Source organism: Trichosurus vulpecula, chromosome 1 (assembly GCF_011100635.1).
Source record: "Trichosurus vulpecula isolate mTriVul1 chromosome 1, mTriVul1.pri, whole genome shotgun sequence".
Classification (NCBI taxonomy): Eukaryota; Metazoa; Chordata; class Mammalia; order Diprotodontia; family Phalangeridae; genus Trichosurus; species Trichosurus vulpecula.
This window is the reverse complement of record NC_050573.1, coordinates 131,390,733-131,534,911: the sequence shown is the minus strand read 5'-3', so window position 1 is coordinate 131,534,911 and position 144,179 is coordinate 131,390,733. Positions and strand designations below refer to the sequence as shown.

At 36.5% G+C, this 144,179-nt stretch overlaps 2 pseudogenes; one reads left to right on the top strand and one right to left on the bottom strand.

The window, feature by feature from the left end:
* Positions 1–40,972: 40,972 nt before the first annotated feature.
* On the bottom strand, positions 40,973–112,592 carry LOC118834688 (annotated as a pseudogene).
* Positions 112,593–121,993: 9,401 nt separating this feature from the next.
* On the top strand, positions 121,994–124,196 carry LOC118833977 (annotated as a pseudogene).
* The last annotated feature ends 19,983 nt before the right edge of the window (positions 124,197–144,179 follow it).

Sequence of the window (144,179 nt, the reverse complement as noted above, 5' to 3'; positions counted from 1 at the left end):
TTAGAGCAGGTACATTTTCAGTTCTGAATTTGTGTCCTCATTGTGTTACAGAGTGCTCTACCCATAAAAAGTGCTTAAAATTATTGTTGAATTAAACTTATTTGAACAAATTTATAGAATTATCCTGTGTGCAGAACTATGTAAAAAGTCAGGGAGTAGGAAGGTAAGAATACCAACCTATACTCTAACATGCAAAAAAAAAAAGACCCAAGGCAGTTCATGTAGCAGGGTGAATGGAAAAGAAATGGATCATTTATCCTATAGATTGAATCTAATGGGACTACAAACATCTGAATGGGAGATTTCAGATTACAGAAAAGACAATGTGCTGGTTTATTCAGAAGCAGACATTTAAGTCATCAATCAATAATTTTGCCATGGTAATCTCCATGGTCAACAAGTAAAGCCAAAAATTCATATATTTATCTGAATATATGGATGAATTAATGAATAAGTGATCAAAAATATGGATGAATAACTATGGGTGCTTATTTCAGAAACAGGTAGCAAGAATCAAATGAGATGTATGAGGAAACAATTTTCAAACTGTAAACAATGTAAAAACATAATATGTTATTCATATTCAGGGTGCTGAGTCCTTGAAAAGGTATTTAAATTTTAACAGATGAGTTTTGAATTCCTAAAAATTAAACTCTAAGATGTTTAAGCAAAGGTGTAGCAACAATGTGGCTTGCAGCTGCTGCTGAGGTATAAGACCCAACAATACCAGCAACAAGAACTGCCAGCACAGGTTGTTTTATCTGCTTTTCTAAGGAACACAACTTTAAGGGGTTAATAATCTCACTTTAATCAAACATTCATATATTATTCCCTTTATTCAGGGGGAAAAGCCAGCACCCTGGATTCCAGAGGAAATACAAATAGAAATTACAAACCAAAAATATCAACAGATCAAATAACAGTATTCAACAGATAGGCTTTGTCTGATCAAGATATCACGTACATAGTTACCAAAAAGAGAAGCATTAACATCTGGGTTTTCTTCAAAGCCAAGGGACTCCAGGAGCAACTCAGAGTCTCCACATCAAGACTTTTCCAGTAAGTGAGGGCCCCAGACAAAGTGCTAACCTCTGAGTTTATATACCCTTTGTAGGGCCTGAAGGGTTCACATCTAATCAGCAAAAGGGTGTGAGCCTAGGGCTTTATAAATAGTTAGCAAAAGGTTGTGGGTCTGGGGGTTTGTACCTAGCAAGTCTCAATCAAAGACACTTGATTACCATTCTAAAAGAGAAAAATAATAAATAGAAATCATAGGCGATATAGTAACACTAATGCTAAACATATATTTAACAAATGACACATGCACCAACTTCTTAAATGAAAAATGAATTACAGGAAGGAAGAGAGAGTAAAACTATACTAGTGTGGAACCTCAACTTTCCCTACTCAGAGCTAGATGAATCCAACAATAAAAGAAATAAAAAAAGTAAAAGAGATGAATGGAACAATTCAATATGACAAACCTCTGGAGAGAACTGAATGGAATTAGAAAGGAAGATAATTATTTTTCAGCTGCACATGGCACCTCAAGGTCAAACGCAGAAAAACAGAAATATTTAATGCATAAAATTTTAGACAATAATGTAAAAAACAAAGTTATATTTAGAATCATAGGTTAATAATTAGATGGGAACTAAATAATCTAATCTTAAAGAATGAATGGGTCAGAGAAGAAATCATTTTTAAAAATCAATGTTTAATTTCATTTTAAAAAGAAGAAATCAAATTGCTATAATCAAAAATGAAAAAAGGATGAATGTATCACCAATGAATATGAAATTAAATACATTATTAGGGTACATTTTGCCCAATTGTATATTAGTAAATCTGTCATTCTAAGTGAAATGGATGAATATTTGCAAAAATATAAACTTCCCAGAATAACATAAGAGGAAATAGAGTACTCAAATAAGCCTTTCTTAGAAAAAAGAAATTGAACAAGTTATAAATGAACTAAATAATAAAAATCTCAAGGATTACATGAATTTATAAGTGAATTCTACCAAATATTTAATGAGCAATTAATCATAATATTTTATAAACTATTTGGAAAAAATGGTAAAAGAGTTCTATCCATTTCCTTTTATGACACAAATATACTTTTAATACCTAAACTAAGAAAAACAAAAACAGAGAAATAACAATTATAGACCAATTTCCCTAATCAATATCAAAACAAAAAATTAAATAAAACACTAGCAAGAACTAGTGAAAAATCTATCACAAAAATCACATACCATGACTATGTCAATAACAAGAACAAAAAAAATTATATATTTATCTCAGTAGATGCAGAAAAAGCCCTTAAAAATACAATACCCACTCCTATTGAACACAGTAGAATCCATAGAAATAAATGGTGCCTTTCTTTAAATGACAAGTAGTATCTCTCTAAAACCAAGAACTAGCATTATCTGTAACTGGGCAACAAAATCTGAGGCTTTCCCAGTAAAGTCAGAAGTAAGGATGTCCACTATCCTCAATATTATTTAATATTGTACTATGAATGTTAGCTCTAGCAATAAGTCAATAAAAAGAAATTAAAAGAATTAAAATAGGCAATGAGGAAACATCACTCTTTGTAGATGATATACTGATATACTTAGGGAGTCCAACTATAAAATGAGTTGAAACAATTAACAACTTCAGTAAAATTGCAGGATATAAAATAAACCAACATAAACCAGCAGTATTTCTATATATTACCAGCAAAGTCCAACAACAAGGGATAAAAAGAGAAATTCCATTTAAAATAACTGCATACTATATAAAATACATTGGAGCTTACCTGCCAAGACAAACCTAGAGATTATATGAACACAACTATAACACACTTTTCATGCAAATAGAGACAGACAACCAAATGGATAAATATTAATTGCTCATGGGTAGGCCAAACCAGTAAATAAAAATGAAAATTCTACCTAAATTAATGTGCGTATAAAGGGCTATACCAATCAAACTGCTGTAGAACCATTTTATAGATCTAGAAGAAGTAATAACTAAATTCTTCTGGAAGAACAAAAGGGCAAAATATTAAGGGAATCAATGAAAAAGAATGTTAAGGAAGGCCAAGTGGCTGTTGTTGATTTCAAACTATATTGCAAAGCAGTTATCATCAAAAATAATCTGGCATGGGCTAAGAAATGGAGTGATCAAGGAGATTAATGGATTAGGTATACAATACACAGTAGTAAATGACCATAGTAATCAAGTGTTTGATAAACCCAAGCATTCAAGCATTTGGGGTAAGTACTCAACATTTCATAATAATTTCTGAGAAAATTGGAAAACAATTTGGCAGAAAGTAGGCATAGATAGATATCCCATACTATATACCAAAATTAGGTCAAGGTTGAAAAAAAATAATTTAGACATTCAGGGTTAATGTCACAAGTAAATTTTTGGAGACAGGAAAAAAATTCAGTCATATCTATGGAAACAGGAAATGTTTATGACCAAAAAGAGATAGAGAGTATCACATAAAGAGGTGGTTTTGGTAACATGAAATAAAAAAAAAACAAAAAACAAAAAAAAACTTGTGCACAAACAAAGCTAATGTAGCCAGAATTAAAAAGAAAACAGGAAATTAAGGAAAAAATAACAACAAATGTCTTTGATAAAGGCTCCATTTTTCAAATATATAGGGAACTGAATAATATTTATAAAGTTAAGAGGCATTCCCCAGGTGATAGTCAAAATATATGAACTGGCAGTTTTAAAAAGATGAAAAAATAAAAACTATCAATAGTCACCTAAAAGATACTCTGAATCAATACTAATAAGAGAAATGCAATTTAAAACAACTCTGAAATGCCACTTCACACCTATAAGATTACCTAACATGACAAAAAAGAAAAATAACAAATGCTAGAGGGAATGTCAAAAATTATAAGAATAATGCATTGTTCTTGGAGCTGTGAACTAGTCCAACAATTCTGGAGAACAAATTGTAATTATGGTTAAAGAATTATAAAACTGCACATACCCTTTCACTGAGCAATTTCACTACTGGGTGTGAAAACCAAAGAGATAAAATAAAAGATAAAAGGACCTATTTGCACAAAATATATTTACAGCAGCTCCTTTTATGGTGGTCAATAATTAGAAATCAAGGGGATACCTATCAATTACAGAACTGTTGTATATATTTTTGTATATGATTGTGACGTGATATTATTATCTTATAAGAAATGATGAGCAAATTGGCTTCATAAAAACCTTAGATTTACTGAAATTGTATTATAAAGCAGCAGTCATTCAAAGTACTTGGTACTGGTCAAGAAATAAAATGATGAATCAGTGGAATAGGTTAGGTACACAAGACACAATAGTTAATGACTATAGTTATCTCCTGTTTGATAAACCCAAAGATTATAGCTTCTGACAAGAAATCACTATTGACAAAAACTTCTGGGAAAACTGGAGAACAGTATAGCAGAAACCAGACATAGACCTAGATCTTACACTGTATACCAAGATGAAGTCAAAATGGGTACAGAATTTAGAAATAAAGGGTGATACTATAAACAAATTAGGAACACAAGAAATAGCTTACCTGTCAGATCTATGGAGAATGGAAGAATTTATGACAAACAAGAGATAGAAAACATTATGAAATGCAACATGGATAATTTTGATTACATTAAATTGAGAAGTTTTGCACAAATAAAGCCAATGCAACCAAGATTAGAAGAGCAGCAGAAAATTGGGAAACAATTCTTACATCCAGTATCTCTGATAAAAGCCACATTTCTAAAATATATAGAGAACTGTGTCAAATTTATAAGAATATAAGTCATTTCCCAATTAGTAAATGGGAAGAAATGAATTCTGCCTTTATGTTATATCTGGTGACATGTACGGGATTTCTACGTATAAGATCTCTATTTAGAAGCAGAAGAACTTCAGAGGAAGAGATGAATATCCCAGGATGCGAGGATCCATTTTATTCCTCCCTAGCAAAGGAATGGGCTAAAGGAGTTGGACTCTGTGAAACTGGTAACCAAGGATATGAAGAAGAGATCCTAGGGATTTGGAAAGAGGTTTATAAGAGGTTAGAATTCAGTCAGGGTCATCACTATCTAGGCAAAGCTGGATAGTGTTATCAGCCTACCAGTTAGTATATGAAAGATTGAGATTATATGAAAGAAATGGGGGTATTCCTATGCCACATTGAAATGGGGAATCTCAGATAGCAGGAGAACAAATTGTTGCTCAAGAGTCTACTGACAGAAATGAGAATTTTTCCGTTGATGTGGCTAGGAGCAACAGGAGGCCAAATAGGCCAAGAGTGCATTTCAACTCAGCCCAGGTCAAGCCTAACCATGGTGACAATCAATCAGAGTGTTCAAGTAAGATACTTCTTGAGCATGTGTCCTTTTACACATGCTGCCGTGGCAGGCTTCCTCCTAGTACCCTCAGGCCAGGCATGTTTTAGTTAGTAAAGTCCCAAAGCAAACAAACAAAAAGTCCAAATAAAATTATCTTGGGGATATGTCCTTCTCCTCACACCGTGGTTGCAGGCTTCCTCTTGGCACCCAAAGTCCCAACTCAAGAAAAAGTCCAAAGTTCTGTTGGGGGTCTGTCTTCTCCATGCAGTTCCTCCACTTCCAAGTGTGCAGGGGCAGCTGGGCAATACATCCAACAGAGTGGGGTCCCTGGGGGTCCAAGGCACTACCCCCACCCCACCATAAACAAATCCACCCCTCCCTCCTGGGTCCCAAGCAGTCCCAACAGAAGGGACCAAAAATGCACACTCAGTGCCTTGCTGCAGTTTCCATCTTGCCCCAGGGCTGAACTCCAAGCTCCTGGGTTCCTGGTCATTCAAATCTGGCTGGCCTCACCTGATTTCCACAGGAATCTTGATGTAGGTTGCTCCCCACCTTTGCCTTCACCTCACCAAAGTCAGCTGGAAGGCCATTCACCACTCTCACCTTGCCAAAGTTCTCATGCAGTCAGGCTTCTGCTTTGTCCAGGTCAATATGTCGGCAGCTACCATCTGCTTCTTCTTTCTCCTCACCAGCTGCTCCTGCCAAATCTGCACGAAGGCCATTCTCTAATTTTTCTCTGAAGTCTGCATGAAGGCAATTCTCTGCTCCTGTTGCAAAACTCCTCATACAATGTAGTCTCAAAACATTCACCCTTTCAGCACAGTCCTGTGGAGTCAGGCTTATCAGCTCAAGCCCTTGCTCTGGCCATCCAACCCTCCCTCATGCAGGGGCTTTTCCTTCCACAGCCTTTGCTCTGGCCTGTCTCTTCTGGAGTACTACTACTATGGGGAGAGGGAATGAGGGATTATCTCCCAGATTATCTCCCACTTCCACCACCGTGTTTTCCTTCGGGCCTTTGTTGCTCCTGGGGCTCCATAGAACCACAGCCACCCTAAGTATAAGAGCAATCCAAAAACTGAGAAATATTCAACCACCCCAGTACCCCAAAATGCCATACTTTCCTTTTAATATGCAGATCCTACCATGACAGGCAGCTTTCAGATGAAGAAATTAAAGCTATTTATAGTCATACAAAAATGATCTAAATAACTATTGATTACAGAAATGCAAATTAAAACAACTCCGAGGTACCACATCACACCTATCAGATTGGCTCACATGACGAAACAGGAAAATTATAAATGTTGGATAAAACATGGGAAAATTGGAACACTAATGCATTGTTGGTGGAGTTGTAGACTGATCTAGAGAGGATTCTGCTGAGTAATTTGTAACTATCCTCCATGGGCTATAAAACTGTGCATACTCTTTAATCCAGCAATGAATACCAATTCTAGGTTTGTATCCCAAAGAGATCATAAAAATGAGAAAAAGACGCACATGTACAGAAATAGCTGTGGCAGCTCTTTTTGTGGTGGCCAAAAATTGGAAATTGAGGCAATGCCCATCAATTAGGGAATAGCTGAACCAGGTGTAATATATGTATGTAGTGGGATACTATTGTTCCATAAGAAATGGTGAGCAGACAGACTTTAGAAAAACCTGGAAAGACTTACATGAAGTGATGCTGAGTGAAGTGAGCAGAACCAGGAAAACACTGTTCACAGTAACAGCAACATTGTGAATGACGAACTTTGACAAAATTAGTTCTTCTCAGCAATGCAATGATCTAAGACAATTCTAAAAGGCTCATGATGGAAAATACTATACACATCCAGAGGAAGCTCTGTGGAGTCTGACTCCAGATAAAGAATGCTATTTTTCCATTTTTTTTTCCTTTTTGTTGTTTGTCCCTTTTGTTCATTTTTTTTACAATATGATGTAATGTTAATAAGATAATAAGATCTTCCCTGCCCATTAGTAGGCTTCACATGGAGCCCACTGGAGGAGGGACTTGCCTAAGAAGGAACTTGCTTAGGGGAGGCTTACTTGCAGGAAGGCTTTCACATCTTTTGGTACTAAGCTTATTAGGCACTGAGCCATGAGGGTTGTGGTACCTTCTGGCTCTGAGCCTATTAGCCAGAAGTGCAGAAGTGTGTGTGTGTGTGTGTGTGTGTGTGTGACACACATACATATACATATTCTGAGGTGAGGCTTGGGTGGGGCAGTTCACTTATGAGAAGGATCTTTTGATTTCCTGGTTGAGACTCTGAGTAGCCATATGTTCAGAGCTCCCCAACTGCTCAGATGTAAAGGCTCTCTTGATTCAGTTACATATATAAAATGTATAGTAATATTGCTTTGGTCAGGCAGTTAGAGCCCTGTTTGTTGGTCATTATGCTAATTTCTCTTCTTGTATTTTCTCTGCTGTTCAGGGGGCTAACTTTTCCTCTGAACTAGTGAATGTAATTAAAGAAGATTGCTGACCACTTTAAAGTTGCTTACCTTTAAAAGCAGATCTAAGAACCTGTGCTAGCAGGTCATCTTGGGTATGCTAGGGTGCTTACTGCTACTTCTGAAGTGGAAATATATGTGGATTAATTGGAATGTGGATTAATGTGGATTATTAATGTGGATTAATGTGGAAATATATTTAATATGATTGTACATGTATGCCTATATCAGATTGAATGCTGTTTTGAGGAGGGAGAAAGGGAAGGGGAGGGAGAATGTTTAAAACTCATAATCTTATAAAAGTGAATGTTGAAAACTAATAGTAAATAAAATATTTTATAATAAATAAGTAAATATTTATTTATTTGTACATATTTATATTTATAAATATATTTATATATATTTATATATTATATATATTTATATATTATTTTAATTACTAGTTCAATAAAATATATTAATTTTATTTAATATAATATAAATAATATAATATAAAATTTTATAAAATATAACATTTAATATAAATATATTAATTTATATTTTTAATTAATAAATACAAAACTTTTTATAAAATCTTAGATTTATATGAACTCATGGAAAGTAAATTGAGCAGAACCAAGAGAACATAGTAGGCAGTAACAGCAATATTATTAAAATGATTATATGAGAAACACTGATCAAGGCAATGACCCCTCAAAATTTTATTAGACCCATGATGAAAAATACTATCCACCTCCCAAGAGAGAACTGATGATCTCTGAATGCAGTCTGAAGCATATTTATTTCTTTACTTACCTTTCTTTTTTGTATTGTTTTTATTTTCTTTTACAACATGGATGATATATACATATGTTTTGCATGATGTCAACAAATAATCAGTCTCAAATTTTTTGCCTTCTCATGGAGGGGGATAAATGAGAAAGAGAGAGAGAATTTGGAAATCAGAATTCAAAATAAGATTGTTAAGTTTTTACATGTAATTGAGAAGTATTTGATGAAATTAACAAAATATATTTTATGTGAAAATGAGGATGGCATAGGTGACAGTCTGTTGGAGGAGATGAGATAGAGTAGCATTTCTTCAGCCAGTAAAGGAATTAGTCTTCTTAAGGATTAAAGTCACTTCATCACCTGAAACAAGGAAGAAGGGAAAGAAAGTGGCACAAGTATCTGAGTGATGGGAAATGAGAAAGGGGACAAAAAAAATGTTCATGGCTTGTGGCCTCAATTTATTTTTGTAAAATATGAGACAAGATTCTCTGCTGAGAGAGTAGGAGGAGGAGAATCCATGGGATGTCTGAAGAGGGATTAAAAAGTTGAAATGTGAATGTATCCAGAAAAGGCTTATTCTCAAATATCTCCCATTTTCTAGAATCTTCAGTAGTCCTTTTCTCTTTTCCAAGAATTCCATTATATTTGTGTGTGTGCATATTTATATAAATACATGCATACATATATATATATATATATAGTCTTGATGCATATATTTGTACTATCTGTGAATGCGTATGAATATTTGCATATAAACATATGTAATATCTTTGTGTGTGATGCATACACTTAGAGATTACATATGTGTGTGTAAGATATATGTATGTATTGTCTATAAGTGCATGCATACAAAGAGAAATGAGCATTTATTATGTGCCTACTATGTGTTGGGCACTGTGTACTGAGTGCTTTACAATTCAGCAACAAGGAAATTACAACAAAGTATTATAGGAAGAAGCAATTCAAAACAATGTTCCCAATGTTGCTAAACATATCTTTGACCCAGCTATACAACTGGAAAGTCTATACCTCTAAAAAAGAGCAAAGAAAGAGGAAAAGGACCAAAAAAAAAATTATAACAGCTCTTTTCATAGCACCCCTAACTGTAAACTTTAGGAGCTGCCTATCTATTGAAAAATGGCTAAAGAATTTGTGGTAGCTGTATGTAATGAAATATTGCTATTGTTCAGTCATTCTTTCATATGTGACTCTTCATGACCCTGTGGATCATACTGTCTTTGGAGTTTCTCTGGCAAAGATTCCAGAGTGGTTTGCCATTTCCTTCTCCAGCAGATAGAGAAAAATAGAAGTTGTTACTTGCTGAGAGTCACACAGATACCAAATGTCGGTGGTGAGATTTAAACTCAGCTCTTCCTGACTCCAGGCCCAGCACTCAGTCCACTGAACTATCTAGCTACCTCAAATATATATCATTGTACCAGAAAAGCATGACAAAGTGGGCAATTTCCCAAGAAACAGGGAAGACTTTTATGAAAAAGAATTATTTTTAAAATGAAAATAGTATGATATAAATGACTGACAATGAAGAAGTTAGAACTTTATTGCTTCAATAATAAACTTCAAATCTGAATCACAAGAGATGAGTCATACTACTGTAGCCATAATGGCCTTTGTTTTCTTTGAATGACTCAGCTTACCTCATTGAGCCTCTGGACACTGTGGCTTGCTCTTCCGGGGCAGGAGGCCCAAAGAGCATTCCAGGAAGCAGACAACTTCCTGTGTGAGGAGTCATGGGGCTGGCTGAGGGGAGGTGTTAACGGCTATGCTAGGGGGAGGGGCCAACTCAGGAACCAATCGGCCCTGGTCATTCGGGCGGAGCTTGATGATGTCAAAAACCCTATAAGAGGGGAGAGGACAGCTTGAAGATTCTCTTTTCCTTTTCCGGTTGGAGCCAGCGACAGTTACGACAATTACGTCAGTTACAGCGACAGTTACATCGTCAGTTTCAGTTGCAGCTTGAGTTACAGACACAGACACAGCTGAGGCAGGAGCTGCCAGTAGCAGAGCTGATCTACGGGAGGAAGCTGAACAAAGACTTCAGGCCAGTGGGTAATCTTATTACCATCGAGGGGGAAGCATGATTTTGCTTTACGCAATCATGCTTCTCTGTAGCCTCCTGGTTACTCTTGCAAGGCGTACTTATTGGGCCTGGAAGATTTTGATCAACATATCAAAATGGGGCTTCTGGTTCATGGGTTGGTTACTGTGGAGCCTAAATAAATGTTTTGATTCTTCTGCCTTCTACTTTGAGAGTTTCTTATATCCGGCGGTTCCGAACCTTTCAGACATGTTTATGATCCTCTTTGAGATTATAAACTCTGCCCTCCTGATACAACTACACATACCCTACCAGAGAGGTATTAGAGTTATATGCAGAATATGACATGCATTTTTGTGTATGAGCAGTATGGGAATTTGTTTTTCTGAACTATGTATATTTATTGTGAAAGTTTATTTTTGCTTTTATTTTTCATGATTCAGGAGGAAGCAGCAGGCAAGAGATAAGAAGTAAGTAAATGAATAAATTTATAAAATCAACATTAAAAATGAAGAAATAAGAGTCTCCTTTCTCAAATATGTTCTCTCCATTCCAAAATAAGCTCTGAATCCACTTAAAGTATAAGACAATAAAACAACAAGATAATTAGAGGAAGTAGTGAATGTTTTCACCAAAGTTCCATAAATAAAAATGAGCATTTGTTCCAGAATCTCAAAGTACTCAATAATTGAGGATATTGGATTCATACGATGGCATCAATGATAGTCAAAATTTTAAAATAATTATGCAGCATTTGTCAGAGTAGTAGAACTTGAGAGATTTTTTTCCCAACTCTATTGGGATTGCGATATTTTAAAGATAAACTTTACTTTTCTAAAATACCATTTTATTGGAATTTTCAGGCAATATATAGGTTTTTAAATTTAGTTTTCAGAGATAGAGTAAGATGTTGCATTGAATTGCAAGGCAAATCTAAGGGGATATAAAATTATATCAGTCCAGTGACACAGGAACATGGTTGCTAGGAGCTTGGCTATCACACAGACAGTTACTGAGAAAATTAATTAAAGGAAATTATTCCTGAAGACATAATGTCACCAATCTTCATTATACATCATTCAGGAAAGAATCACTTAATTTGATAAATTTTATTCTTAATAAGGACGCTTACTCAGATCTGTTTGAATAATCATGCATTTTCCTGGAAGCGTCAGACTTCCACAAAAAGAAAAAAAACTGTTACAACCTGGAAACATTTTCAATTATGGAAATCACAATTATCTAAATGAAAGTAATTTGTAGACAAGAGAGAGTAAAATTTTTCTTCAATTATTTTTCTTTTGAGTATACACCACAGAAAAAATATTTATATCATTCTAAAATGTGTTCCCATTCTATTTTCTAAATTAACTTGTATTTAATTATGTTTTTATAGTAGAAAAATTGAACAAATAATATTTCCTTTTCTATGGATTCAAATAAGAATGTTGTTTCATGGACATGACTTAGAAGACATTTGCCTGAGATGAATGGCCTTTAATATTTGACAATGTACACAACTCTATTTTACATGAATATGATAATTTAATCCATACTATATAGAAAACAAATAAACTAGGTAAGAAGTATAAGTAAAAGCTACCACTGTCACTTTATTCTTGTAGTGGGAAGAAGGGCTTTTTGTTGATGCATGCTAATAATTGGATTAGAAATACTCTGATCTGCAAGAATCTCAATAGGCAATTTGGAAGTTACTTCTCATTCCATTTCCCTTTGGGAGTTCAAAGATTTTATAGTGTGTCTTCATGGACCTCCACATAACAAAAGACACCTTGGACTCATTCCCTGAATTTCTCTCTTTGACATGACCTCTTTTTTTAGCACTGTTAGACAGAGTATGGAAATTATGTATTCCATTTCCCTTCTGCATGCCATCAAAACTTGTCTGTTCTTGGGTCCCATTCCCTCATAGTTCTTCTGGATGACTGGTGCTAATCTGCTAAACCAATGACATCTACTAGATAAAAGATTCATATTAATTAAATATGTTATTGTTCCTACATAATATTATTCCTGAATTTGGGGAGTCAGCCAATTGTGCCAACTTCTGGGCTCAGCATCAATAGACTGAGTCATAAAGGCTTAAACACTAACAAAGAAAGAACAAGCTAAATCCAGGAAAATACAGTTAAAAAGATAAAAGGCAAAGAGGCATTATAGTAATAGCCTGAGAGAGTATCCTGTAGGTTTATGGGGCAGCATCATAGACTAGGATTGAAGAGTAGTGTAACCATCATCTATAGAAGCAATAGACACACAATAAACAGACTTCTAGGGATAGAGCCAATGTGGCAGAGTAGAGAAAGGACTTTGTTGAATTCTTCTAACCTTCCTTTCCAAACAACTTTAAAATAATACATTAAATTGATGGAATCCTAATAAAGCTGCCCCCAACCCCAATATTCTAAGTTCCTTATAGGCTCCACCAAATAGGCCCACTGCCCCTACCTAGCCACTCACTGCCCCCCCACACCCTAACTTCTTCAGATATGCCTCACTGCTCACTAGAACAACAGGTGTTTCCATGAACTCATATTTTTCACAGAACAGCAAACATGTCCATGTGATGGAATCACAGGCACTGCCTTTAGCTAGCCACTCCCTGCAGACCCATTCCTTATATTTCCCAAAGAAACAGGTGTGTCCATGAACATAGATTGAGGAGAGGTAATTTAAGAATTATCAAACTGCCTGAAAAAATAAAGAGCCTAGATATTAAAAAGGTGAGATAATTTCAAGAAATGAGCAAGGAATATTGGTTAGATATCTTAGCACTAGATGGTGAAATAGAAATTGAAAGAATTCACCAATCACCACCGAAAGGAGATCCCAGAATGAAAACCCTTGGGAATAATATAGCCATATTCCAGAACTTTTACACCAAAGGGGAAATAATTAAAGTAGCTACAAAGAAACAATTCAAATATTGTGGAGCCTCAGTCAGTATCACATAAGATTTAGCACTTTCCATGTTAAAGGCGTGTAGGGCTAGGAATATGATATTCCAGAAGGGAAAATTAAAAAAAAAATCTGGGATTACGACAAAGAAGAATCTACCCAGCAAAACTCAGTATAAATATTTGAGGGGGGAAAAGCTGACATTTAAGAAAGAGGATACTTTGAAGCACTCCTGCTGAAAAGGCCAGAGCTCAATAGAAAAATTGACTTTCAAATACAAGACTGAAGAGAGGCATAAAAAGGGAAAAAAAGGAAGAGAAATGATAAGGTTAAGGTTAACTGTTTACTTTTCTATTTGGGAAGATTCTACATAGATAGAGAATTAAAGAGTGAGTCAGTTATGTTGCAATGATATAAAAAAGTGCATAGGAGAAAAAGCGGGATTCCCTGAGGGAACAGGGAAGGGAGAGAAAAAAAAAAGTTGTTTTGTTTTTTTTTTACACATAAGAGTCATACAAGGAAGAGGTTTTTTGTTTATTTTCTGTTTTTTTGTTTGTTTGTTATAGTAAAGGGTAAAACATGGGGGGAGTGGCAAGCAAGGCTTGAAACTCACTTATATGCAAATTGGTTCAAAGAGAAAAGAAAATGTGTGTTTACTCAATTGTGTGTAGTAATGTAACTTACTAGAGAAATAGGAGGGGAAGAGATAAGAGAAAGGGAAGTGAGAAAAGTGAGGGCGTATTAAGGGAGACTTCTGAGGATGGACAGGAGAGAAAGAGAGAGAGAGAGAGAGAGAGAGAGAGAGAGAGGGAGAGAGAGGAAGAGGAGGAGGAGGAGGAGGAGGAGGAAGAAGAAGAAGAAGAAGAAGAAGAAGAAGAAGAAGAAGAAGAAGAAGAAGAAGAAGAAGAAGAAGAAGAAGAAGAAGAAGAAGAAGAAGAAGAAGAAGAAGAAGAAGAAGAAGAAGAAGAAGAAGAAGAAGAAGAAGGAGAAATAGTTGAAAATAGGGTAGACAGAAATACACAGTTAGTTATCACAACTGTGAAGGCAAATAGGATGAGTTCAAACATAAAATGGAAGCAAAGAGCAAAATGGATTAGAAACCAGAATCCAAAAAATGTGTTGTTTGCAAGAGATACTCTTGAAATAAAACATACACAAAGAGTTTTTTTCAAAAGGCCTAAAACAGAATCTAATATGCTTCAGCTGAAGTAAAAAAGGCATGGGTAGTAATCATGGTCTCAGGCAAAGCAAAATTAAAAATAGACCAAATAAAGATAAATTTAGGGAAACAGTTATGCTCATAAGTGTCATAAACAATGAAGTATTACCAAAGATACAATTTTCTCTGATAAAGGCCTCACTTCTCAAATATACATATTTAACACTAGAATTAGTTAAATTTATAAGAAAATAAGAACCATTCCCAATTGAAAAGATGACCAAAGAATATAAACAGGAAGTTTTCAGAAGAAGAAATCAAGACTAACTATAATAATATAAAATGCTTTGAATCTCTATTGATTAGAGAAATACAAATTACAATAACTCTGAGCCATCGCTTCATACCTATCAGAAATAACAAGTGTTAGAATGGATAACAAAAATGGTATGATAATGAACAGCTTGTAGAATAGTGAATTGGTCTCACCATTCTGAAGAACAATTTGGAACTAGACCCAAGGGATTTAAATTGCATGTATTTTTACCCAACAATACCACTACTACATCTCTATCCCTAAGAGATCAATGAAAAATGAAAAGGATCTGTACATAAAAAATATTTATAGCAGCTCTTTTTGTGGTGGCAAAGAATTGGAAATCAAAGGCATACTCATCAATTGAGGAATGTCTAAAAAAGTTGTGGTACATTACTGGGATTATGGAGCACTACTGTACTATAAGAAATGATGGAATGGAGGATTCAGGAAAACATTTCAAAAACCATATGGTGATGCAAAGTAAAGTGAGAAAATTATTGTGTAGAGTAACAGCGATGTTGTAATGATGATCAGCTATGAATAATTTGTCTACTCTGATCAATACAATGATCCAAGGCAATTCCAGAGACTTATGAGGAAAAAATGCTATCCATCTCCAGGAACAGAACTGAAAGAAACCGAATAAATTGAAGTAGAAGTTTCTCACTTTATTTTTCTTGTTTTTCCTCCACCCTGGTTATTTGGAAATATGCCTTACATGACTTCACACGTAAAATTAGTATCATAATGTTTGCATTCTTAGTGGTTGTGGGAAGGAGTAAGAAAGATGGAGAGAATTTGGAACTCAAAGTTTTAAAATAAAAGAATATTAAAATAAATAAATACTAAATTAAAATATAAAAATATAATTTAATGCTAGTTAAGAAATATAGTGGTGGATCAGTATAATGTATTAGGTGCATACAGTATAGTAGCAAATGACTGTGATAATCTAGCAATTGATTAACCTGAACACTCAAGCTTTTGAAGTAAGAATTCAACTTTTGATAAAACTTTCTTGGAAAACTGGAAAACAATTTGGCAGAAACATCTAGATATAGACCAGAATTTCATATCATGTACCAAGATAAGGTCAAAATTGATAATTGTTTTAAACATAAAAGATTAATGTCATAAGAAAATTGGGGAACATGGAAAAATGTACCTATCTAATCTATTGATAGGAAAGAGTTTATGACAAAACAAGAGATGGAGTAAATCATAGGAAGTAAAAAATGGATTTTTTTACATGAAATTAAAAGGCGTTTGCACAAACGAAACCATCACAACCAAAATTAGAAGAAAAACAGGAAATAGGGATAGAGGGTGAAATAGCAAGTTTCTCTAATTAAGGCCTCATTTCTCACATATGTAGGAATTGAGTCAAATTTTAAAATGAAAGCCATTCCCCAGTTGATAAATCATCAAATATTATGAACAGTTTTCAGAAGAAAAAATCAAAGCTATCAATAGTCGCATGAAAAAAAACACTCCAAATCACTACTGATTAGAGAAATGACTATTAAAATGATTCTGACATGCCAGCACGTACCTGCCAGATTGGTTGACAAGATACAAATTGGATATAACAAATACTAGACCAAGTATAGAAAAATGAAGATGCTAATGCACCCTTGGTGGAGTTGTGAAGTAGCCCAACAATAGTGGAAAATAAATTAGAATTACACTCAAGAGCTATGAAATCACAAAAACCTTTTGATCCAGGAATAACACTCCTATTTCTGTATCCCAAAGAGATCAGAGAAAAGAGAAAATGACCCATTTGTACAAAAAATATTTATAGCATCTCTTTGTGGTAGCAAGGAATTGGAAATCAAAGGCATACTCATCAATTGAGGAATGGCTAAAAAAGTTGTGGTATGTTATTGGGATAGAATGCTGTTGATGATAAGAAATGATAATCAGGATAGTTTCAGAAAAACCTGGGAAGATTTGTGTGAACTCATGCACAACGAAGTGTCAGAACCTGGTACATGGTAACAACAATATCACGGGGATGATCAATTGTGAAAAACTTAGCCACTCTGATCAAGACAATGATCATAGACAATTCAAATGGATCTATGGTGAAAAATATTACCCACCTCCAGAGAGACAACTGATGAAATTTAAGTACAAATTTAAGTAATCTTTTTTTAACTTTATTTTTCTTTTTAAATTATTTTTGTCTGTGTTTGTTTTTGCAGTATGACTAATATAGATACATGTTTTTATGACTTTAAAAGAAAGGATTTCCAATGATGGAGACCCCATTACTTCTCTTTAATCATATTCTACAGTTGGATAGCCCAATTGTTAGGAAGTTTTTTTTTTTCTTTTCACCAACTTGTTTGACCAATGTAACTTCTCTCCATTGCTATCTGGAGCCAAGCATAAGAAGTCTAAGTTCTTTCTTGTGATAGCCTTTTCTCCCTCTAACTTTTGTATTCCTCAACAATCATCCGTAGTTACTTCATTTGGGTGGCATATTTCATGGACACTTTAGGACACTTATCTTTTCTCTGTTCTCCATGCCTGAAACACTCTCACTTCCAATCTGATTAATGATCTCCCTTGCTCCCCTTAAGACTTAAATAAAATTCCAACTTCTTTCTTAATTCCAGTGTCTTCCCTCTCTTAATTATTTGCAATTTATGCTATACATAATGTACCTTGATATCTATATATCTACAGCTCTCTCTCTGTCTCTCTCTACCTCTGTGTGTGTGTGTGTGTGTGATCATGTTGTCCCCCCTATTAGATTGTAACCTCCTTGAGAGTAAGGAGTGTCTTTTTAAATCCTCAGCACTTAGCACAGCGTCTGGCAAACAGGAGATGTTTAAAAAATGTTGATTGATTGAGAGTTACTGTGGTTCATCAAATAGCCTTCAATGACATCTAAACTTAATAGGGATTTTTTTTTCTACTTAGTCTTAAGTCTAAGGTGAGAATATCATGTCAGAATAGAAACAAGGAAGTTTCCCAACTGCCAAATGCTTGCGAAGAGACTCAGACTGACAATTTATTTATTTCAGTGATTAAAGTTTTCATGGTTTTCTGTGAGAAGTTGATATATGTAGTAATACTGATTGCAACCCTCTAAACCTTATAGAAGATTTTTTTTATTTTTGCTAAAAGAAAGCCCATACCAAAACACACAAACATCTCTTGCTAACTGATTTTCTGGTGATAGGAATCTCTGTATTAAATTGAACCAGAACTGTTATAAGGGGACATTTTTTGACATATATTCAACTTTCAAAGCCACTTCATATTGGTGATAGGATAAGTGAAAGCTTGTGTTTTTCTGTCAAAGATATCAAGAATCCAAGATCAACTTCACATGATTATTTCCTTACATTAAAACTGATATTGTTTCCCCATTATAAAATCAAATTCAAATTTCTCAGCCTAATATTTAAGGCCCTCTAAAATTTAATTCTGCTTTACTTATCCAAATTAGTCTGCTGTAACTCCTCAACTTAGACTCTTCAGTTAAGGCTGTTGTGTTGATTTTCCCAAAAAGGTTATATTTATTTCTCTATTTATTGTCATTCCATGAGGATTCTGTAATGAGAAGAATAATTAATTTGATGTCATTAAGTTTGAAACTTGGCTCTTTTATTTATTAGTTATGTGATCCAGATCAATTCCCTGAACAACTTGGATTTCATCATCTTTAAAATGATGGGCAAGGAATAGGTTATTTCTAAAGTCATATTTCAGCTTCTAAAACTTATGACCAAGGGGGGCAGAGCCAAGATGGTGGCTGGAAAGCAGGGACTGGCCTAAAGCTCTCCAACAGGACCCCCCTAAAACCTCTAAAATTGCTCTGAACAAATTCTAGAACTACCGAACCCACGAAACAGCAGAGGGAAGCAGGGCTCCAGCCCAGGACAGCCTGGATGGTTGCTGGGTAAGGTATATCACCAGAGCAGGGAGCTGAATGGAGCAGAGCCCAGCATGGCCAGTGCCCGGACCAAACAGAGCAGGAGCCAGGAGAAACAGGCTGTAGGGCCCTGAATCATTGAGCTGTGGCAGTTACCAGACTTCTCAACCCACAAACAACAAAGACAACAGAACAGGTAAGTGGGAAAAAAACTGCTGGGACAAAATGAAAGGAGTTCGCTGTTTGGCCACCATCCCAGGGGCAGTGGAGGTGGTGCAGCTACAGAACTACAGCTGCAGTTGCTTCCAGCTGCAGGTCCACCTGGTAGGAGGAATTAAGTGATGGATCCCAGCAGGAATGCAGAGCCTGCTCAGATCTGAGTCATGGTCCAGGTTGGATGTGATAGGGGGAGGAGGAGCACTGCTGTGGCAGAGCTTGCTGTGTAGAAAAAGCTCTGAAAACAGCTGCACAGACCATCAAGCTTGGGACAAATAACTGTGTACTCTACAAGCAGTCATACCCTGATGAAAAATTCAAGGGTCAAGTAGTTGGTTGGGAACATGGTCAGGCAGCGAAAAGAGACTCAGATTCAGACTCAGACTTTGGAATCTTTCTTTGGTGACAAAGAAGACCAAAACATACAGCCAGAAGAAGGCAACAAAGTCAAAGAGCCTACATCAAAAGCCTCCAAGAAAAACATGAACTGGTCTCAGGCCATGGAAGAGTTCAAAAAGGATGTGGAAAAGGAAGTTAGAGAAGTAGAGGAAAAATTGGGAAGAGAAATTAGAATGATCTGGGAAAACCATGAAAAAGAAATCAATGACTGGCTAGAGGAGACCCAAAAAATACTGAAGAGAACACTTTAAAAAAGACTAACTCAAATGGCAAAAGAGCTCCAAGAAGCCAATGAGGAGAAGAACGCCTTGAAAGGCAGAATTAGCCAAATTGAAAAGGAAGTCCAAAAGACCACTGAAGAAAAAACCACCTTAAAACTTAGACTGGAGCAAGTGGAAGTTAGTGACTTGATGAGAAATTGAGATATTATAAAACAGAACCAAAGGAATGAAAAAAATGGAAGACAATGTGAAATATCTCATAGGAAAAACCACTGACTTGGAAAATAGATCCAGGAGAGTTAACTTAAAAATTGTTGGACTACCTGAAAGCCATGATCAAAAAAAGAGCCTAGATATCATCTTTCAAGAAATTATCAAGGAGAAGGGCCTTAATATTCTAGAGCCAGAGGGTACAATAGAAATTGAAAGAATCTACCAATTACCTCCTGACAAAGATCCCAAAAAGAAAACTCCTAGGAACATTGTTTCCAAATTCCAGAGCTCCCAGATCAAGGAGAAAATAGTGCAAATAGCCAGAAAGAAACAATTTGAGTACTGCGGAAACACAATCAAGATACAAGAAGATCAAGCAGCTTCTACCTTAAGGGATCGAAGTGCTTGGAAGATGATATTCCGGAGGTCAATGGAGCTAGGATTAAAACCAATGATCTCCTACCCAGCAAAACTGGGTATCATGCTCCAAAGTAAAATATGGATTCTCAATAAAATAGAGGATTTTCAAGCTTTCTCAGTGAGAAGACCAGATCTGAATAGAAAATATGACTTTCAAACACAAGCATCACGAGACACAGGAAAAGATAAACAAGAAAGAGAAATCATAAGGGACTTACAAAAATGGAACTGTTTTGTTTACATTCCTACATGGAAAGATGATGTGTATAATTCACGAGGCCTCAGTATCAGGGTAGCTGAAGGGAATATACATATATATATGTAGAGAGAGAGAGAGACAGACAGTGGGCACAGGGTGAGTTGAATATTAAGGGATGATAACTAAAAAATAAAATCAAATTAAGGGATGAGAGAAGAATATATTGAGAGAGGGAGAAAGGGAGAGATAGAATGGGGTAAATTATCTCACATAAAAGTGACAAGAAAAAGTGGTTCTCTAGGAAGTGAAGAGGGGGCAGGTGAAGAAGAATGAGTAAATCTTGCTCTCATCGGATTTGACCTGAGGAGGGAATAACATATACACTCAATTACCTATCTTACCCCACAGGAAAGAAGGAGGAAGGAGATAAAAAGGGGGCACAATAGAAGGGAGGGCAGATAGGGGGAGGAGGTAATCAAAATCAAACACTTTTGAAAAGGGACAGGGTCAAGTGAGAAAACTGAACAAAGGATGTTTGGATAGGAAGGAGCAAAATATAGTTACTCTTTCACAACATGAGTATTGTGGAAGGGTTTTACATAATGATACACATGTGGCTCCTTTAATTGCTTGCCTTCTTAGGGAGGGTGGGTGGGGGAGAAAAGAAGAGAGAGAATTTGGAAGTCCAGGTTTTAAAAACAGATGTTCAAGAAAAGTTTTTGCATGCAACTAGGAAATAAGATATACAGGCAATGGGGCATAGAAATGTATCTTGCCCTACAAGAAAGCAAGGGAAAAGGTGATGGGGGGAGTGGGATGACAGAAGGGAGGGCTGACTGGGGAATGAGGCACTCAGAATATATGCCATCTTGGAGTGGGAGCAGTGTAGAAATGGGGAGAAAATTTGTAATTCAAACTCTTGTGGAAATCAATGCTGAAAACTAAAAATATTAAATGAATGAATGAATGAATGGATGGATGGATGGATAGATGAATAAATAAATGGATGAATGGATTAATCAATTGATTAGTAAGTAAATAAATAAATAGATGGATAGATAGATAAAGAAGAAATAAATAGGTAGATAAATAAATAAATAGATAAATAAATAAATGAATGAATGAATGAATGAATAAATAAATAAATAAATAAATGAGTGAGTGAATAGATGAATGAATGAATGAATAAATAAATAAATAAATGAATGAATGAATGAATAAATAAACAAATAAACAAACAAGCAAATAAATAAATAAATAAATAAATGAATAAATGAATGAATGAATAGATAAATAAATAAATAAATAAAAACCTTATGACTGCATAATGGTTCTCAATGGTTTTCTTCACCAATCCAAATACTACATCTTTTGGGGGTAATATCTGGTGCTCAAAAAATAATGAGTAAATTATTACAGTTTCTGGAAAGAAGGTAATGAATCTATTTAACTATAGCAAATGAAGAGAAAAACATATCATAGGAAAGAGTGACCTAAGTGCAAAAAAGCAGGCAAAGTGACATGAGAAATTTAAGGCAGACAGGAAAAATTACTTTAACCTGGAAAGAAGAGGACTCAGACAGGAAGGTTTTTGTGAGCATGTGCATTAACTAGAAAATTAGACCAACAACTTGATGTCTTGATTGCTCTATTTCTCTTTTCCTTGCTCTATTGGGATAAATCTCCTTGGGCCTCAGTTTCTTTATCTGACAAATGAAAATAATGGCAACTGTAAGACTTGCCTCATGGGGTTATTGTGAATCTTAAGTGAAATAACACCTGCAAAATACTTTGCAAAACTTAAAATATTATATAAATGTCAGTTATTATTATTTTGATTATTTTTAGAAATATAGTCCTCTCACACGATATATGAAAATGATATATTAGACTCATATCATGTAGTATTGCAATAGTTTGTTGGTGTTTCATATATATGAGAAAAATCTCAGTTAATTCATGAGTATAATTAAAATAAATTAGTACAATATAATAATTTCTAACATAATCTTTCATGAAGCTCTAAATTTACTTGACATACAGTACAAATAAGAAAAGATTTTCTCTTAAAAAAAACTCATATATCCCAGTTCCATGTGACTCACTTTTCCCCCAGAGAGTTATATATCAAAAATTAATGAAAGATTAAGTTTAATTCATAATGCTTCACTATGTATGAGGTCAACTCATGTAGTACATGTTAGGTTAGGCATTGATTTTATGAGATATGTATTAGAGGAACAAGCTTGAAGGTGCTGCCAAAAACATCCAAATGTTTATTACATCTTGACCATTGGACAAAGGTGAAGCATCTTCACTAATCCATCAATGTAGATATAAAATAGGGATTTCCTTCACTCTATCCTCAGGCCTGTTTTCTGAGAAAGGAGCAAAGAGATTAATGCCATATACATTTTAATAACATGCTCCACTGTTTTGAGTAGAGCAGGGATCAGAGAAAAGTATTTGTTGGCATTTTCAAGATGTTTAAGTGAATGCAGAATATAATAAATTTCTTATTGATTCCATATATCCCCTAAAGACAAATCTTTCCTTGCCTGATGTTGCTCATTTCTACACTTGTCACTCAATATCTACTCTGGATTTCTCTTGGAGAACCCATCAAGGCATCTGAATTCTTTTATGTATTCACATATGATTTGAAACAGTACTTTGCTGATGTAGTGCTCTGCATAATCAGATGTTTCATAAATACTCATTGACTTGAATTAACATTTCTCTTTTCCTTTTTCCTTCCTTCTTCCTTCCCTCCCTCCCTCCCTCCATCTCTCCCATCTCCCTTCCTTCCTTCCTTCCTTCCTTCCTTCCTTCCTTCCTTCCTTCCTTCCTTCTTTCTATCTTTTCTTCCTTTCTTCATTTCTCAGACATTTATTCAGTATCTGCTATGTGCAAAGTATCATTATGGGATGGAGATGCAAAGATATATGAAATATAGGCTTTTATTTTAAGGAGCTTATTATCAAATGAGGAGGAAAAAGCATGATTATGGATGAATACAAAATAAGAGAAAGCAAGCTAAGTGCAAAAGAGAAGGCAAAGTGCTGTGAGAAATTTGAATCAGTCAGATAAAAATTACTTTTACCTGGGAAGAGAACGACTCAGGCAGAGACTTCATACAAGGTCCTGAATTGTGCCTTGAAGGATAGGAGAAACTTCAATACATAGGGCTGGAGAGAGAGAAGGACTCTCAATTTAGGCAGAAGAGGTGGTATGAACATGAGGATGGAGATATGAGTGAAATATTAGAATAGGGAGAAAGAGTATTTCAGTTTGAATGTCATATGAAGGGAGGGGCATTATCAGATGTATTAAAGCCGGACTATAAAGGACCTCGAATTAAAAAATCAGTTCTTACTTTTATTTGGTAGGCAGTGAGGATCGCCTCAAGATTTTTGAGCAGAGGAGTGATTTGATCAGAGAAATATATTAGGAAGGTTGTTCAAACAGAAGTGTGTTGTGTACCTTGTTAGCATTTATAAATAGAACTTTACGGTTTTCAAAGTAGTTTACAAATATTTCCTCTTATCCTTGCAATACATCTGAGGAGTAAGGGCTTTTATTATTTTCATTTTGTGTCTGAGGTAACAGAGGCATATAGTGCTAAAGTGACTTCTCAGGTTCGCATAGTTAGTGAGTGTCTGAGGTTGGATGTCAACTCAAATCTTCTGACTCTGGGTCTAATACTGTAATCATTCAGCCACCTATCTACCTCTAACTATGGATTTGAGAGGTGAATAAATTAGAAAATAGAATGACATGTAAGCTTATTGTCTCATCTCAAAGATGAAGTGAACAAAAACCCCTGAGTGAATGTTAACCCACACACTCTCTACAGAAAGCTTTATTGTCAGGATACTAGCTCAGGAAAGCTGAGTCAAATAAAAAAAAACATTCTAGACATGAACAAACCTTGGCACACTTGTACTTCAACTGAACTCATGACCAGATGTTCAGGGGAGAGTTTCTTAGAATTCCAGACCCAAAGGCAACCATGAGACTAATCAGATTCTCTGTCCACTTCCCATTCTCCCACTTTTGCCTCCTCAACCAATTAAAATGCTCAAAGTTCTCAGACTATACATCCAGAAGTAGAGATAAGACTATTATTTTCTCCATGGGAAAATATCACACATATTTCTTGTTGGAGCAGGAAAATATCAATCATTTTGCTGATTGAAGTCTAATAGGCATACATACATAATTGGCTAGATATGCTAGCAGAAAACAAAGTAAGAATTATCATAAGCTCTTTTCCTTATGGGCCTGGTCAATTAAAATGCTTACACAAGTTATGCTAGCTCATTTTGCATACTACATGCAAGGCTATACCAGAACCTGAAGGTAGTAGCAGATGAGTCACATTCAAGGAATATTAAGAAGTTAAATCAGGATAAAGTGGGATTAGATCTAAGGGCTTATCCTAATACCACAAATATACAACAATAGTCTTGCAGTATAAACAAAAATAATTTAACAAACGACAAAGTTTTTTTTTCTATTTTGCAGAGCCATATGATTAGACTCAGAAGGTCACATTGTGGACAGAGAGCTAGTCTTGGGGTGTCAGGAAGACCTCAGTTCAAATCTTGCTTCACATCATTATCACTTAATTTCCCTCAGGGGAAGGAACACTACTATTAGTATAAGTAGTATAATTATAAATGTCTGTTCAATTAAATAGAATTGAGTTGAAAAGTGGGAAGATTTTTGCACTATCATTTCTACAAGGGTATTAATCTAGACACCTACATAGGATAGTCAGAAAGTACAATGGAAGCGGTAATGCTAAGAAGAAAGACACTGAATGAGTTAGGAAAGACAAGTGGTACTGTTAGGGAACTTCCACACTTTTTATCCTTCTTTTTTTATTGTCCTGAGTGTAGAATGAACAGAGATGTGTGTGTTGGCTCGGTGATGTGGGTTATCATGTTTCAAAGCCTAGACACAATGTATGAGAAAAATGATAAAATGCCATTTAAATAACTGAGTTCATATAAAAGTAATTCAACAGAATAATATGGCTTCATAGTCTGAATCCTGTGCATAATTTTCTGAACATATCCCTTTCCTTTGGTGCAATAGAAATAACTGTCACTTAGCACGTAGAAAATTACACATACAAATGCACAAGTCCCTGTCCCCACATAGAATTCTAGTTTTGAAGACCTCTCATTACAAATGGGCCATCATTTGGTAACCCTCTCAAATTTAGTTATGCCTTATTAAGCCTATGCTTTTTTATTGTTGTGATCAATGTGTGACTATAACAATTATTTACTTTTAATCTTTTCTTAAGTAATTGAAGTATTGTGCTTTGGCAGACTTCCTTACTATACTATCACTTTTCTGCCAGATTTTTAAGGAAATGAAAATCTAAGGCTGAAACTGTGAGAAGCTCACCTAGGTAACTATACATTTTAAGTTTCCTCAACTAACCATAATGAATGTTCTAGTTGAATATAAGACAGAGGAGAGAGAATAAACATGTATATACTGCCTATGTCTCAGATATTGTACTAAGCACTTTTTAGAAATATTATTTCATTTGATTTTCCTAAAATCCCTGAGAGGCAGGCGCTATTATTATCTTTTTATTTACCATTGAGGAAACCGAGGCAGACAGAAGTTTTTGTCCTCCTGAACACTTGGTACTGTTATGGTCCCCATGTATCCAGATAGCCACATGCTTGAAAACTCTGATCTCTCTTGCCAAATAATCTGACCATCAATTATAACAGCTAGATAATGGAATAGACAATTAAAATGACCTCACTTTTTAAAATGACTGAGTGTGTCTCTGTATTTGTTGTTGGTTGTGTTGGTCGTTCATTTTCAAAGAGGACCATGACACCAGGAAAATGATGATATGACTTGCATTTGACTTTGATTTGAGTGAAAGAGGGCTGTGCAAGGTCACCAACCTCACTTTCTCCTCCTAAACCATCTGGGTGCAGTGGCCTGATGTTCATCAAGATGACTGGAAATGGCTTAGGATGCAATGGGAGACTCTGGCCCTTTCAGGATAAGGCCTTTTCAGGTTCTCACTCTGAGTGAGGTAATGCACGTTCAGTGAATAGGCCTCTTTAAAAAGTGAGTCAAGGGATGGCCCCTTTAATGAGAAAAAAGGGAAAGAAAAAAGCCAAACTAGGAGGGGAAGAACATCAGGGTTTCTATTCAAAAGAGAAACAGTTATAATTGACATTCGCTCTGAGCCAGGAGGGCCCAAGATATATCAATTAAATGGAGCTTGGCAGGGGACCTGTTTTGATGCAGTCTATGAGTTTCAGAGTGAAATGGGAAAGAAAGAAAAAATAAAGAAAGAGAAAGGGAGGAAGGAAGGAAGGAAGGATGAAAGAAAGAAAGAAAGAAAGAAAGAAAGAAAGAAAGAAAGAGAAAGGAAGGAAGGAAGGAAGGAAGGAAGGAAGGAAGGAAGGAAGGAAGGAAGGGAGGAAGGGAGGAAGGGAGAGAGGGAGGGAAGGAGGAAGGAAGAAAGAGAGAAAGAAGGAAAGAAAAGGAAAGAAAAAGAAAGAAAGAAAGAAAGAAAGGAAGGAAGAAAAAGAGAAAGGAAGGAAGGAAAGAAGGAAGGAAGGGAGGAAGGGAGGAAGGGAGAGAGGGAGGGAAGGAGGAAGGAAGAAAGAGAGAAAGAAGGAAAGAAAAGGAAAGAAAAAGAAAGAAAGAAAGAAAGAAAGGAAGGAAGGAAGGAAGGAAGGAAGGAAGGAAGGGAGAAAGAGAAAAGAAAGAAAGACAGAATGGCGGGAATCTAGTTAGTAAACCCCCAAATTAACTGGGGAGCTTTCAGCTATCAAAAGTTACCTCCCTTTGGAGAGGAGAAGGAGAGGGAGAAGTCTGGCTGCGTTACCCAACTGGTTGTGTCCCCATTCAGGCAGCTCAGACTATTCACAAGTTGTGTTTGTCCTTCATTTTTGAAGAGGACTGTGACATCAGGAAAATGATGACATGACTTGCAGTGAACTTTGTTTTAAGTGAAGGAGGGCTGTGCAAGGTTACCAGCTTCACTTTCTCTTCCTGAGCCATCTGGGTCCAGTAGCCTGATATTCTTTCTCTCTTCCTTCCTTCCTTCCTTCCTTCCTTCCTTCCTTCCTTCCATCCTCCATCCCTCCCTCCCTTCCTCCCTCCCCCCTTCTTTCTTTCTTTCTTTCTTTTCCATTTCACTCTGAAGCTCATGGATTGGACCACAAGAGGTCCCTGCTCCACTTAATGGCTATATTCTGTGCCATCCTGGTTCAGAGTGAATGTCAATGGTAACTATTTCTTTTTTGACTAGCAACCCTGAGGTTCTTCCCTGCCAAGTCCGATTTTTTTTTTCTTTCTCATCAAAGGGGCCATCCCTTGACCGACTTCTTAAAGAGGTCTATTTGTTGAATGAGCATTACCTCACTCACAGTGAGAACCTGAAAAGGCCTTAGCCTGAAATGGTCAGAGTCTCTGCATTTCTAGAAATGCTAGAAGCATTAGACCACTATAAATGCAGAACTGGACATAAATTTATTTACTTGAAAAAGTGATCATCTCTTTCTGCTCTATATGAAAATCCATGTCTTTTCTTACATTTTCAATTTCTACATTAGTGTGTGGGAAGGAAGTTTCAAGAATGGTTTTCATGCAATTTAATAAACAACTGAAATGACTTGCACAGACAATGAAGAAAACCAAAAAAAAAATTATTGAGTGTTTATATAAGTAGGAAACACAGAGAGATCAATTGAGATAAATCTTTTGACCTTGAAGTTAGACCTGATTTATCAGACAAACAAAAGAACATTCTTCTTGCTGGGTTGTTGGCATTTCCAATGCTGTTATCCTATGATATTACCTTTCCCTTGCTTTATTCTTATTCATATACTACAACAATCCCATTTCCTTAGTAACCCTTTTATTTTTGAGAAAGCTTAAATGCAGATCATCCACTAGAGATAGTGACCAGAAATGTAAAGATTTCTTCAGACTATTTTTTCCAAAATATGTTTTATAGTCTAGTTCAGTTTTGTCATAAATGAGGTTAATGAAAAGCTAATTACATTTTATGTCCAATAATTTACATAGTAATATCATATCTACATAGCATTTTTGTTACAAGATACATGCATTATTTCATTGATTGCCCCCAACAAACAAATAGTCAGAAAGGCAGGGATTCATTTCCTTATTTTACAAATGAAGAAACTGAGGCTTAGAGATTTTGAGTGTTTTATCAAACAATAGTGACTCATAGGTAGGCAGACCAAAACTTCATGACAGGTCTTCTGACTCTAAATTTAATGTCCTTTCAACCACATTTGAGAGAAGCTTCTTAAAAAACAAAACTACTAGAAGCCTATACAAAACTACCCATTGATAATGTGTGCATAATAAAATCATATCACACAATATAAAAATCTCTTTGAGAAAACTGAATATTTACATTCCCAGTATGAATACACTGCATGAGCTTTCAAGGGGGTGAAAAATATAAAGGAGGAGAAACAACTTGATTCTATTAAGATAAACAAATATAACACCTGGCATATTGAAATTAAATCTTAATATTTTAGGAAGGAAAAAGGTTCACGTGATGCACCAGATGGATAGATAGAATGCTGAAACCTGTATCAAGGAGAGAAGGTTAAACAATGAAGTTCTGTAATTTAGATTAAAAACAAAACAAAAGAAAACAAAAAAAAAAAAACAGAAGCATCTGTTGCACAGAAAACCCTTAAAACTTTCTTATGCATGCATAGGATTGTAAAACTCTATTACAGGTTTACCAGCCGGAAAGACCCAAGTATAAGTGAGCATGAAAGAGAAATGATGGTAAGTTCATCTACATGAAAAAGAGATCATCTGAATGGTAATGTCCACATAATCAATTACAAGAAACTATGTCATACTCACAAATAGCATCTAGTATAAATATTATCTAGTATAACAACAATTTCATTTTTATATGTTAGAATATCTATTGTCTGCAGTGATAAATTTTGCCAAGGTGAAATTAGGATGGAAATACCTGTTACTGTTTTTGTTGTTGTTATTGTAAACAGAACATTAATGGTGACGCGAACTCCATGCATTAAAGGATGCTCAAGGCTGTAGAATTTTCACAGGTGCTACAATATAGACCCCTTCTCCTTCTTTGAGCTCAACAGTCTGTTGGCTTTTTACACTGAAATTATCTACTATCTAATACTCTTACTGCAATCATACAATTCTCATGACAAGAATCCTACTGTACAAGCATTCACTTTGTGTTCTGGGGTTAGGAAAGGGCAAATTTTTCTTTCTCTCTTAAGGAACATTGATCTCCATGAAATACAACACTAAACCAAACCATGGCCCATCTACCTGAGGGTGTGGTCTCTTTTAAGGAATGTTTGAAAGTTCTTTCATCTTCTTCCATCCTGCTTCTCCTAGTATCTCTCTTCTTCCTCAATTAAACCGTTTATGAGCCTATTTACACACCAATTATTGGACCCCCAAATTTATAATTCCCTAACTTCTTTCACGAAAGTGAGTTAAAATCTCACTTTCAAAAAGAAGTCTTTCCCAAACCCTTATTAATTTGAATCCTTTCACTCACATTGGCTAAATGTTTATCTTATTCTTTGTCTTGAGTTTATCACTTTATCAGAAGATGGTTAGCACACTTCTGTTCTCTAGAATGATGGTCTTTCATTGCATTGATTAGCATTCTTAAGTCTTCCAAAGTAGCTTTTATTCATATTGCTGTTGTTATTTTAAAAATTGTCCTTTGGCTTCTGTCATTTCCCATTTATCAGTTCATATTTTTTGAGATTCTTGGAAATTTTCTCTTTTATCACATTTACAACATAATAACATTTTATTAAAGTATGTGAATGAATATCTGTTTTGAAATGAATAATACATAGTGGTACAAGGTTAAAACTTAGGGGAAAAATAAGTCTGCATATACAGATAAATGAACAAGTTATCTCTTATTAAGTGCTTATAATGTAAAACAAAATACTGTGCTAAGTACTGATAATACAAATAGAAAAGAGGAGCCACTGCTTGCTACCAAGATGCTTGTATTCTAGTGGGGGGTAACATATATTGAAGGTTTCACTTACAAGTTAGATGGAAAGGTGTATGGAGAGTTTAAGGACGACTAGCACCTAGTGTGAGGGCTTGTCAAGCCTTCTTCAGGGTTGTTCATATACCTGTGGTATCTACTTGGACCTCAAATCTCACCTCTTACTCCAAGAACCTTCATTATGTGCAGCAGCCATACATTATTAAACTATCTCAGCAAATGGACTAAACCAGGTTGAGGGTAACCAATGAGCCTCACACACATAGATGGGTTGTTGAATCATTTCAGTCATGTATTATTCTTTGTGATCCCATTTGGGATTTTCTTTGCAAAGATACTAAAGTGACTTGTCATTTCCTTCTGCAGCTTTTACAGATGAGAAAACTGAGGCAAACAGAGTTAAGTGAATTGCCTAGGGTCACACAGCTAGTGTCTGAGGCCAGATTTGAACTCAGGAAGATGAGTCTTTTGGACGCCAGGCCTGACATTCTATCCACCTCATAGGTGAGTTAGTGGGGTATCTACCCCAGCATTTAAAGACATCCCCCAGTGGAATGGGAGAATAAGAACAATTTCTTCCAATGCTCATGAATGTCATTGAAAAGAAGCTTTGGGGGCAAAGCCAAGATGGCAGCTGGAAGGCAGGGACCAGCTTGAGCTCCCTGCTGAGTCCCTCCAAAAACCTATAAAAAATGGCTATGAACCAATTCTAGAACGGCAGAACCCACCAAACAGCAGAGGGAAGCAGGGTTCCAGCCCAGGACAGCATGGATGGTCTCTGGGTAAGGTCTATCCCACATGGAGCTGGGAGCTGGGAGCTGGGAACGGAGTAGAGCAGAGCCCAGCCTGAGCAGCATGGACCAATCAGACCAGGAGTCGGGCAGAGGGGGCCCTAGCACCCTGAATCAGTGAGCTGCGGCAGTTAGCAGACTTCTCAACCCACAAACACCAAAGACAGCAGAGAAGGTTAGTGGGAAAAGCTGCAGGAGTGGAAGGAGTTCTCGGTTCGACTTTCAGCCCTGGGGGCAGCAGAGGTGGGGCAGCTATAGCCCCTGCTGCCTCTGGCCCCAGGCCGACCTGGTGGGAGGAATTAAGTGGCAGATCAGAGCAGGATTGCACAGCCTGGTGAAGATCTAAGCCCAATCCAGGTTGGGGGTTCTTGGGTATGGAGCAGTGCTAGTGTGACAGAGCTGGCACCTCCCCCCCAAAAGTGGAACATAGAACTCTTTAGTCTACAAGCAGTCATACCCCACTGAAAAACTCGAGGGTCAAGTTAATTGGTTGGGAATATGGCCAGGCAGCGAAAACACGCCCAGATTCAGTCTCAGACTTTGGATTCTTTCTTTGGTGTCAAAGACGACCAAAACACACAAAGAGAACAAGTTAACAAAGTCAAAGAGCCTACAACAGAAACCTCCAAGAAAAACATGAACTGGTCCCAGGCCATGGAAAAGCTCAAAAAGGATTTGGAAAAGCAAGTTAGAGAAGTAGAGGAAAAATTGGGAAGAGAAATGAGAAGAATGCAAGAAAACCATGAAAAACAAGTCAATGACTTGCTAAAGGAGACCCAAAAAAATACTGAAAAATACACTGAAGAAAACAACACCTTAAAAAATAGACTAACTCAAATGGCAAAAAAGCTCCAAAAAGCCAATGAGGAGAAGAATGCCTTCAAAGGAACAATTAGCCAAATGGAAAAGGAGGTCCAAAAGACCACTGAAGAAAATACTACTTTAAAAATGAGATTGGAGCAAGTGGAAGCTAGTGACTTGATGAAAAATCAAGATATTATAAAACAGAACCAAAAGAATGAAAAAATGGAAGACAATGTGAAATATCTCCTTGGAAAAACCACTGACCTGGAAAATAGATCCAGGAGAGAGAATTTAAAAATTGTTGGAATACCTGAAAGCCATGATCCAAAAAAGATCCTAGATATCATCTTTCAAGAAATTATCAAGGAGAACTCCCCTGATATTCTAGAGCCACAGGGCAAAATAGAAATTGAAAGAATCCATCGATCACCTCCTCAAATAGATCCCAAAAGGAAATCTCCCAGGAATATTGTTGCCAAATTCCAGAGCTCCCAGATCAAGGAGACAATACTGCAAGCAGCCAGAAAGAAACAATTTGAGTATTGTGGAAACCCAATCAGAATAACCCAAGATCTGGCAGCTTCTACATTAAGAGATCGAAGGGCTTGGAATATGATATTCCGGAGGTTAGTGGAGCTAGGATTAAAACCAAGAATCACCTACCCAGCAAAACTGAGTATCATGCTCCAAGGCAAAATATGGATATTCAATAAAATGAAGGACTTTCAAGCTTTCTCAGTGAAAAGACCAGAACTGAATAGAAAATTTGACTTTCAAACACAAGAATCAAGAGAAGCATGAAAAGGTAATCAAGAAACAGAAATTGCAAGGGACTTACTAAAGTTGAACTGTTTTGTTTATATTCCTACATGGAAAGATGACATGTATGATTCATGAGATCTCAGTATTAGGCTAGCTGAAGGGAATATGCATATATATATATATATATATATATATATATATATATATATATATATATATATATATGTGTGTGTGTGTGTGTGTGTGTGTGTGTATATATACACACACACACATATATGTATGTTTATGTATATATATAAGTGAATGTGTATGTATGTATATATCTGTGTGTGTGTGTATATATATGTATGTGTATATATGTGTGTATGTATATGTATATATATATGTGTATATGTATATATATATGAGAGAGAGAGAGCAGACACAGGGTGAGTTGCAGATGAAGGGAAGATATCTAAAAGAAATAAAATCAAATTAAGGGATGAGAGAGGAACATACTGATTGAGGGAGATAGGGAGAGATAGAATGGGGTGGATTATCTCGCATAAAGGTGGCAAGAAGAAGCAGTTCTGTGGGAGGAGGGGAGAGGGCAGGTGAGGGGAGAATGAGTGAACCTTGCTTTCATCAGATTTGGCCTGGGGAGGGAATACCATACATACCCAATTGGGTATCTTACCCCACAGGAAAGAAGAGGGAAGAAGATAAAAAGGGGGGCAGGGATGATGGAGGGGAGGGCAGATGGGGGTGGAGGTAATCAAAAACAAACACTTTCGAAAGGGGACAGGCTCAAGGGAGAAAATTCAATAAAGGGGGATGGGTTGGGAAGGAGCAAAATATAGTTAGTCTTTCACAACATGAGTATTGTGGAAGGGTTATATATAATGTTACACATGTGGCCCATGTTGAATTGCTTGACTTCTCAAGGAGGGTGGGTGAGAAGGGATGAGGGGCGAGAATTTGGAACTCAAAGTTTTAAAAAGAGGTGTTCAAAAACAAAAAAAAAATTTTTGCATGCAACTAGAAAATAAGATACACAGGCAATGGAGCATAGAAATTTATCTTGCCCTACAAGAAAGGAAGGAAAAAGGGGATGGGAGGGAAGTGGGATAATAGAGGGGAGGGCTGACTGGGGAACAGGGCAACCAGAATATATGCCATCTTGGAGTGGGGGGGAGGGTAGAAATGGGGAGAAAATATGTAATTCAAATTCTTGTGAAAATCAATGCTGAAAACTAAATATGTTAAATAAATAAATTTAAATTAAAAAAAAGAAAAAAAAGAAAAGAAGCATTGCAGTGTCCTTAGAACTTAGTTAGACACTGAAGAAACCAATGTCATGCACTGCATCATAGGCCATTGCCAGTCATATTGACATTTGTCTTGAGGCTGGACTTCAATGACTTTGGAAGAGAGAGAGAGAGAGTGGCTGACAATTTTGTGCAACTCTGCTTCAATTGAATCTAATTCATATATGAGTCAAGACATTACATTATGATTTCATTGGTCCCTTTCAAAAATGATGTGCAAAGAGCAGCTTCAGGTGGAAAGGTTCCATGGTATTCAAACTACAACAGAAGTGGGGAAAAATATTATTTTCCATTTTCTAAAAGGAAAAAAATTAAGTTGGTGAAATGCAGACATAGTCTTTGATCCAATGGCACAAATGTCCTTTTTGTTCCATGTATATGTGTTATGGTAATTAGGGTGGCACTTTCATGTTTTCTCTTTTAGAATGCTAAGGTAATCAAGTACCTTTGATGAGTCTTTCCTTTCAAATATAATGACAAGCAAAGTGGACTTTTTGTTGTCTTTTGTTTCTTTGATTGAATCAAGATTCTTTGACCTGCTTAAGGAAGAAGAAAGCCTAGTTCACATAAGTTTGAGTTACATGGCTGTGATGCCCTCTGACCCTGAGAAAGGTATATAAGATCTGAGGCTGGGGCTTCATCTTGGGGCTCTCACTCACTGGAAGAGTGATTTGACCAGATGAGACTCTGGGTGGCTATTGTTAAGAGCCCCTGGCTTTCGATACCCAGATGTTGGTGCTTCTCTTTTTGGTAAGTATGTATGTGATGTCTTGATCATACAAAGCCTGTCTGTTGATCTGTTTGTAGTTTCTGTTTGTATTTGCTCTGAAGTTTAGGGTGCTGACTTTTCCCCCTGAATTAAGTGAAGGATATATGTATGGTTAATTAAATTGAGACTGTTAAACCCTTAAAGTTTCTTTCCTTAGAAAAGCAGATCAAAGAACCTATGCTAGTAGCCCTCCTGTGCCCTCCTGTTGTTGGTCTTGTTGTTGGTCTTTCACCTCCATAGCAGCTGCTAGCAACATTGTTGTTACAATATGGCACTCCATCCTTGGCTCTGGGCATTTTCTCTGACTGTCATTCATTCCTGGAATGCTCTCTTTCCTTATGTCTTCTTATTGCTTTCTCTGGCTTCCTTTAAGTCCCAACTAAAATCCCATGCCTTCAAGAAGCCTCTCCCAACCTCTCTTAATTCAAGGACTTCCTTCTGTTAATTATTTTGAATTTATCCTGTATATTGCTTGTTTGTATATTTTGTTTGCTTGTCTCTCCCATTTGGTTGTGAGCTCCTTGAGGACAGGGACTGTCCTTTGTATCCTTAGCACTTAGTACAGTACTTCACACATAATAAGTACTTAATCAATGTTTATTGACTGACTCAAGAGCTTCCAGTTGCTTCTCAGGTAAAAAAAAATGCATTCTTCTGTCTCTCATCAAAATTCCTATGCAATATAATATCATCATTCATTTCCAGTTTTATTTCACATGACTCCTAAACCAACAATTAGCACATTCTCACTGATATGCTCTATGTTCCAGCCAAACTTTTCACCAAATTTATTTGTATTGATCATTCTCTGTGTAGAGGATACTTGTTTCTCTATTTTACCTCTTTCAGTAGAATATTTTTAAAATATATTTTATTTATTTAGTAAATATTTCCCAATTACATGTAAAACATTTTAACTTTATTTTTTACATTTTGAGTTCCAAATTCTCTCCCTCCCTTCCCCTCTTCCCCTACACTTTGAGAAGGCAAACAATATTTCAATTATACATGTGATACAAAAAGCAAAACATTTCCATATTAGCCATGTTGCAAAAGAAAATACGGAAAAATTTCAAGAAAATTAAAGAAAGTTTAAAAAATTTTCAGCAAAATCTTTAAATTTCTTCAGCTCAAGTGTTATCTTCTCTTTAAAGCATGCCCTCATCACCCTAGTCCTTCTTTTTGCTCTCAAAACTTACTTTGTATTTACTTATCTGAGTACATATTGTTTCCTCCCAGAATGTAAGCCCCTAAAGTAAATAGCTACTTCCTTTTTTTGTCATTATATCCCCAGGGACCAGCAAAGTACCCTGCACCTTGTAAGTAATCCATACATATTTTTTTAATTAAAAGCTACAAAATAACTTCAAAAAAGTACCTAGGAACTTTGGGATTTTTCAGGTCCCTTTTCACTTTCACATGTTACAATTGCCTCTGTGGCACTGTGCTAGACTCTGTAGTAGTGAGAATAAATGCTACACATTTCAATGTATTCTTAAAACTCTGAGAATTAAATATGGTCACATCCCACAACAAAGTGAAAACAAAGAAAAAAGACAAAGAAATCTGGAAAAATATTACTGACTGATATGCAGGTTGATGAATAATATCATTATCATCATCATCATCATCATCACCACTACCATCACATCATTAGTATTATTAGTATTATTTAAGCCTACATATTCTCTTACATAATACTCATAGAATAAACACTTTAGATTCTCTTGGGCATGTGCTCCTGAGTCTCAAGGTTGTTTTGAAAGCAAAACTATAATGTATTTGTTTTTTTTTAAAGAATATCACATTACACTTTGCCATGGGTCAATTGAAAGCACATTTTCCTGTTATTGCCAAACAAACAAAGATGTCAGATTTTAGATTAGGTGAAATCTCACCCAATTTAAGCCTTGAGTGGATAAATACAGTATGTTTGTGGAACTTACAATTTTTTGGTTTTGTTTTTGTTACTTTAATAGCTAAAAAAAAAAACAGATATGTCTTTTAGTGTTTAGCAAGGAAACTGCAGATCATTTTTCTCACATTTATTTTTAATTTTGTTCTCATTACTTTCTTGATATTTTCCCAAACTAATGAGATATTAACTCTAAAACCAAGAAGAAAATTTAACAGTTTTTATGGTAGATATTTGTGCAAATAGGTGGTACAGTGAACAGAGTGCAAGGCCTGTAGTCAGAAATACTAATCTTCATGAGTAGGAATCTCGTTTGAGACACTTACTAAATGTCTGATCCTGAGCAAGGCACTTAACCCTGTTTGCCTCAGTTTGCTCATCTATAAAATAAGCTGGAGAAGGAAATGACAAGTCACTATAGTATCTTTACCAAGAAAACCCTGAATGGGGTCACAAAGAGTTGGACACGATAGAACAATAACAACATGCTAGATATTTTAATACACTGCATTAGCTTTTTAAAAAATCAATAATGAGTATATCCTTGATTTTTCCCTGATTCCTTTGATATTTTAACAATTCTAATATCTTAAACATGTTGAATAAAGGTTGGAAAGGCAGAAACTATTTTCAAATGACACAATATATGGTATTATTAGTCAGAATTCCATGTAATCTTGTTACTTAGTTCTTTCATATTATTCTGAAAAAAATCAACAAAAAAATGTAAAAGGATAGCATAAAATACAAATTAGTTGCCATGGGAACTGACTGACATTCCAGAAATAGACATCAAAAATTAATAATTTAAAGAAAGAAAATAAAAACTCTGTAAGTCATGGAATGAAAACATATTTAAGTGATTTACTTATCTAACAACTTAACACTTAAATGGAATAGTATAAATTGCAATAAATTTAGGGAACTTCTTCATAACCATTTATACTTTGGTGGCTTTATCTTTCAGATTTTATACTGTTAATGAGCAGAATTTTGCCAAATAAACGAACACCATATGATAGTCTAATAGCACATATCTAATGTAAGGAATTCATAAGATTTCTCATATTTCACAAGTAACACGTTGTAGACATAATAGTGAAGGCAATGTAGTTGGTCCAATGGGATGGATGTTTCACTGGTTGTTTCCATCATCACCTCTATCTGCATAGCAACTGGATTCTTCTAGGGTCCTTAGGGAGAGGAAATAACATTAACATTTATAGTTGAATTTACATACAAACATTTTTGGTGAACACAATGCAAGGAGGAAAGGAAAAATAAAGCTAAGTAGTAATTTGTCATGCAGTATGGCTATTGTCAGACTATGTAGATGTTTCCTTTCATTTTATTTCCCTAGTTGTCTTAGTCACACAAAATTTTCAGGGAGTTTGCAAAGATGCCAAATGACATGAATTCTTGCTGCCATATATACCATGTTGCCTGAGAGTTATTTCAATAGAGAATCAAAAATAAACGGAGAGTATATGATGAGTATGGGTTGCGAATTTTTTTATCTTTTAATAATTTAATTAAAATGTTTTTTTACAAAGCCTAATTTTCCCCTTGTATCCATCTCCTTCTCCTCTCAGAAAGCCATCCCAAAAATCACTTTTAATGAGGAAAAAGTCTGCAAAACCAATCAAGATATTAAAAAAATTTGACATATAAAAATTTTTCACTGCCATAGAGAACCTTCCTAGATCTCCACAAAGAAGTGGGAGAAAAGGAGAATATTTCCTTATATCTCACTTTTGGACCAAACTTTTTCTTTGTAACTTTGTAACAAATTTTCAATAATTTTGTGGTACTTATCCTTTCATTTACATTTTTTTTTGTTTATATTGGCTTGTTTCTGCTTACTTCGCTTAACATCATTTCATATCATCATAAATATTATGTCATCATAAATCTTCCCAAGTTTCCCTATATTCATCATATTTCTCATTCCATAGAAAACAATAATGGTCCAATATACAGGGAAATGAGCCAAATTTATAGGAATACAAATCATTCCCCAATTGAGAAATGATCAAATGATATGAACAGGCAATTTTCAGAGGAAGAAATTAAAGATATCTATAGGCATATAAAAATGCTCTAAATTACTATTTATTAGAGAATAGAAAATCAAAACAATTCTTAGGTACCACATCTCTCCTGTCAGACTGGCTAACATGACAAAACAGGAAAATGATAAATGCTGGAGAGGGTGTGGGAAAATTGGAACATTGTTACATTGTTGGTGTAGTTGTGAACTAATCCAGCCATTCTGGAGAGCATTTTGGAACTATGCCCAAAAGGCTTTAAAAATGTGCATACCCTTTGACCCAGCAATACCACTTCTAAGGCTGTATCTCAAAGAGATCACACAAATGGGAAAAGGACCCATATGTACAAAAATATTTATAGCAGCACTTTTTGTGGTAGCAAAGAATTGGAAATCAAGGGGATGCCCATTAATTGGGGAATGGCTAAAAAAGTTGTGGTATATGAATGTAATGGAATACTCTTGTGCTATAATAAATGGGGAAGATGCACACTTCATAATAACCTGGAAAGACCTACATGATATGATGCTGAGTGAGCGGAGCAGAACCAGGAGAACATTGTACACAACGACAGATATATTGATTCTATGATGACTGACTTTGATAGACTTGGCTCTTCTCATCAATACAAGGTTCAAATACAACACCAAAGTACTCATGATGGAAAGAGCTATCTACATCCAGAGAAATAAATATGGAGTCTGAATGTAGGTTGAGGCAAACTATTTGCTCTCTCTTTTTTCTTTTTTTGTTTCTTCTTTCTCATGATTCATTCCATTGGTCATAATTCTTCTTTACAACTTGACTCTTAGGTAAATAACTTTAATGTGAAGGTACATGTTAAAAAATATTGTATTCCATGCATTTTTGGTGGGGGGCAGGGAGCAGAGGAAGGAGAGGAAAATCTGGAACTCAAAAAACATGAGGAGCTGAGTGTTGTAAACTAAAAATAAAAAAAATCTTAATTAAAAAAACAATAATCATCCATTATATTCATGTGACATGATTGGTTGAGTCATTCATCAATCAGTGAGGATCTAATTTGTTTCTAGTTCATTGCTATTACAAAACATGCTACTATAAATATTTTGGAGCATATGGAGTGTATCTTTTATCGATGAATTCTCGGTATTTGACACAATGGAATCTTTGAGTCAAGGATATAAATAGCTAAGCCATTTTTTGGTAATTCCAAATAGTTTTCCTGAATGATAGGTCTTTTTCCCCCCATATAAAATATTTTCATTTTATTACAGTTATTTGATACAGTCTCTGATACAGGAGCAGAAGAAGCTGAGAACATGGCAAAGCAGGTCTGTAAAATATCCTAGATCCTGGATCTGAAGCCCTATATCTTAATATTTACCTGGCTTTTCTCCTCACCTCTCTCAGCAGAACATTGGAGAATAGTTGAGATGAGGTTCCAGCATTATCCTCCCCTCCTCTGAGGCAGGGGTGATCATAAACAGTCCTCCCAGAAGGAGGCAGTAGCACAGTAATCTCCACCAGCCAAAGGAAGAGTAGAGTGACACATTGGGCTGAATTCAGAAAATGAGTTCAAGGAGCCTTATTGTGATTGTTTCTGAGCTGATTGTCTTGAGTTCATTGGCTTAGTTTTCCAATCTATTTGGGGAGCAGGGGCCATGACCCAAATTAGCTCCTGAAATAAAAAAATATCTTGGCAAATTCAAGTCAGTGGGGCTGGATTCAATGATGGGGATGGGCAACCTCCCCTACCAACCTTCCCTCTGGTCCCAAGAATTTGTGGAGGAAAGGGAAAAGAAAGATTTATCATCTCAAGCCCAAAAGCCAGTTTTCACTGGAAAATAAATTAGGTTCCATGACACTTCTTCCTTTGACAAGGCTTGGCCTCTGGGCTCCCTGAGCATATTGCTGCCTTGGGTGATGGTTACAGCACGTGGCTACAGTTCAGGCTCAGGACCCAGTCCAGTTTGTTGTGAAGCACCTACCTGAGGCCAGATGGCAGATTCAATCTTTCCAGTACATCCCCAGAGTCAGAAAGCAGTTGGCTTTAGTTGGTAGCAACAGATGCTGCAAGAAGGTGAGGCTGGAACCGGAGCAGATCACCTTCATACTGCTCTTGGTGGAGGTGGAGTACACCACTGGGGCTTGTTTCAGACATTAGCAGTGGCAATTCCTATGTATTTCCTGTTTTTAAAGAAGGTCAAAATCCCACACCAAGGTAAACCTTGATGATGGAGCCCTGGCCAAATCATGATGAGAAGTTCATCTTGTCTGGTGATGGAGAAGTCCTGTGTAGGAGAGGCTTCAGTCTTGCCCAACAAGCTGCAGAGTTTGTGGTTGTGCTTTTCCAGATTTAAATCTGATGTTACAATATTAACCACCATATCAGTGCCATAGAATGGAGAAATCATCATAATCTCCCAAAATTTCTGGCCTTCCCATAGCTCCTTGTTTCCACTTATGGCTGCTGTGGCTCAGTTATACTGCATGTGGAAACTAAATTTTTTAGTTGTCACAACTTAGCATAGTGGCTTTTGATTTGTTCAGATCATCCCATACTCAATCAAAATAGTCATGTTCCTCACCACACTAGTAGCCCCGGTTTGATGGCTGGTGTACTGGCACAGTACAGAGTTTTGCTTTGACTCTCAGTCACAATAGGTTTCCCCAGTCACAGGCATAACACTCAGGATGGAGGGCAGCAGGAAGGTGAACTCTGTCTCTGAGTCAGAGTCACTATGCTGTCATAACTTCAGTTGGTGGTGCCAGAGGACAAAAACACATCTCAGAACAAAATACCAGGCCTCGTTCCTACCGGTGCATTCAGTCATGGTAGAAAATATCTTAGGCATCACCAACACTTCACTCTGTTCCTCCCCTCCCCCAGCAATGGTAATTATACTTCCATTAATTGCACATTACTGTTCCTATTTTTCTGCAAGCCCTCCAACATTGACTATTCATGGTTTTATTATTTTTATTAATTAGCTGGGCATGAGACTAAACATCTGTGTATAATGATGACTTTTATTTCTTTCTTTATTCTTTTTATGAGTTCGGCATTATAACAACAATGTGGCTTCCAGCTACTGTGGCTGTGTAAGGCCAATAACAACAGCATACAGGAAGGGTGCTAGCATAGATTCTTTGATCTGCTTTTCTAAGGAAAGCAACTTAAACAGGTTAACAATCTCACTTTAATTAAACATATATGTTATATATATATATATATATATATATATATATATATGTATATATATATGTGTGTGTGTGTGTGTGTGTATATGTGTGTGTGTATAAATATATATACATATATATATATATATATATATATATATATATATATAACACAATTCAAGTAGACAAGCTTTGTCTGAACAAAATATCACATACATAGTTACCCAAAAGAGAAAGAACAACATCTGGGTTTTCTTCAAGGCCCAGGGGCTCCAGGGGCTACCCAGAGTCTCCACATCAAAACTTTTCCAGTGAGTGATAGCCCCAGACAAAATGCTAACCTCTGAGTTTATGTACCCTTTGTAGGGCCTGAAGGATTCACACCTAATCAGCAAAATGGTGTGAGCCTGGGGCTTTACATCTAGTTAGCAAAAGTTTGTGGGCCTGGGGCTTTGCACCTAGTAAGGCATAATCAAAGGCACTTGATTACTTTAGCATTCTAAAAGAGAAAACAATAAAAAAGTCCCACCCTAATTACTTTAACAGCCAAAATCTATGCACATCCAGAGAAAGTACTATAGAGTCTGAATGCAGATTGAGGCAAACTATTTGCCCTCTTTTTTGCCTTTTTTTTCCTCCGTTTTTGGTTTCATTTCTTCTTTCTCATGATTCATTCCACTTGTGATAATTCTTCTTTACAACTGGACTATTACATAAACAATTTCAGTATGAAGGTGTATGTAGAACCTATATCAGATTACATGCTGTCTTAGGGAAGAGGAGGGAAAAAAGGGAGGGTGAAAAAATTTGGAACTCAAAAACTTGTGTAACAGAGTATTGTAAACTAAAAATAAAAATAATAATAATAATAATGAATAAGAAAGAGAAAAAAAGAAAAAACACTGACCTGGAAAATAGATCCAGGAGAGATAACTTAAAAAATCATTAGACTACTTAAAGAATGTGATCAAATACAGAGCCTAGATAAGATCTTCCAAGAAATTATCAAGGGAACTGTCTTGATATTCTAGAACCAGAGGGTAAAGTAGAAATTGAATAATCTGCCAATCACTTTCTGAAAGAGATCCCAAAATGAAAGCTGCCTAGAATATTGTAGCCAAATTCCAGAGTTCCCAGGTCAAGGAGGAAATATCGCAAGCAGACAAAATGGAACTGTTCAAGTAACATGTAACCGCAGTCAGGATAATACAAGATTTAGCATCTTGTACAAAAATATGACATTCCTGAGGGCAAAGGAGCTAGAATTATAACTAAGGATCACCTACCCAGCAAAACTGAGTACATTCCTTCAAACTAAAAATGGGTGATCAATAAAACAGAAGACTTTCAAGCATTCTTGATGAAAAGATTAGAGCTGAATAGAAAATAAGACTTTCAAATACAAGATGCAAATGAAGCATACAAAGGTAAACAGGAAAGGGAAATAATAAGGGACTTATGAAGTTTACACTGTTTACATTCCTACATGGGAAGATGATATTTATAACTCATAAGACCTTTCTCATTATTAGGGCAGTTAGGAGGAGTGTACATAGACAGAGGGCACATATGTGAGTTGAATATGAAAGTATGATATCTAAAAAATAAAAACAAAATATCACACACACCTATACATACATACACACATATGGGGTAAATTATCTCAAATATAAGAGGTAAGAAAAATATTTACAATGGAGGGGAAGGGGGTAGGTGAAGCTGAATGACTGAACATTACTCTCATCAGAATTGGCTCAAAGTGAGAATAACGTAAATACTCAGTCAAGTATAGAAATCTATCTTACCCTATAAGAAAATAGGAGGAAAGGGGACAATAGAAGGGGGCAGTGATAGAAGGGAGGGTGGATTTGAGAAAGGGGTAGTCAGAAATAAAACACTTTTGAGGAGGGACAGGGTAAAAGGAAAAAGAGGAGGATGGGATGCAGGGAAATAGAGTTAGCAATAGTAATTGTGGGGCAAAATGAAGCAAATTTCTCTGATGAAGGCCTCATTCTTCAAACAAATAGGGAACTGAATCAAATTTATAAAAATAGGAGCCATTCCCCAAATGATAAATGATCTAATGATATGATCAGTTTTCAAATGAAGTTATCAAAGCTCTCTATAGGCATATAAAAAAGATTTAACTCATTATTGATTAGAGAAATGAAATTCTGAGATACTACCTTATAGCTATTAGATTGGCTAATAGGACAGAAAAAGTAAATGACAAATATTGGAGGGGATGAGGAAACAATGAGACTTTAATGCATTGTTGGTGCAGTTGTGAACAGATTCAATCACTCTATAAAGCAATTTGAAAGTATTCCCAAAGTGCTATAAACCAATCATACCCTTTCACCTAGTAATACCACTACTAGAACTGTATCGCAAAAGAGACTAAAAAACTAAAAGGAAAAGGAGATATATGTAAAAAATATTTATAGTAGCTCTTTTCTTTTGTCAAAGACTTGGAAATTGACATGATGCCCATCAATTGTGGAATGACTGACCAAGATGTGGTATGTGAGTATGATGGAATTCTATTGTACTATAAGAAATGATGCACAAGATACTCTCAGAAAAACCTGGAAACACTTACATGGGCTGATGAAAAGTGAAGTGTACTGTGAACAAAGTAACAGCAATACTGTAAGATGATCAGCTGTGAATGACTTACCTATTCTCAGCAATAAAATGATCTAAGACAACTCTCAAAGACTTATGATGAAAAATGCTCTCCATCCCCACAGAAAGAACTGATGGTAACTGAATACAGATTGAAGCATACTTTGTTTTTTATTTTCCTTGTTTTTTCTTGTCTAGATTTTCTTTCACAACACGTCTATTATGGATATGTTTTGTATGACTACACATGTATAACCTATACTTAATCAATGAGGGGTATGGGAGAGGAAGGAAGAAGGGAGAGAATTTAGAACTTAATTTTTTTCTTTCTTTATTTCTACTTTTCAGCATTCATTTCCACAAGATTTTGAGTTACAAATTTTATTCCCCATCTCTACCCTGCCCCCTACCCCAAGATGGCATGTATTCTAATTGCCCCTTTCCTCAGTCTGCCCTCCCTTCTATCACCCCACTGTACCCCATCCCTTATCACCTTCTCCCTTACTTTCTTGTAGGGCAAGATAGATTTCTATATCCCATTCTCTGTATATCTTATTTAGCAGTTGCATGCAAAAGCAATTTTCACTATTTGTTCTTAAGACTTTGAGTTCCAAATTCTCTCCCTTCTTCCCTCACTACCCACCCTCCTTGATAAGGCAAGCAATCCAATTTAGATTATGCATGTATTGTTGTGCAAAACACTTCTATAACAGTCATGTTGAAAGACTGACTATATTTCCTTCCATCCTATTCCATCCCCCATTTATTCAATTTTCTCTTGGACCCTGTCGCTTTTCAAAAGCGTTGACTTTTGGGGGTGGAGCCAAGATGGCGGCTGGCAAGCAGAGACCAGCATGAGCTCCCTGCCGAGTCCCTCCAAAAACCTATAAAAAATGGCTATGAACCAATTCTAGAACTGCAAAACCCACAAAACAGCAGAGGGAAGCAGGGCTCCAGCCCGGGACAGCCAGGATGGTCTCTGGGTGAGGTCTATCCCACACGGATCTGAGAGCTGGGAACAAAGTGGAGCAGAGCCCATCCTGAGCAGCGTGGACCACCCAGACTAGGAGCCGGGCAGAGGGGGCCCTAGCACCCTGAATCAGTGAGCTATGGCATTTACCAGACTTCTCAACCCACAAACTCCAAAAACAGCAGAGAAGGTTAGTGGGAAAAGGTGCGGGAGTGGAAGGAGTTCGCAGTTCGGCTTCCAGCCCCAGGGGCAGCGGAGGTGGGGCAGCTACAGCTGCTGCTACTTCTGGCTCCAGGCCCACCTGGTGGGAGGAATTAAGTGGTGGATCAGAGCAGGGGTGCACAGCCTGCTGAAGATCTAAGCCCAGTCTGGGTTGGGGGTTCTTGGGGAAGGAGTAGTGCTGGTGTGACAGAGCTAGCACCTCCCCCCCCCCCCAAACGTGGAACAAAGAACTCTTTAGTCATACCCCACTGAAAAACTCAAGGGTCAAGTTAGTGGGTTGGGAATATAGCCAGGCAGCGAAAACGCGCCCAGATTCAGTCTCAGACTTTGGATTCTTTCTTTGGTGACAAAGAAGACCAAAACATACAGACAGAAATTAATAAAGTCAAAGAGCCTACAACAGAAACCTCCAAGAAAAACATGAACTGGTCCCAGGCCATGGAAGAGCTCAAAAAGGATTTGGAAAAGCAAGTTAGAGAAGTAGAGGAAAAATTGGGAAGAGAAATGAGAAGAATGCGAGAAAACCCTGAAAAACAAGTCAATGACTTGCTAAAGGAGACCCCAAAAAATACTGAAAAATACACTGAAGAAAACAACACCTTAAAAAATAGACTAACTCAAATGGCAAAAGAGCTCCAAAAAGCCAATGAGGAGAAGAATGCCTTCAAAGGAACAATTAGCCAAATGGAAAAGGAGGTCCAAAAGACCACTGAAGAAAATACTACCTGGAAAATGAGATTGGAGCAAGTGGAAGCTAGTGACTTCACGAGAAATCAAGATATTATAAAACAGAAACAAAGGAAAGAAAAAATGGAAGACAATGTGAAATATCTCCTTGGAAAAACCACTGACCTGGAAAATAGATCCAGGAGAGAGAATTTAAAAATTATTGGACTACCTGAAAGCCATGATCAAAAAAAGAGCCTAGATATCATCTTTCAAGAAATTATCAAGGAGAACTGCCCTGATATTCTAGAGCCACAGGGCAAAATAGAAATTGAAAGAATCCACCGATCGCCTCCTCAAATAGATCTCAAAAAGAAATCTCCTAGGAATACTGTTGCCAAATTCCAGAGCTCCCAGATCAAGGAGAAAATATTGCAAGCAGCCAGAAAGAAACAAGTTGAGTATTGTGGAAACACAATCAGAATACCCAAGATCTGGCAGCTTCTACATTGAGAGATCAAAGGGCTTGGAATATGATATTCCGGAGGTCAGTGGAGCTAGGAGTAAAACCTAGAATCCCCTATCCAGCAAAACTGAGTGTCATTCTCCAAGGCAAAATATGGATTTTCAATAAAATAGAGAACTTTCAAGCTTTCTTAGGGAAAAGACCAGAGCTGAATAGAAAATTTGACTTTCAAACACAAGAATCAAGAGAAGCATTTAAAGGTAAACAAGAAAGAGAAATCATAAGGGACTTACTAAAGTTGAACTGTTTTGTTTACATTCCTACATAGAAAGATGATGTGTATGATTCATGAGACCTCAATATCATAGTAGCTGAAAGGATATGCATTATATATATATATATATATAGATGTTTATGTATATAGTATTATATATAAAGTGAATGTGTGTGTATGTATTATCGTATGTGTGTGTATATATATCACACATAGTATGTATATATGTATAGTGTGTGTCTATCCTCTCTGTTGTGTCCTATATCTCCTGTGTATCTCTATATACTCTATAATCATCTTATATCTATATAATATGCTATATATATATCTCTATATGAAAAGAGAGAGAGAGCAGCACAGGCTGCGTTGAAGATGAAGGGAAGATATCTAAACGAAATAATCTCAAATTAAGGGCTGAGAGCAGGAACATACTTGATTGAGGGAGATAGGGAGAGATAGAAGGGGTGGATTATCTTGCTAAAGGTGGTAAGAGGAAGCCGTTCTGTGGGAGGAGGGAGAGGGCAGGTGAGGGGGGAATGAGCGAACTTGCTCTCATCAGATTTGGTCCTGAAGAGGGAATAACATACATACCCAATAGGGTATCTTACCCCACAGGAAAGAAGAGGGAGGAAGATAAAAAAGGCCAGGGGGGAGATGATGGAGGGGAGGGCAGATGGGGGTGGAGGTAATCCAAAACAAACACTTTCGAAAGTGGACAGGGTCAAGGGAGAAAATTCAATAAAGGGGAATGGGTTGGGAAGGAGCAAAATATAGTTAGTCTTTCACAATATGATTATTGTGGAAGGGTTATACATAATGTTACACATGTAGCCTATGTTGAATTGCTTGACTTCTTAGGGAGGGTGGGCGAGAAGGGAAGAGGGGCGAGAATTTGGAACTCAAAGTTTTAAAAAGAGGTGTTCAAAAACAAAAAAAAAATGTTTTTTCATGCAACTAGAAAATAAGATACACAGGCAATGGGGCATAGAAATTTATGTTGCCCTACAAGAAAGGAAGGGAAAAGGGGATGGGAGGGATAATAGAGGGGAGGGCTGACTGGGGAACAGGACAACCAGAATATATGCCATCTTGGAGTAGGGGGGGGAGGGTAGAAATGGGGAGAAAATTTGTAATTCACACTCTTGTGAAAATCAATGCTGAAAACTAAATATGTTAAATAAATGAATTTAAATTTTAAAAAAATGTTGACTTTTACCTACACCTTCCCCCAATTTGCCCTCCCTTCTATAATCCCCTCTCTTATTGCATTCCCCCCCCCACTTTCTTGTAGGGTACACACCCAGTTGAGTCTGTGTGTTATTCCCTCCTTAAGTCAAATCTGATGAAGGTAAGGTTCACTCATTCGCTTTTACCCGTTCCCTTTTCCCTTCCATTATAAAAGCTTTGTCTTGCCTGTTTTCTGTGAAATAATTTACACTATTCTATCTCTCCCTTTCTCCTTCTCCCAATATATTCCTCTGTCACCCTTAAAATTTATTTTTTCAGATATTGTCCCTTCATATTCAACTCACCATGCCCTCTGTCTAAAACTAAATCGGTATCTAAATCTATATCTATATCTCTATCTACATATACATATATATCTATGTCTATCTGTCTGTCTGTTTCTGTGTATATTCCCTTCAACTACTCTAATACTGAGAAAGGTTTCATTTGTTACAAATATCATCTTTCCATGTAGGAGTGTAAAGAGTTCAACTTGAATAAGTCCCTTATAATTTCTCTTTCCTGTTTGCCTTTTTATGCTTCTCTTGATCTTGTATTTGAAAGTCAAATTTTCCATTCAGTTCTGGTTTTTTCATCAAGAATGCTTGAAAGTCCTCTATTTCATTGAACGTCTATTTTTTTGCCCTGAAATATTATACTCAGTTTTGCTGGGTAGCTGATTCTTGGTTTTAGTGCTAGCTCCTTTGACCTCTGGAATATCATATTCCAAGTCCTTCAATTGCTTAGTATAGAAGATGCTAGATCTTGTGTTATCCTGACTGTGTTTCTTTCTGGCCACTTGCAATATTTTCTACCTGACCTCTGGAATTTGGCTACAATATTGCTGGGAGTTTTCCTTTTGGGGTCTTTTTCAAGATGTGATTGGTGGATTCTTTCAATTTTTATTTTGCCCTCTGATTCTAGGATATCAGGGCAATTTTCTTTGATAATTTCTTGAAAGATGATGTCTAGGCTCTTTTTTTGATCATGACTTTCAAGTAGTCTAATAATTTTAAAATTGTATCTACTGAAACCATTTTCCAGGTCAGTGGTTTTCCAATTAGATATTTCATGTTGTCTTCTTTTTTCATTCTTTTGGTTCTATTTTATAATTTCCTGATTTCTCATAAAGTCATTAGCTTCCATTTGCTCCATTCTAATTTTTAAGGAATTATTTTCTTCCATGAGCTTTTTGGACCACCTTTTCCATTTGGCCAATTCTGCTTTTTAAGGCATTCTTCTTCTCATTGGCTTTTTGGGCCTCTTTTGCCATTTGGGTTAGTCTATTTTTAAGGTGTCATTTTTTTCAGTGTTTTTTTTGGGGGGGAGTGGTCTTCTTTAGCAATCTGTTGACTTGTTTTTCATGATTTTCTTGCATTGCTCTCATTTCTCTTCCCAATTTTTTCCTCTACTTCTCTTACTTGATTTTCCAAATCCTTTTTGAGCTCTTGCATGGACTGAGACAAATTCATATTTTTCTTGTAGGTTTTTGATGTAGGATTTTTGACTTTGTTTTCTTCTTCTTCTGCTTGTATATTTTGGTCTTCTTTTTCACCAAAGTAAGATTCTATACTCTGACGTATTTTATGCTCTATGCTCATTTTCACAGCCAAATTACTTGGTTTTTTAGCTCTTTGTCAAGGTGGAACTCTGCTTCCAGAGTGGACAGTGCTCTGTAGCAAGCTTCAGGAGTTTTGTGCTGCTGTTTTCAGAGCTACTTCTAGGCACTTATAAAATTTCAGTTCTTCTGCAGTGGTATGATCCAATGAGAGGTGTTTGGTCATCTCCTGACCTGTGCTCTGGTCTGTGAGTGATCTTAAGCATTCTTTTCTGTTATATAACTACCACGAGGACTCCTTCTCCATAGCCACCACAACTCTGCCGCACCAGAGCTCTTTCCCCAAGCCCACCAACCAGGACTACAACCCAGATCCAAGCAAAGCAAAGCAAGAGAATCCTGCCTCAGTGCCAGCAAAGAGATCCTTATATTCCTGCTCTGATAAGCCACTTGATTTACCCCACAGTCTGTGGGCTTGGAGCTCCAGAAAGTAGTTGTCTCTGCTGCAGTCACCTCTGCTGCCCTGGGGCTGGGGCCAGACCACACCCTTCTGTCACCCAGGTCCAACAGGGTTTTTCCAAGTTTCTAAGTTGTCTTTGGCATTTGTGGGTTGAAAAGTCTGGAAACTACCACAGCTCAGTTATTCAGGGCCCTGAGGCCGGCTCCGCCACTGTCTGCTCTGGCCTGGTCTGTTCTTGCATGACCCATACTGCACTGTGCTATGATCCCAGCACAGAGCAATATACACCTTCCCAGTGACCATCCAGGGCATCTTGGGCTGGAGTCTTGTTTCACTCTTATTTTGTGGGTTCTGTAGCTCTAGAATTTGTTTACAATCATGTTTACAGGTGTTTGGAAGTATCTGAGGGAGAGTTCAAGGAAGTCTGTGTTTTCCTTCTGACATCTTGGCTCTGCCCCTGGAACTCAATTTTTTTTTGTAACAGAATGTCAAATATTGTTTTTACTTGTAACTAAGGAAAAGTAAAATATTAAATACATTTTTAAAAAGAATAAATAAATCTCTTAGCCATAGCTATGAGAAATATATTTTTCTCTTCTCATTTATTTTTTTTATGTTATGGTCTTTAACATTCAATTTACCTTCCAATTTTTAATTCATTGCTGAATATTCTGTAAGGTATTCATCTAAGCCAGTTTCCTGCTAAACTTCTTTCCAGGTTTCATAGAAGCTATTATAAAATAGGAAGTTCTTGATTAATTTATATTCTGTATGTGAGTGTGTATATGAAAAACTCATATAGTGGGTTCAAATACTTCTGATTCTCCTGATCTATACTATTCCATTTATCTATTTCTCTATTTTTAGTCCATACTGAATATACTTTATTAGTTGATGATTATTACTTTCTAATACAGTTTGAGGTCTAGAAGTACTGTCCTTCTTCCATTCCTACTTTTAAAAATAATATTTTTAATATTCTAGATATTTTATTCTTATAAATGGATTTTATTGTTATTTTATGGAATTATATAAATTATCTCTGTCATTTAATAATGCATAATTAAAATTAAAAGTATCTTTAGTAGTATGGCAACTTATATTATATTAGCATAGATCAAACATTAACAGTGGGCATTGATCTAGCTCTTTTTACTTTTATCAAAACAAATATTAAGTGTGCTGTAATAGATTTATTTATTATATATTGAAATACCACATATGTTTGGGAGTTATTTTGAATTTCATTTTATATTATCAGCTCCTAGATTATGTTCATAATGTAAAAAAGTTATTAATTTTTAAAATTTATTTCATGGCTTGAAAATATACTAAAACTATAAATTGTTTAAATTAGTTTCATTTTGGGGTTTTTTTTTTAAGTAAACCATAATGTCACTAGAAAGTTTATTTGCTGTTTTTTTCTATCTTTTGCCCTTTAATTTCTGTCTCTTATATTTCCATTATTTTTAGAATTTCTAGAACTCTATCAAATAATAGTGGGGAAAGTGGGCATCATTGCTTTACTGCAGGATTTATTGGGAGTTTTTTTTTTCTGTTGTTCAGTCATTTCTGACTCTTTGTCACCCTGTGGACCATATCACTCAAGTACTGTCCATGGGATTTTCTTGTAAAAGATACTTGAGTGGTTTGCCATTTCCTCTTGCAGTGTTTTAAGGCAATCAGAGGTTAAGTGACTTGCCTGAAATCACATAGGTAGTTAACTGTTTGGGCTGTGTTTGAAGTCAGGTGTTCCTAACTCCAGCACCAACACTTCATCCGCTGAGCCATCCAGCTGTCCTTTATTTATTAGAATAGAATCTAAAGAATCTGCAATGCATTATGATGCTAGCTTTTGATTGTAAATAGATATGATATTAAAATAGATTTCTATTTATACATATATTTTGTTCACTTTTTCTGCATCTGTGGAAGTAATAATGTGTTTTGGATTTTTTTTCTTATCATGATCAATTGTATTAACTATTTTCCTACTGTTGAACTATCCTTGTTATATATTCCTAATATAAATCTAACTTGGTAATAATATATGATTTCTTAGATAAATTGCTGTACTATCTCTGACAGGATTTTATTTAATTTTTAAATCAATATCCATTAATGATATTGACCTGTAATTGGTTCTCTTACTTTGTTTTATCTATTTCAGGTTAAGGTATGAAAATTATATTTGTGTCATTAATATGAACAATAAAATAATTTCCAATTTAATTTTATAAATGTGGGCTTAGAGGCCAATTGGGAATCTATCAGTTGAAATCTATTAATTCTCAGAAGTAAACACTAGATAGTGGTAATTAATTACTTCATACAGAGGGGAACCAAATCAACTATTTGTCAACTTGATATAAACAATAATCAGATATTATTGAGTTTGCAATTAAAATCAATGGTGAGTCATCTGAAAATATAAAATTGTTAAGTGCCATGAACACTAGCTATTTTGGTGATCCATGTGATGACAAAGGATTCCAAGGTAAGATACTTAGTAATTATATTTAAGAATAATGATGAACTGGGGGAAATGAATAATTGGGGACTTAAGTAACATTTTGAACATTCTTGCCAATTAAAATTATAGAATTCTTTTTTTGTTTGTTTGTTTGTTTTTTTTGGCAGGGCAATTGGGGGTCAGTCACTTGCCCGATGTTACACAGGTAGAATATGTGTCCGGTGTCTGAGGCTGTATATGAACTCAGGCCCTCTGGACTTCAGGGCCAGTCCTCTACTCATTGCACCACCTAGCTGCATCATATGGAGTCCTTAATAGAAAAGTAGACTTGGCAAAAAAAAAAAAAAAAGACTTGGCTAAGACAATTCCATCATTGACAGATAAGGGGATTTTGATTTATAAAACACATATTGAGAAGGAACCACTTCCCATACCCCAGGGCTAGAGGTGATTACAAAAATCAAGCTATTGCTGCAAAAACACATAAGCAAAGGAGAAAGTATCCAACCATAGAAAGCCATTACAAGAAGATAGATGACCGGAATTCAGAGGAGGTCGTTGAAGTAAAAAAATCCCCAAAGAGTAACATGAAATGGTCACCTGCCCAAAAAGAATTTATAGGAGATCTTAAGAAAGACTTAAAGATCAAATGACAGAGATGAAGGAAAAACTAAAAAAAAGAATAATCCAAGAAAAATAAGAAAGTTATGAAAGGAAAGTCAACCAATTAGAAAAGGAGATCCAGAATCTTAAGGAGGAATGGGCATTTGATAAACTCTTGGATTTTCAAGAATTTGTTAAAAAAATCCCTTACTTAATAGAAGTTTTGACATACAAGAACCAAGAGAAACATAAGGCATATAACAAAAACTAATTATAAGGGATTCATAAGGATGGAGTATTTACTTTTATATATGTAAAATGTATGTCGAAGGTTCTTATTAAAAATTGGTGAGCTCATAACAAAGATTGGGGTAAACCTATGATACAAATTTATAAAGTAAAACCATTTAGGGACAGCTAAAAGAGTAATTATTTTATACAAATGAGGTTCAAGAGGAAGAATGGATACAGATGGATTAGATGGCAGAAGAGAGCTGGTAATTCTCGTATTCTACTTTCACTGGGAAGGAGTTTAAGAGGGAACAATACATATATATTTACAAGAGTGTAAAAGTCTTCTAAATTTAGAAGAAACAAAATGGTAGGGGCATAGGGCAAGGGAGAGGACAAGGGAGGAATTTTTAGAAGGGAGAATGAGGAAGAGGTAAAAGGGGGGTATAGAAGGGTTTTTAGAATTATGGGAATGGGAGGATAGGGGAGGGATCCTTGGAGGGGAGTAGGCAAGTAATAGGAGGGCAAGGTAGTGGATAGAAGTAAAGTAGTGGAGTTAGAAGGGATAGGAAACAAGAGATATGCCCAAACATAAAACAAAGACCAGGGGTTGGGTATGTTTGGGAACATATATGTCTATATATGTATGTATATATCTATAGCTATATAATAATATATCTAAACTTTATTGTAGCCTTCTGGCAGTGGGGGAGGGGGAAAAGAAAAAAAGTAAAAATGCACATCAGAGAACAAAAAAACTTACAAGGAAGCAAAAAAGATGGACAGTATAGTATTCATTATATAGACTTTCTTGAAATAGAAATTTAATGTTACATATTTTGAATCCTTTCTTACATTCTGCTATGCACACAACATGCTTTTTTCTTATTTTGTATATGAGTTTCAATATTTAAGGTTATGATATGTTTTCTTTCTTTTCTCTATTCTGTATTTGTGTTCTGGCCCTTGAGTCTGAAATATTTTTTTTAATAAAATGCATGTTAAAATATGCAAATGGTGGGTTATAGGCTTGGAATTCACCTCACAAAAACCATAAAAAATGTTTGAAGTTTTGGAATACAATAAAAAATCTAAATACAATAAATAGATCTGACAAGCCTAGTAGCTCAGAGTGTAATATCAGGTGTGGAAGATTATATCTAAGAAGGGAACCAGCAATAAAAAAACAGATTCAGATGTTTATATAAGTCCAAAAACCATGAGTCATAAAAATGGTGTAAAGAAATGTTGTGCAGGTGGGTGCAGCCAAGATGGCAGCTGGAAAGCAGGGATCAGTATGAGCTCCCCGCTAGGTCCCTCCAAAAACCTATGAAAATGGCTCTGAACAAATTCTAGAACTGCAGAACCCACAAAATAATAGAGGGAAGTAGGGCTCCAGCCCAGGAAAGCCTGGACGGTCTCTGGGTAAGGTCTATCACACACGGAGCTGGGGGTGGAGTGGAGCAGAACCCAGCATGGGTGTCATGGCAGCAGGACCAGCCAGACTCCAGACCTGGAGCCAGGCAGAGCGGGCCTTAGCACCCTGAATCACAGAGCTGTGGCAGTTAACAGACTTCTCAACCCACAAACACCAAAGACAACAGAGAAGAACTGCAGAACCCACAAAATAGAGGAGGGAAGCAGGGCTCCAGCCCAGGACAGCCTGGATGGTCTCTGGGTAAGGTCTATTGTACATAGAGCTGGGAGCGGAGTGGAGCAGAGTCCAGCATGGCCAGTGGCGGTACCAACCAGACCCCAGACTGGGAGCCAGGTGGAGCAAGCCCAAGCACCCTGAATCAGTGAGCTAAGGCAGTTACCAGAACTCTCAATCCACAAACACCAAAGACAACAGAGAAGGTTAGTGAGAAAAGCTTCCAGGACAGCGTGACAAGAGTTCACGGTTCGGCCATTACAGAACTACAGCTGCAGTTGCTTCCGGCCCCAGGCCCACCTGGTGGGAGGAATTAAGTGGCGGATCAGAGCAGGAGTGCAGAGCCTGCTTAAGATCTGAGCCCAATCCGGGTTGGTGGTTCTTGAGGAAGGAGGAGTGGTGGTGTGGCAGAGCTGGCTGTATAGAAAAAGCTCTGAAAATGACAGCGCATCCCCTCAAGCTTGGAACAAAGTACTCTTTCCTCCACAAGGAGTCAGACGTCGAAAAAAATTCAAGTCAAGTGAGTTGGCTGGGAACATGGCCAGGCAGTGAAAACGCACTCAGATTCAGTCCCAGACTTTGGAATTTTTCTTTGGAGACAAAGAAAACCAAAACATACAACCAGAAAAAGTCAACAAAGTGCAAGAGCCTACATCAAATGCCTCCAAGAAAAACATGAACTGGTCTCAGGCCATGGAAGAACACAAAAAGGATTTGGAAAAGCAGGTTAGAGAAGTAGAGGAAAAATTGGGAAGAGAAATAAGAATGATGCAAGAAAGCCATGTAAAACAAGTCAATGACTTGCTAAAGGAGACCCAAAAAATATGGAAAAAAATACTGAAGAAAATAACACCTTAAAAAATAGACTAACTCAAATGGCAAAAGAGCTCCAAAAAGCCGATGAGGAGAAGAATGCCTTGAAAGGCAGAATTACCCAAATGAAAAAGGAGGTCCAAAAGACTACTGAAGAAAATACCACCTTAAAAATTAGATTGGAGCAAGTAGAAGCTAATTACTTTGTGAGAAATCAAGATATTACAAAACAAAATCAAAGGAATGAAAAAGTGGAAGACAAGGTGAAATATCTCATTAGAAAAACCACAGACCTGGAAAATAGATTCAGGAGAGACAATTTAAAAATTCTTGGACTACCTGAAAGACATGATCAAAAATAGAGCCTAGATATCATCTTTCAAGAAATTATCAAGGAGAACTGCCCTGATATTCTAGAGCCAGAGGGTAAAATAGAAATTGAAAGAATCCACAGATCACCTCCTCAAAAAGATCCCTAAAAGAAAACTCCTAGGGATATTGTTGCCAAATTCCAGAGCTCCCAGATCAAGGAGAAAATACTGCAAGCAGCCAGAAAGAAACAATTTGAGTACTGTGGAAACGCAATCAGGATAATCCAAGAATTAGCAGCTTCTGCATTAAGGGATCAAAGGGCTTGGAATACAATATTCTGGAGGTCAATGGAGTTAGGATTATAACCAAGAATCACCTACCCAGCAAAACTTAGTATCATGGTCCAAGGCAAAAATGTGGATTTTCAATAAAATAGAGGATTTTCAAGTTTTCTCAGTGAAAAGACCAGAGCTGAATAGAAAATCTGACTTTCAAACACAAGATTCAAGAGAAGCATGAAAAGGTAATCAAGGAAGAGAAATCATAAGGGGCTTTCTAACGCTGTTTTGTTCACATTCCTACATGGAAAGAGGATGTGTATAATTTATGAGACCTCAGTATTAATATAGCTGTAGGGAATATGCATATATATATATATATATATATATGTGTGTGTGTGTGTGTGTGTGTGTGTGTGTGTGTGTATTCATATGTATATGTGTGTGTATGTATGTATATATGTATGTGTGTGTGTGTGTGTGTATAGAGAGAGAGAGAGACAGAGGGCACAGGGTGAGTTGAATATGAAGGGATGATATCTAAAAAAATAAAATCAAATTAAGAGATGAGTGAGGAATACATATAGAGAGGGAGAAATGTAGAGATAGAATGGGGTAAATTATCTCACATAAAAGTGGCAACAAAAAGTGGTTCTATAGGAAGGGTAGAGGGGGCAGGTGAGGGGGAATGAGTGAATCTTGCTCTCATCAGATTTGACCTGAGGAGGGAATACCATACGCACTCAATTGTGTATCTTACCCCACAGGAAAGAAGAAAGAATAAGATAAAAAAGGGGGGATGATAGAAGGGAGGGCAGATATGGGGAGGAGGTAATCAAAAACAAACACTTGAAAAGGGACAGGGTCAAGGGAGAAAATTCAATAAAGGGGGATAGGTTAGGAAGGAGAGAAATAGTTAGTCTTTTGCAACATGAGTATTGTGGAAGGGTTTTACATAATGATACGCATGTGGCCTATGTTGAATTGCTTGCCTTCTTAGGAAGGGTGGGTGAGGAGGGCAGAGGGGAGAGAATTTGGAGTTCAAAGTTTTAAAAACAGATGTTCAAAAACAAAAAAGAAAAACTTTTGATGCAACTAGGAAATAAGATACACAGGCAATGGGGTGTAGAAATTTATCTTGCCCTACAAGAAAGGAAGGGAAAAGGGGATGGGAGGGGAGTGGGGTGACAGAAGGGAGGGCTGACCGGGGAATGGGGCAACTAGAATATATACCATCTTGAAGTGGGCAGGAGGGTGAAAATGGGGAGAAAATTTGTAATTCGAACTCTTGTGAAAATCAATGCTGAAAACTAAATATATTAAATAAATTCATAAATTAAAAAAAAAGAAATGTTGTGTGAAGAGGAAAATACGATCTTATATGTCTTATTGACACTCAGTGGCTAGAATTTAATGCTCAAAGCAACCTTCTGGAATGTGTTAGAGCTAAATATAATGGCTCAGAAGAGCTGATCATCAACATCTGTATGAAAATTTACATCTCAGAAATTAAGAAATTACTTATTGTTTCATTTTAGACTTTAAAGTTATATCTAAATTTTACTAATGCAGGTAAAGTTTAACAATTTGTTATTCCTTGGTTGTTGGAGTTTTTTTGTGTTTTTCCCATAAGGCTGTTGATTACTAGTGGAAAGAAAGAATAAAATAGTAGAAGAGCTTTGAATATTATTAATGCGTTTTACTTGAGGAAGTTTAGTAAGTAAGAGAGAAATGCAATGGATACCATTTAGGTGAGGTACAACAGAAATAGAAATATAAACTGTAGTATGATAGCAACATTCTTTGTGTAACTGAGAGAGGAAAAATAAGTGAGTAGTTTGGGGAAGGACAAAAAGGGCTGGTGTGTGGAAAATGGAAAAGAATATCAATTTATAGAAATATAATTTGGAAGATTAAAAAAATCTATGTTATAGTAACATGGTGAATGTTAGAACAATACAATTAATGATAAGCAATGAAAATTACTAGTATTTTATTAATTTGTTGAGAATCATAGATTCCTAGAAAACATGTACCTTTCTTATCAAATAAATGTGGAAAGTGAGATCACAAAATGTCTTCAAGATTATATAGCTAGTTCCTAATTTGAAACAGAAGATCTACTTTAGTGACTTTGATTCTAGCTGACCTGAATGTCCAAAACAGGGTTGGAATCTTGTTTTATCTTCAAGCAACTTGAAACAATGTCATACAGGAGCCAAAAATAGGGGAGGGGAAAGGTAATCAGGATGAAATAATGTAATTATTCAATAAATATATTATATAAAGGCATGTACAAATTGTGCTCAAGTAAAAAAGTAAAATAAAAGATGTGCAAGAGATACAGAGGAGAGGTAGAAATATGGGAAGGCAGCAGGGACAGCAATAAACAAGAAAAAATAACTTCAAATGCAATGAACTATGAGTTAACTTTTAGTAAATGTCAATGGCATTCCCTTATGAAGACAAATGGTGCAGGAAGATCAAATTCTTCACTCTGCCTTTGAAGTCTGTGTCATGGGATATGGGAAGTTGTATCATGTAAATGCTGTCCAGATTACCCTGTATAAGAGAAGTATTTCAAAAGAATAAAGCTTGAATACTTTCATATAATTTCAAGAGGTTATACATTTTGGAAGTAGTTTTTTTCAAAATGTAATTATATTCAGTGTAATTGGAAATGAAAGTTTTATTTTCTAAAAGCAATCTTGAATATGATTGCAGAGCAGATGGTGTGACTCCTAAATGTGCAATAGGTAGCAACATTGCAGACCTTCAAGCTTAAACAGGATTGCCAAGCAGGTGAACAATGGTGCTCAAAGAACCTAACCATATGTCCAAGTTCTTAATTTAATTATCCCAGAACTGCTTTTTTTTCCTTTAAAAGTTAAGGAAAATGTGTGTGTGTGTGTTTGTGTTCCTGTGTGTTTGTGTGTGTGTGTGTGTGTGTGTGTGTGTGTGTGTGTGTGTGTGTAAAACAGAGGGATGGGGGGAGGGGAGGAAATCTACAAGAAATGTTTGTATTTGCATTTGAGATGATTTCAATGACAAAAAAATTGATATGAATTTTTTCCAAATGGAAGTATTAATTAATGATCATGTTTTATGAAATGTGACTTTCTTGAAACTGAAATGTTTATTTTCTTTAAAATGATTATTGTCCAGAATTGAGTAAAATATAAAAATTGAAAAAACAAACTCTGAAATCTACACATATATGTGTATATACATATAGGTATGTATGCATGTATACAAACATATGTGTGTATGTATACAGATATATATGTGTGCTTAAAAGTTATAATTAAATACTAAATACAATGTTGTCAACATGGTATTTGTGAACTAAACAGTTTGGGGAGGTAGACATTTACAAGAATTATCAAAAATGGCTAGGATATTTTTTTTCATAAGTTAAAAAATATTTAAAAAAATATCTGAAGACAGAGGAAGAAAGACAGAAACTATCCTGAAATCTTCAAACTTCCCCTCCAAAAAAAGTTTAGAACACCTCAGAATCCACAACAGGTTTGGGTGAAATAATTTTCCAGCTCTAGACAACTTAGAAGGTTGGCACAGGAGTGAAAGTGGAGCATACTTCAGCACAGACTACACCAGTAAAGGCCACAGCACAGCAAACCACCAACAGGCCTTGGGGACAATCAAATCAGCAATGGATATCAGCTGTTTCCTGAACTCTCAGCCTAGAGAAGTTAAGGGGGTCATACAACTGGTCAGAAGATTATAGGGGTCTCTTTGCTGGCAATAGGTGAAGGACTCTGATGCATTACCCATACTTGGATCTAGGTCACAGTGCTTGGGTTAAGGGAAATGCTAACACAGGATAGTTTGTAGCCACAGGGGAAAGTGCACCCTGGTCACAGTACCAGGCTGGAAAAGAGTGCTTGTGATCACTTACAGACCATATCTCAGTCCAAGAGAGTAATAAATGTGCCTCTACTTAGATCATATCACTTTGGAAGAACTGAAAGACCCAGAACTACCTCTGAAAACAGCTATGAGAAAATTCGAAATAGAGACAGTTCTCCCACCACCCTGGGAGCAAAGCCCAACTTTAATACAAAGCTGAAAGTCAAGAAATAGGCTGGAAAAAATGAGCAAACATCAAAAAAGATCCTGACCAAAGAATGTTACTATGGTCATAGGGAAGATCAAAACACAAACTCTGAAGAAAACAACAAAGTCAAAACTGCTACGTCCAAAGCCGCAAGAAAAAAAAAATGTGAATTGGTCTCATTTCCTGGAAGAGTGCAAAAGAGATTTTAAAGATCAAATAAGAGAGCTACAGGAAACATTGGGAAAAGAAATGACAGTGGTGCAAGAAAATCATGAAACAACATCAAAAGCTTAGTAAGGGAGGCACAAAAATACTGGGAAAAATACCTTAAAAAACTGAATAGGCCAAATGACAAAAGAGGCGCAAAACCCGATGAAGACAGAAATACTTTAAGAAGCAGGACTGGTCAAATGGGAAAAAATATATATATAAAATCACTGAAAAGAAGAACTCCTTGAAAAGCAAAATTGGTAGAAATTGAGGGGATGCCCATCAACTGTGGAACGGCTAAAAATGTTGTGCTATGTGGTTATGACAGAATACTATTATACTGTAAGAAATGATGAGCAGGATGCTCTGAAAAAATCTGGAAGGGCTTCCATGGGCTGATGCAAAGTGAAATGTACTGTGTAAAGAGTAACAGTAATATTATATGATGCTCAGCTCTGAATGACTTAGCTATTATCAGCAATACAATGATCCAAGACAATTCTGAAGGACTTATGATTAAAAATCTTTTTTTAATTTAAATTTATTTATTTAACATATTTGGTTTTCAGCATTGATCTTCACAACACTTTGAATTACAAATTTTCTCCCCATTTCTACGCTCCCCCCCACTCCAAGATGGCTTATATTCTGGTTGCCCTATTCCCCAGTCAGCCCTCCCCTCTATCACCCCCCTCCCCTCTCATCCCCTTTTCCCTTCCTTTCTTGTAGGGCAAGATAAATTTCTACACCCCATTGCCTGTGTATCTTATTTTTTAGTTGCATGCAAAAACTTTTTTTGTTTTTGAACATCTGATTTTAAAACTTTGAGTTCCAAATTCTCTCCCCTCTTCCCTTCCCACCCACCCTCCCTAAGAAGTCGAGCAATTCAACCTAGGCCACACATGTATCATTATGTATAACCCTTCCACAATACTCATGTTGTGAAAGGCTAACTACATTTTGCTCCTTCCCAACACATCCCGCTTTATTGAATTTTCTCCCTTGACCCTGTCCCCTTTCCAAAGTGTTTGTTTTGATTACCTCCACCCCCATCTGCCCTCCCCTCCATCATCCCCCCCTTTTATTTTATTTTTATCTTCTTCCCTCTTCTTTCCTGTGGGGTAAGATTCCCCATTGGGTATGTATGGTATTCCCCCTCAGGCCAAATCTGATGAGAGCAAGGTTCACTCATTCCCCCCTCACCTGCCCTCTCACCTCCTCCCACAGAACTGCTTCCTCTTGCCACCTTTATGCGAGATAATCCACCCCATTCTATCTCTCCCTATCTCCCTCTCTCAGTATGTTGCTCTCTCATCCCTTAATTTCATTTTATTTCTTTCAGATATCTTCCCTTCATCTTCAACTCACCCTCTGTCTGCTCTCTCTCTTTTACATATATATATATATATATACATATATAAAAACACACATATATATACACATACATACATATACACATAGATATATACATACACATTCACTTATATATATATACATAAACATATATATATATATATATATGCATATTCCCTTCAAATACCTTAATACTGAGGTCTCATGAATCATACACATCATCTTTCCATGTAGGAATGTAAACAAAACAGTTCAACTTTAGTAAGTCCCTTGCCATTTCCGTTTCTTGATTACCTTTTCATGCTTCTCTTGATTCTTGTGTTTGAAAGTCAAATTTTCTATTCAGTTCTGTTCTTTTCACTGAGAAAGCTTGAAAGTCCTCTATTTTACTGAAAATCCATATTTTGCCTTGGAACATGATACTCAGTTTTGCTGGGTAGGTGATTCTAGGTTTTAATCCTAGCTCCATTGACCTCCGGAATATCGCATTCCAAGCCCTTTGATCTAGATCTATCCATCATCAGAGAAAGAATTGTTGATGTCTGAATACACATTGAAGAACACTTTTTAAAAAAAAATTCTTTATTTTTATTGAGTTTTTTAGGTTATGTTTTCCTTCATAATATTACTGTTATGGATATATTCTCTCCCTTCCTCTCTCCCCACCCCACCTCCTCATTGAAAAGGCAAGTGTGGCTACACATGTATAATCTATATCAAATTGCTTGCCTTTTCAATGAAGAGGTGGGGTGGGGAGGGAGGAAAGGAGAGAATTTGTAACTAAAATTTTAAAAACAAATGTTAAGAAATGTTTTTCATGGAACTGGGGAAAATAAAATACTAAATTAAAGAAGGAAGGAAGAAATGAAGGAAGGAAAGAAAGAAGGAAGGAAGGAAAGAAAGAAAGAAGGAAGGAAGGAAGGAAGGAAGGAAGGAAGGAAGGAAGGAAGGAAGGAAGGAAGAAAGAAAGGAAGGAAGGAAGGAAGGAAGATAAAAGCATAATTGGCCAAATGGAAAAAAAAATTGTAACACCATTGCTGCTTGCTGCTGGTGTGGAAGTGTAGGGCTAATAATACCAGCACACAGCACTAGTTCTTTGATCTGCTTTTCTAAGGAAATCAACTTTAAGAGGTTTACAATCTCATATATTGTGCACTGAGTTGAGGGGAAAAAGTCAGCACTGAACAACAGAGAAAACACCAACTGAAATTACAAGCAGAAATTATATAAACAGAGAAAATACCACAAATCAGCAGACAGGGGTTCTCTTTGTCCATAACAATACATACATAGTTACCAGAGAGAGAAGCCCCAACATCTGGTTTTCAAAAGTGGGGAGCTTCTTAACAGCTACCCAGAGTCTCATCTGGCCAAATCACAGGAATGCTCTTCCAATGAGTGAGCCCCCAAAGCAAAATGCTAACCTTTGAGTATATATACACTTCCTCAGGGTCAGAGGGTATCACAACCATGTCACTCAAATTCATGTGACTTGGCTTTCTTGTGCCCTAAGCAGGTCATAAGAGAGTATTGAATAATCAAAGACACTTGAATACCTTAGTGTTGAGAAGAACTAGAACACCAAAAAAAAGAGCAAAACAAAAAGTCCTAATTTGCTTGTCATTACAAAGATGTACAAAAATTCATCAAAGAAAAAAAAAACTTAAAAAGTAGAATTCAAGAAATGTAAAGGGAGGTACAAAAATTCAATAAAGAAAATAATTCTTTAAAAATGAAAATTGAGCAAGTGGAAGCTAATAACTTAGAAGAAAATGTGAAATATCTCATTGGAAAACAAAAAAAAAAACCAGCTCACCTGCCAAAGGAACAACACATTAAAAATCACTGGACTGCCTGAAAGACATGATAAAAAGGAGGCTAGAATCATAGCTCAAGAAATTATTGGGTGGCTGGAAAGCAGGGATTAATGTGAGCTCCCCGCTGAGTCCCTCCAAAAAACTATGAAAAATGGCTGTGAACCAATTCTAGAACTGCAGAACCCACAAAATAGCAGAGGGAAGCAGGGCTCCAGCCCAGGATAGCCTGGATGGTCTCTGGGTGAGTTCTATCATGCACGGAGCTGGGAGGGGAGCAGAGCAGAGTGGAACAGAGCCTAGCATGGGAGGCATGAACCAACCAGACCAGGAGCCAGGCGGAGCATGCCCTAGCGCCCTGAATCAGTGAGCTGCAGCAGTTACCACACTTCTCAACCCACAAACACCAAAGACAACAGAGAAGGTTAGTGGGAAAAGCTGTGGGAGTAGAAGAAGTTCCCGGTTCGGCTACTGCCCTGGGGACAGCAGAGGTGGGGCAGCTACAGTTGCAGTTGCTTCTAGCCCCAGACCCATCTGGTGGGAGGAATTAAGTGGTGGATCAGAGCAGGAGGAAAGAGCCTGCTGAAGATCTAAGCCCAGTCCAGGTTGGGGGTTCTTGGGGAAGGAGAAGTGCTGGTGTGGCAGAACTGGTGCATCCCCCCAAGCTTGGAACATAGTTCTCTTAACTCTACAAGCAGTCATACCCCACCGAAAAACTCAAGGGTCAAGTTAGTTGGTTGGAAATACGGCCAGGCAGCAAAAACACACCCAGATTAAGGCTCAGACTTTGGATTCTTTCTTTGATGACAAAGAAGACCAAAACATACAGCCAAGAAGAAGTCAACAAAGTGCAAGAACCTACATCAAAAGCCTCTAAGAAAAACATGAACTAGTCCCAGGCCATGAAAGAGCTCAAAAAGGATTCGGAAAAGCAAGTTGGAGAGGTAGAGGAAAAATTGGGAAGAGAAATGAGAAGGATGTGAGAAAACCATGAAAAACAAGTCAATGACTTGCTAAAGGAGACCCAAAAAACTACTGAAAAATATAGTGAAGAAAACAACACCTTAAAAAATATACTAACTCAAATGGCAAAAGAGCTCCAAAAAGCCAATGAAGAAAAGAATGCCTTGAAAGGCAGAATTACCCAAATGGAAAAGGAGGTCCAAAAGACCAATGAAGGAAATACTACCTGAAAAATTAGATTGGAGCAGGTGGAAGCTAGTGATTTGATGAGAAATCAAGAGATTATAAAACAGAAACAAAGGAATGAAAAAATGGAACACAATGTGAAATATTTCATTGGAAAAACCACTGATCTGGAAAATAGATCCAGGAGAGATAATTTAAAAATTATTGGATTACCTGAAAGCCATGATCAAAAAAAGAGCCTAGATATCATCTTTCAAGAAATTATCAAGGAGAACTGCCCTGATATTCCAGAGCCACTGGCAAAATAGAAATTGAAAGAATCCACCAATCACCTCCTCAAATAGATACCAAAAAGAAATCTCCTAGGAATGTTGTCGCCAAATTCCATAGCTCCCAGATCAAGGAGAAAATATTGCAAGCAACCAGAAAAAAAAAACCATTAGAGTATTGTGGAAACATAATCAGAATAACCAAAGATCTAGAAGCTTCTACATTAATAGATCGAAGGGCTCGGAATACGATATTCTGGAGGTAAATGTAGCTAGGATTAAAACCAAGAATCACCTACCCAGCAAAACTGAGTATCATGCTTCAAGGCAAAATATGGATTTTCAAGAAAATAGAGGACTTTCAAGCTTTCTCAGTGGAAAGACCAGAGTTGAATAGAAAATTTGACTTTTAAACACAAGAATCAAGAGAAGCATGAAAAGGTAATCAAGAAAAAGAACAAGAAAAAGAAATTGCAAGTGACTTGCTAAAGTTCAACTGTTTTGTTTACATTCCTACATGGAAAGATGATGTGCATGATTCATGAGACTTCAGTATCAGGGTAGATAAAGGGAATATGCATATAAATATATATGTTTATATATATATGTATATGTGAGTGTGTATGTATGCCTATGTGTGTGTGTATATATATATATATATGTATATATGTGTATATATATATATATATATATGTATACAGAAAGAGAGAGAGAGAGAGAGAGAGAGAGAGAGAGAGAGAGAGAGTGGGTAGTGGGGTAGTGGGCACAGGATGAGTTGAAGATGAAGGGAAGATATATAAAAGAAATAAAATCAAATTAAGGGATGAGCGGGGAATGTATTAAGAGAGTGAAATAGGGAGAGATAGAATAGGGTAAATTATCTCACATAAAAGTGGCATGAAAAAGCAGTTCTGTAGGAAGAGAAGAGAAGGCAGGTGAGGGGGAATGAGTGAATCTTGCTCTCATCAGATTTGACCTGAGGAGGGAACACCATACATACTCAATTGGGTATCTTACCCCACAGGATAAAAGGAGGAAGAAGATAAAAAGGGGGTATGATAGAAGGGAGGGCAGATGGGAGTGGAGGTAATAAAAAACAAACACTTTCGAAAGGGGACAAGGTCAAGGGAGAAAATTCAATAAAGGGGAATAGGTTAGGAAGGAACAAAATTTAGTTAGGCTTTCGAAACATGAGTGCTGTGGAAGGACTGTACATAATGATAAACATGTGGCCTATGTTGAATTGCTTGACTTGTTAGGGAGGGTGGGTGGAAAGGTAAGAGGGGAGAGAATTTGGAACTCAAAGTTTTAAAAAACAGATGTTCAAAAACAAAAACAAAAAAGCTTTTGCATGCTACTAGAAAATAAGATACACATGCAGTGGGGGGTAAATATTTATCTTGCCCTACAAGAAAGGAAGGGAAAAGGGGATGGGAGGGGAGTGGGGTGACAGAAGGGAGGGCTGACTGGGGAACAGGGCAAGAGAATATACACCATCTTGGAGTGGGGGGGGAGGGTAGAAATTGGGAGAAAATTTGTAATTCAAACTCTTGTGAAAATCAGTGCTGAAAACTAAATATATTAAATTAAAAAAAAAAAAGAAAATAATCTGGTGGGAAAAAATAATCGGAGTAAAAAAAACTATCAAGGAAAAGTGCCCTAATATTCTAGAACCAGAGGGTAAAATATTAATTGAAAAATATCCACCAATCTCCTCTTTTTTTTTAATTGGACTATTACATGACAGACATTGTGGTACTCTGTGGTTACAAATAGAAAAGTGAGATAGTTTCTCCTTTCTTTTATTTTTTTGCTTTGTTTATTTATTTATCTATTTATTCATCCATTTATTTATTTATCTATCTATCTATCTATTTATCTATTTATTTATTTATTTATTCATTCATTCATTCATTCATTCATTCATTTATTTATTTATTCATTCATTTATTTATTTATTTATGGAGCAAGGATTAAAACCAAGAATCACCTATCCAGCAAAACTGAGTGTCATGCTCCAAGGCAAAATATGGATTTTCAATAAAACAGAGGACTTCCAAGCTTTCTCAGTGAAAAGACCGGAGCTGAATAGAAAATTTGACTTTGAAACACAAGAATCAAGAGAAGCATGAAAAGGTCAACAAGAAAGAGAAATCATAAGGGACTTATTAAAGTCGAACTGTTTTGTTTACATTCCTACATGGAAAGATGATTTGTATGATTCATGAGACTTCAGTATTAGGGTAGCTGAAGGGAATATACATATAGACAGAGACAGAAGACACAGTGTGAATTAAATATGAAGGGATGATATCTAAAAAAATAAAATCAAATTAAGGGATGAGAAAGGAATATATTGAGAGAGGGAAAAAAGGAGAGATAGAATAGGGTAAATTAATCTCAAACAAAAGTGCCAAGTAAAAGCAGTTCTGTAGGAAGGGAAGAGGGGGCAGGTGAGGGGGAATTAATGAATCTTGCTCTCATCGGATTTGACTTGAGGAGGGAGTAACATACACACTCAGTTGGGTATCTTACTTCTCAAGAAAATAAGGGAAAGGGGACAAAAGTGGGGGGATGCTAGAAGGTTGGGCACATAAGGGGAGGAGGTAATCAAAAGCAAGGGAGAAAATTGAATAAAGGGAGATGGGATAGGATTGGAGGAAATATAGTTAGCCTTAGGGGGTGGGGAGTGGGATGACAGAAGGGCGTGCTGACTGGGGAATGAGGCAATAAGAATTTATGCCATCTTGGAATGGGGGGGTAGGGTAGAAATGGGGAGAAAATCTGTAACTCAAAATCTCATGGAAATCAGTGCTGAAAACTAAAATATTAAATAAAAATGATAAAATTCAAAAAAAAAATCTGTGGTACTGATTATACCAGAGCACACTAAGCACTGTAAATCCTTAATTAATGAGAAAACAAAAATTTAGGAAATATTCAATACTTTGATACTATCTGAGTCTGCTAAGTATTTCAAATATTATAATTATTAGGAGGAAATGAGAGTAACAGATTAATTCAACAACAAATATTCTATATTCATGCCATTGTGGGGACAATGCTTTAGTACTTAGATCTGTGGCTATATCATTAAGACTGCCTATTTCCTCTAATACTGATGCATAGTCCATCCACACACTACTGGTGGTGACAAGCTCTAGTTTCTATATAATTATCACTCACCTATCCATTTCCTGTTCTGTGAAATGAAGTTTTAAATCTTTGAACAATATGTTGTTTGACAAATCCCAAAATTATAGCATCCTCATAGCGAAAAATTGACATTAAAATTATTCTTTGGCAGTAATATGAATATTGCTATTCAATTGGCAATCCAACCCCCTGTGTTTATAGCATCTTCACTTCACTCTATGTATATGTGTCCCAGAGAATAATCTGTGAAAATTTTACTGTGTCATTCTCATATTTCTATCAAGGAAACCTTCAAAACACATCTTGACCATTCTCATAAATATTATATAAAGAAGATAAAAGTAGAAAATTTACATATGGGTCAATAATTGTCAAAACCTCATCTTCTTGGCATAAAAAAATCACTTTCTTTTATTTTTTTCTGCCCCTTATGATACGCTACCTTTTTAAAAAATAAAGTAAATGAAATATCTTCATTGATTGGTTAGTTCTACTTGCTTAAAAATGATACTTGAGTGTCATCAAAATTGTAGTATCTCTAGAATGCATATGCATTTTATGGCTTTGGTCAGCTGCAGTTGAACTTCATGACTTCATTTTCATAAGAAAATATTTCAATTTTCTCTGAGACACGTGAATCATCCGAATATAAATTGGTAATTCTTTATTTAAAAATGAGCATAGAATCACATGAAAATATGTTACTTGTATGTTACTCATTTAAACTCATTTGCTGCCCTTCTTCCAGTTTTACACTTGAATCAGATAAATACAATCTTATCTGACTTAATGACTGCTTAGGCCAGGTTTTCTTCTGACTTTCTCTGTTTTGGGGTTAAATTCTGTGTCATCTTCCACTCTTCTCCTATATGTTGTTTTGAAAATAAGCATATTTTTTGGAAAAAAAAAACCATTTAATTTGGCTATCATATCTCTCCATTTGGCTAAGATAAAAAAGTATTTGGTAGCTGGGAAATTTGTGGATTATTTTGGATTTCTCATTTTCATAATGGTTTTACATTAACTAAATTTCTCTAGGAAAGGGTAATAATCAAAATAAGCATTCTACCTCTATTCACTTCCCATTTTTCAGACTCCAAATTTTGTTTAAAGAGATTGGGTTTTTGGTGTTATAATTTGATGGCATGTTCTTTTCTCATTTGTGTTTTTTATTCTAATTGGGGTTAATTTACAACTTGCTAAAACTAGCCAGTGATCTCTCTACATATAGTAAATTGATTCTGAAAAGACTATAATCTGAAACCTGTGGTTTCCTTTCAATCAAAGCACAAATAATTTCAATGTTTTATTTTGTAAGTTTCTCAATATGTACTGTGTACAGTATTTTCTGGTTTTATTAAGAAAGAATTTATGATACATAGTTGTGAGTCTTCAGAGTAAGCTTTGGCTTTTCATTTTTTAATATTATCCATATTTTCCAAAATATTTTAAATAACTTTTCTTGTGTTCTTCTTTGCACTTGAGCTAACTACATAGTTTTGTGTTGACACCTACCTTCACATGTTGGAAATTTTTGTCAAATTATCATAGCATATTTTAATGTATCATATCATATTTTATTGCGTCAAATCCTTGATATGTTGGAGATGTTTGTCAAGTTATACTATACCATACCATACCATACCACACTGTATCATATCAATCGCTTAACGTCACATCCTGTCACATCACATCACCTCACGTCATATCATATCGCATCACATCATACTATATCATATGCTGTGTCACATTGTTTCATGTCATGTTATGCTATGATTAATAGCATTGCATTATATACTGTTTTATTGTATCATATCATATCTTCTGCTATGTGATACAGCAAGTAAAGCTCTGGACCTAGAGTCAGAAAGACCTGAGTTCAAATTCAGACTCAGATACTTTCTGGCTTTATGATCTTGGATGAGTGAATTAAAATTTTGTCTACTTCAGTTTCTTCTTCTGTAAAATGTGAATACTACTACTACTACTACTAATGATACTACTGCCTACATCACAGGGTTGATGAGGAGATAAAGTGAGATAATATTTCTAAAGTACTTAGTAAAGCTTAAAGTGCTATGTAAATGCTGGTTATTTTTATTTATAAATACCATTGTTTTCTTTTTGCAAAAAGTATTGTGCCTATGCTCCAACAACCTTTGGAGTAGTCCCAATGCTCATCATGAGCATAGAAGGGTGTAATAGTTCAGTGTCCCATCCAATTGACTTTCTTGTTTCCTTTAGGAGTATCGTGAACCAAACTTGATTCCTCACCTTCTGGAGAATATGTAAAACATTCTTCCATTCAACCGAAACTTCTTTTTGTGATTCGCATTAATTTAAAATATGATTTCTTCTTAGTAAAATATTCCTATTCAGCTTCTCTAGCTTGGTATCAACTTCCTCATGATCGGAAAATAATTGAATTGTATAATAAGTATACAGTACAGTAATTGAAGTAAGTATATAGACTGTTTAAAAATTGTTTTATACCTTAGACCTGTTGTTCTCTTTTCTTGATACTCTCACATTTCCTCAGCAGAAGCAGAAGGAAGGCATTTGGAACTGACATCCATCTTTATTTCTGCATTGATTTCATCTGTTGCTATGGGCAAAGTGCTCATCTCCTTGTGGCCAATCTGCTGGGGATAAGTATTTAATACTCTGACAAAAAATATTTTCATTGCATGTAGTATTTTTAGAGATCATATGGTGTGGTAAATTGGGCACTAGACTTGGAATCAGGATGGTTATTTCCAATCCAACCTCAAACACTTATTACTTTGTAATCCTAAGGAACTCATTCAATCTCTGTTTCCTTTGTTTATTCATCATTCACAATGTTCCCCCAACTGTGATTTTACTTTTAAAGTCTTTCATGAATGCTTCTTCTCCTATTTTTTCAATACTTTCTTTGTAGGTGACTGCATTAACACCCTTGTGCTTGATTATCATCTCTATGCAAATAAGCTTTAGAGATTAACCAGAGTTAATATATCTACCGAACTCCTATTTGTAGTCTGCTTACAGAACATGTAGATAGATAGATAGACAGATAATCTTCCCTATCAGATTGTAAAGAGGTCCTAGAGGAGAAAGGCTGGCTCATTTTGGTCTTTTCATCCCCAACACCCCAGCATGGTGCCTGGCATATAGCGGGTGTCCGACACATGAAGCAAGGTGGTACAGTGGAGAGAGCATTGTACTCAGAGTAAAGACTATTTCAGTGCCTCAAACAATTTCTATCTGAACAACCCTGGGTAAAGCATCTTAACCTCCCTCATCTTTAGTTTCCTCATGTGTAAAATAGGGATAATGTTAATCCCAGCCTCATACTGTAGTGAGAATAAAATGAGGTGTGACATTCAAAGTGCTTTGTATGTGATCTTAAAGTGCTATAGAAATGTTAGTCATTAATAAATTGTGAAAGCAGACCATTTGATTTGCTCCTGGCAAGATTGTTTTTCATAGGTCTAGTTACTTGTAGACACGCATCATAAAAATCAAAATTTAGAACAAGATATCTAAGGCTGAATTCAGTATCCCCCCTCCCTGACTTTCCCTAGCTCTTTGACTTTTTTTCTTGACCTTATGTTGATTTGCAAGGCTACCAAAGACATTATGGGGGAAGAGAGGAGAATCACTGATCCAGATTTCCAGATTTCATCAAGCTGCTTTGTATTGTTGATGAGTAGATCCCTCAAACAAAAAATCAAGAATTATGGAAGTAAAAGATAGCTCAGAAAATACTTCAAGTGTACAGAATCAGGGAGACTACCAAAATAGAAAGTATGAGACCCAATAGAGTGAAGATACAATAGCAATGAAAATGAGAGTCACGAGGGCCAGAAAGGACCAAATACATTACATAAAGCAAAGAGAAGAAGGAGCACCATGATTACATCAACAGAGGACATCAGTATGTCAGAAGTATGATAACCTTGGCCTTGTTTATGCTCTGGTCACACATATTCTTTGCAAATATTCTCTTTTTGCAGGTTCATTGGTCACATATTCTCATTCTCTTTGTGTTCACTACCCCCTCTCCAGTATGTTCTCCTGTAGAAGAGTATTCCTCTGTGGGTATGAAATAGAGATCTTTATTCTGATGACTAATTGGCTCCATTATTTTAATGTCTTTTGGAACTAATATGTCCTTTCTGGTTAGTTTATCAAAAGTAATCACAATAATAAAGCAAACTTCATCATTCTCGACTTCTCTACATTTTATTTTACATTGTTGACAATGCTCTTGGCCTTTATGATACTCTCTTCTCTAAGTTTTTATGACACTGCTCTCTCTTGGCTTTCTTTCTGTGTCTCTTAGTACCCCATCTCTGTCTCCTTTGCTAGATCTTGAATCTGGTCATGCCCACCCAGCATGTGTTATCTCCATCCTTCTCCCAATAAAAAGCTGTCTTGGGTCCTCTTTTCTTCTCCTTTTCTACTATTTCACTTGTTGATCTCTTAACTCTCCATAGATTGAATTTTTATATCTACACAGATGACTGTAAGAGCTATTTGTCCAACCCTAACTTCAACTCTAACCTCAAACCTCCAAATGCCTTTTAGACCTCTTGAACTATATGCCCCATAGAATTTTTAAACTCAACATATGCAAAATTGAATACATCATCTCTTCCTTCAAACTCTCTTCCAAAATTCCATATTACTTTTGAGAATGCCAGCAATCTCCCCATTACCCATTACTCATTCTTAACCCCTCACTCTCTCTCACCCCTACATTCAATCAGAGGTTAAGTCCTTGCCATTTCTAGTTCATATCATCTCTCATTTATGATCTCTTCTCTCATACTGCTATCACCCCGTTACAGGCCTTCATCACCTCATACCCAGACAACTGAAGTATCCTGCTGATTGGTCTTCCTGACAAGTCTCTCTCACTTCCTATATATCCTCTACTTAGCTTCAAATTAATCTTGTTAAAGAATAAAAATGACAGTATCACTGCCTTATTTAATAAGCTCCAGTGCCAATAACCTTCATATTACCTCCAGGATCAAACATAAAATCCTCTGTTTTTTTGCAAAGCCCTTCATAACTTGGTCTTTTTACTACTTTTGTAGTCTTATTCCTTACTTAATCAATACAAATTTATGGAGCATCTACTAAGTGCTAGACACTGTGCTAAGTACTACAAATACAGAAAGAGGCAAAACATAGTCTCTGCTTCAAGGAGCTTACAGTCTAATGCAGGAAAAAAACAAGCAAACAAATATACATAAAGCAAACTATATACAAGATAAAAAGAAAATAATTAAGAGAGGGAAGGTGTTAGAATTAAGAGGGGTTGGGACAGGTTTCCTTTAGAACAGGAGATTTTAAGTGGGATTTAAAGGAAGCCAGGGAATTCAGTAGACAGAGCAGAAGAGGAAGAACTTTCTAGGCATGGAAGGGCAGCTAGAGAAAATGCTCAGAGGTAAGAGATGAAATGTTATGAAACAGCCAGGAGGCTAGTATCACTGGATACTTCCCTACTTATAATTTGTAATACCATGGCAATGGCATCATTTTTGTTCCCCACACAAGAAGCTCCATTTCCCAATGGATCGTTTTCATGCCTGAAATTCTTTCCCTTCTCATCTCTGCCTCCTAGTTTCCCAGACTTCCTTCAAGTCTCAGCTAAAGGCTGACATCTTACAAGAAGGTTTTACCAGTCCTTCTTAATGGTAGTACCTTCCCTCTGAGATTACCTCCCTTTAATTTATGCTGTATATATCTTGTTTACATGCTGTTTGAAAAAAATTCATAGTTGTTTGCATGTTGTCTAACCCTTTAGACTGTGAATTATTCAAGAATATGGACTGTTTTTTGTCTTTCTTTAAATCCCCCACACTTATCATAGTCTGGAACATAATAAGTGCTTAATTAGTAGGCTATATAAGCTGGGGTTTAACTGAGTGCAGACATACATAGTGCTTCAAACTTGGGTCACATTTCTAGGGCTCACACGTGAAGGGATCCTGGACTCAATGTATATATGTGGTATATTCCACAGTCAAATGTATTCTTGAGGGCAAGGAATAATTCATTTTTGTCTTTTGATTCACAGAGTCTATCAGAATGCCTCATACAATGTGAATGTATAATAAGTATTTGTTTTAGGTAGAGTGAAAAGAAGTGAAAGCAGACTGGAACAAATGATTGAATCATTTGAGATTATATCTAATGTAAAAAAAAAAAAAGCAAGGAGCAGCAGGCCACTGGACTTGATATATATGTAGGTCACTATATGATTGATTCAGCAACGAAAATTTGTTTGGGTGAGGAAATCTTTCCTAGGTTTTAAACAGAACTTGGAGGCTTAGGACTCATTGAATTCAAGTGTATGAAGAGGAATACTGTGAAATATATCTAGAAGTGTAGTTTGGAGGTAGAGATATGACTACTAGACTAAGATAGTTGTATTTAACCTAAAGGAAATAGGGACCTATTAAAGATTTGTCTTTTTTGTTTCTGTTGTTGTGTGAGCAGAGTAGTGATTTGCTTATAACTCTCTTTATGAGAAGAAATACTATTTGTGTAATCTCAGACAAATCATTGAGCTACTCTGAACTTCACCTTCCTTTTATATAAAAAGTTTGTGGAGGGGAGTGGGCATACTAGATTATTCCCAAGGCCCCTTCTAGTTTAAATCTAAGATGCTATAAAGTTTGACTGATATCAAAGTAAGAATTCAATCTACAGCATTCCTAATAGGTAGTACTGTAATTATTTTCTTGAGGACTTATAACAAGGAGAAATTAATTACCCCTCCAGAGAATTGTACTGTAATCACTGTTTTTTTTTCTTTACACAGAGCTTAAATATGCCTCTTCATGTCTTTGTAACACCTCTCTAAGATATTGCCTCTTGCGCCAATAAAAACAAAACAAAACATATAATTCCTCTTCAACCAAAAGTACTTCAAGATAGTTATCGTGTCTTTCCTAATACTTCTTTCTCAGCTTAAACATTCATAGTATCTCCAAAAACACTCATAAAACGTTATTTCAGGGTATTTCACCATCATAATCATCTTTGTCTATGTATTTTATCCAACTTGTTAATACTCTTCCCCAAAAAAATTTTAGACGGATTGGTGCCAAGAATGGATGTCACTCAAAATTTGATGAAAAGGGTTGATCATCAATCATACTTTAGGGTTGATCTACATTTTAGCTTCAGGTTCTTTGAAGAAAAAGTAAGGGATTTTATTTATGTCACAATTATTTTAGATTTGTTTTCATATATTTATTTAATTACCATTATTTATTGGATGCTTCTCTGTCTCACAGTTATGCATCTGTGTACAGTAAAATATTGCACGTAACTTGGCACAGAAATAAAAATTTTATATCACCTACATACATTATTTATAACTTCTTGAAGTTATTCCAGAAATCACAGCACAAACACTCAAAGAAAATAAGAATCTTTTAAGAAATTTAGTTTTCATTATATATCTCTCAAGAGTATGATACAGGGTTATTAAAATCCTAACCCTTTTCCTAAAAATTTTATTCACACAAAAAATAATTGAGATGCAAAAATAATAGTAAGAGAAAACAAAGATAAAATAACATAAGAAAGTATGATGATAACAAGAACATAGAAAATGACGATGTAGGCAAAAAGATCTGTTTGCTTGGAGAACATTTGGAAAATGGAACATTTTCCTGAACATCATTCACCTTCTTTAATGGGTCCAATTTTAAGTATCATTTCATTTAGTTATCTATATTTGGTTCCTGTGATTAAAAAAAATAACCTTCTCACTGTAACTCAGATATTGTTTGGTGATCTAGAAAAATGAGTATAAAATTAGAAACTGTTAATATATGCAAATAAGTTGTTAATGTGATGGAAAGAAGTTTAGAAAACTTTTGAAACAAATAGAAATTCTCTTAGCAATTGGAGGAGTATAGACACAAGTTTTACAATCTTTTTGGTTATGAAAAGATATTATCTTGATCACAGTTCAAGTGATGTCATAATTTTTAAAGAATCAGTGACTGTTAGACTCTATCTTTCTGTCTCCATACAAAGTGTAATGTGATAAAGACAAAGGAAAAATATAAAGAATTGCATGGAAATTTGAGATGGAGAGAGAGAAGAGAGAGAGAGGAGAGAGAGAAAAGAAGAAGAAGAAGAAGAAGAAGAAGAAGAAGAAGAAGAAGAAGAAGAAGAAGAAGAAGAAGAAGAAGAAGAAGAAGAAGAAGAAGAAGAAGAAGAAGAAGAAGAGTGGTTTCAATTACTGCCTGGGGTAGGAGAAAGGGTAATATCAAGAAGACCGGGCCCAAAAAGTAGCCCTTGAAGGAACTCACTAGATAGAGATGAGGAAAGAGTTCCAGGGATGAGAATCAACCTGTAAAAATGCATGGGACAAGGAACATTCAGATATAAATGAAGATCAGGAAGAGTACAAACTATGAATAAACATCAGAGTAGTGACCACTTTAGGATAATTCCAAATAATCCAGCTTGACAATCAGCACAGCTCATATTGACCAGATAAAGGCCAACTAATTTTGTTGTACATACCTACTAGTCTAGTGAGACTAATTTTCAAAATTATTCCTTTCCTTGGATGGAAGGCATTTTGCTCTCCCATTCACAATTTTTCCTTATTCTTAAGGAGATTAAGATGAATTATATGAAATGTAAGGAATATAGATTATAGAATATGAGTTCAGGTCATCACTGGCACTTTCTGCTGTTAGAAATACATTATGTTACCTCGTGAAGGTAACCTGAGCTCATTAACACTCATTTTCAAAATAATATGAATTTTCTTCTAATTCTATAAATTACATTTAGTATAAAGCAAGGATTTAAAGACAAAGAAATCAGGCAGTAAAATTTTATTTGGAAATACGATACAGCTGGGCTGGAAAATCCTGGGCAACGTGAGTCTAATGATCTCACACCTCCTCAGCACCTCCTGACTCTTGGGTCTCTAATTGGAGAAGGGTGAAGGAGGACTTGGAGTCTACAGACCTCTGCTCAGATCCTACAGTTAAGAAGAAGGCCCAGGGTAGACATTTCATCATTTCCCACTAGGCTAGAGGACTCTATCATGCCCACCACACTGACTCCATCTATTACCTTCCTTTCCTCTGCATTTCCCCACATCCTTGCAACTTTTTTTGTGTTGTCTACTTGCATTAGATTTTGAGTTGCCTGAGGGTAGAGACTGTCTTTTGCCTTTCTTTGTATCTTCAGTGCTCAGTGTGGTGACAGGAAGTTCTACTACAGGAAGGGCACAAGTAGCATGTTTGAAAATTTGAACTAGAAGGGACCCAAGAGGGCTAAGCAAGCAGTAACTTGCTGTCACTCTACTGTATTCACCTCTGAATAAGCAATCAATAACAAAATAGCACCCCAGAACAAATCCTAGAACAGAGGAGCCATTGGAAAAAGGAGTAGAGCAGTCTTTTAGTCTGGGAAACTTGGAGAATTGGCAAAAACTGTCCCTATCACTCAGTTAAAAGAGGAACACAGTCCAGGACAGGAAACATTGCAGCAAATCTCAAAAAGTTGTCTTGCAAGAGCTCAAAAAGAATTTTAAAAATCAAATAAGAGAGGTAGAAGAAAGATTAGGGGAAAGAAAGCAGAGGGATGAGAGGAGTCAAAAGCTTGGAAAAAGAAGGAAAAAATTGACTGAAGAAAGTAACTCTTTAAAAAGTAGAATTAGACTAATGGAAAAGGAGGTAGAAAAGGTAACTCAAGAAAATAATTCCTTTAAAATTAGAATTGGTTAAGTGGAACCTAATGACTTTATGAAATATCAAGAATCAGCCAAACAAAATAAAAAGAATGAAAAAATAGAAGATAATGTAAAAATACCTCATTGGACAAAATCACTGACCTGGAAAATAGATCCAGAAGACATAATTCAAGAGTTATTTGACTAAAGCCATGACCAAAAACAGAGCCTGAGCAGCACTTTCAAGAAATTGTCAAGGAAAATTGCCCTGAGGTCCTAGAACCAGAGGTTAAAATAGTCATTGAAAGAATCCACTGATAAACTCCTAGAAGAGATCCCAAAATGCAAACTCCAAGGAATATTGTATACAAATTCCAGAATTATAAGGTCAAGCCACTAGAAAAAAACAATTGAAATATTGTGGAACCACAGTTAGGATTATGCAGGAATTAGCAGCTTCTACATTAAAGGATTGGAGGGCTTGGAATATGATATTCCTGAAGGCAAAGGAGCTTGGATTACAATCAAGAATCAACTCCCCATGATAGAAGATGAATATCCAATGAAATTGGGAGTTTTCAATCATTACTGATGAAAAAGCAAAGCTGAATAGAAAATTTGATCTTCAAATACAAGACTCAAGAGAAGCATAAAAAGAGGGGGCAGAGCCAAGATTGTCACATGAAAATAGCATCTTACAGGAGCTCTCACACAGATTCTGTCAGACACCTCAAAAAAGCAAATATGAGCAGATTTGAGAGAGTTAGAAGCCACTAGTAGACTGAGTATGGCAAATTTCCAAGCCAGGAGAGTTCTCAGGGTCAACACAACAGATCTGTAGGCTGGTGCATGGAGCTGCACCAGACCACACCAAAGCTGAAGCATCTGTGGAAATCAGGCAGCTATCTAGACTGGGAGAACCCTGGATGCACAAAAGTGGTTGTGATCTCCAGGCCTCCCAGCCCAGGACAGGAGTCTGTTGGAGCTACAGGAGGAAGCAGCACAGCCCCTGAGGCTGTGAGAACGACTACTCCAGAGGTTGGCAACCAGTAATCTAAAGGTTTGAAACACTCCTTCTTTAACTTCTGGAAGCCATAATGGTAAGCTAAAATGGCTCTCATCCCTCTCTCCCTTCCTAACCCAGATAATACATACTCCTTCAGGAGAAACTTTGAAATAGAAGAGCCAGAGGTGGGGCTTCAGTAGCCTTTTAGCTTGAGAAGTTGAGGAGAGTGTCATTATCATGCTGGTGGAAGGAGACTAGTGTGGGAAGAGAGCTATCCCAGCAGGCCTCACCTCAGCAGAACAATGGGAATTCCTGAGCCTCAGGAGGGTGGAGCCAGCAATCTTCAACCCCAGGACCCCAGACATGCCATCCCACAGCCAGGGAAATGGCAGACATCAGACATCAGCACAGAAAAAGGCTGTACCATAGCACTAAGGGAAGAGGAGACTTCCAGCAGCCAAACCACCCCTCCCCCACACCTCACAATACCAGAGGCCACAACACACAAAGCCAATAACTACACCCACAATTCCCAGAACAAGAAGCCTGGGACAGAGCCCCATGAACCCCAGAAGCAGAAATCCACTTTAAAGCCAGGAAGTTAACCAACATGAAGAACTCTAGGACACAGAGGACTATTTATTCTTTTTATGGAGACAAGGAAGATCAAAATACCAATTTGGAAGAGGACATCATGATCACTATACCCACATCTAAAACCTCAAATGGGAATGTGAACTGGTCTCAAGCCCAAAAAGCATTCCTGGAAGAGCTCAAGGAGGATTTTAAAAATCAAATTAGAGAGGTAAAAGAAAAAAATGGAAAAAATTCACCGATGAAAACAAAACTTTAAAGAGTAAAATAGGCGAAATGGCTAAGGAGATTCAGAATCTAGTTAGAGAAAATTATGCCCTGAAAAGTAAAATAAACCAAACGGAAAAGGAGGCCCAGAAGCAAAATGAAGACAATTCATTAAAAATTAGAATTGAGCAAGTAGAAGATAATGACTCTATAAGGCATCCAGAGTCAGTCAAATAAAATCTAAAGAATGAAAACATAGAAGAAAATGTGAAATATCTAACTGGAAAAACAATGTACCTGGAAAATAGATGCAGGAGAGACAATCTAAGAATTATTGGTCTACCAGAAAGCCATGATGAAAAAAAGAGCCTGGAGAGTATCTTCCAAGAAATCCTCAGGGATAACTGCCTTGAGGTCCTAAAGCCGGAGGGCAAAATAATCATCAAAAGAATCTACTAATCATCCCATGAAAGAGATCCTAAATTGAAAACTCCAAGAAATATTATAGCCAAATTGCAGAATTATCAGGTCAAGGAGAAAATACTGCAGGCAGCCAGAAAGAAATAATTCAAATATCACAGAACTACAGTCAGGACCATGCAGTATCTTTCAGTTTCTGCATTAAATGACAGGAGAAATTGGAATATGATATCCTGAAAGGCAAAGGAGCTTGGACTACAACAAAGGATCAACTACCCAGCTAAATTGAGCACAAGTTTTCAGTCAAGGAGATGGACATTCAATGAAATAAGAGAATTCTAGATCTTCCTGATGAAAAGGCCAGAGCTCAATGGAAAAATTAGATCTTCAAGAGAAGCATAAAAAGGTAAACAGGAAAGGAAAAGAATGTTATGCAATAAGGTAAAATTGTTTCCATCCCTAAATGGGAAGATGATACTTGTAACACTTGAGAAATGTATCCTTATTAGGGAAGTTAGAAAAGATATACATGGCTAGAGGGTGTGAGGATAGTTTACTTTGATGTGATGATAAAAATTATTATTTAATTAAGGGGTGAAAAAATAGCTTACTAGGAGAAGAGGAAAGGTGGAGGAAGAATAAGGTACATTGCATCACATGGAGAGGCTCAAAGACCTATTACAATAGAAGGAAAGAAGGTAGGTGGGATGAATATTGTTTGAACTTTACTCTCATTGGATTTGGCTCAGAGAGAATAACATAAATATTCAGTTGGTTATAGAAATCTACTTTACTCTAAGGGGAAGTAAGAGGAGAAAGGGGAAAGAAAAGCGAGAGGGTGGGCAGAAGGAAGGGACAAAGGGAGGGAAGAAGTAGGGAAAGGGGGAGAAAGAGGAGGTGGCTGATAGAAGGGAGAGGATATTAAGGGAAGCAGTGACCAGAAGCAAAACACTAGTGTGGAGAGAAAGGGTGAAAGGAAAGAGAAAAGTATAAAAAGGGGTGGGGGTGGGTAAATAGCATGGAGAGAAAACACACATTCAGTAATTATAACTGTGAATATGAATGGGATGAAGTCTCCCATGAAATGGAAGTGGATAGCAGAGTGGATTAAAAACCATAACCCTACAATAATACTTTTTACGAGAAACATATTTGAAGGAGAGAGGTACATACAGAGTAAAGGTAAAAAGCTGGCACAGAATATATTATGTTTCAGCTGAAGGCAAAAAAAGCAACCAAAAACCAGGAGCAGCAATCTCAATCTCAGACAAAGCAAAAGCAAAAAATAGATCTAATTAAAACAGATAAGGAAGGAAATTACATTTTGCCCAAAGGTCCATATTGTATCGTCAAGGAATTATTGACAGCAGTTGCTATTGCTATGAATAGGCCAGCATGGTTCTGAATCATAAAATACAACAGATTCTCCATATAGAAGACAGAAATAAAACATTTATTCAGACACCAGCAAGCCAAATACCAATACCAGTAAAGCAAATCCATCGTAGCAACAAAGAGGTTGAAACACATTATCACTGCAGAGAGCAACTTCATCCCATAGACTTCCTCGGCCCTGCTGGCCTTCCCACAAACAAAAACTCACAGCATACCTAGCTTGCCTCCTCTCTCTCCCTCAGCTCTAACTGCTCTGATGCCACTTCCTCCCAGTTCTCCTAACTTTCTTCCTGCTCTACCCTTTCCTGTTCCACTCCTTCAGGAAGCTCCTCCCACCACATGTGACTTATGCAGGTCACATTGGCCTATTAATGGATAGGGATGTTCTTCAAATTAAGCAAAAATACATTATCAATACACATATACAATTAAGTAATATCAATAGTAAACATACATGCACCAAACAGTATAGCATTGAAATTCTTAGAGGAGAAGCTAAGTGAATTACAAAAAAAAAAAAAAAAACCTACTAGTGGGGGACCCCGAACTCCCTCTCTCACAAACCTAACCACAAAATAAACAAAAAAGAAGTTAAGGAAGTAAATAGAATTTTAGAAGTCAGATATGGTAGACACACAGAGAAAATTGAATAGGAATAGAAAGGAATATACCTTTTTCTCAATGGTACATGGCACTTACTCAAAATTGACCATGTACTAGGGCATAAAAATTCTACAATGCAATGCAGAAAGGCAGCAATATTAAGTGTATTCCTTTTAGATTGTAAAAAAAAAGTACACGCAATAAAATGCGAGGGAAAGCTTGACTAAAAATCAATTGGAAACCAAATAATCTAATACTAAAGAACCAGTGGGTCGAACAATGAATCATAAAAACAATCAGTAGCTTCATCCAAGAGAAAGACAATAATGAGACAACATGCCAAAACTTAGAGGATGCAGCGAAAGAAGTTCTTAGGTGAAATTTTATATCTCTAAAAACTTAAATGAATAAAATACAGAAAGAGATCAATGAATTGGATATGCAACTAAAAGAGCTAGAAAAAAAAAGCAATTTTGAAATTACCAATTAAATACCAAATTAGAAGCTGAGTAAAATGAGCAGAACCAAGAAAACACTGTACACAGTAACAGTAACACCATGCCATGACCAACTTTGATAGTTCTAGCTCTTCTCAGCAATACAAAATACTCGTGATGGAAAATTTTATCCACATCCAGAGAAAGAACTGTGGAGCCTGAATGCAGTTTGAAGCATATTTTCTCTCTTTTTCCCCTTTCTTCTGCTTTATTTCTTCTTTCCTGATTCTTCCTTCACAACATGACCAATGTAGAAATATATCTAGTAGGATTGTACATTTATAGCCTATGTCAGATTACATGCTGTCTTGAGAGGGGGGAAGGGAAAGAGGGAACGAAAAAATTTGGAACTCAAAATCTTTTTTTTTAAATTTATTTAACATATTTAGTTTTCAGCATTGATTTTCACAATAGTTTGAATTACAAATTTTCTCCCCATCTCTACCCTCCCATCCACTCCAAGATGGCATATATTTTGGTTGCCCTATTCCCCAGTCAGGGCTCTCCTCTGTCACCCCACTCCCCTCCCATCCCCTTTTCCCTTCCTTTCTTGTAGGGCAAGATAAATTTCTACACCCCATTGTCTGTGTATCTTATTTTCTAGTTGCATGAAAAAACATTTTTGTTTGTTTTTGAACATCTGTTTTTAAAACTTTGAGTTCCAAATTCTCTCCCCTCTTCCCTTCCCACCCACACTCCCTAAGAAGTCAAGCAATTCAACATAGGCCACATGTGTATCATTATGTATAACCCTTCCACAATACTCATGTTGTGAAAGAGTAACTATATTTTACTCCTTCCCAACCCACCACCCTTTACTGAATTTTCTCCCTTGACCCTGTCCCCTTTCAAAAGTGTTTGTTTTTGACTGCCTCCACCCCCATCAGCCCTCCCCTCCATCATCCCCCCCCCATTTATCTTTATCATCCTCCCTCTTCTTTCCTGTGGGGTAAGATTCCCAATTGGGTATGTATGGTATTCCCTTCTTAGGCCAAATCTGATGAGAGCAATGTTCACTCATTCCCCCCTCATCCGCCCTCTCCCCTCCTCCCACAGAACTGCTTGGTCTTGCCTCCTTTATGCGAGATAATCCACCCCATTCTATCTCTCCTTATCTCCCTCTCTCAGTATGTTCCTCTCTCATCCCTTAATTTGATTTTATTTCTTTTAGATATCTTCCCTCCATCTTCAACTCACGCTGTGTCCTCTCTCTCTCTCTCTCTCTCTCTCTCTCTCTCTCTCTCTCTCTCTCTTTCTCTCTCTCTCTCTCTCTCTCTCTCTCTCTCTCTATATATATATATACACACACACACACACACACACACATAGATATATACATACATACACATTCATCCATATATATACATAAACATATATGTATGCATATTCCCTTCAGCTACCCTAATACTGAGGTCTCATGAATCATACTCGTCATCTTTCCATGTAGGAATGTCAACAAAACAGTTCACCTTTAGTAAGTCCCTTGCAATTTCTTTTTCTTGTTCTTTTTCTTGATTACCTTTTCATGCTTCTCTTGATTCTTCGGGTGAAAATCAAATTTTCTATTCAGTTCTGGTCTTTTCACTGAGAAAGCTCAAAAGTCCTCTATTTTATTGAAAATCCATATTTTGCCTTGGAGCATGATACTCAGTTTTGCTGGGTAGGGGATTCGAGGTTTTAATCCTAGCTCCATTGATCTCCGGAATATCGTATTCCAAGCCCTTCAATCTCTTAATGTAGAGGCTGCCAGATCTTGGGTTATTCTGATTGGGTTTTCACAATACTCAAATTGTTTCTTTCTGGCTGCTTGCAGTATTTTCTCCATGATCTGGGAGCTCTGGAATTTGGTGACAATATTCCTGGGAGATTTCTTTTTGGGATCTATTTGAGGAGGCGATCGATGGATTCTTTCAATTTCTATTTTGCCCTGTGGCTCTAGAATATCAGGGCAGTTCTCCTTGATAATTTCTTGAAAGATGACATCTAGGCTCTTTTTTGGATCATGGCTTTCAGGTACTCCAAGGATTTTTAAATTCTCTCTCCTGGATCTATTTTCCAGGTCAGTGGTTTTTCCAATGAGATATTTCACATTGTCTTCCATTTTTTCATTCCTTTGTTCTGTTTTATAATATCTTGATTGTCATCATAAGTCACTAGCTTCCACTTGCTCCAATCTAATTTTTAAAGTAGTATTTTCTTCAGTGGTCTTTTGGACCTCCTTTTCCATTTGGCTAATTCTGCCTTTCAAGGCATTCTTCTCCTCATTGGCTTTTTGGAGCTCTTTTGCCATTTGAGTTAATCTGTTTTTTAAGGTGTTGTTTTCTTCATTGTATTTTTCAGTATTTTTTGGGTCTCCTTTAGCAAGTCATTGACTTGTTTTTCATGGTTTTCTTGCATCCTTCTCATTTCTCTTCCCAATTTTTCCTCTACCTCTCTAACTTGCTTTTCCAAATCCTTTTTGAGCTCTTCCATGGCCTGGGACCAGTTCATGTTTTTCTTGGAGGTTTCTGTTGTAGGCTCTTTGACTTTATTAATTTCTTCTGTCTGTATGTTTTGGTCTTCTTTGTCAACAAAGAAAGAATGCAAAGTCTGAGACTGAAACTGGGTGCGTTTTCGCTGCCTGGCCATATTCCCAGCCAACTAACTTGACCTTTGAGTTTTTCAGTGGGGTATGACTGCTTGTAGACTACAGAGTTCTATGTTCCACGTTTGGGGGGGAGGTGCCAGCTCTGCCACACCAGCACTGCTCCTTCCCCAAGAACCCCCAACCCAGACTGGGCTTAGATCTTCAGCAGGCTGTGCACCCCTGCTCTGATCCGCCACTTAATTCCTCCCACTTTGTGGGCCTGGAGCCAGAAGCAGCAACAGCTGTAGCTGCCCCACCTCCACTGCCCCCAGGGCTGGAAGCCGAACCTCGAACTCCTTCCACTCCCGCAGCTTTTCCCACTAACCTTCTCCGCAGTCTTTGGTGTTTGTGGGTTGAGGAGTCTCATAACTGCTGCAGCTTAATGATTTAGGGCGCTATGGCCCCCCTCCGCCCGGCTTCTGGTCTGGATTGTCCAAGTCTTTCAGGTTGGCTTCTGCTCCACTCTGTTCCCAGCTTCCAGCTCCCAGCTCCCAGCTCCGTGTGGGATAGACCTCACCCAGAGACCATCCAGGCTGTCCTGGGCTGGAGCCCTGCTTCCCTCTGCTGTTTTGTGGGTTCTGCCATTCTAGAATTGGTTCAGATCCATTTTTTTATAGGTTTTTGGAGGGACTCGGTACGGAGCTCATGCTATTCCCTGCTTACCAGCCGCCATCTTGCCTCCGCCCCCCGGAACTCAAAATCTTATAAAAGTGAATGTTCAAAACTATTTTTGTATCGAATTGGGAAAAAATAAGGTAATATTAAGTGGAGAAAAAGAAGAAAATTTGCACTAGATGTGTCTCTAAATATACACATCTCATTTTTCCTTTGTGTTACTGCCATTCTGCTTTGCTCATAGAGTGCAGCACCTTATTTGATGGGGTTTCACATCCTGAGTTGCCCTGTGTCCGCATCTCCCATGTAACAATGGATACTAAAGCTCTTCAAAGAAACCCTGATAACGTCCTTGCGCCACTTTTTCTGACCTCCTTGTGAACCATTGTCTTGTGCAAGTTCTTTATGAGATAGTCTTTTAGATAAATGTTCATTTGGCATGCAGGCCATGTGGCCAGCCCATTTGGAATTTCACTTTTTGCAGTAGAGTTTGAATACTTGGCTTTTCATCTTGAGAAAGGACCACAGCGTCAGTACTTTATCTTGCCAGGTGATCTTCAGAATCTTTCTAAGACAATTCAAATAGAAGCGATTCAGTTTTATGGCATGGTGCTGGTAGGCTATTTAGGTTTCACAGGCATACAACAATGAAGTTGGCACAACATCTCTGTAGATTTTCAGTTTGGTAGGCAGCCTAATACCTGTTCTCTCCCACACTTTATTTTGGAGCCTCCCAAATGTGCAGCTAGCTCTTGTCATATGTGGATCCATCTCATAATTTATGGGGAATCCTTGGAAAGCATATTGCCAAGGTAACCCTAATAAAAATTTACTCATGGACTTTACTATAGCAGCAAAGCCTGCAGCAAAGTGGAGGCATTTGTTTTTGTATTTGTTTTATTTTAATTTAGTAGCTGAGTTGCCCTTTCATTTTTTACATCCTTCTCTCCCATTTCATTTCAGTCTCTCCATCCAGTTAGTAAGAATTGCACTTCCCAGAATACCTTGCTATTCATAGAAGGTTACTTGAAGATACTGTGTTTGTTTTATTTTTCTTAAGTAGGGAATCACCATGAGTGATGCATGCATCTCCAAAGGAGGAAGTCAGAGAAAGAATATGTCATTATAAATATGTGAATTTCCATGGCATCCTTAACTGGCTCATGATCCAAGGTAAATCACACTAGAAACTTGTCCAATTCCAATATTTTTATAAAGACAATGTCTAGCTGCAATCAATTATAATTATGAAAATCCCTAACAGGAATAAGTCACAAATTGACAAGATAAACGAAAAGGAGAATGAGCAGACCCCTCCGCCTTTGGAGGAGAAAATCAACCAACCAATAAACTTTTATTTAGCCCCTACTGTGATCCAGGCATCATACGATGCCTTAATTAAGTGTTTCATCTGAAGGCCATTAAATACATCAGCTAAGAGAATCACCTCTTTCCCAGAATTTCCTTGCTGACTAAATATACAGTGTCAGTAGTGCCCAAAAGTTTTGTGACTGAGCTAATCACCTCAATCCCTGATCTGTATATCTTTGGGTGGGGAGAGAAAATAAACAGCTTTGCATATTTTTATAATTTTACTTAAAGTTATCCTTCAATGTAGGAATTTCCACATCAAAATTCTGAAACAACACTTTTGTGCTTGTTTTCCATAAACTTTTCCCTAGTGTATTGTCATGTAAGGAAAGTGAGTAGTTGAAAAGATGCTCTTGTGCAACTTCTGATACTCTTTCTCAAAACCATCTGTGTCACTGTATGGAAAGGGCATGCGTAATCACAGAGCATGGGCCACCAGGAATCAAGCTGCCTTCCTGTACCTGTTCAAACAACCTATCAAGAAGCAACTCTCCTGTTGATGCCACTGTTCCTAATTTTGCTCTTGCTATTTAAACTAGATTTGATGTTAGGCTCAATTTATTTTTCATCCTACAACAGCAAGCTAAACTGCACAGTGGGTAGATTGTTAGATTGGAGTCAGGAAAACCTGAGTTTAAATCCTATCTCAAATACTTATTATTTATGTGAACATAGGCAAGTCTCAATATCTGTAACTTTAAGATAGTTCAGTAAAAATGTGAAAAATAATAGCACCTACTTCCATGGGTCATTGTGAAAACTGAGTGTTACATATTTAACAATGATTATCCAGGACCTTAGTGCCTAGGAGCTAGGTATGTTGCATTTTACTCTTTTCTGAGAAGGTTTTTCATTGCCATTAAATAGATGTGCTGTGTCTAAGATCTCTGCTGTTGGCTCCAACCCCCACTAATGTTGTTTCCCCAATTTTAGGAGGACTCTAGTTCTACTTAACCACTTAATAGATTAGTTTTTAGAAAGGAATATTTATTTAAAGATACAGTGATAACAAACATATAAACATTCTCACACCTGGGTGATTACCCCTTACCACCTCATTCCCTTTATCATTCTTTTTAACTCTGGGAAAGGAAAAGTAAAGGGAATTAATTTTAAAGCTTAGTTCAATTTCTACATTGTATAATCCCAATTTCCAAGTTCAAAGTCTTCTTCGGGTTCTTAGGGCTTCTCTGTTGGGGCTGGCTGGAATGTGGCCTGAAATCCTGGCTCCAAGGTTACTATGGCTCAGTTTTCCCATCTACTGTTGATTCCATTGCCGAAACCTATAAATGAAAAGAACAGATGAAATTGAACAGAACAAAAAAAAAACACTCTAAGCTCAAGCGCATTTGGGGGGAGGGGCACAAGGAAAAAAGGGTGAAGGCACCAAGACAGTTAATGGCACCCGTGCTATGGGTGAACCTAGCCTTCACTCTTGTGGAACCCAAAGAGAGTGTCCCAGTATGGCAGCTTTTAAAGACTGTTTTGGCTATGCAGACTATTGAAAGAGTCTCGCTCCACCTACAAGGTAGGGGAAAGTGGAGTCTCTTTTGCCAGAAGCTGGTCCCTCCTTTGTAGGTGACCTGGGCATTTTTAGCAAAGCCTGCACAAAACATATGTAATGTCAACTGCAATTCGTAATATCCTATAAAGAGGATTGTTGCTGTTGTTGGGCCAGAATGTACAATAGTAAAACACAGGTACTGTATTCCTATGTTGAAAAGTATAAATATGTTCCAGCAATCTTAAAATACAACATACAATGTCTGTCTCAGGATTGCTGCCTTGTCTAGATAGCATCACAGAGAAACATCAATTTTCTGACTGGATGGTTAAGTTAAAAGTAAATTTTCTGAAGAAATATGAGGTTTTCTGGAATAATTCTGCAGTGTCAACAGAATCTTAATAATCAAAAATTCAATTATTTATCTTGGCTTTTGTTTTAGTTTGGGTAGGGTTTTTTGGTATCCAAGAAGGTATTTTCCCCCTGGATATTACTGCTTCAAGGGAGAAATGCAGTTACTTGAAAGATCAGTTCAGATCTTATCTTTCAGTCAGTGATAATATAATTTAGAAGCATGATTCTGAATTTATCAACTGCCTATCAACTCATTTACTTAATTCATTAACTAAAACATGGTCCAATAGTACAAGAAAATTGGGAGTAGTATTCTAGAGAAGAAAAAATGATCTAAACAATTTACCTTAGAGTACTAAAAATTGTTTCATTGTTTTTTGTGGGGGTTGTTTTTGCTTTATACAGCATTACCACTTTCGAATTTCTAATCTCCTTCCCCCAAATCATCCTTTGTAAAACTGAAAAACAATGAAGCAAAGATCATCTGTCATGGAGGCTATGTCTGACAGCATATGCAGTGCTCTACATCCATAGTTCAATACTTGAAAACCGAATTAGTTATATTTTATATGGATTCTAATGCTTATTTAATGTTGTTTTCATTTACATAGCTATAATCATTGCGTGTATCCTTCTTCTGCTTCTGCTTTCATTGATCTATGTTAGTTCATACAATCCTTTCAGTAATTATTTCTTACTGTATAAGATTATTCTATTTCATTAAAAGGCTGCATTTTCCAGCAAATCTACAATCAATGACCATCTACGTTGTTATTATGTTTGATTTTATTTTACTATTATAAAAATGATGCAATGCATATTTGGTTATAAATGGAAGAATTATTTTAATTGTGAACATTTTCAATGTTTATGACTATTAGTATCATGAGAGATCCAAAGGATTTTGAGTGTTTGTTGACTTTTCTGAAAAATTCCGAATTTTTCCCAAAATAAGACTGAGTCACAATCTAACAAACAATGGTGTATTAGTGTGCATGACAGCATACATTCCTTCCAATACTGATGTTTCCATTTCTGTTTCACTACACTAATTTGTTTGGTACATGGAGAAACTCCAGAATTATTTTCATTTGCAATGTTTCTTAGAAATTTTTATTACTAAAAATGAACTTTCTATCGAAGTTAATCTACTTGTCCAGTGCCATACTAATCATAACATCAAAATGTATTTTATAGAGCTAGACAAAATAATAATAAGATTTATCTGGGAGAATAAAAGGTCAAGAATATCAAGGAAATCAATGAAAAAAGATGGGAAGGAAAATAGCCTAGCCATCCCAGAACTCAAAACATATTATAAGATGATCATCATCAAAATAATGTTCTACTGGCTAAGAAATAGAGTGATAGATCACTGGAATAAATTAGATACACAACACACAGTAGTAAATGACCATCATAATCTAGTGTCTGAAAAAATGCAAAGATCCAATTTTATTGGATGAGACCTCACTAGTAGACAAAAATTTCTGGGAAAACCGGAAAGCAGTTTGGCAGAAGCAAGATATAACACAACACCTTGCACTGTATACTCAGATAATGTCAAAGTGTGTACCTGATTTAGACATAAAGAGTAATATCATAAGTAAATTAGGGGAACATGGTATATTTTACCTGTCAGATCTATGGATAAGGAAAGTATTTATAACTACACAAGAGAAAGAGCATTACAAAATATAAAATGAATGATTTTGAGTACATTAAATAAAAAAAAAAGTTTTTTGGGGTGGAGCCAAGATGGCAGCTGGAAAGCAGTGACTTAATTAAGCTCTCCCCCAGGTCTCTCCAAACACCTGTTTGAGAAATCAAGCTATTATAAAACAGAACCAAAGGAATGAAAGAATGGAAGACAATGTGAAATATCTCATTGGAAAACCCACTGTCCTGACTGGACAGGAGAGAAAATTTAAAAATTATCGGACTACTTGAAAGCCACGATCAAAAAAAGAGCCTAGATATCATCTTTCAAGAAATTATCAAGGAAAACTGCCCTGATATTCTAGAGTCAGAGGGTAAAATAAAAATTGAAAGAATCCACTGATGGCTTCCTGAAAAAGATCCCAGAAAGAAAATTCCTAGCAAACAATTTGAAAATTGTGGAAACACAATCAGGATAACACAAGAACCAGCAGCTTCTACATTAAAGGATCGAAAGGCTTGGAATATGATATTCTGGAGGTCAATGAAGCTAGGATTAAAATCAAAAATCACCTACCAGCAAACCTGAGTATCATGCTCCAAGGCAAAATATGGATTTTCAATAAAATAGGGGACTTTCAAGCTTTCTTAGTGAAAAGACCAGAGCTGAATAGAAAATTTGACTTTCAAACACAAGAATAAGGGGAAGCATGAAAAGGTAAACAAGAAAGAGAAATCATAAGGGACTCCCTAAAGTTGAACTGTTTTGTTAACATTCCTATATGGAAAGATTATGTGTGTAATTCATGAGATCTTGGTATTAGGGTATCTGAAGGGAATATATATATATATATATATATATATATATATATATATATATATATATATATATAGACAGAGGGTACAGGGTGAGTTGAATATGAAGGGATGATATCTAAAAAAATAAATTAAATTAAGGGATGAGAGAGGAATATATTGAAAGAGGGAGAAAGGGAAAGATAGAATGGGGTAAATTACCTTGCATAAAAGTGTCAAGAAAAAGCAGTTCACTGGAAAGGAAGAGGGGGTAGGTGAGGGGGAATGAGTGAATCTTGCTCTCATTGGATTTGACTTGAGGAGGGAATAGCATACACACTGAATTGGGTGTCTTACCTTATAGGAAATAAGGGGGAAGGGGATAAAAAAGGGAGGATTATAGAAGGGAGGGCAGTTAGGGGGAGAAGGTAATCAAAAGCAAACACTTTCAAAAAGGAACAAGGTCAAGGGAGAAAATTGAATAAAAGGGGACAGGATAGGAGGGAGGAAAATGTAATTAGTCTTTCACAACATGAGTATTGTGGAAGGGTTTTGCATAATGATACACATGTGGCCTGTGTTGAATTGCCTGCCTTCTTAGGGAGGGTGGGTGTGGAGGGAAGAGGAGAGAAAATTTGGAAAGCAAAGTTTTAAAAGCAGATGTTCAAAAAAAGTTGTTTTTGCATGCAACTTGGAAATAAGATATACAGGAAATGGGGCATAGAAATGTATATTGCCCCACAAGAAAGTAAAGAAAAAGGGGATTGGGGGGAGTGGGGTGACAGAAAGGAGGGATGAGTGGGTAATGTGGCAATCAGAATATATGCCGTCTTGGAGTGGGGGGGGGGAGGATAGAAATGGGGAGAAAATTGGTAACTCAAAATCTTGTGGAAATCAATGCTGAAAACTAAAAACATTATATAAATAATAAAATATTTTTTAAAAAAAGTTTTTGCACAAACAAAACCAGTACAGCCAAAACTAGAAATAAACTAGAAAACTGGAAAAAAAATCACAGCCAATTTTTTTGTTGAAGGCCTTATTTCTCAAAAATATAGAGAATTGGATCAAATTTCTAATACATTATATCCCAATTGATAAATGGTCAAAGGATATGAAATGGCAGTTTTAATAAGAAGAAACCACAGCTATCTTTAGTGTTTTAAATGACTATTGATTAGAAAAATGTTACTTAAAACAGCTTTGAGGTATCACCCCCAGACAAAGGGAAAGGACAAACGTTGGAGGGCATGTAGAAAAGCTGAGAAGCTAATGCACTGTAGGTGGAGCTGTTTACTGATCCAACCGTTCTGGAGAGCAATTTGGTTAAGTATGCATATCCTTTTCATCCAGCAAAACTATTGCTAGGTCTATATCCCAAAGAGATTAAAAAAGAGGGTGGAAAGAAAAAGGAGAGACGCATACAAAAACACTTATAGTTGTTCTTTTTATGTGACTAAGCATTATAAATCAAGGAGATACTTATCAACTGGAGAGTGGCTGAACAAGTTGTGGCATGTGAATGTATTGTGCTATATGAAATGATGAGCATGCAGATTTCAGAAAAAAAATCTGGAAAGACTTACATGAACTGATGCAAAGTGAAGTGACCAGAACCAGGAGAACATTGTACATAGTACAATGGCAAAGAATTAGAAATTGAGGGGATGCCCATCATTTGCAGAATAAATGAACAAGCTATGGTATATGAAAATATTATGTTATTGTGCTATAAGAGCAGAATGTTTTCAGAAACACCTGAGAAGACATATCTGGACTGACACAGAGGGAAGTGAACAGAAGCAAAACATTGAACATGGTAATAGTAATATAGTACAAGTCTCAAGTATGAATGACAGCAATAAAATGATCCTAGAAAATTCCAAAGGACTCACAAAAAAATGCTATCCATCTCCAGAGAAGGCACTGTTGGAGTGTGAATATATATTAAAGCATACTTTTTTACTACCTCTATTTTGGGGTTTTTTGCCTGTTTTCTTTACAATATGGCTAATATGGAAATATGTTTTACACTTAAGTAAGTGTATAACCAATAGAAATTCATTTGCATAATGAAACAGGGAGAAGGGGATTGAGGGAGAAATAGAATTTGGAACTTGTATTTTTTCATGGGACTTTATTTTTTCCCCAGTTAAATGTCAACAAAATTTTTAGCATTCATTTTTACAAGATTTTAAGTTCCAAATTTTTCTTTCTCCCTCCTTTCCCTCCCAAATACTGAAAATGGTAGCAATTTGGTATAGTTCATACATGTGCCATCATGTGAAAAAAAAAGATTTCCATATTAATTACAGTTGTGAAAGAAGAAAGAAATCAAAAGGAAAAATAAATCATAAGAAAGAATAAAGTAACTGGAAAAAATATTCTTTGATCTGCATTCAGAGTCCATCAGTTCTTTATCCGGATATGGATAGTATTTTCCTTTGGGAGTCCTTTGTACTTGTCTTAGATCATTATGTTGCTGAGTAGAGCTGCATCATTCGTAGTTGATCATCACTTAATGTTGCTGATGATGTGTACAATGTTTTCCTGGACCTTCTCATTTCAATTTGCATCAGTTCATACAAGCTTCTCTAAGGATTTTCTGAAATTTGAGTGTTCATCATTTCTTATTGCACAATAGTATTCCTTTACATTCACACACCTCATATTCCACAACTTGTTCAGCCATACTCTAACTGATGGGCAAAACCCCAATTTCCAAAATTTTGCCACCATGCAAAGGGGAGCTATTAATATGTTTTGCACATATAAGTTCTTTGCCCTTTTCTGCGATCTCTTTGGAATACAGACTTAGTAGTGGCATTGCTGCATCAAAGAGTCAGCACAGTTTAGTTGCTGCTTGGGAATAGTTCCAAATTGCTCCACAGAATGGCTGGATCATTTCACAACTCTGCAAATAGTGCATTAGTGTCCCAATTTTTCTTACATTTTCTACAACATTTATCATTTTCCTTTTTTGTCATACTAGCCAATCTGATAGGTCTCCAAATTGTTTTAATTTGCATTTCTCTAATCAAAAGTGATTTAGAGCACTTCTTTCACCTCCATGGAGAGCTTTGATTTCTTCATCTAAAAACTTCCTGTTCATATCCTTTGACCATTTATCAATTGGGTAATGGCTTTTATTCTTGCAAAGCTAACTCAGTTCTCTACATATTTGAGAAATGCAGCTTGTATTGGAGACACTTCCTGTAAAGATTATTTCTCAGCTTTCTGCTTTCTTTCCACTACTGGCTACATTGGCTTAGCTTGTATAAAAGGTTTTTTTTTAATTTAATATAATCAAATTATCTACTTTGCATTTTGTAATGCTCTGTAACTGTTGTTTGGTCATAATTCTTTCCATCCTCATAGACCTGACAGATAGACTATTGCTTACTCTTCTAATTTGCTTATGCTGTCTCCCTTTATGTCTAAATCATGCCAAAGGTCTGTTGTATCTAATTTTTCTAATATTCTATTTACCTCCTTAGTTTCTTTCTTGTTTATTTTCAGTTGGATTTGAGTTCTGAGAGGAGAGAGTTGAGGAGTCCCACTACTATAGTTTTGCTGTCTATTTCTTCCTTTAATTAACTGATTTTTTTTTCCTTTAAGAATGTGGATGTTATTCCACTTGGTGACTATATGTTCAGTATTGATATTGCTTCATTATCTAAGTTAACTTTTAGCAAGATGTAGTTTCTTTCCTTATCTCTTTTAATTAGGTCTATTTTTGCATTCACTTTTGCTGAGATTGTGATTATTACCTCTGTTTTCTTTTTACTTTAGCTGATGCATAATAGATTCTTCTCCAGCCCCTTACCTTTACTCTGTGTGCATCTCTCTGCTTCAAGTGAGTTTCTTGTAAACAATGTATTATAGGATTCTGGCTTTTGATCCACTGTGCTATTTTGTAGGAGAGTTCATCAAAGTCATATTCATGGTTATTATTACTACCTGTGTATTTCCTTCCATCCTATTCCTCCTCCTTTTTGATCTGTCCCTTGTTTGGTTAGATAGATTTCCATATTCAATCAATTGTGTATATTATTCCCTCTTTGAACCAATACTGATGAGAATAAGGTTCACACAATTCTCATTGCTCTCCCATCTTCCCCTCCAGTGTAATAGGTCTTTTGCACCTCTTCATGTGAAATAATTTACCCCATTCTACCTCTCCCTTCCTTCTGCCCCCAATGTATTTGTCTTTCTCAATCTTTAACTGTTTTGTGTCATTCCCTCAAATTCACCTTATATCCACGCCCTCTGTCTACACATATTCCTTCTAGCTGTACTATTAGTGATACAGTTTTTAAGAATTACTAGTGTCATCTTCCTATGTAGGGATATAAATGGTATAGCTCTATTGAATCCTTTATGTTGTCTTTTCCCTTTCTACCTCATTATGCTTTTCTTGTGTCTTGATATTAGAGGTCAAATTTTTTGTTTTGTTCTGGTTTTCTTACGAAAACTTGAAAGCCTTCTATTTCTTTGAATGACCATTTTCTCTCTTGATGTAGTATGCTTAATATTGCCAGGTAAGTGATTCTTGGTTGTAGTCCTAGCTCCTTTGCCTTTCAGAATATCATTTTCCATGACTTCCATTCCTTTAATGTTGCAGCTGCCAAGTTCTATGTAATCCTGATTGTGAATCCTCAATAATTGTTTCTTTCTGGCCATTTGCAGTATTTTTCCTTGATCTGATAGTTCTGAAATTTTGCTATAATGGCTCTTGGGATTTTTATTTTTGGATCTCTTTCCTGAGGTTGATTCTTTCAATGTTTATTATTCTCTTTGGTTCCAGGGCAGTATTCCTTGATAATTTCTTGAAAAAAGCTATCCAGGTCCTCCTTTTGATTATGGCTTTCATGTAGTCCAATGATTCTGATATTCTATCTCATGTATCTATTTTCTGGGTTAGTTGCTTTTCCTATGAGGCATTTTACATTTTCATCCATTTTTCATTCTTTTGATTTTGTTAGATTGATTCATTATATCCCATAGAGTCATTAGCTTCCACTTGCCCAATTCTAATTTATAAGGTATTTTTTCCACATTTAGCTTTTGTACTTTCTTTTCCATTTGGCTAATTGTATTCTTAAAAGGAATTGTTTCTTCAGTGGATTTTTGTATCTCCCTTTCCATTTGGCCAATTCTACTTTTTAAGCAGTTTTCTGAGCTGTTGGGTCTTTTCCCATAATTCTCTTGCATCACTCTTGTTTCTTTTCCCATTTTTTGTTCTACTTTCATATTTGATTTTTAAGCTCTTTTTTAAGTTCCTCCATGAGTTCTATCCAGGCTTGAGACCACTATCCATTTTTCTTTGAGGTTTTTCCCATTGGGGTTTTGACTTTTTTGATCTCTTCCAAGTTCGTGTCTTGGTCTTCTCTGTCACCATAATAACTTTTTTTATGGTCAGATTCTTTTTGTTTTTGCTCATCTCTTTTTTTGGTCTTTTTCCTTTCTTTTAAATTTGAGCTCTGTACCTGGGGTGGAAGAGACACTGTCTCAGGCTTCTTATGCTAGGAATTGCAGTCCTTGGCTGTTTACCTGTTTTTGCACTGCTCCCAGGGGAGTCTCATGTTTGGTGTTGTGCTGAAGGAGTAGGGTTGTTGGCATCTGGTGCTGCTAGAGAATGTAGGGGTATGGCAGCCTTTCTGGTGCTGAGCTGGGATCCTAGTGCTGATTTCTGGTGTGTACTGAGGCCCATTGTGGTGTTTCTGCATTCCCCAGGGCTACACTGAAGCATGTGGAGGCCTGGCAACTGGAGGATGCCTGCCTGCCCCATGCCATGTTAAAGCATACTAGAAGATGCTTTCCTGTCCAGGAAGCATGACACATTTTGGGTATATTTTCTAAATTTGTACATCTCCCCTTTATTTTGAGCTACTTCCATTCTGTTTTGCTCATAGAGTACAGCACCTTCTCTTATACGGATACGTCATGCTGAACAGTCCTGTGCCAGTGTCACACAATCAATTCCAAAGTTCTTAAGTGAGACCTTAAGAGTGGCCTTGTATAGCTCCTGCTGACCATCATGTGAATGCTTGCCTTGTGTGAGTTCTTCATAAAATAGTCTTTTTGGTAAGAGTATATTTTGTACATGAACAACATTGGAAGGCTTACCAGAGTTGTGCCCTCAAAAGTAGAGTTTGAATGGCTTGGCAGTTGAGGTCAAGAAAGGACCCCAGTGTCTGGTATCATATCTTGCCAGGTGATCTTTAGAATCTTTCTAAGACAATTCAAAAGGAAGTGATTCAGTTTCTTGGCATGGCTTGGGTATGCTGTGGAAGTTTCACAGGCATACAACAATGAAATCAGCACAATGGCTCTGTAGACCTTCAGTTTGGTAGTCAGTCTAATACCTCTTTTCTCCCACACTTTCCTTCACAGTCTAGATACCACCACCACGCACTTTTGCCTCTGTGTTTAAACTTTATTTTATATAGTATCTTCACTCATGAAAATACAAGCCCTTTGAGGGAAGACACTGTTTATCTTTTATTCACTTGGTTTTTTGTTTGTTTGTTTTGCTAGCTTTTGTATTCCTAGCATTTAGTTCAGTGCCTAGAAAACAACAAGCACTTGATAAATGCTTGTTGACTTAGCTTAGAGATGAACTTAGGCAATTAAGAGGTTAGGAAATGCCCAATATCACATAGCTAGTGTGTCAGAAGTAAAATTTGAACCCAAGTATTCCTGACTTTGAAGCTGACCATCTATGTCCATTGCCATGCTGCTCTTCTCATGGCATTGATAAAAGGAAAATAGTCCTTTTACTGTTTTGGCTTGAAAGAAAAACAAATGGAGAAGTTATGCATGAATTGTTCTAAGCCTCCACAAATTGAATTTTTGGCTACAGCAGGAAAACAATATTGGGATGTTGGTTGCTCTTTAGGGAATGGTTGGTTTATAAACAAAGCAGAATTGCCAATGGTTGGTCATATAACGATCAAGCTTGAAACCTGCAAGTAAATAAATATATGAAGAACTTTCTCTGTTACACAGAATCCCAGGGGTAAGGTGAAACAAAGGGGCATTTAGTCATAGTTTTGATCATGTCTCAACAATATTTTAAAATCCTTACAAACCACTTATTTTCCTACATATGTACAAGAAGTAGAATTTAGAGAAACATAGACTCTTGGAGCTGGAGGAGACCTCAGAAAACATCAAATACAAATGGTACCTGACCAACCTAGTAATCCCCTGACCCATAGTCAAATCTTTTTTTATAGCAAATTTGGGATTTTTTTAATCTACTGATCCTGGAAAATAACCAAAAACATCAAATAAGGATTTTCTTGAGAATATTTTTAGCCTACCCCAATGTCATTTGCCTTCTTTTATTGGGGTCCTTTCCTGCAACACTCATTTCCCTGGAGTTGAACCTATGAACGTATACCTGTTTTCATATTTTTTTTTCTGGAGAAAAATAAAATGAGGTATTTAAAATTAGTCATTCAAAGTCATTGTAATATAGTGGATAGAGTGTCCAACTTGGAGCGGGAAAGATGATTTGGGTTTAACTTCTGTTTATGTCACTTTCTAGGGTAGTTAATGGCTTTTTGTAAAGGACTTAATTTCTACATTCCTTAAGCAATTCCTTAGCAAATATCTCTTAAGTCATATAATAGTTGCAATTTGTGCTGGCAGATGGAATCCCCCACTGAGGTACCCTTCCCCCAACATACACACACACACACACACACACACACACACACACACTCCCAGATCCTTCACAAATTTGCATTATGATTCTGGAATTATCAGGATGTGGAGTTTTCTAAAGTCTATTCAAATGGATTTGACTATCAATGTTCTTCAAAATAAAAGGGTGAGGTAAGAAGGATCTGTGGTAGTGGTAGGAGGCATTGTAACTCCAAACACTTATTCCTTTTGAGGAGAAGCTTTCAAGGAATTAAGTATCCTCTCTTATTTTACTAAGTAAGTACCTACCAAATATATAGCACCAATTATTATATAGCATGCATTTCTGAAGCAAGAGGAAATCACTAAGAGTTTGTGTTATATGTACACAAATATTCTGTTATCCTGAATTCTCACTGGGAAAAAAATTACATTTTTACCTAAAGCCTTTGGCATATCAGGTGTCAAGAAAGGTTAGGCATAACTTAAACACATAAACATCTAAACATGTACACATATATGTACACACATACACACATAGATTCAGCCATTGGGAAATTTCTCCTAACCTCTGTTGTCCTGTCAGTTTCTTAAGCAATGACCTCGGTTTGTGAAGAGGATCACCTCTCCCTCTATACAGGTCTCATGACTCACAGAATAAGCATTTATACTTTGACATTTAACCAGAGTGACATATTCTACCTGTCAAATTAAAAATAGGCTATTTCCACTTTGATATATGTCACACTTAAAAGGAGAGCATGTAGTAGGAGCTTAACAAAAACCTGTTGAATGAATGAATGATGATGATGTCTAGACCTGCTATTTTCTTGATGTATGTAACTTCTCATGTGGAAATTCAACCTACCAATCTAGGTAGGTAATTCTTCTGTAATTTATCATTTGGGAAGGTTCTTTGGCATACTGGGAGATCAAATAACAGTTATGGTTCAAGCATGTCAGAGGAAGGACTTGAACCCTGTGCTACATTTCCAAAGGAATATATATCAGATTTTTTTGAGGGAAATAAGTTTGCTGATTCAACTACTACTACAGTTGAAAGTAGTTGCAGCAATAGTAGTAATGCTAGTACCTTATACGTATATATTATGTAAGAGTTTATAAAGGGTCTTCACATCCATTAATCCATTTGAAATGACAATTTCATCCAACATCTACAAAATAGGAAAATAAGAGATCTTCTTAATGTGTGCAAACCTAAGCAAATAAGAACAGTTCTGCACTTAAGAACCTTTTGTCCTCATTTGTTTGGAAGGTTAATTTTACTCTAGGAATAGTCTCAGTTAGGTGTCAGGATGACTTCCTTATCTCTGCCACTTGAAGATGTCTACCAAGGAAGCAGACCATATTGTAACATAGGGACTTTGAAACTGTTTGTTTTGGACAGCATCAGCTACACTTTAGGTGGCTTATGAATGTGGCAAAAGCAGTATGAGATAGCTGATGGAATCTGGTACTAACTCAGAAACCTTTACTTCAAGTTCCATCTCTGACACATATTACACATGCACCACTAAGCAAGTTGTTCAACCTCACTGAGCCTTACATAGCTTACCTCTAATACTGGAATAATACTTGTAGTATCTATCTGCAGTTTGGAGGAAAGCACTTCTTTGGCTTAACAATACTATAATAGCTATAATAATTGCTAGTATTTATATAACGCTTAATATGTGCCAGGTGCTGTGTTAAGCTCTTTGCAACCACCTCATCTATTCCTCACAGTAGCCCTGGGAGGCATATATTTTCAGTATCTTATTTTACAGATGAAGAAACTGAAGCAAATAGGTTTAAGTAACTTGCCCACAGTCACGTAGCTATTAATTGTCTGCGGCCAGATTTGACCTCCAGTCTTCCTGACTCTAGCTCTAGAATTCTATTCTCAGTGTTACCTAGAAGAAAACACAAGATTTATGTGAATTATCAACAATAATAAGACTACTGAGCAGCACTGCAGACAATGGCACATTACCCTATTGAGCCCCCACCTGACATTAACAGTGACTGAACCACAACCAGTGACATGTACTGAAAGATTTTTTTTAAATAAGCATCAAAATTTTTAAAATACCTTTACAGTAAGATCATGAATCTAGAAGCAATTAAGCAATTTCTGAGTCCTGCTAGACCAATCTACTACTTTCACAAATTAGGAAACTGGGGTTGGTGAAGGTAAAGTGAAATGCCCAAGTTCATACAGGTAATAAATGAGAGAGTTAGGATTTGAACTCACATCTTTTGACCTAAGTGCCAGGACTCTTCCCTCTGTATTATGATGCTTCCATATTTCAATTACAGTTTTTTAAAGGTATACTTCTAAGTTCCAATTAAGATTAAATGGAATTTAATTAACTTTGGTCCAGAGTGGTGGATTGGGGGACATTTTTCTTACAAAAAACTAACGGTTACCTTTTAGATAGTATATGTTTTATCAATATCTGTTAATTGATCCCCAAGTATAGGAGATTTACTTTATTGCATTATTATATCTATTATCTGTTGAAGTTAGCATATATTATGCAACATCACAAACCTAGTCTCTTTATACTCCATTTAAAGCAATAGAGAAAGTTCTCAGTGGTTATTTGAGGTGAAAAGCGGCAAGAGATTACACAAAAATGCTATAAACATTTGGAAGACATTTATGATAAAGTGTTTCTACAGATTTTCAGTTGTCCCTTTTTATTGGGCCATAAGCTATAAAATAATTGCTTGGATTATATTTAAACTGTAATTCAGGCATGAGACATAGCTTTAAAATTACATTCTTAATTATTTGTTACTACAGACATCTCAAAACTGTACGCAAAAGCTTGATTTTATAGACTCTTGCCTTAGATGATGCAGTGTCTCTCCAAGACCCAAACCAACTGACCTCATTTAAAAAAGGCATTTTCCAACTACTAATGTTCTGCTGGTGAGCAAATAAGTGACTGTGCTCCTCCACCTCCTAAGTTAGCCAAATGGTAAATAACCCTAAAGATGCTGAAAACTAGTCTCTAGTTTATTCTTCCTTCTTATTTTGGACTTTATTATATCACCATTAAAAATGCAATTATGTCAGTTACACAAGTGTGATAATAAACAGAAATTAACTGCATGCATTTCATCTCAGCTTGAGTAAGAAAATGATCAAAACATAATTATCTTTATATTTGGAAAATGAATATTAAAAGCAGGAATCTATGAGCAAACACATCACTCAGACAAATGATGGCTGTCTTTCAAAAACAGTACCCACATTAGGGCACGACCTTTATTTTTACAGAAGTTTTTGGTATTTTATGGATATTCAATAGAGAACCAAAAGAATGTTTTCTTGTAAACAAGTCAAGCTTGATCTGAAAATCTTGCTAATTAAAAATAAGAAAAAAATCTATGGTTGCCTCCTGGTTATATTAAATTATTGAGACATAGAGGCATCAAAACAATACAAAGGAAAAGCTCTCAAAACTAAAATAAAATTTGAGCAACACAATTAATTTGTGTTATTATGATAATTCTAAAATAGAAATATTTTACCACAACCCACTCAAAATTTTGTCAACCATTAGCTGTCCCAATACTCCCTTCATACCTTCCTCCATAAACCATTTTCTTATATAGAGAGGAGGAAAATAGACTAGATTTTTCTCAAGTAAGGGGGTATGGATAATTCTCCAATACAAATTAGGTTATACAATCCTTTAATAAGCATTCAAACTTCTTAAAACTTGTAATGCTGGTGATATTTATCAATAAAATATTTTCCAAATAGTGAGTACACAAGTGTACCATAACAGGCAATCAGTCAAAGTTTAATATTAATGTCAAATTAATTACATAGAATTTGATTCAAAAGCCATTGTTGGTTTATTATTTTTAAAACACCTAGTCCGGCATTGAGGGTGATAAAATGTGGCCCCTGTCTTTCAATTAAGACAGAAAATATTTTGCTTATAAAATCAAGACCAGGATCTTGGAGGATATGAAAGAATTTTAATTGACCTTGGTAAAACTGGTAACATGATTAGAAACAAATGTGTTATAAACTGTGAGATTTCAAGAAGGAGATAGACACACACACACATACACATAAATGGGGGAACACAACTAGAACCAATCCTAATTGGTTGTGAACAATCACATTAACTGTTTTGACTGATAATTGAAACTTTTTAAAAATTTAAGTCTATTTACATTTGACTGTCTTTGAGAGATTTGATGGCTTTGTTTATTTGCTTTAGGCAAACTTCCCTGCCTCAATTTAAGATGAGTTCCCACCCAATCAGGAGTTATTAATGACTACCTCAGGGAAAAAACTAAAAACATGACATTCAGAAGCATGGGAGATGAAGCTACATTCCATTATGAATAAAATCCAGATAATTAGGACTGATTGTCTAAAGGAGGGAATGCCCATCTAGCAATCTCATTTGTCCGAGTTCCCCTTCCAGGAGAATCCAACTTACACAATGAGCTCTATTTTAACCTTTGCTACCTTGTCCTAATCATAGATAGTCTCTCATTTATCTCCCCAAACAACAACATTCAGTTTAAAATGCACACTATTTTCATTTTAATGACTTCTAACAAACAACTCTTTGGTCAATGATTATGTCTTCATTTCTCCCCTCACAATCCTGACCCCCAACAATTATGATGTTAAGAAGCATCAATCATCTCTCAGCTGATGTTGAGATGAGGTTTCACTTCCTAACACCGTGAATATGAAAGTGAAAAGCACATAGGGGTAGATTGTGCTTTCCTCCCACTTGTCCACTGAAAGTAAAAGATATAGAAAAGAAAAACATAATTTGGGAAATGATTAACTGGTTAGAAAGGGAGTGTTTGAGGACTGGATCCAGATTGCTGGGTCCAGGCTTGCAAACTGTATAGCTGACAGACACTTAGCCAGATTTGCCACTCACCTAACACAGGCTGGCATGAAAGCATTTGTCAGGTGTCTTATAAATCTAATTAAAGACAGTTAATCTATAAATGATAGGGGAGCAAGAAGACTGTTTATGTATATCAAGTTTGATAATACAGAGTCTAACCACAGATAAAAACAGTCCACAAATTCACCAAAGACAAAATCTGAGGCAGGAAAGAGTAGTAAACCCCACAGTCTCAAGTGTCCAAAGTTCAGACAACAAATGCAAGGAACTATATTTCCAGATACTCAGGGGGAAACGTTATAAATTTAACTCCATAGGTGTCACTGAGACAGAGTGGTAGGAAACCCTTGACTTGACTATTGCTCCAGACAGACATCTTTTATTCAAAATAAAAGTGTATGTCAAAGAGAGAAGTTGAGTGGTGTTGTATACTAAAAAGGTACATAGTATACTTGAATGAGGATTTCCCGAAATGGGGGGTGGGGGTGTGGTTTGGATAAATAACATAGCAGAGAAAAAGAGAAATGAATTTTTTCATTGGTAAATAATACAGTTCACCTTGGTAGAAAGAAGAAAAATAGGTGAAGAGTTTGGTGAGTAGATTAAGTCTGACACAAAGACAGGAAATAACAATGACAGGGGACTTCATTGTTCAGATATAGATTGACCTTTTCTGCTCTTCTCTCTGTCTCTGTCTCTCTGTCTCTGTCTTTCTCTCTCTCTCTCTCTCTCTGTCTCTCTCTCTCTCTCTCTCTCTCTATCTATCTATCTATCTATTTTCCTCTGTCAAAACAGTGAAGCTATTAATATATTGATTGGACTTAGTTATAATTTCACTCATCAAATTGTGAAAGAACAAAGAAGGGAAAATGCTATTCTGTATGTGATTCTTAATGAAAGGAAAAGTCTTGTTGCTGGGGTGGAAATGTTAGGGACCTCTTCTGGGAATGAGTGACTATCCCATCCTAGAGTTTGTGATAGAGAAGAAAAGAAAAATCTGTGGTAAATTTGGCATGAAAAGATTTGGGAAAGCAGATTTCAGACGAAAAATATGTGGATCTCATGGAGTAAAATACTTCAGAGGGAGTCAGCACAGGAGCAATTAGAGATGCTCAAGAACAAAAATTTGAAGACAAAATTCCAGTGATTAGGAAAAATGGGAAATGTCTTGAGAGATTAGTACGAAAAAAAGGCCAGGAAAATCAACAAGCAACTTATATATTTTTTTAATTTTATTTTTTAATAAATTTATTTTTTATTCTTAGTTTACAACACACAGTTCCATAAGTTTTTTGGGTTCCAAATTTTCTCTCCCTCCCACTGCACCCCCCAACCCCCTCGAGACAGCATGTAATCCAATGTAGGTTCTACATATACCTTCAGATTGAATTTATTTACATAATAGTCCAGTAGTAATGAAGAATTATAAGCAATGGAATGAATCATGAGAAAGTAGAAACAAAAGCAAAAAAGAAGGAAAAAAGAGCAAAAGGTTTGCCTCAATATGCATCAGACTCCATAATTCTTTCCCTGGATGTGCATAGCTTTTTCTATCATGAATCTTTTGGAGCTTTCTTTGAACCTTGCATTGAGGAGAGAAGTCATGTCTATCAAAGTTAGTCCTTACAGATACCATGTGTCTGTAATAGAGTATAATGATCAGCTGCTTCTGTTCTTCTCACTCAGCATCAGTTCATATATGTCATTCCAGGTTATAATGAAGTCCTTCTGCTCCTCATTTCTTATAGCACAATAGTATTCCATTACATTCATATAAAATTTGTTTAGCCATTCCCCAGCTGATGGGCATGCCCTTGATTTCCAATTCTTTGCTAACACAGAAAGAGCTGCTATAAATATTTTGCACATATGGGTTCCTTTCCCACTTGTATGATCTCTTTGGGATATAGCCCTAGGAGTGATATTGCTGAGTCAAAGGGTATGCACATTTTATAACCCTTTGGGCATAATTACAAATTGCTGTCCAGAATGGCTGAACCAGTTCACAACTCCACCAGCAGTGTAATAGTGTTCCAATTTTGCCACACCCTCTCCAGCATTCATTATTTTCCTGTTTTGACATGTTAGCCAATCTGACAGGAGAGATGTTGTATCTAAGAGTTGTTTTGATTTGCATTTCTCTAATCAATAGTGATTTAGAGCATTTTTTCATATGCCTATAGATATCTTTAATTTTGTCCTCTGAAAGCTTCCTGTTCATATCCTTTGACCATTTCTCAACTGAGGAATAACTTGTATTCCTATAAATTTGGTTTAATTCCCAGTATGTTTTAGATATGAGATCTTTGTCAGAGAAACTGGTTGTAAAGATTTTCCCCCACTTTTCTGCTTCCCTCCTAATTTTTGTTGCATTGGCATTTTTTATACAAAACTTTTCAATTTAACATAATCAAAATGATCCATTTTGCATTTTGTAACACTCTATATCTCTTGTTGGGTCATGAATTCTTTGCTTTCCCATAAATCTGATAGGTAAATTATTCCTTGCTCTCCCAAATTGCTTATAATATCTGCCTTTATTCCTAAGTCATGAACCTATTTTGACTTTATTTTGGTATAAGGTGTAAGATATCGGTCTATGCCCAGTTTCTGCCATACCATTGTTCATTTTTCCCAGCAGTTTTTGTGAAATATTGAATTCTTAGCCCAGAAGCTGGATTCTTTGGGTTTGTCAAAGAGTAGATTGCTATAGTCAGTGACTTCTGCATCTTGTGTACCTAACCTACTCCACTGATCCACCACTCTGTTTCTTAGCCAGTACTGGATAGTTTTGATAACTGCTGCTTTATAGTACAGTTTAATATCTGGTATGGCTAGGCAACCTTCCCTAGGTTTTCTTTCCATTAATTTCCTTGATATTATGGACCATTTGTTCTTCCAGAAGAACCATGTTATTATTTTATCCAGCTCTGTATAATAAATTTTTGAATGGTATGGCACCAAATAAATTAATTTAGATAAAATTGTCATTTTTATTATATTAGTTTGGCCTAACCATAAGCAATTAATGTTTTTCCATTTACTTATATCTGACTTTATATGTGAGAAAAGTGTTTCATAATTGTGTTCATATAGGCCCTGGGTTTGTCTTGTCAGGTAGACTCCCAAGTATTTTATGTTGTCTACAGGAACTTTAAATGAAATTTCTCTTTCTATCTCTTGCTGTTGGGCTTTGTTAGTAATGTATAGGAATGTTGAGGGTCTATGTTATATCCTGCAACTTTGCTAAAGTTATTTATTATTTAAGTAGTTTTTTACTTGATTTTCTAAGGTTCTCTAAGTAAATCATCATATCATCTGCAAAGAGTGATTACTTACTTCTTTGCCTATTCTAATTCCTTCAATTTCTTTTAATTCTCTAATTTCTAAAGCTAACATTTCTAGTAACAAATTGAATAGTAGGGGTGATAATGGGCATCCTTGTTTCACTCCTGATCTTATTGGGAATGGATCTAGCTTATCCACATTGCATATACTGCTTACTGATAGTTTTGAGTAGATGCTACTTATTTTATTCCTATGCTTTCTAGTGTTTTTAATACGAATGGGTGTTGTATTTCATCAAAAGATTTTTCTTCATCGATTGAGATAATCATATGGTTTCTGCTAGTTTTGTTGTTGATACGATCAATTATGCTGATAGTTTTCCTAATATTGAACTAGCCTGGAATAAATCCTGCTTGGTCATAGTGCATTATTCTCCTGATAAGTTGCCGCAATCTTTTTGCTAGTATTTTATTTAAAAATCTTCCCATCGATATTCATTAAGGGAATTGCTCTATACTTTTCTTTCTCTGTTTTGACTTATCTTGGCTTGGGTATTAGCACCATATTTGTGACATAAAAGAATTTGGTAGGACTCCTGCTTTACCTATTTTCCCATGTAGTCTATAAGTATGGGTATTAATTGCTCTTTAAATGTTTGATAGAATTCATATATAAAACTATCTGGCCCTGGAGATTTTTTCCTAAGGAGTTCATTGATGGCTTGCTTAATTTCTTTTTCTGAGATGTCGTTATTTAGGTATTTTTCTTCCTCTTCTGTTAACCTGGGCAATTTATATTTTTTGTAAATATTCATCCATTTCCCTCACGTTGTAACATTTATGGGCATACAATTGGGCAAAATATTACCTAATTATTGTTGCAATTTCCTCTTTGTTGGAAGTGAATTCAACTTTTTCATTGTTGATACTGGTTTATCAATTTTATTGTTTTTTTTCATAAAAACAGCTCTTACTTTTACCTATTAGTTTAATAGTTTTCTTGATTTCAATTTTATTAATCTCTCCTTTGATTTTCAGTATTTCTAATTTGGTATTTAATTGGGGATTTTCAATTTGTGCTCTTCTAGTTTTTTCATTTGTCTGCCCAATTCATTAAACAACTTTTTCTCTATTTTATTCATGTAAGCATTTACAGATACAAACTTCCCCTAAAAACTGCATTTGCTGCATCCCATAAGTTTTGGTATGTTGTCTCACTATTGTCATTCTCTTGAATGAAGTTATTAATTGTTTCTATGATTTACTCTTTGACCTACTCATTCTTTGGGATTAGATTATTTAGCTTCCAATTATTTTTTTTTAGTTTATCTTTCCATTTATTACAAATATGTTTAATTGCATCATCATGTGAAACAGATGTATTGAATATTTCTGCCTTTCTGCACTGCATGTTGAGGTTTTTATGCCCCATTACATGGTCAATTTTTGAGTATGTGCCATGTGCAACTGAGAAAGAGGTATGTTCCTTTTTATCCCCATTCAGTTTTCTCCAGAGGTCTGTCATATCTGCCTTTTCTAAAATTCTATTCACCTCTTTAACTTCTTTCTTGTTTATTATGTGGTTAGATTTATCAAGTTCAGAGAGGGGGAGGTTGAGGTCCCCCACTACTATAGTTTTATTGTCCATTTCTTCCTGTAAGTCCCTTAACTTCTCCTCTATACATTGGTATGCTATACCATTTGGTGCATATATGTTAAATATAGCTATTGCTTCACTGTCTATGGTGCCTTTCAGCAGAAAGCAGTGTCCTTCCTTATCTCTTTTAATTAGATCTATCTTTCCTTTTGCTTTGTCTGAGATTAGAATTGCTACCCCTGATTTTGTTTTTACTTTAGCTGAAGCATGATGTATTCTACTCCAGCCTTTTACCTTTACATGTTATAGGATTATGGCTTTTAATCCATTCTGCTATCCACCTCCATTTTGTGGGAGAGCTGATCCCATTCATGTTCACAGTTATGATTACTATCTGTGTCTTTTTCTCCATTCTATTCTCCCCCCTGTCCTGTTTATGCTTTTGTTTCTCCCTTCTCCTTTCCACTCCTCAAGAGTTTTGCTCTTGACCACCATCTTCCTCAAATTTTTCTCCCTAATGACACTCCTCCCTTATCTTACCCTTTTTCCTTTGCTACTTATTCCTGCCTTTCTATCCACACCTCCCCATTTTCTTTCCCCTTTTCCCTCCTACTGCCTGTAGGACAAGTTTGATTTCTATATTTATTAGTGTATATTATTCACTCCTTGAACCAAATCAGATTAGAGTAAGCTCAAACACCACTTTTCTCCCTCCCTTTTTCCCCTCTATGTTTTTGTGCCTCTTCATGTGACATAATTTACCCTTTTCTACCTCCTCCTTACCTCTTCTCCCAGAACTATCCCTTTGCACCCCTTAAATAAGTGTTTTATCATCACATCAATTACTTTATACTGACACCCTCAGTCTATGTATATCCCTTTCAATTGTCATAATAACTGTACCATTCTCAAGATTGACATATATACAATATGTATAAATCAATATAATCCTATGTAAGGATGTAAACAGTTTTCCTTTGTTGAATAACAGTTTTCCCCCTGTTTACCTTTCTATGTCTCTCATGTGTTTTCTATTTGAAGATCAAATTTTCCATTAAGCTCTGGCCTTTTCATGAGGAAGGCCGGGAATTCTCTCATTTCAATGAATGTCCATCTCCTTGCCTGAAAAATTATGCTCAATTTTGCTAGGTAGTTGATCCTTGGTTGTAGTCCAAGCTCTTTGTCTTTGGAATATTGTATTTTAATTTCTCCTGTCTTTTATTGTAAAAGCTGCAAGATCCTCCATGATCTTGACTGTAGTTCCCTGATATTTAAATTGTTTCTTTCTGGTGGCTTGCAGTATTTTCTTCTTGACCTAATAATTCTGGAATTGGGCCACAATATTCCTTGAAGTTTTCAATTTGGGATCTCATTCAGGGAGTGATGGGTGGATTATTTCGATGAATATTTTACCCTCTGGTTCTAGGACCTCAGAACAGTTTTCCTTGATGATTTCTTGGACGGTGCTGTCCAGGCTCTTTTTGTCATTATGGCTTTCAGGTAGACCAATAATTCTTAGATTATCTCTCCTGGAGAGGTCAGTTTTTTCCCAGTCAGATTTTTCATGTTTTCTCCTATTTTTGCATTCTTTAGATTTTATTTGACAGATACTTGGTGTCTCATAGAGTCATTAGCTTCTACTTGTCCAATTCTAATTTTTAGCACATTGTTTTCTTCATTTAGCTTCTGTATCTCCTTTCCCATTTGATTAATTTTACTTTTTAAGGAGTTATTCTCTCCAATTTTATTCTGAACCTCCTTAACCACTTGGCCAATTTTACTTTTTAAAGATTTGTTCTCTTCTTTAACCCCTCTAATTTGGTTTTTAAAACCCCCTTTGAGTTCTTCCAGGAATACTTTTTGGGCTGGAGACCAGCTCGCATAATGTCAATGTTGTCCTCTTCTGAATGGGAATTTTAATCATCCCTGTCTCCATAATAGGAATCAATAATTTTTGGTGTTTTACTTTTCCCTGGCTTCTAAAGTGGAACTCTGCTTCTGGAGCTCATGGGGCTCTGTCCCAAGCTTCTTGTTCTAGGAACTGTGAGCCTGCTCACTAGCTTTGTGTGCTGTGACTTCTGCTTTCATGAGGTGTGGGGGAGTGGTGGTCTGGCTGTTGGAAGTCTCCTCTTCCCCTAGGGCTGTACTACAGCTTGGGTGGTCTCAGCAGTTCTCTGTGCTGGTGTCTGATACTTCCCCTGGCTGTGCAAAGGCATGTCTGGGGTTGTGGTGTTGATGTTTGCTAGCTCCAGCCACCTGGGTCTCATGAAATCTTGCTTTTCTGCTAAGGTGGGGCTTGCTTTGACATCTCTCTTCCTGTGCTAGTCCCCTTCTGCCACCAGAAGAAGGGCCCTCTCCCCAACTTCCTGAGCTACAAGGATACTGAAGTTCCACTTGTGGTTCCTCTATTTCAGGGTTTCTCCTGAGGGAATATTATCTGGGTGAGGAAGGGAAGCATGAGAGCCCTTTTACTTGGTCTTCATGGCTCCTGGAAGTTCAAGAAGGAGAGTTTCATACTTTTAGACTGTGGGCTGGAGGCCTCAGGGTTAGCTGCTCCCATGACCCCAAACTCTGCACTGCTGTCTCCTGTAGCTCTGACAAACTCCAATCCTGGGCTGAGAGGCCTGGGGATTGCCACCATAGATGGTACTTCCACCGTGGGCTTGTTCCTGATCCCAATTTTTGTGCATCCAGCACTATCCCAGCCCAGCATGCTGGCAGAGTTCCTCTGCTGCTCCCATTCTGGTGTGGCCTGTTACCATTCTGCGGGCCCAGCGCTTCTGCCCCACTCAGTCTATTAGTGGCTTCTAACTCTCTCAGATCTGCTCAGATTCACTTTTTTAGAGATAAACTGACAGAATTTGTAACAAAGCTCTTGTGAGATGCTGTATTCATACAGTCATCTTGGCTCTGCCGCCAACCTATATTTTTAAAATAATTTTATAGATATTGGAAACAAGGCCAAATAATAGAAGACAAATATAAAAGCATAATATGGTCCCATAAGATAGGATGAAAATACTATCTAAAGCTTAGAATGAGCTTTCACTGGTAAGAGGAGTTAAGAATAACCCCCTGCCAAAAGGTTGGGATTGACTGTTTCTTTAGTTCAACTTGGATAAAAAAAGAGAATCAAAATAAAACATTTGCTTTGAGTGGATAGGATGATAATAACTAGCAACAGAGAGAGAGAAAAATGTGCTGATTAGTTTTATTCTATCTCTGTATAATAAAATGACCTCTACACTGGAAATGACAGAAAAAAAAATGACTAACTGGGAGCAGTTAACAAGATGAGTAAGGGGATAGTAAGAGAACTTCTACTACCCATGATGAATTCAAATAGCTCGTTTCTGATTAAATGAACTATATCTTCAAGTCCTGAGGTAGAGAGGAGAGCAATCTAGCAGATCGGATTATAATGACTGGCATTGTGAAAAATCATAGAAAACAGCTGAGGAAGCAAAAATTAAAGAAGGAATATGTCTCAGTTTAAAAAATAGGATAGAAATTGTAAACACGGGACAGTGACATTTACTTTGATTCCCAGGAAAATTCTTGAAAGGGTCATCAAACAAACGATTGCTGAACATCTAGAGAGGGAAACAGTGAACACAACAAGATGGCAAGACTTCATCAAGAGCAGCCATATAAAACAACCTAATTGCATTTGCTTGTTTGTTTGTTTCTTTATAGGACCAATAACTTTAAGAAATCAGTGGATAGAGTTTACCTAGATGTTAGTAACACTTTTGATAAAGTGCCTCATACTATTCTCATGATGAAGATGGAGACATGGACTAGACCACAATTCAAAGCAATCTAATGGGCTTAAAACTAGTTGAATAGCAGATACTAAAGAATAGATGATATTTTTTCACCCTCAATTTGCCAAGTGCTTGATACTGCTTGGCATTTTGATCAATGACTTGAATAAATACATAGATAGTATACTCTTAAATTTTTCAGAGGATACAAAGCTGGGAGAGAGATCTTACATAGAAGATGACAGAATCTGATTCCCAAAGGATCTTGATAGGCTGAAGCACTGGGCTTAAACTGATAAAAAGAAATTCGATAGGATTCAACATGAAAACTTTCACTTAAATACCAAAAATCCACTTCACATGCACAAGATGAGTGAGGCATGTTTAGACAGCAGTGGTTCTGTTAAAACAGAAGAAAACAAAAAGATCTGGGTGTTTTAGTAGTCAGTCAACAAACATTTATTAAATATCTACTATGTTCCAGGCACTGTGTAAAGTGCAGGAAATTTAAAAAGGGGGCAAAATACAGTCCCTGTCCTCAAGGAGCAAATAATCTAATGAACCACAGGCTCAACGTATGTTAGCAAAATGACAGCTAAAAAAACCTCACTCTATATTGTCCTGCTTTATTAGAGTCTTCGCTGCAGGGAATAGGTCCCACTGTATTCTTGCCATATCATAGTTCATCTATAATATTGTGTACTCTCCTGGACACCACTATTTAAGAAAGATATAGATAAGATGGAGAGTGTCCAGAAGAAGACAACTAGGATAATGATGGGGTATGAATCTATGTTATATGAAGTTTGGTTGAAGGAACTGGGAGTATTTAGCTTAAAGATAGGAAGACTTAGAGAGGATATGATGGCTGTCTTCAAGTATTTGAAAGCTTTTGATTTGAATGACTGCATTTGTTCCATTAAACCTGGTTAAAATACTCTTACAGAAATGGATTTTGATTCATTAATTGGCCAACTTAAGAAATATTTAAGATCTTTATTTGGAATCAAAGAGACCTGAGGGATTCTGGCCCCATAATTCTTAAGATATGTCAGCCTGTGACTTTCATAACCAGGGTTTACAGAATATCTTTGTACTGTTTTAACTACTACTTATCATCTCTTCATAGCAAATTCCCCTGACCATGGCATGAGACACTCAAATATATTGTGATGATTTTTACAATCACTATTAAAATGTGCCCCTGAGTCTGCAGTGATGTAGGGATGAGTGAAAAGAAACAATAATAACTACTAGTTTTTTTTTTTACATTTCTACTATAATATATTTGTAGTTCAATATTCTATGATCAAGGGTTATATATGCTTATATTTTGCCTTTGTTCAATATTCAATTCAATTTAATATACATTCATTAAAAAGTTACTATGTGCCAGGCACTATGTTAAGCACTGGTGATTAAAAACAAGAAAGAAAGAAAAAGACAGTCCCTGGTCTCAAAATACTTACAATCTATTTGGGGAAGACAACACACAAAAGGAAGCAAAATGAAGGGGTGCCCACCAAGAGGTACTTGGTATGGGAGCATCATGCTCCCTGGAGTTGAAATCAATGAAAGCAGCTGATGGAGAATATGGAGTAATATGGAAAGTTCTGAAAGTTCAGGACCCTGTATAACAGAACATTTTAGGGAGAGTTTACTGCTTTACTCTCCAATCAGAGGAAAGAGGCAATAGTGGGAGTAGAAAATATGTTGAGTATCAAAATTTGAGTCAATCAGCATGTTTGGGCCGTTCTATCAATGGATCAGAAACTTAAGAGAGTTCTTTAAGGGAGGAAATTGTAGCAGACAAGAAATTCTGTTAAGAGTTTTATTTATGGACAGGCAGAGCCAACATGGTGTAGAAAAGCAAGGAAGTTGCCCAAGCTTTCCCCAGTTTTCCTTGGAAACAACATTACATCAAACCTTTAAATGGATTCTGGAGTGACAGACCCTACAAAAACATAGAGCAAAACAATTTTCCAGCTTAAGATAACTTAGAAGGACTTCAGGATATGTCTGCCTCATCTGGATTAAAGGGTAGTGTGCCTCAGTGCAGATGGTATGCTGGCAAGCCAGTGGGAGGGTCTTTGCTACAGCACAGATTAGAAACTGGCTCAGCAGGCCAGTGGCACAGCAAGCCTACTGTGAGGTCTCAAGCCCTAGCACAGAAGGCAAATTATCAGCCTGGGAAACCAGGCAACAGGCACAAGTAGGTCAGGCTACCCAGGACAGTGAGCAAGTGGCCGGCACCTGAGGCTCTGGCACATAAAGTCAGTGACCAGGCCCCTGACCCCAGCACAAGAAGCTTGAGCCTTGTGGCCTTGTGGCTCAGGAACAGAGCTCATATTTAAAGGCCATGAAATAGGCAAAAACATGAGTAAGAAGCAAAAAACAAATCCTTGATCATAGAGAGCTTCTATGGTGATAAGGAAGATCAAAATGAAAACTCAGAAGAGAAAACAATGTCATAATGCTTGCATGTGAAACCTCAAAGGGGAGTATGAATTGGTCTCAAGCCCAAAACATTTTCTCAGAAGAGCTTGAAAAGGAAGTTAAAAGTTAGACAAAGAGGAATCTGGGAAGATGTTGAAGTAGGTCTGAATATTCAAATCTCTCACAATTTTTCCCCACAAAAGAGATAAAATACCACTTCAGGGCAAACATAGAGTGGTGAAAATAAGTAAGAGTAGGAGTAGAACAGAGGCACTCCTGGGACAATAGGAGAAAATATGTAGAAAAATCCCATGATGACATTTGGTCCCAGTGAAGAGTAACAACCTCCAGGCTAGGGACTACTTAAAAAACAAGCTGCAAGCCCTAGGGTTATCTGGGTTGGGAGGCTGCCTCAGCCCCAGCCACAGGAAATTTTGCCCCAGGGACAGTGAGGAGAGTTGGGAGTCTGAGCCAAAGAAGATGGAGGGAACTTCTGATGACAAGAAACACCAGACCCATCTGTGCTGTGGAGATGTGGCCTAGGGCAAGAAGGAACCAGCACATATCTGATGAGTGCAGAGGCACTAGGGTGGGGATTCCACTCACTGTGGACCCTTATAGGAGGGTGGAAGTCTTGGTTTCAGTTTCAGGTCAGAGGTAAGAACTAAAGGAAAATCTGAGGCCAGAGACACCATCCCCCATATCCCAGGACTAGGGGTGATTATAAAAACTATGCTACTATAAATGAAAAAAAAATGCAGAGGCAAAGGAGAAAGAATCCAACCAGAGAGTTACTACAGGAATAGAAAAGACCAGGGTTTATCTTTGGAGAAGGATACTGAAGCAAAAAAAACCCTCTTCTATGCCAAAGAGTAATATCATATGGTAATCTGCCCCTCCCAAATTTGGAGAACTTTAAAAAGACTTTAAAAATCAAATGCGAGAGATTGAGGAAAAACAATAATAGCAAAAACAAGGAATAACCCAAGCAAACAAGATTATTTAAAGAAAGTCGAACAATTAGAAAAGGAGATCTAGAATCTTAAGGAAGAAAATTACTCCTTGAAAATCAGAATTGGGCAAAGGAAAGCCAGAGAAATTATAAGAGATCAAGAAATAATCAAACAAAATATAAAGAATGAAAAAATAGATGATAATGTGAAATATCTTGTAAGAAAAATAACTGATCTGGAGAACAGATCCAGAAAAGAAAACATGAAACTAATCAGACTACCTGAAAGACACTATCAAAAAATAATGTTTGTAAAATAGTAAAATAAATAATTTTTAAGAAAATTGTCCTGAAGCATTGGAAGAAGAGGGAAAGTAGAAATAGAAAAAAATCCACTGAGCACTTGAAAGATATCATTTGAGGAAAATTGACAGGAATGTTGTAGTCAAATTTTGGCACCTCCAGCTCAAGGATAGAATATTACAGGCAACAAGTTAAAAAACAATTTAAATATGGTGGTGCCACAATTAGAATCACACAATACCTAGCACCAATGACACTAAGAGACTGCTGATCTTGGAACACTATATATTGAAGAGCAAAAGAACTGGGGTTCCAGCCAAAAATATCATACCCAGCAAAGCTAAGTACAATTTTAAAGGAAAAAATGGAAATTTAATGAAATGTCAGACTTTCAGGACTTAAAATTCCTTAAAATACCTGAATTTAGTGGAAGATTTGACATGCAAGAGCCAAGGGAAAAATAAGGTACATACAAAAGATTAATTGCAAGGCACTCAATGAGGACAGGATATTTATCTTTTACATATATAAAATGTATGTCTAAGACTATTACTAGTAATTGGCTCATTCCTAAGAAACATTGGGGTAGACCTGAGTATAATATAAGTTTATAAATGAAACCTATTTTGGAATGGCTAAAACAAGTAATTGTCTTATACAAATGAAGTGTATGAGGAAGAACCAACACAGAGAAATTAGATGGAGGAGTAGAGATGTTAATTATGGAAACCTACTTTCATCAGGAATGGGTTCAAGAGGGAACAATATATACATACATACATATATCTAGACACACACACACAAATATATATATATATATATATATGTGTATATATATATATATATATATATATATATATATATATATATATATATATATAAATGTGTGTGTGTGTGTGTGTGTGTGTATCTTCTGAATTCAGAAAGAAATAAAATCCTAAGGGCATAAAAGGGGGGATAATGGTTAATGGAGAGAACTCTAAAGGGCAGAATGAGGGAATACATTAAAGGGGTTATAAAAGGATGTTTAGATTCATGGGAATGGGAGGATAAGGAAGGGATCCTTGGAGGGGGATAGGTTAAGTCATAGGAGTAAGTAGTGCGTTGAAATAAGATAGAGGAGTCAGGAGGGATAGGAAATAAGAGATATGCACAAATATAAAAACAAAGATTAGGAATAGAATTTGCTAGGGAAAGTGTATGTTTATATATGTATGCATATATGTTTGCATGTATATATATATGTATGTGTATCTTGATAGATAGATAGATATGTGTATATATATGCATATATATATATATATATATATATATATACACACATATCTATTTATCTATATATGTGTGTGTATATATATACCCACCCTTAACTGTAGCATTCTGGGTGCTGGGGTGGAGGAAAGGGAAAAAAAACAAAGGAAAAAGATGGACAGCAGAGAACAAAAGAAAACTTAAAAGTAAGCAAGGAAAATAATGGGCATCTCTCTATGCAATGTGCAGTATTTATTACATAGTCTTTCCTGAAATGGAAATTCATTGAGATATATATATATATATATACATACACACACACACACACACACACACACACACACATATATATATATATATATATTGAATCCTCTGTCAGGTTCTGCTGTGTAATGAGATGTGTTTTTTCTTCTTTTATTTTGTATTTAAGTTTACAATATATTTCTTTTGCTTATTGTGTTTTTAAGTCTAAAATTTAAAAAAAAAATTAAAAAAAAACAATCAAAAAAGTCAAATAAGAGCAATAGAAGAAAAACTGGAAAGAGAAACGAGAGGTATCCAACAGAGAATCAACAGCTTTGAAAAGGAAGGACAAAAAGGAAGAAGACAATTCCTTAAAAAATACAATTGGCCAAATGGGAAAAAAACCCACTGGGAAAAAACAAACAAAAAAGCAAACAACTCCTTAAAAAGGAGAATTGGCCAAATGGAAAAGGAGGTACAAAAGCCAACTAAAGAAAATAATTCCTTAAAAATTAGAATTGGGCAAATGGAAGCTAATAACACTGTGAGACATCAAGAAATTATAAAACAGAGCCAAAGGAATGCTAAAATAGAAGAAAATGTAAAATATCTCATTGGAAAACAACTGACCTGGAACATAAATCCAGGAGAGACAATTATTATACTACCCAAAAGCCATGATTAAAAAAAATAAAGAAGAACCTGGACATCATTTTTCAAGAAGTTATCAATGAAAACTGCCCTGATATCCTAGAACAAGTGGGTAAAATACTTATTAAAAGAATGCATACATCACCTCCTGAAATAGATCCCAAAATGAAAACTCAAAGGAATATTGTAGCCAAATTCCAGAATTATCAGGTCATGGAGACAATAGTGCATATAGCTGGAAAGAAACAATTTAAATATTGTGGAACCACAGTCAGAATTGTGCAGTACCTAGCAGCTTCTACGTTAACGGACTAGAGGGCTTGAAATATGATACTCAAGAAGGCAAAGAACCTTGAATTACATCCAAGAATCAACGACCTGACAAAGTTGAATATACTCTTTCAGGTGAAAAGGTAGACATTCAATGAAATAGGGAATTTTCAATCATTAATGATGAAAAGACAAGAGCTGAAGAAAAAAAACTTGATCTTCAAATACAAGATTCAAGAAAAGCATACAAAATAAACAGAAAAGAAAAAAAAAGTTATTCCATAAGGTTAAACTGTTTACATCCCCATACAGGAAGATGATGCTTGTAATTCTGGAAAACCGTATCTTTATCAGGGCAGTTAGAAAGGGTGTGTAGGGGGAGGAGCCAAGATGGCGGCTGGTAAGCAGGGAATAGCATGAGCTCCGTACCGAGTCCCTCCAAAAACTTATAAAAAATGGCTCTCAACCAATTCTAGAACGGCAGAACCCACAAAACAGCAGAGGGAAGCAGGCCTTCAGCCCAGGACAGCCTGGATGGTCTCTGGGTCAGGTCTATCCCACACGGAGCTGGGAGCTGAGAGCGGGGAGCTGGGAACAGAGTGGAGCAGAGCCCAGCTTGAGCGGCATGGACCAACAAGACCAGCAACCAGGCAGAGCATGCTGTAGCACCCTGAATCAGTGAGCTGCGGCAGTTATGAGACTTCTCAACCCACAAACACCAAAGACTGCTGAGAAGGTTAGTGGGAAAAGCTGTGGGAGTGGAAGGAGTTCAGGTTTCGGCTTCTAGCCCCAGGGGCAGCGGAGGTGGGGCAGCTACGGCTGTTGTTACTTCCCGATCCAGGCCCACAAGGTGGGAGGAATTAAGTGGCGGATCAGAGCAGGGGTGTACACCCTGCCGAAGATCTAAGCCCAGTTCGGGTTGGGGGTTCTTGGGAAAGGAGCAGTGCTGGTGTGGCAGAGCTGGCACCTCCCCCCCAAACGTGGAACATAGAACTCTCTAGTCTACAAGCAGTCATACCCCACTGAAAAACTCAAGGGTCAAGTTAGTTGGCTGGGAATATGGCCAGGCAGCGAAAACGCACTGAGATTCATTCTCAGACTTTGCATTCTTTCTTTGCTGACAAAAAAGACCAAAACACACAGACAGAAGAAATTAATAAAGTCAAAAGAGCCTACAACAGAAACCTCCAAGAAAAACATGAACTGGTCCCAGGCCATGGAAAAGCTCAAAAAGGATTTGGAAAAGCAAGTTAGAGAGGTAGATGAAAAATTGGGAAGAGAAATGAGAAGGATGCGAGAAAACCATGAAAAACAAGTCAATGACTTGTTAAAGGAGACCCAAAAAAATACTGAAAAATACACTGAAGAAAACAACACCTTAAAAAACAGACTAACTCAAATGGCAAAAGAGCTCCAAAAAGCCAATGAGGAAAAGAATGCCTTGAAAGGCAGAATTAGCCAAATGGAAAAGGAGGTCCAAAAGACCACTGAAGAAAATACTACTTTAAAAATTAGATTGGAGCAAGTGGAAGCTTTTGACTTTATGAGAAATCAAGATATTATAAAAGAGAACTAGAGTAATGAAAAAATGGAAGACAATGTGAAATATGTCCTTGGAAAAACCACTGACCTGGAAAATAGATCCAGGAGAGATAATTTAAAAATTATTGGACTACCTGAAAGCCATGATCAAAAAAAGAGCCTAGATATCATCTTTCAAGAATTCATCAAGGAGAACTGCCCTGATATTCTAGAGCCACAGGGCAAAATAGAAATTGAAAGAATCCATCGATCGCCTCCTCAAATAGATCCCAAAAAGAAATCTCCCAGGAATATTGTCGCCAAATTCCAGAGCTCCCAGCTCAAGCAGAAAATACTGCAAGCAGCCAGAAAGAAACAATTTGAGTACTGTGGAAACCCAATCAGAATAACCCAAGATCTGGCAGCCTCTACATTAAGAGTTTGAAGGGCTTGGAATACGATATTCCGGAGGTCAATGGAGCTAGGATTAAAACCTAGAATCCCCTACCCAGCAAAACTGAGTATCATGCTTGAAGGCAAAATATGGATTTTCAATAAAATGAAGGACTTTCAAGCTTTCTCAGTGAAAAGACCAGAACTGAATAGAAAATTTGACTTTCAAACACAAGAATCAAGAGAAGTATGAAAAGGTAATCAAGAGAAAGAACAAGAAAAAGAAATTGCAAAGAACTTACTAAAGGTGAACTGTTTTGGGGCAAGCGACCGAGGGGGAGAGAGAGACGGACGTTGAGAGAACGAGGAGGAGGAAGGAGAGAAAATGGCGTCCACGGACTATAGTACCTACAGTCAAGCTCCAGCCCAGCAGGGCTACAGTGCTTATGCAGCCCAGCCAGCTCAAGGATATGCACAGACCACCCAGGCATATGGGCAACAAAATTATGGAACCTATGGGCAACCTACTAATGTCAGCTATACACAGGCTCAGACAACTGCAACATACGGGCAGACCGCATATGCAACCTCTTACGGACAGCCTCCAACAGGTTATACTACACCAACTGCACCTCAAGCTTACAGTCAGCCTGTCCAAGAATATGGGACGGGAGCCTATGATACCACCACTGCTACAGTTACGACCACCCAGGCATCCTATGCAGCACAGTCTGCATATGGCACCAAGCCTGCTTATCCCACCTACGGGCAGCAACCAGCAACCGCCACACCTGCCAGACCCCAGGATGGTAGCAAGCCCGCTGAGACTAGCCAGCCTCAATCTAGTACAGCAGGCTACAGCCAGCCCAGCCTAGGATATGGACAAAGCAACTACAGTTACCCACAGGTGCCCGGCAGCTACCCCATGCAGCCAGTCACCGCACCGCCATCCTATCCTCCAACCAGCTATTCCTCTACCCAGCCGACTAGTTACGATCAGAGCAGTTACTCTCAGCAGAATACCTATGGGCAGCAGAGCAGCTATGGACAGCAGAGTAGCTATGGTCAACAGAGCAGCTATGGGCAGCAGCCCCCCACTAGTTATCCCCCCCAAACTGGATCCTACAGACAGGCTCCAAGTCAATATAGCCAGCAGAGCAGCAGCTACGGGCAGCAGAGTGCGTTCCGACAGGACCATCCAAGTAGCATGGGTGTATACGGGCAGGAGTCTGGAGGCTTTTCTGGACCTGGAGAAAACCAGAGCATGAGTGGCCCTGATAACCGGGGCAGGGGAAGAGGGGGATTTGATCGTGGAGGCATGAGCAGAGGTGGGCGGGGAGGAGGAGGAGGAGGACGCGGTGGAATGGGCGCTGGAGAGCGAGGTGGCTTCAATAAGCCTGGTGGACCTATGGAAGAAGGACCAGACCTTGACTTAGGGCCACCTGTAGATCCAGATGAAGACTCGGAAAACAGTGCAATTTATATACAGGGGCTGAATGAAAATGTGACTGTTGATGAGCTGGCAGACTTTTTCAAACAGTGTGGGGTTGTCAAGATGAACAAAAGGACTGGGCAACCGATGATAAACATTTACTTAGACAAGGAAACCGGAAAACCTAAAGGAGAAGCCACAGTATCCTATGATGACCCACCTACTGCAAAGGCTGCAGTAGAATGGTTTGATGGGAAAGACTTCCAAGGGAGCAAACTCAAGGTGTCTCTTGCTCAGAAGAAACCTCCAATGAACAGCATGCGAGGTGGCATGCCGCCCCGTGAAGGCAGAGGGATGCCCCCTCCTCTCCGAGGAGGTCCTGGAGGGCCAGGGGGGCCAGGAGGTCCCTTGTGTCGAATGGGAGGCAGAGGAGGAGACAGGGGAGGTTTTCCACCAAGAGGACCCAGGGGTTCCCGAGGAAACCCTTCAGGAGGAGGAAATGTCCAGCACAGAGCAGGAGATTGGCAGTGCCCTAATCCAGGCTGTGGAAACCAGAATTTTGCCTGGAGAACAGAGTGTAATCAGTGTAAGGCCCCTAAGCCAGAGGGATTTTTTTCCACCGCCCTTTCCACCTCCAGGTGGCGATCGTGGCAGAGGTGGCCCTGGTGGCATGAGGGGTGGCAGAGGTGGCCTCATGGACCGTGGAGGGCCTGGCGGCATGTTCAGAGGAGGCCGAGGTGGAGACAGAGGCGGCTTCCGGGGAGGCCGAGGAATGGATTGAGGAGGCTTTGGTGGCGGAAGAAGAGGAGGACCTGGAGGTCCTCCCGGGCCTCTCATGGAGCAGATGGGAGGCAGAAGAGGCGGGCGTGGAGGACCCGGAAAAATGGATAAAGGCGAGCACCGTCAGGAGCGCAGAGACCGGCCCTACTAGACGCAGAAACCCCGCAGAGCTGCATTTACTACCAGATTTATTTTTTAAACCAGAAAATGTTTTAAATTTATAATTCCATATTTATAATGTTGGCCACAACATTATGATTATTCCTTGTCTGTACTTTAGTATTTTTCACCATTTGTGGAGAAACATTAAAACAAGTTAAATGGAAAAAAAAAAAGGTGAACTGTTTTGTTGACATTCCTACATGGAAAGATGACGAGTATGAATCATGAGACCTCAGTATTAGGGTAGCTGAAGGGAATATGCATACATATAAGTTTATGTATATATATGGGTGAATGTGTATGTATGTTTATATCTATGTGTGTGTGTGTATATATATATATATATATATATATATATAGGGAGAGAGAGAGAGAGATAGAGAGAGAGAGAGAGAGAGAGAGAGAGAGAGAGAGAGAGAGAGAGAGAGAAAGAACACAGGGTGAGTTGAAGATGAAGGGAAGATATCTAAAAGAAATAAAATCAAATTAAGGGATGAGAGAGGAACATACTGAGAGAGGGAGATAAGGAGAGATAGAATGGGGTGGATTATCATGCATAAAGGAGGCAAGAGCAAGCAGTTCTGTGGGAGGGGCGGAGAGGACGGATGAGGGGGGAATGAGTGAACATTACTCTCATCAGATTTGGCCTAAGAAGGGAATACCATACATACCCAATGGGGAATCTTACCCCACAGGAAAGAAGAGGGAAGAAGATAAAAATAAATGGGGGGGATGATGGAGGGGAGGGCTGATGGAGGTGGAGGTAGTCAAAAACAAACACTTTTGAAAGGGGACAGGGTCAAGGGAGAAAATTCAATAAAGAGTGATGGGTTGGGAAGGAGCAAAATATAGTTAGTCTTTCACAACATGAGTATTGTGGAAGGGTTATACATAATGATACACATGTGGCCTATGTTGAATTGCTTGACTTCTTAGGGAGGGTGGGTGGGAAGGGAAGAGGGGAGAGAATTTGGAACTCAAAGTTTTAAAAACAGATGTTCAAAAACAAACAAAAATGTTTTTGCATGCAACTAGAAAATAAGATACACAGACAATGGGGTGTAGAAATTTATCTTGCCCTACAAGAAAGGAAGGGAAAAGGGGATGGGAGGGGAGTGGGGTGATAGAGGGGAGTACTGACTGGGGAACAGGGCAACCAGAATATACGCCATCTTGGAGTGGGGGGGAGGGTAGAAATGGGGAGAAAATTTGTAATTCAAACTCTTGTGAAAATCAATGCTGAAAACTAAATATGTTAAATAAATTTAAAAAAAATAAAAAAAGAAAGAAATGGTGCGTGTAGACAGATAGTATGGGTATAAGGTGATTTTGATGTGATTATATAAAAAATTAGGGATGAAAAAGAGATTATCCTGGGGAAGAGCAAAAGGGAGGCCAAATAGGGTAAATTACATTACATAAAGAGGTACAAAACACCTATTATAGTAGAGGAAGAGAAGGGAGGGGATGAGTATTGTTTGAAACTTATTCTCATTAGCTTACACTCAAAGAGGGAATAACAAACACATTAAGTTCGGTATAGAAATTTAACTTACCTTATAGACAAGTAGGAGGAGAAAGGGGAAAGAAAAGGGAAGAAGTGGACAGAACAGAGGGCAGAATATAAGGCAGAAATAGTAGGGGAAAGGAGAAAGAAAAGTGAGGGGGGCTGATAGAAGAGAGAGCAAATGGAAGGAGGAGGTGGTCAGAAGCAAAACATTGATGAGGAGGTACAGGGTGAAAAGAAAAAGAAAGTATAAGGGGGAGCATAGGATGGAGAGAAATGCACAGTAATCCTAACTGTGAATGTGAATGGGATGAACTCTCCCATAAAATGGAAGTAGATAGTAGAGTGGATTAAAAACCATAACCCTACAATATGTTGCTTTCAAGAAACACATTTGAAGCATAGAGATACACAGAGTAAAGATAAAAGGCTGAAGCAGAATATATTATGCTTCAGCTCAAGTAATAAAAAAAAAAAGCAATCCTTATCTCAGACAAAGCAAAAACAAAAATAGACCAATAAAAAGAGAAAAGGAAGGAAACTACATCTTGCTAAAAGGTTACCATAAATGAAGGAAGATCAATACTAAATATATGTGCACCGAGTGGTATACCATCTAAATTCTTAAAGGAGAAGTTAAGTGAATTATAATGAGAAAAAAATAATTAATCAATTAAGTTAGTACCATAGCAATCAAATGGTGAAAAACATTATTTGATAGAGCTAGAAAAAATAACAAGATTCATCTGAAAGAACAAAAAGCCAAGAATATCAAGGGAATTAATGAAAAAAAAATGCAATGGAAGACATCCTAGTTTTCCCAGATCTAAAACTATATTAAAAAGTGGTAGTTATCTAAACTCTTTGGTACTGGGCAAGAAACCGAGAGGCAGATCAATGGAATAGGTTAGGTACACAAGACACAATAGTCAATGGCTACTGTTATCTTCTATTTGACAAACCTAAAAACGGATAAAAACTCACCACTTGACAAAAATTTCTGGGAAAAGTGAAAATAGTATGGCAGAAAATAGGCATAGACCAACATTTTATACCATATGCCAACATAAGGTCAAAATGGATATGTGATTTAGACATAAAGGTTGATAGCATAAGCAAATTAGGAGAGCATAGGAATAGTTTACCTGTCAGACTATGGAGAATGGAAGAATTTATGGCCAAACAAGATACAGAGAACACTATGATATACAACATTGAAAATTTTGATTACATTAAAATAAAAAAAAGTTTTTTGCACAAGTAGAACAAATACAGCCAAGATTAGAGAAAGCAGAAAACTGGGAAACAATTGCTATTGCCAGTGTTTCTGATAAAGGCCTCATTTCTAAAATATATAGAAAACTGAGTCAGATTTATGAGAATACAAGTCATTCCCCAATAAATGGTCAAAGGATATGAACAGGCCATTTTCAGATGAAGAAATTAAAGCTATCTATGGTTATATGAAAATTGCTGTATATCATTAATGATTAGAGAAATGCAAATTAAAACAACTCTGACATACTACCTAACACCTATCAGATTGGCTAACATGACAGAAAAGGAAAATGATAAATGTTGGAGAAGATGTGGGAAAATTGGAACACTTAGGCATTGTTGGTGGAGTTGTGAATTGCTCCAACAGTTCTCAAGAGGAATATAGAACTATACCCAAAAGGTCATAAAACTGTGTGTACCCTTTGATCCAGCAATAGCACTACTAGGTCTGTATTCCAAAGATATCATAAAAAAGGGAAAATAACCCACATGTACAAAAATATTTACAGCAGCTCTCTTTGTGGTGGCAAAGAATTGGAAACTGAGGGTATTCCCATCAATTGGTAAATGGGTGAACAAGTTGTGGTTTATGAATACAATGGCACATTATTGTACTATAAGAAATGATGAGCAGATGGATTTCAGAAACCCTGGAAAGTCTTACATGGACTGATACTGAGTGAAGTGAGCAGAACCAGGAGAATATTGTGCACAGTAAAAGCAACATTGTGCAATGATCAAATTTGATAGACTTTGTTCTTTTCAGCAATAAAATGGTCTAAGACAATTCCAAAAAACTCATGATGGAGAATACTATCCACATACAGAGCAACAACTAAGGATACTGAATATAGATCGAAGCATACTACTTTCACCTTTTGAATTTATTTTTCTTTCTCGCAGTTTTTCCCTTTCATTCTGTTTCTTCTTTTGCAACATGATTAATGGGGAAATATGTTTAGTATGAATGTACATGTATAATCTATATCAGATTGCTTGATGTCTTGGTGAGGGGAAAGAGGAGAGGAGGGAGAAAAAAATTTGGAACTCAAACTCTTATAAAAGTGAATGTTGAAAACAACAAAAAAGAAATTTTATTTATGTAAAGTTAAGCAAAAGATCTTTCTCTGTATCAAATATATAGAGAAATTTAACTAAATTTTACCACCAGAATTTCTTTATTTGCCCTCTTAGTTACATAATACTAATTGCAAAAGTATGAATTTCAGGGGTAAAAAGTCAAACATTTAACAACTGGATCTCTGAAAACAATGTATACATGACGTGCTTTTAAATTTAATCTACATTAATAAAGCTTTCTTCATCACTTTCTTAAATCTAGATAATCACACAATGATATAAAAATCAAACTCTGAATTGTAGTGTTTGATGATTTCTAAAGCTTAAATTGACACACTGAAAAATTAACAATCCACTCTTGCCAGCAAATTTTGTCCTGACTCCAGAACATCTCTGCATGAATGAGACCTTTTGTGCAAGACATAATTGCTGAGCTCTTTCTCAAAGTAATCAGTTCATATTAAAGGTATTACTTTGGCCTAGTTCAATGAGTTTCCTACCCGAATCAAGCCTATGATGCTTATAGCTCCTGATACAACTAGCTGTATTTTTACTAGGGATTTTACTAGGCTTTATACTGCTATAAGAAATACAGACTTCCCCTGTCTTATCATTTCTATCATTTTCTGAGGGCTATTTTTGTTGCTGTGCTGTTTCTTTTTGCTATAGTGTTCCCCACAATTTCCAAAATTCAACTGTCTGCAGCCAATACTTTTCTCTATATGCTTTATGATCTAGTCAACCAGTACACAGATCATACTATGTGTCCTCACTTGTTGGCACCTTTGTTCACTATTCTTCTCTTTTAGAATGTCTTCCATCTCCCTTCTTCCCTTTTTGAATCCTATTCATTCTTTAAAGTCCAATTCGAATGCTATCGCCTCCAGAAAAAACTTCCCTGATCCTCTACTCGGGGATGACCTTTCTTCTCAGGCTTCACCGAATGCTTTATAATAGTATGTGCCTTGCTCCCTGTGCTTTAGTTTTCTTCTTTTTTGTTCCCATTACTTAGATATAAGCACCAAGGTGGATGGGGCCATGATCTATTAAAACTTCGTATTTTCCCTAGAGCCTAAAATAGACCTATGCACATATTAATTGCATTATAATATTTGTTGAATAAAATACAACCCCTTCAATTTATAGATGAGGAAACTAGTGCCCTGACAGTTTAACTTGCTTACTGGAGAAGGTGGGGTGGGATGAACAAAAGCTTTTACATAGAGCCTACTCTGTGCTAGTCACTGTGCTAAATATTTAACAAGCATGACCTCTTTTGATCCTCACAATGGTCCTGTGAGGCAGGTACTATAATTATCCCCATTTTAAATTTAAGGAAACCTGGGCAAACAGCAATGCATGGATAGTAAGTGTCTAAAGCTGGATTTGAACTCGGGTCTTCCTGACTCCAGGTACAGTGCTCTATGCACTGTACCACCAAGTTACTACAGTTATATAGCTAAGAATATCAGAGGTAGGAGCATAATCACAGGCTTCTGACTCCCAGTTGAGTTCTTTTTTTTCTCTTTGTTCTCAATGTTAGTATTGAGGGATGTATTGTTATCTATATTGTGGAAATGCTTGGAAAAAATGATGCACAAAAAGCACATACTCATGTTCTTTGTGTAGTTGTTGCTGTTAAAATACAAAGGAGAAATATTTTGGCTGTTTCAAATCCAACTCAATTCGATAACATTTCTTAAACACATGCTACTATGTGTAACTCACCTTGCTAGGTACTAGGAATACAAAATGAAAAATCAGTTCTTGCTCTAAAGGAGCTTACATCCTAGAGGGATATATGGCATATCTATTAAAAAGAGATATTTGATAACTATAAAATGCAAAGGGAAGTCGACTCTCCTAGACCCCTGAGAGAACTCTTATTGATGTGTTTGGGGATGTGTTGTACACAAAAAACTTCCACAAAACAGAGACATGCTAGTCCAAATAGAGATTTATTCCCCTGAAGCTTGGCTAGTAGTCATCTGGTTTCATAAGCATGTCCCTTGGGACTTCTCTCTGGCATCAAATGTTGTCACATAATCCATCCCAACTCAGTGTACTGATGTGATTATAAGTTAAACAATTAATTTGCTCCTGCCATGGTCTAGTTTTATAATAATACATAGACCTAGGTCTGGTTTATTCATTCATCTCCATGCTATTTGGTTCCATTTCATTCTAAATCTGAGATTAGATAACTACAGCTCATGGGTCAGATTTAGCCCACTATCTGTTTTTGTACACCACCCCTCCAGCTCTAAATCATCATCAAAAATCTTTCAATGATTTTAAAATTGCTCAATCTCCAAGGTTTCTTGTAGTGGGATCAATTCATAGAGTAATAGATGTGCTCAGGAATATTTATTTCTTTTCTTTTGATCCATTTCCTCCTTGTTGTTTACAGAATTTTTTTTGCTATTTTAGATAGAAATTTAATGATAAGCCCAATGGTTATATCACCAATGTGATACCCACAGAGGCTACTATGGATATGCCAGCATGTTCTCAGGTTTGAATCACAAGAGGTAACAGACTCTCTTCATTGAAGATGAAACCAAAACCTTTATTCAAACACCAGAAAGCCAAATCCCTCATCACAACCAAGAAATCTATGTACATTATCAATGCAGGGGGCATCACCATCCCCAAGCCTTCCCTCTGTCAAGCCTCCTCACAAACAAACTCCCTTAAGCAAAATCATTCCCTCTCTCACTCATGCTGGTCTGTCTCTCTGCTTCCTCTCTCTCTCCAAGCTCCAACTCACCTCAATTTCCTGCTCTACTGCTTCTGCTCTACCCATTAGGCAAGCTCCTCCCACCACAGGTTCATGTGACTCAGGTTTCCATGTGACTCAAGCAGGCACATAGGTCTATTAATTGCAGTAACATTACAATGGTTAACTCACTCAATTAAGCTAATTTAAATTATCAGATTCTGCTTCTGATGCTTAATACTTGATTGATCCCAAGCAATAACTTCAGCTCCCTGTACCTCAGTTTCCCTATCTGTAAAATTAATAGGTTAGACTACATGGACTCAGAGATCCCTTTATTCTCTAGTATTGTGGTTCTAATAAATTAACTTTAGAAGCTATAACTTAAGCAATGTGTAGTAGCAGATCGAGAGCCAACAGTGGTGTCAAGAGGACCAGAATCTGAATCCTATCTTAAGTACTTACCAGTTGGATATATCACTTATATATTACTGGATATATTACTTAACCCCTCTAAGCCATCAGATTCTCATCTATAAATGAGGGGGTTGGACTCAATGACCTCTAAAGTCCCTTCTAATGCAAAATTTATTCTATATGAATTCTCTAGTTCAATAGGAAAAATAGTTTATTATAGTAATAAAGTTGGGTAGGTTTTGTTTTGTTTTCATCTGGACTTATCGTATTATAGTATGGGAATCTCAGGGAATGACAGCAACTCCCCTCCATGCATGCAGGAAACTCTTCTGTAATCTCAAATCTCAGAGAGTTGCTTAGATCAATGACATCCAGTATGTGTAAAAGGCAGGACTTAAGCCCAAGTGTTCTTGTCTTTAAGGACAATCTTCTCTCTACTATACAACATTGCCTCTAGGTAACAATGCATCCTTTGGAAATATTTCTATGTTTATCTGTTAATTTCTATAGTATATTTTCTCTGAATAGCTCAAAACTTAACAATAAATAGTAATGAGAACAGAGAAACACACCCATAGCATATGGTTTATATGAAATACTGCCTGGAGCCCGAAAAAAATACACCAAATGACCTCTAAAGATCATTTCTAGCCCTGGTATTTTGACAGCTCCTAACTGTATGCCCCTAAAATAACCTGCCATTTTAACTAATTATCTACAGGATGTTGCAGTCATGCTTTGACTAAATTCCCTAAATGGATTGGCTTTGTTTAGCTCTAGCCTCCATAAAGACATATTATAGTATCATTCCTATTTTGCAAAATTAATCTGACTTCCCTTCATCATACTTGAAATAATCATTCTCACTTGGTAGCATTTGCCTTGGTTGCTATGGTAAGATGAACTAAGGAGTGCACAAGAAAAAGAATGTTGTCTTCAATTGGGAAATTGTCAGTAGGAAGTCTTAACTATTTCTTTGGTTCTTTCTGTTTATGAGATGCCTTTCCTCCTCTGAAAAGAAGTGTAAACTGGCAGTCATAGCACTGGCCAGGTGAAAAAAAAACACCAAAAATATTTTAACAGTGAGATTTTTTCTCAAGGGATTTTGTCAAAAAATACAAAGACAAGATGAACAAAAAGTGTTATCAAGAAACATGGAGAGATCATGCTTAAAGTTTTTCTTTGGAATGTAATTCTGTTCACACTGAGTGATACTACACCTCAGGCCACATCCTTATTTTTCCAAGTAGAATGCAGGGGAGATGATTATCTATTCCCATAAACATGTAAAAAATATGGGGCAGTACAGTAAGTCTAGTGAGCCCACTTACCAGTCATCTACTGACCTCCCAAAGAGAAATATGAAAGAGCATTTATAGTACAGTATCCTGTTCACCACTTTTCCTGAAGTTAGAATAATAACAACATAAAAAAATCAAATTGTGATATGATTTTAAATAAGAATATGTCTTAAGCAAGATATTAGAATAGGTTTCTGGTAGAAGTGCATAAGTTTTCTTCCCTGGAGATTTCTAAGAATCAGACAGAAAGTTTTCTGTGATACTCTGGTACAGTCCTGCATACAAATAAGTGGTCAATTAGATACAATCTCCATGGTCCATGTGAGTTTTAAAACAGTCTTTTCTCATCATTTACATTCACTCTTTTTAGAGTTTTTTTTTCTTTTCCTCTTTAAGTGTTTAGAGAACAAAAACTGTGAGTCAGCCTTTAAAATAAAGACTTCTGCCCTGCCCCTGAGCTTTAGAACTATGACCAAAGGGTGGAAAATGCATAAAGACAGCAGAAGAAACAGTGTAAGAGGAATGGTTCTTAAAATTAGAGTAATTCTAATGTAGAATCAGCCTTCTAGAGAGGTTCTTAATTTCCTTCTCACTACAATTCTTTAAACATAAGCTGGCTGGCCACTTATTCACTGTGAAAAAGCAGACGTTTGTTCAGAAGCCCAATGGACTAGATATCTTTTGCTATCCTGTTCAACTCTGAGATTTTATGAGACTTATCTGCTGACTTTCAAGGTTTTACTTAGAATTATTACACCTTTTTTCTCTTACTGCATTACAACAATCACCACACAGATGTATGTATGCAAACACAACTACAAGTGCCGGTGCATGTGCCCAGAAACACACAGACTTATACACACACACACACACACACACACACACACACAAATGAAAGTAGTTCACACTTCAAACTTAGTGCAAGTTTTCAATTTGGGTTTAAATACTGTTTTATCTATAAGATAATCATGTATTTTATGACTGTGCAATTTTTATTTGCAGTACTCTTTTAAATTTCCACCATCCTGAGATAAAACATGTTATTTATGGTAGATAGCCTTAGAACTGGAATAAACTGAGTTCAAATCCCACTTGTGGCACATATTGGCCATTTGAACCCAGGCAAATCACCACCTCTCAGTGCTCAAGGCAATTCTCTAACATTATGAGTTATAGAGAAAGCACACTAGTACAGGGAATTCTTCATAGGGTAGTTCAATATGCCAACAAAATCATGGATCCAGACTCTATTCCTAACCTATATGCACACTTAAAGAATAAAAAAAAATCTCAAATCTAATACCAAAACTCAAGTGAAAATAGACATTTCTTTAAGAAAAAAATTCTCAGAATCCAAGTAAGAAAGGCCAGAGGAAAAGCAGCTTCTAATATATTTTGAAAAGTATTTCATAAAATCTGTCATCTGAAAATAATATAAGCATAAGTTGGTAATAAAATCAAATCTACTAACTGTCATAGGTGAGAACAATCAAGACACATCACCAAATCTGAGGGATCTAAATTTGCCTACCAATTCATATTGATTCTAAGGAATATAGGATCATTGTTTCTATAGATACATGTAAGAAGCAAATAGACTTATCTTATAGCTCCCAAAATTGTATTATCAGACTACAATATATGTGTTTGTTTGAAAGGTTCAAGAGAAACCCTTTATATTAATTCCAAAACCAATTCCTGGTTAAGTGGAAGGGACCATTAGAGGATCTGAGACTGAGAGTCAACATTTCAACCAGTATTATGGCAATATCTTGATTTCATTATCGGATCAAGCTACTTTCTTTCTGCATAGGAACTTGGGCTCCTGGGGTCAGGGTTTTATATATGTACATTTAAATTAAAAAGGCGTAATCCCTAAGAGCCACAGATCACTAAGAAGTATCACAAGTCATTATATGGATGCTTCCAGTTCTGCCCATTTCTAGCCAAGTGTCCTTGGGCAAATTGCAATTTGTTAACGGCTCTTTTCCCCCCCTCTGCAGAATGGGAATTCTAATATTTAACTCCCCTACTATAATTCATGTTATGCTAAGGCTGTTGTGGTACTATTATAGTATTTTTAATCATTTATAGTTATGATGATGATATATAGTGATTTATGATTTGAAAACTGTTTCCTTTCAAATGTTGTAATTTATTTCTCACAAGTACCACATAAGATCATAAGAAAAACTAGTATTTATATAGCACTTTAAGGCTATGAAAGCATTTTATATATCTTATCTCATTTAATTCTCACAACCACTCTGTAAAGTTGCATTGTTATCCTTATTTTAAAGATTAGGATGCTGCTGTTTGTCCTTTTTTGAAAAGGACCATGACATCAGGGAGGTGATGCTATAGCATGCTAGTGAATTTGATTAGACTGAGGGAAGGTTGTGCAAAGTCACCAGCCTCACTTTCTCCTCCAGACCCATCTGGGTCCAGCAGCCAGATATGGATCAGGACAACTGGAGATAGCCCAGGATACAGTGGGGGACATTGACCTTTTCAAGCGAAGGTCTTTAACAGATCTCGGTTTGACAGAGGAGTTCCCATTCAGTGATTAAGGCTTAATAAAAATGAGGCAAAGAATGGCCTCTTAAAAAAAACTCAACATTTTTTCTTCTTTTTTATCTTCTTTCTCTTAAAGACCAGCCTTAACCCCAAATCACTCTGGTCTTAGACAAAGCCCTACTTGGTCACTGGGTCCTGATTGGCTCAGAATGAATATAAATAACAATTGTTTCTATTTTTGCCAGAAACCTGAGGGTCTTGCCCTGCCAGATCTATTTTTTAAAGAGTCCATTCCTTGCCTCATTAGTTAGTATTAGGAATCTGAGGCTGAAAGTCAAGTTAGTCGCCCAAGGTCATACAATTAATATAAGTTTAAGACAGGATTTGAACTCACATCTTGTGACTCCAATGCTTGCACTCTGTCCACTACACTACCTACTTGATATGTAGAGCTGCATGGTGAAAAGAATTCTCGATAAGATGTCACAAAAGAGCTACATTCGAATCTCTCACTCTTAACAAATAGTTATATGACCTGGGATAAATCAGGTAACTTCTCTGAGTCTCAGTTATCTCATCTGCAAAATGGTCATACTATAACAGTAGTTCTTATCACAGAGCAGTGTCATAAGATTCAAAGGAAGAAAAAAGCCTCTCCAGGCAAGCACTTTAGAAACCTTACAACATTGTGTAAATGTCAAGCATTATCATTTTAAGGAGGAGGAGAATGAGGTTCAGAAAGATTATAAAGGAAGCAAGATTGTTAAGCTAGTAAAGCCTGGACCTGAACCCATGTCTTAATGTCCTTTTTAGCATGTTTTATAAAATACCGCCCTGCTTCCTATTCTTCTAGAATTTTACTTTTTTGATTTCCTGTAATTGAATGTCATATGGTTTCGAGAAAGATTACCTAAAGTGGTTTTGCAGTCAAAAAACCCACATTGCCATATTTAAGACATGTTTACTACCTTCCTGTTTTGCTGAAACGAAGGTGACATCTACCTTGCAGTGTTTGGGAGGATAAAATGGAATAAAATATGTTAAAGATCTTTCAAAAATGTTAAGGATTTGGTGCACAAATAAAGTGTAGTGGATGGGTTGATGGGTTCTATATTACTGGAGGTATTTCTCACTTAGATGATATCACAGGTCCACCCATCAAAGTATCCCAGTATCAAAGAGGCCTCTAGGCTCTCAAAAATTGAAATAATTCAACTAGGTCAACATTTATTAAGTGCCTCCTAGAATATGAATCCTCAGTGCAGTTCAATTCAACAAACCAGGGACAGAGAAAATAAAAGATAGACATGAAACAATCTTTGTTGTCCAAGTATTTATAAATCAAATGAATCAGCAAAGAGGCAACTACACAAGTGGATATGACACAAGGGAGAATGAGATTGGTGCAAAGTAAACATGCATGCAAAATGCACTGAGAAAAGAAGATGAAATTGCTTCTATCTGGTAAAATTAAAGAAGACTTCCTAGAAGAGGTGGCTTCTGAAGTAGGCCCTGAAAGAATGAAAGACTTCATAGTGAGGAAAATGGGAAAGAGAAGAGGGGGTGCTGATAGAAGGGAAGGCAGATTGAGGGAGGCAATGGTCAGGAGCAAAGCACTTGTGAGGAGGAGAAGGGAAAAAAGGAAAGAGAAAAGAATAAACAAGGGTTGGGGGGAAATAGGATGGAAAGAAAGGCACAGTTAGTAATCTTAACTATGAATATGAATGGGATGAACTCTCCCATAAAATGGATGTATATAGTAGAGTAGATAAAAACCATAATCCCACAATTTGATATTTACAAGAAGCACATTTGAAGCAGAGGAATACACACAGCATAATGGTAAAAGGCTAGAGAAAAATATATTATGATTCAGCTGAAATAAAAAAAAAGAAGCAGCAGTGGCAATTTTGATCTGAGACAAAGGAAAAGCAAAAATAGATATAATTAAAAGAGGTAAGGAAGGAAACCATATCCTGCTCTAAGGTACCATAGATGATGTAACATCAATACTAAACATATATGCACCAAGTGATACAGCATCCAAATTTTAGGGGGAATTTAAGTGACTTACAGGAAGAAATAGACAGCAAAAGTATACTAGTGGGAAACCTCAACTTCCCTCTTTCAGAACAACATCAAAGGAGAGATTAAGAAAGTTGTATTGGGCTACTAAATAAAATTAAGAGCTGGTTTTATGAAAAAACAATAAAATAGCTAAACCTTTGGTTAATTTGTTTTAAAATCAAAGAAAGAATAAAACCAAATGACCAGTGTAAAAAATGGAAAGGGTGTAAAGAAGAATTATAACCAATGTAATGAATCATGAGAAAGAAGAAACTAAACCAAAAAAGGAGGAAAAAATAGAGCAAATAGTTTGCCTCAATCTGCACTGAGACTCCATAATTATTTCTCTGGATGTGCATAGCTTTTTCCAACATGAGTCTTTTGGAGTTGTCTTTGAAACTTGCATTGATGAGAAGAGCTAAGTTTATCAAAGTTAGTCCTTACAGATGCTGTGTGTTTGTAATAGTGTATAACGCTCTCCTGGTTTGGCTCCCTTCACTCAGCATCAGGTCATATAAGTCTTTCAAAGTTATAATGAAGTCCATCTGCTCCTCAGTTCTTATAGCATAATAGTATTCCATTACATTCATATACCACTATTATGTAAATAAATTCAATGAGAATGTATATGTAGAAGCTATATTGAATTACATGGCATCTTGTGGGGTAGGGGGGAAGAGAGGGAGAGAGAGAAAATTTGGAACCCAAAAATTTGTGGAACTGAGTGTTGTAAACTAAAAATAAAAAAAAAATAATTAATAAAATAATGAAAAGGGGTGAATTCTCTACCAATGAAGAAGAAATTTTAAAAAATGTTGCATTTTTAATAGGAATGGTTGTTGTATTTTGTCAAAAAATTTTTCTGCATCTATTGAGACAATCATATGTTTCTGTTAATTTTGTTATTGATATGGTCAATTATACTGATAGTTTTCCTAACATTGAACCAGTCTTGCATTCTTGGTACAAATCCCAACTGGTCATAGTGTATTATCCTGGCAAAATATTTCTCCAATCTCTTTGCTAATATTTTATTTAATTTTTTTGCATCTATATTTATTAAGGAAATTTGTCTATAATTTCTTTTCTCTGTTTTGACTCTTCCTTGTTTAGGTATGTGCGCCATATGTTTATCATAAAAGGAATTCGGTAAGACTCCTTCTTTGACTAGTTTTCCAAGTGGTTTACATAGGATTGAAATTAATTGTTCTTTAAATGTTTGGTAGAATTTATTGGTGAATTCCTCTGGCTGGCTCTGGAAATTTTTTCTTAGAGAGCTCATTGCTAGCTCCTTTTTTCCAAACTCTATGACAAGAAATCTGGGAATATTAGTGAAATGGATGAATATTTACAAAAATACTAATTTCCCAGATTAACAGAAGAGGAAATTAAATACTTAACCCCATTTCAGAAAAAGAAATTGAAGAAGCCAGCAATGAGCTCTCTAGGAAAAAATTTCCAGGGCTGGTCAGATGAATTCACCAGTGAATTCTACCAAACATTTAAGGAACAATTAATTTCAATACTATATAAATCATTTGGAAAACTAGTCAAAGAAGGAGTCTTACCAATTTTTTATGATAAACATATGGTACAGATACCTAAACCAGGAAGAGTCAAAACAGAGAAAAAAATTATAAACTAATTGCCCTAATATAGATGCAAAAATTTTAAATAAAATATTAGCAAAGAGATTGGAGAAATTTTTCAGCAGGATAATACACTATAACCAGTTGAGATTTATACCAGGAATGCAAGACTGGTTCAATGTTAGGAAAACTATCAGTATAATTGACCATATCAATAACAAAATTAACAGAAACATATGACTATCTCAATAGATGCAGAAAAATTTTTTGACAAAATACAACAACCATTCCTATTAATAACACTACAGAGCATAGGAATAAATGGAGTTTTCCTTAAAATGAGGAGTAGCAACTACTTAAAACCATGAGCAAACACTATATGTAATGGGGATAAGCTAGAAGCATTTCCAATAAGATCAGTGGTGAAACAAGGATATCCATTATCACCGCCATTATTCAATATTGTGCAAGAAATTTTAGCTTTAGCAATCAGAGAAGAAAAGTAAATCAAAAGAATTAGAATGCGGAAGGAAGGAGCAATGCTCTCACACTTTGCATAGGATATGATGGTATACTTAAAGAATCCTAGAGAATCAAGTAAAAATAATAACCTGAAATAATAGCCAAATTTAGCAAAGTTGCAAGATACAAATAAACCCACCCAAATCATTGACATTTCTATATATTACTAACAAAACTCAGCAGCAAGAGATAGAAAGTGAAATTCCATTTAAAGTAAGTGTAGACAATATAAAATATTTGGAAGTCTACTTGCCAAGACAAACTTAGTAACTACATGAACACAATTGCTAAATACTTTTCACACAAATAAAGATTTGTAAACTAAATACTTTTCACACAAATAAAGATTTGTAAACTGATCCAACCATTCTGGAAAGCAATTTGGAACTATGCCCAAAGGGTTGTAAATTATTCACATCCTTTGATCCACTGCTAGTTTTGTACCAAAAAGAGATCATAAAAAAGAGAAAAGGACCCACATGTACAAAAATATTTATAGCAGCCCTTTTTGTGGTGGCAAAAAAAATGGAACTTGTGTGTATGTCCATCATTTGGGGAATGGCTGAAAAATTTATGGTATATGAATATAATGGAATACTATTGTTTAATAAGAAATAATGAGCAGGTGAACTTCAGAAAAACCATGAAAGACTTGCATGAACTGGTGCTAAGTGAAGTGAGTAGAACCAGGGGAACATTATTCACTGTTATAGCAACATCATGCAAAGACCGACATTAATAGACTTAGCTTTTCTCAACAATGCAAAGATCTAAGACAATTCCAATAGACTCATGATGGGAAATGCTCTTTACTTCCAGAGAAAGACCTATGGAGTCTGAATGCAGATCGAAGCATACTATTTTTTCTCTCTCTGTCTTTCATTTTTTTGCCAGGGCGGGGAGAATCTTCTTTCTTGTGGTTTTTCCCTGTGGTTCTAATTCTTCTTTACAACATGACTAATATGGAAATATGTTTAATATGATTGCACATGTATAGCCTATGATCAGATTTCATGATGTCTTGTTGAGTAGGAAGGGGAGGGAGGAGGAGAAAATTTAGAACTCAAAATCTTATGGAAGTAAATGCTGAAAACTAAATTGATAAACTCTTTAAATATTTTAAATGAATGAAAGACTTCAGTATAGAAATCAGGGTTGGAGTAGTAATTTACTCCACTCATTGAGTACGGCATGAGGCAATAGGTAGATACATGTAGAGAGAAGAATAAGAATAACAAATACAAAATAGCCTAACTTGACTGGAATAGAGATTGCTTGAGGGGGAGTAGAATGAGATGAAGTATAATAGGTAGGTCAATGCCAGATTATTAAAAGCTTCGCATATCAGGAAGCTGTTAAAATTTTATTTTTTAGGTAACAGAGTCTCTAAAGGTGTTTACCAAAAAAAATAGTAATTCTACCATATTGATGTTAGTGGATGATGATGATGATGATGATGATGATAATGATGATAGGCCATGTATAAAGATTGGATATATAGAAGGTTGACACTTGGATCTAACTGCTCCCCTGAAAAAAAAACACATGTAAATTATACACTGAGTTATATAACATATCAATGAAATAAAATCGTCAAGATGAAGAAAAGTTATTGTGGGTGACAGATGTAATGTGAAATATCAGGAGGACTCTGGTAAAAAAAATACAGATAGGATTTTGGGAGCCTTGGAAGTCACAGAAATCACTAATTTGGAGAATTTCAAGAGAAAAGGTGTATTGGGACAAGGACAAGAACTTTTGTAACATGTACATTTAGTGGGTAGGAGAAGAATAATGCCTCAAAATTAACTAATAAAACATTATCAGAGAGATAGCTAGGAAATCATGAAATAAGGAAAGAAACAAGCATTTATTAAACACCTATGAGATAAGCACTATGGCTTACTAATATTATCTCATTTGAATCTCATAAAAACCATGGAAGGTAGAGTTTTGTAATCTATATTTCATAGTTGAGGAAACTGAGATAGACAGAGGTTGTGACTTGTTCTGTAGTTGCAGAGCTATTAAATATCTGAGACTGGATTTAAATTCTGGTTCCTGATTTGAGGCCCAGTATTTATTCACAGCACCACCTAGCTATTTCACTATGAATAAGAATATAATGTCACCACAAAAAAACAACAACAAACAACAAAAACAGAATTAAGGAAAGGATATTTAAAGGGAGAGAGTGAACATAGCACTCAGTTCCAGTGAGAAGTTAAGGTAGATGAAGACAGAATAAAGAAAGCATGCATTGGATATAGAAATATAAAGCCATTAGTGAGAAATCTTTCAAAAGAATAGAGCAGAAGATGAGATAAAAACTACAATGGACACAAGGGTCTTCTAATGTGATGTATTCTTTGGGTTCTTTGGGAAACATCTTTTCAACAAGCTTTGTGGGTATAAGAAAAGACATCGACAATGTGAGGAGATGTTCGATGGAGACAATGTGATTTAAAGTTTAATGCTAGCTGCTTCCTAGCAACTAGTTGTGAGCATATAGTTGAGTAAAACTAGAAAGAAAGATCAATACATTCAAAACAAAGAATGAGGACACTATCAAATGCTGCTTGCTAATGAGTATAGCACAGACTTGTGAAAGAATATGTTATTTGGTTTAGGTAAAGAGGATTGCGAATTTAGGAGAAAATTAAAAAGTAGAAATATTCTCCCAAGAGACGAAGACAGAAAAGAATCAACTACTACATCAGGTTAATGCAAAATAGATAGAAATTCCTAATTTTAAAAGGGTATATTTTGGAGAGAGGTCTTTTGCTTGTTTTATTAAGCAATCACTTTTTAATGACCAAGATGAAAGCATGAAGTACATATGCCAATGATCCCCAAAGGGCTGAACTTAATAAAATGGAAATTGATAGTGACAAAGGTAAAGTCCTATAGTTGGGTTCAAAATTTCATTACATCAGTTCTCAATGAAGGGCTAGAAAACAAGGACTGTGAAAAAAATCTAGAGAGCCAAAGGTACTAAAGATTACTATTAGTCAACGATGCGATATAGCCAAAATAAAGTGAATGTAAATTCAGCCAGCATTAATAGAAGCTTATTGAATAGTGCAAAAAAGGTGACCAGATAGTAGTCTGACAAATTCTGGGTGCCATATACTAGGTAGGACATTGTCAAACTGGTGATCATCTCCAGGATGATTAGAATAAGTAAAATAATGTTGTATGTAAATTTATTTTAAAGGAATTAAGTATGTGCAATCTAGGGAAGATTTTGAAAGCTACAAGAATTGTTTGAAGGACAGTCAAATGAAGGAAGGATTTAACTGTTTATCCATTACCCTTGAACAAAAAAAAAAAAAAACCTAGAAACAATGGGTAGAAGTTGCATAGAAATAGGATTCAGCTCTACATAAGACCAGGACTTTCTAAAAATTAGAACTACCAAAAAGTAAAATGGGCTACTTTTAAGGGCTATTGGTTTTTACCATCACTGGGGCTTTTCAGTAGTTTGTGATAGTTTATGAAAAATTTTAGAGGGAATTACTGAGTTAATGTATAGGTTGGACTGGTTGTTCAGTTGTTTCAGTCATGTCCAATGCTTCTTGACCACATTTAAAGTTTTTGCCAAAGATACTAGAGTGGTTTGCCATTCCCTTCTCCAGCTCATTTTACAGATAAGGAAACTGAGGCAATCAAGGTTAAGTTATTTGTCCAGGGCCAGAAAGCTAGTAAGTGTTTGAGGGCAGGTTTTAATTCAGAAAGATGAGTCTTCCTGATTCCAGGCCTAGCACTCTATCCACTGTACTGCCTACCTGCCTTAGGAGCCTTCAAATGTTGGGATTAACTTGTAAGCAATTTTTAAGTTAAATAAATCTAGTTATAAACAAAAACAAAGTTTTGGAAAGTGATTTTAATGCATTTAGCATGATTTCTTCTTGGAAGGGTCACTGATAAAATCAGGGTACATAAGTTTGGGTTCACTTGATGCAGGGATGACAGGATATTACAAAAAACTATTGAAAAACAAATTTCTAGTAAATAAACCACCAAATAAGAATACCTGTAATGATGGATATTAGAAAGTATACAGAGAAAGCTAATAAAATATGACCTAAGTGATTGATGGTGCCTACGACAGAGCCCGGGGGGAAAATGTGTACAATTTGGGATATGTTGAGTGTCTATGGAATGATCAATTTGAGATGGACAATAAGCATTTGGAAATATGAGCCTGAAGGTTAAAAGGAAATATTGAAGTAAAAATTGCCTCTAAGAACCTCTGCATAGAGGCTATAATTGAATCCATGTAAGCTAACGAAAATAAGAATTAAAATAGCATGTAGAGAAAAGACAAAATAGGGCAGAGCCGGAATAGAAATTACCAAAGGAAACAAAGAAGGAGTGGTCAGAAAAGTAGGAGGAGAATAGAATGAGAGGAGTGTTGTGAAAATCTATAGAGAAGAGAGTATCAAAGAGAAGGGGGTAATTAACAATGTCGCAGGTTGCCCAGAAGTAAAGAAGGAAGAGAAATTCTGTGATTCTGTGAAATATGTGAGCGATGAATAGGCCAATGAAACCATATTTTCTCTCCTTGAGATACAGAATCACACTACAAACATCTGTATTTTATCTCACCCATTAAAATTAAAGTTTTAATGGCAAGAAATGGTTTTCTTTCACATTTTTATCCCCAGTGTTTAAGTTAGTTCCAAGCAAATAGTAAGTAACTAATAGGTTCTCTTTTTATTAATTTATTATATCTCTGTATTTCGAAAGTTTTTCATTTCCCATAGTTTAGAGATTGAATATTTTGTATGGTGACCAATTAAAATGTCATCTTTTTATTGCTGTCATTCTAACATGTGGATACACTGATGTGAAAAATGATGGATCAACTAGATAGGTGCAAAGAATGAAACTTGTTCTCTATATGAAAAGAGGACAGAAATCAACTCTGTTAAACTCAGGACTCTTAATGTGATTCTTCTATTCCTTATACAAACTCAAAGACCAAAACTACGCATTTAATTCAAATTCTTTTACTATTGCATGTCCAGTAGTAACAATAACTTATATTCATACAATATCTTTAGATCTTCAGAGCTTTTTTTCCTAAAAAATGGCCTTTGAAATTAGGTAATAGAAATAAGGGATCAGAGAGGCTAA